Source organism: Marmota flaviventris, chromosome 1 (assembly GCF_047511675.1).
Source record: "Marmota flaviventris isolate mMarFla1 chromosome 1, mMarFla1.hap1, whole genome shotgun sequence".
NCBI lineage: Eukaryota > Metazoa > Chordata > Mammalia > Rodentia > Sciuridae > Marmota > Marmota flaviventris.
The window spans coordinates 70,142,012-70,286,190 of NC_092498.1; positions in this window are offsets into that span (position 1 = coordinate 70,142,012).

Genomic DNA, 144,179 nt, shown 5'->3' on the forward strand with positions numbered 1-144,179 from the left:
AATATATATGGTTATATTATATCAAGTAGAAATTAAAGTACTATACATGATAAAGAAGAACATTATGTAATTTTAAAAGTGACTAATACACTTTATGATACATATTAACAAAGAGCAGTGGGTCCCTCTCCCTCCTATAAAGACCAAAACTAAACCTGCGGAAAATTTCTTAGAAAAGAGAAAGTGATTAGAGATAACAAAACAGAGTTAGAATGATAGAGTTAATGTTACAGTCAAAACTAGACTGCTAAAATAGGAAAAAGGACATGGAGGAATAGAATTATACATTACAATATTAAATTAAATAAAGAATATATGTTTATTTTGAATGCCTACTGAGGATTTTAATAATTTATCATTCAGTTGGGCATTAATAAAGAAATTTCAGAGCTTTAATATTTTATATTTTCTGTAAAATTAAAAATTAAAGTTAATAAAATAATATATTAATAAAATTATAAACTAGAAAGCACAGTCCAAAAACAAAATTCATTCATATCTAGTTTTGTTTTGTGAGATTAATCTTGTTTGAGAAGTGAGAGGCTAACAATATGAGCACATATACTTTTATCTGTGATTTTTTTGTTGTTGTTATTCTCCAGAAAATGTAGTTTAACAAACAAAAGAAAAACTCCACTCATATGGAAGAAATGTAAACTATAGTAAGACATTTTTCTTCTGAGAAAAGCTGTGTCAACCCCTCCCGTGGCCTGCCCTGTCCCCTTCTCCTCCCTGTACCACTGACATCCCTGTGACAACCTCTGGTGAGTAGAAGCGACCTGCCATGACATCACAATAGCTCCACCAGGCATCCTTGTTTTCTGCTCAGGGCTTCCCTGCTGTCACTCTGGAGCAGGGCCAGAACTTGGAGGTGCCTTCTAAGACCTGCTCAATCTTCCTGACACATGCATGATCACAGAAGTATAAAGAGATTAGCATCCCATGAAGCACTCCTTAGCAAATATGGTATAGAAACAGGATGGTCTCTTTAAAGTTTCTCCTCTTTCTTCTCTTGGAGGGGGATAATTTTTAGCTTTTCAGATGGTTCCTTAGCAGAATCAGGTTCTAGTTACTAACAGTGGTGGGTAGCTTGATTACTCACCCCTGATGTCTTTCTTCTTTATTTATTTCACTCTCCTCCTTTTTCTTGGAATTATTTCCTCAAATCGTATTTATTTTCTTGGCAGAACCTAGAATAAGCCAAAATTATGTTATAAATTGAGTAAGACTTCCCATTTCTTCATTTCAAATCTCGGTAAGACTATGCTGATGTAGACCTCTTTCCTACCACAAACACAGAGATTCTAAAAAAAAAAATTACAATATAAAATAGAGCCAAAAATATTATAAAAACACTGCTAGGCCCAAAAGAAAGAAAAAAGAAGTCCTGCTGTCAAACTTCAGTAAAGGAAAAGAGAGAAGGAAGCTTCAGTAACTTAGAAGTGAGCCATCCAAATAGAAATCTCAGTGGCCAAAGTCATTATCTAACTGAATTTCTTGGTCAATTCAACACTAAATCCTCACAAATAATGACAATTTTCCCATTGAAATTTTTGGTAGTCAACTACATTGGCAAAATTACTGATTCTCTTGGAGTCACAGGGTCATGTTTCAATATAATAGAGATGTCTGTTTCCAACAACGAACTTCAATCTGCATTCTCTATCTCCTTCTCATTAATTATAAACTAAAAGGAAGCTTGGCACAGCAAAACTAATAAATAATATGTTGCTGTGAACTCCAACATTGTTATTTTTATTCAGCACTCTTAGCCTGCATTATATTTATTTTTCAACATTGTCAAAGATAGAGTCCCTTATTTAGGATGTCACCAAGGTGTATTTCTCTGAGTTGTTAAACACTACCTTCACAATAAACAAGAAGTGATTTATTTATTTTGCCTAATTGTTCTAACATTCCAAATAGATGTGTTAAAATAATATTGGCAGTTCTCCATATTTCATTGAATGATGAGAAAATACCAAGAGGATTTAGTTTTTCATAGTAGAAAATAGGTTTTGGCCATGACTGACAGTTTGAAATTATTATAAAATCCAATTGTTTTAGAAAAAATTTTACTAGATCATCAAATCTTTGCTGTGAATCTTCCTTTATTGTACTATCAAGTCTTTCATAGTAATTATAAAATGTGCATGTTTTAATACAATTGTACTAAAATCACTGAGTTATGGTAAGTTTTAATAGTTAAGGAGTAATAAGAGTTAATATACAAAACTAAAAATGTAAATAATCTTTTACATTTGGACAATACAAATTTAATTTCTTAATGTTGCTCCAGAAGATAGTATCTCTGGAGATTCTCTATCTCAATAATTATTTGGGTTGTTTTAACTTAGGGATTATGTTATAGTGTCAATAAAACCAAGTTTGAATATGTAGTTTCATATGGGGAAATTTTATTAGCATGGAAAAGACAGTTACATCATCTTTAAATTGGGAACATGTCCCATCCTTGGTCAGGTCAAAGATTAGGGTTGTGGTTAGAGACTTTCACCTTTGGGAAATATGATTCAATAGTAATTCTTATTATATTAATGCACTTGTAATTTAATTTATATTATCTTTCCTGAATGGATATGGATACTAATTCTTCTGAATTGTTTCTTTTTATATGACATACTTGGTCAACTCTAAGTTGTAAGTGGTCCTAGCACTTAGAACATAGCATTCAAGAGGTTATATGTTCACTGACTAAATGTAGTACAATAATGCTTGAACATAAGTTGAAGATAAATAGGCATTAGTGTGGATATTTTAGCATCCCATTATTTTTTACATTAAATTGGTTTTTACAATAGAGAATATATACTCTTTTCTAATTACTATTACATGTCATTATTGCTACATAGACCGATTCAAATTTTCTTAGAAATGTAAATGTTGCAATATATATATATATATATATATATATATATATATATATAATTTACACCACTAAAAATTAATATCTTTGAGAATCTGGGAATTAGTACATTTTATGTTATTTAAGAAATTAGTATATGTGTTATATTCCAATTGTCATTGCTAGTTAAATGTATGGTAATTTAAAAGATTTTAAAGTGTTTACAGAGTAGTTGTGTGTGTGTGTGTGTGTGTGTGTGTGTGTGCGCGCGCGCGCGCACGCGCTCATGCACACAAGGAGAAAATTACTTGGTGGGGAGGGGCTCAGACACTGTAGCAGAAACTTCATGTTTGGGAAAATTCTGAGTTGCCTCTGGGCTAACCTGGACCTGATATTTTATAACTAGTAATCATATCTGCTCCAAGGAGAAACAAGATGTAACTACAAAACCAGTGTAAAGAATAGTCATGTTAGCAGAAAAGCACTTGAGAGAAAAAAAAATAACCACAATTAAAGTCTTCTTAAACAAAGGTCAAAAGAAAACAAAGATAGAATATAATAAATAAATTTACTGAGTTCTGAGACAAAAGTAAACTGCATGTTAGCTCTTATCAAACAGCTACTTTTAGATTGAGATAGCTTTTAGTTAATGTTAACAATTTTTTTTCTCTGTAAATGCTATTTTGCTAGGAGATAGGTTCAAATTGACTTCTGTTAGGCTATACAGGTATACTTAAAATTTCCCTAGTAAGTCTACAATAATGTAGAACTTGATGTTGTGGCTTTCTGGCTTGGACTACTACTTCTTGAAAAATAAAATAATCTGAGAGGGCTATTGGAGGTTATATTGGTGGTAGGTATAGTGGGTTGCTGACAGAAGTAGGTGGAGAAAAATAGCCTCCTTGCCCAGTGCCTGCTGCACGAGGCAGGTGGTCTCTCAAGTTTCAGAGATACCAATTTGGTCAGGGTATAGATCCTGCCCATAGTCATGGAGGGAATGACCACAAATAGGGACTTGGAGACAAAATTCTGTCTGCTACCTATAAATTATTGGCGGTCTAGTCACTTTCTATAAAGCAACTTCCAAATGATATATTCAAGAAAAGAAAAATGATTTTAAGAGAATGATCTGAGATACAAGTGGCCATGGTAAATAAAATTTGGTAAAAATCATAAGTCTAAACATAAACACATGATTATAACTATAATATCCAAATTGTGATGTCATAGAAATATAATACAGAACTAAATCCTAAAACTCCTGGGGAAAATTACATATATAATGACAGAAAATTGGTTTAATTTTTTGTTGTTGTTTTGAAGGGTACAGTTATTGAGTAACTTTAGATTCTAAGAATGTATGCTAAAAATTTTACAGAAATTTATATTATAAATAGAAATACATTGTAAAATTAATCCATATCAGTAAAAGAACAGCTGTGGAAAAATAAAAAAAAAGGAAACAAATAAAAAAACAATACAATTAATTATGGTATAAGATAAATAAGATGACTGTAATTTCCACTCAAAATATTAGGCATCACCAGACTCAGAAACAATAAACAAATAAATGATAATGACTTCACATTCTATTTATAAGCAAATGATAGAAAATTTAAATCAGAAGAGTTAGAAGAAGAAACATATTGTTGTAGGAAATTAATAATTACAAATAGTCACACTGTTATATTATTGTTGGGTAAAATAAGACACAAATTATTACTAAGAATTATTAAAAACATTGTGTGAATCTTCAGTTCTCCAAGAGGTACTATTTTCTATGCTTTTCTGATTTTTATAACAGCTTTAAGATATTTTCCTGACCAATTTAGACCCATTTTAAACACCCATTCTTCTGTAAATAAATCAATGAAGCACAGGTTGCAAGTTCTAAATTCCATTTTGCAACATGAGTAACTGGGATTACTTGGATAAATGAGTGATTACAGGTCTAGGAAAGGAAATGGCCTAAAAGAGCCTGGAGATCATCAGTGTTGGAACTGAAAGTGAGAAAGGTATCTAAGACCTCTGAGGTTGTGTAAAAACCCTGGATCCAAAATTCAAGTTTCTTCCATTTTTGACCACTAAAAAAATAACATGTATAATGTGATTAAACTCATCAAATATGTTAATAATCAATTTAAAAACACCTTATTTTTATTGGTCACATTAGGAAAATGCTATGGAAACATATTTTAATTATGAAAATTGGTAAATAAAATGAAATAGGCAAGAATTTATCATCCCTCACTTATAAATGCTGTACCTAAAGGTAACCAAGTAACAGATGAGTATTTACCTCTGAAGAAAAAGAATGTTAACTAATGAATACACATGGAACAGTTGAATTAGAATTAACTTTTGGCACCCTCTAAAGAATTTTTCAAAATATACTTCAATGGCTACCACCACCAGTAAGTGAGAAGGAGGTGGGAAAATTTATAACAAATGGGTCAAGCTGGCAAGACCTGGTTGTATTTTTTGATCAATGATAAAAAGAGAAGTAGACCCTTGTTAGGTACTCACATAAGGTGCAAAACTATGTGCATGGTGTATAGGTGAAAAGCTCCTGTACATGTTTTCACCAACCAAAGAAAAATAGCCCAATCTTTCAGTCTAACTGTGAGTTTATGAAAAGTACAGCACACAGAGAAACACAGGGATATAATCAGCAAAGCCTATAAATGCTTTAAGAAAAATGGTTCAGGTTCTTCAGTGAGTAAGTTGAAGAATGAAAGAAAGAGAAGGAGTCTTCAAAAGAAAAGAAGTGTCAAGAGACATATTTAGTAAAAGAAATACAGCAAAACTACAGAGATTTAAATAGTGGCTGATATTTGATAGTATATAAGAATCATTATTAGGTTGAGGGATTTTTAATGAGACTGTGGTTTTATTTTTTAAAAGATGAATATCTCAAAGATACATAGTGATGTATTCAGGAAGAAATCCTAATATATCTAAGGTTTGTTTCAAAATAATGACAAAGTAGGAGAAATAGATAAACCGCACAGGCCATTTGTTGAAGCCCCTTGATGGAAACATGCCTGTCTATCATACTATTCTACTTTGAAATGTGTTTAAAATGTCTACAATAAAAAAGTTAAAAATAAAATGTTAGTCATATTAATATTCTTTTAAAATGAAATTCTGATAGGAAGAAAATCCATTCAGATACATTTCTAATTTCAAGAAAATCTGCATACAAGCTAAAATAAAATATAAAGGTAAGAAAAATAATAAAGAAAAATCAAGTGATTCCCATTTCATCCAAGTATTTCATTAGAGATAGTAATTTTTATGATGATAACTGGTGAGAATATATATTGAAAATTGTGAGGTACTTCATAAAATATTAATATGTGCCTTAGTAATACACAACTTGTTTTTGTCAAAAAGAAATCACTGTCATCATGAATCACTATAAGTTCCACTTGGTTGATGGGATGACCTAGTAATTTATTTGCTCTCAAAATACTTATGCACTTATATTTTTTTTTGCAAAGGAAAGTAAGTACATATCTATATAAATTAATTATAATGGCTTTGCCATTTTAATAGATATTTTATATGTTCAATTTTATAAAAACAAATTTTAGTTTTTTGAATACTACATGGTAGCAGCTATAAAAGAAATGACAGTTCAGTAGTTTGAGAACAGTTATTTAAATGAATAAATGATTGCATATCTATAAAGATTCTTGTGATATTTCAACATTACAATCTTAAGGCATTTTTAAATGAAAATTGGTGATGATTTAAATTATGAACATTATCTTTTTTAGTAAACATATGTATACAGACAAACTTTTCAATGTGGTTGTTGGAACATCATTTGGATCCATTGAGTAAGTTGCCTTTCTGTATTTATTGCCTGTTAGAATTTCATAAACAAAATCTTAGCAGTTTTCCTTTAGGAAACAACTCAATTTTGCTCCCACACATGAAACATTGAAAGTAGGCTATAAAAGTTAACTAGAGAAATGTAATATTTTTTCTAACTTAGAAAGTAAGGCGATCCCAAAGACAGAAAAAAAAAATGTCTAAAGTTAATCAAAACCTTCAAACAAACAACTGTTTTTAGTAGAGTCACAGAGAGCTTTTGTATAGCTGAAGGAGAATAGACTAAATTATAGCAAATATTAAATTTAAAAGAAGTGAAAATGGCAAATTATTTGGCATATCTATTTCTGACACAAGTGGTTATCTAATTCCTTTTTATCTATTACAGTAAAGTGCTTTCTTTAATCTTCTTAAGTCTCCCTTAAGAACATTAAACTGTGAGCTAGAAGAGTAGTATTCAAGGTCTGCCTCTAACAGTTCAGAGCATTATAACCAACCCTGGGCAATTGACTCAAACTCTTTAGTTTCAGTTTTATCCTCTTTTAGCTTCAGTTTTATTTTCTATTATGATAAAGTAATTGTCATATTGCTTATCCTTTTTTCCTTAGGGTTATTGGGAGATCAAATAATTATTTGCATAAAAATACATTGAAAAATCTAAGGACTATGCCAATATTAATAACTGTTTATAACTGTACCCTACAGGGTTCTAATGAGCAAGGATCAGACTGGCACATGGGATGGAAGTAGGTAGAAGGTAACAGGGACCCGTCCTACCTATGCAAGTGAGAGGTTGGTGTTACCACATGCAGGATCATACATTCAATGAAGAAATGTTCTTCTTAACATGGAACTTGTTTTGAACCTCAAGCTGTGTGGCCCTCAAGAACTTTAAGGAAAAAGAATCCTTTGCAAAGAAATTCTTATTCTCAAATGTTCATCTGTTTCAAAGTACTGAAGCCAATGAGTGCCTCTTCCTGCCTCCACCATTGAACTTAGATGGATGAATTCACTCTCTGAGCTTCCATTTCTCCTCTAGGAAGAGGACCTCCACCTCCTGTTAGGCTGAAGGATCAGAACTTAGTTGGGCATAATCACTAAGCAATTTTATTTTCTTCCCACTTCTTTTCAAATGACCTTTGTCGATTAGTTGTTGGTTTTTCCTAACATGGAGTCTTGAAGAAATTCTATGACATTTGCCATTGTACTTAGATTTCAAAATAAAAGTTCACTGGGAACTTCTCGTTGAAAGATGATTCTCTTTTCATTAAAATCCTTGTGCAGTTGGACTCTCAGAATTCCAACCTTCGGTTGAGGTTAAAATTCTTCCCTTCCTATGCCTTAACGGTTGGTTAGGATGACAAGTAGCGGGCAAGGCAGGTGTGATCTGATCCTCCTCTCTTCTGCTAATGCTTTTTTCTGTTTTCCGACAGCATTTCCACTCATTAGTTTTCCTCTCGTTCCTCCAGTGATGGGTGAGAGAAGAAAGGCTTAAGGGTTGTGAAATGGTGTTTGTTTCTCCTTAGGCTAAACATATGATGAAAGTTGACTCTCACCGCAGGCATTTCTGGTTTCTCAGGCATTGTCCCTATGCACCTCCAACTAGACAGCCTATGATACAGGCAGTGCATCTTTCCTGAAGTGGTTCCTTGCTTGGGATTCCTCCCTCAGCCCATTGCTATCATTTTCTACTAGACTTTTCTTTCATAACACTGTAAATTTATTTTTCTCCAAAACATTTTTTCACAAAGTTGGTATCTTTCTGGGTGTAGTGCCTTTTTTCCCTCCATAGAACACAAGATTTTGGAAGGCAAGGATTGCCCATGGCATCTCTTGTGTTTCGAATAATGCCTGGCATGTAGTGGATCTTCAATAAATATTTGTTGAAGAAATGAGTGAATAAATGAGCATTTGGAGGAAGATTCCCCTATATTAGTGTCCCAATGTGCTTGCAAAGCCCTATTTGATGTAATATAAAACAAACTCTTGCTGGTTTTTGTTAAAATATAAACAATTGGTTCCCATCAAAACATTAATGTTTGACTAGTGAAAGTGTAACTGCTTTCAAACCCAGCCTTTTGTATTCTTGGACCTGCTAGATAACCACAAACACTCATATTTGGACCTTTTCAGATATTAGTGTAGCATTTGTCTCAATATCTCATAAGGTGCAAAGTCCAATTCTCTGAATCTTAAAATACCTTTCACTGGCATAAAATGAGTAATGTTTATTCCCCTACTGACTTAGATACCACAGCTCTTTACCAGTCTCCACAAAAAGTCTCTTTAGGCTTCCCTACTCCTTTAATAACTTAAATATTATTAATGTAGATTTTTAAGTAAGATTAGGAAAGCATAATGGCAGACACCTCTTTTGCTAGTCCTAGGGAGGCTGCTTTTTCTCTCTGCCATCAAAGCCTCAAATTTGACATAAGAGAAGTTCTAATGTAAAATCCTGGTACATTTACCCTGAAAAGCTGTTGAAAGTGTTATAATGAGATAAACCAGATCAATCATTTAACAAAATACTTAACATAAACCTATTTCTTTTTTGATTCTCTTCCCTGAACTCATTTCTTGCTATTCCTACTGAAATAATAGAATCCTAGCCCATAATTGCATTTCCTTGGAAATTTTTGAGCGTAAAAAGATGAAAAGGGGCTAATAAATTCTTTTGGAAATCCAAATAAGAAAAAAAATCATCAAAAAGAGCCCCAATATCATCATAAATATTTCACATGTAAATTAGTTACAGTATTTATTTTTTTCTGACAAGAATACATCATCTCCTGTTACTAATTTTTAAATTTCACTTTAGATGTGCAAGCTAGGCAATTTTAAATTGTCAGAGTCACATAAATTACTGACTCACTTTCATAGCAAAGGCTATTTTCTGGTATCCAGTGATTAGTTCTGAAATACATTTCATAGCAATGTATGAGATTAAATAGTTTCTTGTCTAAATGTGGTATGCATGTGCTTTTTGTATCCTCCTTAAAAATTAACTATTCATGTTTCGTAGAGAGTGAAATTCATCAGGGACAAAGTATTGCAGGTGAGCTCATTCTCCTGCTTCTTTGATGTATGGAATTATTCCCTCAGGTCCAAATCTAATCAAATGTGACCACAATTCATCTAATACTTTCTTCTGAATCTGTGCAGCCTTAACAGTATTACCTACTAATGGATTCTTATACAGAGACACCTATAGGAAAAATTCTTCTCTAACCAAGTAGTTCTTGAGAGAATTGCATTTATTTTAAAGCTAGGAGTATCTAGCTTTGAGTTTTCAATACTTTAGGAACTAGGCTGTTTACCTGGGTGCAATGAAAGATGAATTTAAGCATTTTCTTCAAAAGCCATAAATACTGCCTTTGTAACAAAGCAGTCTGAGAGGTATCCTGAGTCTAAGTATTTTGAGCACAAACACCTTAAGAGAAAAGTCAAGTAAATAATTGTCAAACTTCTTCCACTCCTATCTGCATCAAAAACAATGTATTCAAAAGAACTACTAATCAGTCCCCACAATTCTATATCATCAAATTGCAATAGTCCACATCATATCTCACAATGTAATCCTTTGAAATATCTTTGGAGTCTTGTGAAGGTTTAGTTAAGACAAAATTAAAACATCTATCTCCGTTTAGCCTTGACCTGGGTCACATGATCCAAGTAAGACCCTCACCTTGTCTACGGCCAGGAACTCTGCTCTAATGAGGATACCACCCATTATGCAGTGATGGGCCCTCTGTGTATTACAGTGGTTAAAAGTCAATATCTTTGTGGCTACACTAACCTGAGTTCAAGTTCAATCTAATCAATTAACCAGCTGTGTGATTCTGGGAAATAGATTTAACTTTTATGAGCCTCAGTTACTTGTCTGATAGGAAAAGTAAATCAAATATTTAAAATGTTTACTACTCTTCCAGATACATAGTACAAAAATGTTATTTATTAATATATCTGTTATTAAAATAACCATAATACAATAGTTAATCATGGTTCAGATAATTGCAAGTTTTAAGGAGGGATCAGAATGAGATAACAATGTTCTGGCAAACAGAAGAATCCAGGAACAGATTAAAAGCAGTGTTTGGAAATTGAATATTATGTAAGGCATTAAGAATGTTTGGCAGTGGGAAGCAGATTTTTGGCCAAAGACCTGGGTTACTTTTTCTAGGATGTCCGTAATTTCAATCCCAGAGGAAGAAGGATAAAGGATTTTGATACAAGATGGTGAGAGGTGGAGAAATTTGAGGGCAGTGATTTAAACAGCGGACAGCAATCCAGTAACCAGAATGTGTGAAGGCACTAATGTGGCAGACACTTAGTGATTAAAGGTTGGAATGATTGATATGATGGTGAGTCTCTTCCTCACTCTCTCTCTCCCCCTGCCTCTCTCTATCTCTCTGTCTCTCTTTCTCTCCTTCTCTCTCCATCTCTTTCTGTATTTAATCCTTTTTTTTTTTTTTTTGGTGGTACTGGGGATAGAACCCAGGAACTTGCATGTGCTAGGCATATGATTTATTACTAAGCTGTATCCTAAGCTCTTATTTTATTCCAACACATGTTCTCATTAATTGCCCAGGCTGGATACCAACCTGCAATCCTCATGCTTCAGCCTCACAAGTAGCATAGTTTGGATGACAGGTCTCTTGATGAGAGAGACCTGAAGTACCTGGAATTGATCATGGGGAATTCTAGAGTCTTAGATGTGGACATGCCTGTATGCCTCATAGAGAACAGAGGAATGAGAACATTGCTTATCAATTTTGAGAAAAGTGTGACTTTAAGGATAGATTTTAGAGACAGAGCTTCCAATCACTCCTGCAAGGTAGGCGGGCCTGCGACCCACAGGCAGAAGAGGAGCAGCGGCCTGCTGAGAGGCAGAGCCGCCCCTCCCCCTGCACCGGCAAGGTAGACAGAACTGTGACCACCCACAGAGCAGGCCCAGCGGCCTGCTGAGGGGCAGAGCCGCCCCCCACCCCCCGCGCCTGCCAGGTAGGCGGAACTGTGACCACTGACAGAAAAGGCCCAGTGGCCCGAGGAGGGACAGAGCTTCCAATCACTCCTGCAAGGTAGGCGGGCCTGCGACCCACCGGCAGAAGAGGAGCAGCGGCCTGCTGAGAGGCAGAGCCGCCCCCTCCCCCCACGCCTGCAAGGTAGACGGAACTGTGACCACCATCAGAACAGGCCAGTCCTGCAACCGACAGACAGAACAGGCCCAGTGGCCTGAGGAAGGGTAGAGCCACCCCGCCCCCCGCACCTGCAAGGTAGGCGGACCTGCGACCCACTGGCAGAACAGCCCCAGAGGCCTGCAGAGGGGCAGTGCCGCTGCCTGCGCCTGCAAAGTAGGCAGAACTGCGACCACCGACAGAACAAGCCTAGCGGCCCGCAGAGGGACAGAGCCGCCGCCCGCGCCTGCAAGGTAGGCGGACCTGCTACCGACCGGCAGAGCAGGCCCAGTGGCCTGCTGGCGTGGTAGGCACATTGCCCCAATTGGAGGAGGGGCAGAGCCGCCACCCGCGCCTGTGAGGGAGACTTTGCAACTATACAAGACCAATATAAATATATAGGGAGAAAATTCAATAGCACAACAGTTTCACCAAGTAGAAAGGAACACGAACAGTATGAAGAGACAAGGAAAGAAAGGACCACAAGCAATGCAGGTCAACTCAACATTAGAAGAGGTAATAGCTGCAGCAGATGGAATGTCAGATAAAGAATTCAGGATATACATGCTTCAGATGATCTGGAGTCTCAAGGAAGACATCAGACAGCAAAATCAGACAATGAAAGATCACTTCAACAATGAATTACATAAACAAATCCAAGAAGCAAAAGATCAACTATACAGGGAGATAGAGGTTATAAAAAACAAACAAACAGAAATCCTAGAAATGCAGGAAGCAATAAACCAACTTAAAAACTCAATTGAGAATACTACCAGCAGAGTAGAACACTTAGAAGATAGAACATCAGCAATGAAGATAAAGTATTTCAACTTGAAAAGAACATAGACAGCTCAGCAAGAATGTTAAGAAACCATGAGCAGAACATCCAAGAAATATGGGATAACATCAAGAGACCAAATTTAAGAGTCATTGGGATACAGGAAGGGACAGAGTTTCAAACCAAAGGAATAAGCAATCTATTCAATGAAATAATACGAGAAAACTTCCCAGACTTGAAGAATGAGACAGAATCCCAAATCCTAGAAGCCTACAGTACGTCGAATGTGCAAAATCATAAGAGACCCACACCTAGACACATTATAATGAAGATGCCCAACATACAGAATAAGGAGAGAATTTTAAAAGCTACAAGAGAAAGGAAGCAGATCACATTTAGGGGTAAGCCAATCAGGATAACAGCTGATCTTTCAACACAGACTCTGAAAGCTAGAAGATCCTGGAATAACATATTTCAAACACTGAAAGAAAATGGGTTCCAACCAAGAATTGTGTTTCCAGCGAAATTAAGCTTCAAGATGGAAGATGAAATTAAAACCTTCCACGATAAACAAAAGTTAAAAGAATTTGCAGCTAGAAAACCATCTCTTCTAAACATCCTTGGCAAAACATTACAGGAAGAGGAAATGGAAAATAACAATGAAAACCAACAGTGGGAGGTAGGACAGTAAAGGGGGGAAAAATAATCAAAGAGGAAAACAAACCATGTTTAGTAACATAAATAAACAAATATGGATGGAAGAACAACCCATATCTCAATAATAACCCTAAATGTTAATGGCTTAAACTCACCAATCAAGAGACACAGGCTAGTAGAATGGATCACAAAACAAGACCCAACAATATGCTGCCTACAGGAGACGCATTTGATAGGAAAAGACATACATAGGCTGAAGGTGAAAGGTTGGGAAAAATCATATCATTCATATGGACTTCGGAAACAAGCAGGAGTGTCCATACTCATATCAAATAAAATAGATTTCAAGCCAAAGTTAATCAAAAGGGATAAAGTGGGACACTACATACTGCTTAAGGGAACCATACACCAACAAGACATAACAATCATAAATATATATGCCCCAAACAATGGTGCAGCTATGTTCATCAAACAAACTCTTCTCAAGTTCAAGAGTCTAATAGACCACCATACAATAATCATGGGAGACTTCAACACACCTCTCTTGCCACTGGACAGATCTTCCAAACAAAAGTTGAATAAGGAAACTATAGAACTCAATAACACAATTAATAACCTAGACTTAATTGACATATATAGAATATACCACCCAACATCAAGCAGTTACACTTTTTTCTCAGCAGCACATGGATCCTTCTCAAAAATAGATCATATATTATGTCACAGGGAAACTCTTAGACAATACAAAGGAGTAGAGATAATACCATGCATCCTATCTGATCATAATGGAATGGAACTGAAAATCAACGATAAAAGAAGGAAGGAAAAAGAATACATCACTTGGAGAATGAACAATAGGTTACTGAATGATCAATGGGTTATAGAAGACATCAAGGAGGAAATTAAAAAATTCTTAGAGATTAATGAAAACACTGTCACAACATATCGGAATCTATGGGACACATTGAAAGCAGTTCTAAGAGGAAAATTCATTGCTTGGAGTTCATTCCTTAAAAAAAGAAAAAACCAACAAATAAATGATCTCATACTTCATCTCAAAATCCTAGAAAAAGAAGAGCAAAACAACAGCAAAAGAAGTAGAAGGCAAGAAATAATTAAAATCAGAGCTGAAATTAATGAAATCGAAACAAAATAAACAATTGAAAAAATTGACAAAACTAAAAGTTGGTTCTTTGAAAAAATAAACAAAATCGACAGACCCTTAGCCATGCTAGCAAAGAGAAGAAGAGAGAGAACTCAAATTACTAGCATACAGGATGAAAAAGGCAATATCACAACAGACACTTCAGATATACAGAAGATAATCAAAAATTATTTTGAATCCTTATACTCCAATAAATTAGAAGATAGTGAAGGCATCGATAAATTTCTTAAGTCATATGATCTGCCCAGATTGAGTCAGGAGGATATAGACAACCTAAACAGACCAATATCAATTGAGGAAATAGAAGAAACCATCAAAAGACTACCAACTAAGAAAAGCCCAGGACCGGATGGGTATACAGCAGAGTTTTACAAAACCTTTAAAGAGGAACTAATACCAATACTTTTCAAGCTACTTCGGGAAATAGAAAAAGAGGGAGAACTTCCAAATTCATTCTACGAGGCCAACATCACCCTGATACCTAAACCAGACAAAGACACTTCAAAGAAAGAAATCTACAGACCAATATCTCTAATGAACCTAGATGCAAAAATCCTCAATAAAATTCTGGCGAATCAGATACAAAAACATATCAAAAAAATTGTGCACCATGATCAAGTAGGATTCATCCCTGGGATGCAAGGCTGGTTCAATATACGGAAATCAATAAATGTTATTCACCACATCAATAGACTTAAAAATAAGAACCATATGATCATCTCGATAGATGTGGAAAAAGCATTCGACAAAGTACAGCATCCCTTTATGTTTAAAACTCTAGAAAAACTAGGGATAACAGGAACATACCTCAATATTGTAAAAGCAATCTATGCTAAGACTCAGGCTAGCATCATTCTGAATGGAGAAAAATTGAAGGCATTCCCTCTAAAATCTGGAACAAGACAGGGATGCCCTCTCTCACCACTTCTGTTCAACATAGTTCTCGAAACACTGGCCAGAGCAATTAGACAGATGAAAGAAATTAAAGGCATCAAAATAGGAAAAGAAGAACTTAAATTATCACTATTTGCAGATAACATGATTCTATACCTAGCAGACCCAAAAGGGTCTACAAAGAAACTATTAGAGCTAATAAATGAATTCAGCAAAGTGGCAGGATATAAAATCAACACGCATAAATCAAAGGCATTCCTGTATATCAGCGACAAATCCTCTGAAATGGAAATGAGGACAACCACTCCATTCACAATATCTTCAAAAAAAATAAAATACTTGGGAATCAACCTAACAAAGGAGGTGAAAGACTTATACAATGAAAACTACAGAACCCTAAAGAGAGAAATAGAAGAAGATCTTAGAAGATGGAAAAATATACCCTGTTCATGGATAGGCAGAACTAACATCATCAAAATGGCGATATTACCAAAAGTTCTCTATAGGTTTAATGCAATGCCAATCAAAATCCCAATGGCATTTCTTGTAGAAATAGAGAAAGCAATCATGAAATTCATATGGAAAAATAAAAGACCCAGAATAGCAAAAACAATGCTAAGCAGGAAGTGTGAATCAGGCGGTATAGCGATACCAGACTTCAAACTATACTACAGAGCAATAGTAACAAAAACAGCATGGTACTGGTACCAAAACAGGCGGGTGGACGAATGGTACAGAATAGAGGACACAGAAACCAATCCACAAAACTACAACTACCTTATGTTTGATAAAGGGGCTAAAAGCATGCAATGGAGGAAGGATAGCATCTTCAACAAATGGTGCTGGGAAAACTGGAAATCCATATGCAACAAAATGAAACTGAATCCCTTTCTCTCGCCATGCACAAAAGTGAATTCAAAATGGATCAAGGAGCTTGATATCAAATCAGAGACACGCCGTCTGATAGAAAAAAAAGTTGGCTACGATCTACATACTGTGGGGTCGGGCTCCAAATTCCTCAATAGGACACCCATAGCACAAAAGTTAATAACTAGAATCAACAAATGGGACTTACTCAAACTAAAAAGTTTTTTCTCAGCAAAAGAAACAATAAGAGAGGTAAATAGAGAGCCTACATCCTGGGAACAAATCTTTACTCCTCACACTTCAGATAGAGCCCTAATATCCAGAGTATACAAAGAACTCAAAAAATTAGACAATAAGAGAACAAACAACCCAATCAACAAATGGGCCAAGGACCTGAACAGACACTTCTCAGAGGAGGACATACAATCAATCAACAAGTACATGAAAAAATGCTCACCATCTCTAGCAGTCAGAGAAATGCAAATCAAAACCACCCTAAGATACCATCTCACTCCAGTAAGATTGGCAGCCATTATGAAGTCAAACAACAACAAGTGCTGGCGAGGATGTGGGGAAAAGGGTACACTTGTACATTGCTGGTGGGACTGCAAATTGGTGCAGCCAATTTGGAAAGCAGTATGGAGATTTCTTGGAAAGCTGGGAATGGAGCCACTATTTGACCCAGCTATTCCCCTTCTTGGTCTATTCCCTAAAGACCTAAAAAGAGCATGCTACAGGGACACTGCTACATCGATGTTCATAGCAGCACAATTCACAATAGCAAGACTGTGGAACCAACCTAGATGCCCTTCAATAGATGAATGGATAAAAAAAATGTGGCATTTATACACAATGGAGTATTACTCTGCATTAAAAAATGACAAAATCATAGAATTTACAGGGAAATGGATGGCATTAGAGCAGATTATGCTAAGTGAAGCTAGCCAATCCCTAAAAAACAAATGCCAAATGTCTTCTTTGATATAAGGAGAGTAACTAAGAACAGAGTAGGGTAGAAGAGCATGAGAAGAAGATTAATATTAAACAGGGATGAGAGGTGGGAGGGAAAGGGAGAGAGAAGGGAAATTTCATGGAAATGGAAGGAGACCCTCAGAGTTATACAAAAGTACATACAAGAGTATGTGAGGGGAAAGGGAAAAATAATACAAGGGGGACAAATGAATGTCAGTAGAGGGGGCAGAGAGAGAAGAGGGGAGGGGAGGGGAGGGGAGGGGGGGTAGTAGAGGATAGGAAAGGCAGCAGAACACAACAGACACTAGTATGGCAATATCTAAATCAATGGATGTGTAACTGATGTAATTCTGCAATCTGTATATGGGGTAAAAATGGGAGCTCATAACCCACTTGAATCAAATTGTGAAATATGATATATCAAGAACTATGTAATGTTTTGAACAGCCAACAATAAAAAATTAAAAAAAAGGATAGATTTTATTGTAATCTTGTTGTATTACTTTATAGTTCCAAAAGAATATAATAGTGATACATAGTAGATGCTCAATATTTTCCTATTTGACAGCTACTTCTCAAGAATTTGGGGGTAAGTTTTCTTTACTCCTGTGAATCTTATTGCATTAAATAAATATAAGACTTGCAAATTTGCTAATTTTGTATACAACAGAATTATTACATCATTAATGAAATGTCTTGCTCCATACTTTCAATCTTACACAATAATAATCAGATCTATGTAGCTACATAAGTTTTGAAATTGCATATATATATATATATATATATATATATATATATATATATAATATATATACACATATATACATGCATGCACTACACACACACACACACACACACACACACATATATATATATATATATATATATATATATATATATATATATATAATATGCATACACATATAGTCCATTGTAATAAGTCAAGTGGTAGCCCCAAGAATCATGTCCAAGTTGTAACTTCTGCTAACTCTAAATGTGACCTTATTTAAACAACAACAACAAAAAGTCTTCCTAAATGTAATTAAATAGTTTAATAATCTTGGGATGAGATTAGCCTGAATTACCTGGGTAGTGCCTAAATCCAAACATTTATATCTACATGAATGAGCCATAGGTTTATTATATGAACTGAAGGGAAGAACACACAAAGGAGAAGGTGATGTAAAGACAGTGGTACAGATTGTAATGACGCATTCAGAGTCATCCCTTGGTATCTTGAAAGGGTTGTTTTTAGGATTGCTGCTGATACCAAAATCTGCAAATGCTAGAGTTCCTTATATAAAATGTCATGGTGTTTTCTTATAAACTCTGCAAATCCTCCTGTACACTTTAAATTATCTCTAGATTACTTATAATAGCCAATCAGATGTGAATTCTATGTAAATAGTTGTTATACTACAATATTTAGGAAAAATGAAAAAAAAAACAGAAAAATCAGCATATGTTCAGTGCAGACACAGTAGGCTGACCAATAATTTCATAATTTTTGGTGAGGTCTCAGAAGGAGATGAGGATAATGATATTGAAAACTTAAAAGAAATGAGGGTTTTTTTTTGTCATAAAGTGACAGAATTGTTGAATGAAAAGCAGAAATTGTAAGAAGCGTACTTTGGTATTTAACTGAGCACATTTCTAAACACATTATTAAAGATGTGGCTTGGTTTTTACTTGTTGCATATAACAAAAAAAAAAAAAAAAAACGAGAGAGAGAGAGAGAGGAAAGAGATAAACTTAAGTAAGAACTGTTAAGCAAAGTGGAATTAACATTTAATTAACATTTGATTATTTAGGGGACACCTACCCTATCCAGATTTCAAACATGTTAAAATTAGGAGAGTGTTGGAAAAACATGCTCTGGAGAGAGTTCCAAGGAAGTGACTGGAAAACTTTTGGTGTAGTGAATGTGTGGTAAGTGATGGATCCAGTTAACATTCTCAGTAAAAACCATGCGTAGAGATGGGGTTATCCAGGAAGGATCCATGGAGAATCTTCTTGTCCCTGTGACATACATAGGAATCAGATAAGATTTTTGCCACACTGTGTTAATAGAACACTGCCAACCTGAATAGAAGAGGAAAAAGATATGATGAAATGAAGGATGGCTATTGGGCTTTTGAGATTATACAGGCAGGAGATAAGCTGAGAGGGATCATTGAAAATGAACAATTTTTTTTCAAGAAAAAAAAGTAAAGAATGTTTCTAAGGGCACAGCCACAGATGCAGAGGCAGAGGCTAGAGAGGTGGGTGCATGGGGATAGAACTTGCCATTCTCAGAAACAAATTTCTATTGTTTTAAGTTACTAAGTTCCTAGTCATTTATCCTAGCGGCCCCAGGAAACAAATACATTCATGTTTCCTGAAAATTTCAGTTATAATTGGCTTTCTATTTTAGGTAATAATTTAAACCATCCTCCCTAACAAAATGTGTGCCTGGCAGTCTCTCTCTCCTTCTTCCTCTCCCTCCTTTCTTCCCTCTCCTTTTCTCGTGTATATATAAAAACTAGACAAAAGAGGCATAATGTAATCACATTCAGATTGATCAAACTAAGTTTAAAGTCTACCCTTCCGATAACTGTGTAATCTTGATAAAAAGAATCAACCACTATAAATTTACTTTTTAAAACTGTAAGATGGAGATAATAATCATAAGGTTGATAAGACTTCTAAGGTATAAAATGTATTTTAGTTGGTAAGCACAGTGCGTGAGGATTTCTCCCCTTCCTTTTATCCCAGTAGGAACACTGGGAATAAAAAACAAGGGGAGGTAACTGTGTAATAATGAATTTAACAATTATAAATCTCAAGCATCTAAGCTGGTTTAGATTCACATGACAGTGTTGAGAGAGTGATCAGAAAGGCTATGTTTTCTATAGCCTGAGTTTTCTGCTATTTTTAGAATCCTGCTTGCTATATCCAGTTATAGTTGTTAAAGCACAATGACAAACTTCATTAGTTTCACAGATTATCTTAATTATGGGTAAATATCTGTATTTCTGCTCATATTTGAGATTTCATTTATGAAGGCCCTTACAGAGGACACATAAAGCAGTTTTCATCTCTTGTGAGTTAGATCCACTTAGCTTCACATGGGGCATGGTAAGAATGCCTTGAAAGAAATATGTCTATTCACATTAATTGCTTTTGCAACTTTTATTTTTCTACTCTTGTGCATGTTCCAAATTCTGAAGGTGAAAAATGATTTTTTAAAAATTGCACTTATAATGAAACCTGAAATAAATTTGAAATAATTAAGGAAAAAAAATCCTGAAAGGTACGGAAGAGTCACTCAACACTTTATACAATGTATTTTAAATATTTCTATTCTCAACTTAGAATTCTTCCTAAAAGGGACTTTCAACTCTTTCCTTAACCTTAGTTTTATCTTAACCCTAGTTGTGTATTAGAGCCAGTATCTCTAGAGTTGGGGTGTGATATTAGAAAAAATATATTAAACGTGTGGAAACTTTCAAGTATATTCAAGAGTAAAGAATTGTTTGTGTTCTCATATGTTTGGAAGTAGTTTCAACAATGAATTTATGGTAAATCTTGTTTCAACTGTTTCTTATTTTATCTGTAACTCCCCTTAACCTTGGCTTATGTAAATCACATTCATATTGAACCAAATCTAAGTTCTCAGATAATTTAATCTGAATATTTTACTTAAATAGTTCATATAGAAACCATTTTTAAATGTAACATCCTTATAGGCAAAGTAACAAGACCCCTGTCTTTCCTCTGGGGAAAAAATGTAAACAATTTATCATTTAATCCAATTTCATATTACTATTTCAAAACAGAGAGCCTGCCTTTCTAGGTTGACAATTACTTTCTTCACCTTTATTCTTTTATGGAACAAAATCTGTTTATACATTATAAAATAAGGGTATATAAGCATAAGGCATTAAACATATGTATCTAATATTGATCCTTTCAAACTTCACGAAAACTATAATAAAATATTGCTTTTTAAGAACATAGGCCCACAAAGGTAGGAGATGAATCAATCACAACAGCATTTTCAAAGTTGGAAAGCAAATGCTAACTAATGTTTTGAACAACCAACAATAAAAAATAAATAAATAAAAATTAAAAAAAATTGAAAAAAAAAACTGTAAAATTGTCAAAAACCTCAAGAACTACTTGTACACATGGACTAGGAATAAAGTAATATGCAAGGACTAGAAAACCTGTCTATTAACAAAGATGTGATGTTGTTAAAAAAAATAACTAGATAACATCTCCTCAAGCAGAGAGATGAATGCTCTGGAGATTTGTTTCCTAGAGAAGGTCAAACTGGGACTGGACTGGACAGTTGAGAGTAAGGCACAGAATCATACAGAGCAGAATGAACAGACTGTTTGCATATAAATGTCGATTTTTTTGCCCCTTTGCTCAATGTGTTTTTTTCTAAATGGACAATAAGACATGTATCCTGTGATAGGAGACTTAAAAATCTGTCTCTAAGGTATTTGCCAGGAAGGAAGCAAAGATACTGACATTCCTGTTTTCCTAATAACTGGCCAGATCTCCCTCCTGAGGATTCAAGTCTGCCAGTCCCCTCTTGTATGCTCAGAGTTTTCAATGTGCTTTTGAGCAATCTGTCCTCTCTCTATTATGAGCAGACACATAGATTAACAGATATATAGGGGGAAATTTTATGAATGTAGAAAAAAATTAAAGAATAGAAAGAACGCAACTTGGAGGCCACAAATGTTATGCAGAATTTTTTAAATCTCAGCATTGATATCTTAAAAGTGATAATGGAGGTTATGGGATTTTTAAAACAAATACAAGAAAATAAGAAAAGAAAATTTCAGACAATATTATGAAAATTAAAAACAATGGTCACAGGGGAAAAATACCTATGAAAATTTTATAGTAGAAAGTCGAGTAAATCTCTTAGAGATCTTGTTTTTCTAGTAGTATTTATTAGGAAGTACAAATTTTAGGCACAGCAAATGAAAACACAAAGGATTTTTCCCAGGTTTGATCCATCTGCTGAATGGCACTGTGAGGCAGAAGTGGGAATTCATCCAGGTTTTCCCATCGGCTCTTTTCAAATCCTACACTCTTTAAGTATTCCTTAGGTTTCCTTCCAGGAATACAAGTATAATCACCACCACCACCCCCCCTTCTAGAGGAACATTAGGAAGCTTTGGAAGAGTGATGCTCTATAAATCCAAAGTGGCTCAAGGGGTTACTGGCAAGAAGAAACACATGTTTTGCCAATTGGAATTCCACTAAAGGCTATAACTGGTAACCAAAGATGTTGAAGATGGATTCTCTTAGCCATGGAGTCAATTTGATAATGTATCACACAGACATAGCTATAAATAAAAAAGCAAAAGGAAAGATTCTCCCATGGGATTGTAAAGCCCCACAAAAGGACATCCCCTTGACTTTGTTTCTTGTGACTGTGGCAAGGTGATATTTTCCAGCTTGATAGAGTTGTTTCCTTTCCCAGACAAATGGGTATCTTGATAGCACTTTGCCAGCAAGTCAATTTTCCTCATCAGCCATGTTTTTTTTTTTTTTCTGAGTGAGATAAATAAGCACACCTGTTATGTAGAAAAGAGATAAAGGAAGATGTCATCAGTGAAGTCAGTGGATCAATTGGCTGTGTGGGAGACTGCTGTAACCTGATAATTGCCTTTAGGGGCAGATGGCCCCAACAGATGCTATCTTAAAGGGAAGTGCACACAATTGTGTGAGGAATATGAATGAGTACAGGTACATAATAGCATAGAATTCAGAGAACAGAGACCATTTATTCATCTAGAAAATATAAAAAATCTTACACACCAATAAAAAAAACAGCAGATCACAAAGTAAAGTGAACAAAAGACAAACGTTTTCACCAAAATGTAAAACTAGAATCATGAGTAAACATTAAAAAATGTTCAACTTCAGTAGTTACTTGAAAATACCAATTCCAATTAAAATAATATGCAATGTAAATTCATAGCTACCACAATGGCTAGAATACAGTAAATTATTGGAGAGGGTTGTGGAAATTTAAGGCATTATATATCATCAGTGAGACTGTAAATGGTATAATCTCTTTTGAAAATTCTGGTAACAATTACTATAACAGAATATTCAATTTCACCATATAATCATTGCAGATTTTATGCCATTTTTTGGGCAAAAAGTGGGGTGTGACCATTGTGCTAAGCTCTTTTAAAAATTATGTGTTGGTATAACTTAAAATTCATCTATTACTAAACTGTATTTGGTGCAACATTAGAATGCAGAATACTCATGAATATGCACTAATGTAGTGATGTGATTATGCAGCAAAAACCTGATGACCAATCATTCCATTCCTGAATATATACACCAGAGAAATGCATATGTACATAATCACCATCAAAAGCTATAGATAGTAGAATTTATATAAAAAAATATAGTCTCAAATGGGAAATAATCCAAATGCATATTAGTAAATATAACAGATAATACTAAAATGAATTTCAAATAAACAAACTAGAACTACATCCAGAATAATTAATAATTTTCACAAATATAATTGAAACTATATATTCTATGATTGAATTTTTATGAAGCTGAAAAATAGTCAAAGTTTTCTTTGCTGTTTTCCGCCTCATCAGTGGATTCCCAAGGTCAGAAGGTGACTCAAGAAGTGTGTGAAAGGAGTTGCTGAGGGTCTTGATGGTGGATCATATTTTGACAATTTTCAGTTCAAATGACATGATTACTTATGAATCCATAGAGATTCACAGTTATTAATTGTATGCTTTTTTGATGTTATATTTTAAAACAATTACTAACATATTTTATTGTACATCAAGCACCTTGGTAATCTACTTAGCAATCTTGCCATTATTGTTAATGCTTATGATGATATTTTCTAAAGAGAGTGAAATTATCACAAGGTTATTTTATTCTTATTTTATTTATTCTTATTTTATTCTTTATATTCAACAACCTTATTTGTTTTTAAATTTCTTGTACTGATACCAACAATAAAAGAACAATAATATGAAAATGGCAATGTTTCACCAATTTTTCACTTGATATCATTATTGTTAGCATTGAACACTAATAACTCAAACAATATGAAAGCTTGCTGTGTCAAAACAAGAAAAGATTTCAATATAAAAAACATAGTCCCTTGAATAAAAGAATTGTAAGCACAGATGCTAAGAAAAGGCAATGTCTAAAGATTACAAAGATTATATGAATTTTTGTAAAAAAAATAAAGCAATCAAGTCCATCATTTAACATTAATAATTTCCTGCAGTTAAGTAAGGTTAATTGTGAAATAAGGTGGAGCATGTTGTATTTTAATCATAAACATTGCATATGTTTCTGTCTCTTCACAAATAGCCAGAGAAACCCCCTCACTTCCAAAATATCAGGATTACAGGATGCAATTTATCATTCTTTTAAGCACAGTCTGAGTTCAAATAAAATGGATGAAAAATCTCAGCACCAAATGCAGAGTGAGCTGTAGCGATAAGCTGACTGAAGCATGTTTCACTGGATGTGTTTGCTGTCTTCTTGACCTTGGGACAAGTAAGGTGGCAGTGGATAGAATAGCGGGTAGAGACACTTAAGTCTCCTTAGACTTTTTTAGCATGGAGAATTTTATCATCAAAGCTCTATCCTATACCTTTGGCAAAATAAGGCTAGAAGAAATTTACTAACCTATTGAAGAAAAGAAAATAATAAATGATTTAATTCATCTGGGAAAAATTATTTTAAAAGATTCCTCTCAGAATATTTAACCACAACCCTGACCTACTCTAAGCTTAAAGTTCTAATTTGTCTTACCCTTGTGGTCTGTGAAACTACAACTTGAGAAATTAACTGAAGCAGTCACTGAGTAGCAGTATTTCAGTAGAATTCTTGTTAGCAAAATATGTGAAATCTATGGAAATGAGTGTTGTAGATGTAATTTGTTGTTTTACAATGTGGTCATTGGAAAGGCCCTAATCCATTCATATTGAATAATATAGAAAGGGGAAGACGGACAAGGATACACATGTAGGGACAGAATCAAGTGAATAGCAAGACAGCCATCTGCAAGCCAAAGAGAGAAGCCTGGAACAGATCCTTCCCTCACAACCTGCAGAGGGAACCAAACTTGCTGATACCTTCCATTTTAGACTTTTCAAATTAAGGACTATGGGAAATACATTGCTTTTTTTTTTTAATGGAACCCAGTTAGTGGCACTTTCTTTTTTTTAGTAACAATCTTAGGAAATGAATACTCAAAGAGGACTTCCCTCTGCCTTTATTATGAACCAACACTAAGACATAATTTTGCTCTATTTTATCCCTTATTCAATCTATTCTTAGCCTTTGTGTTCTTGGACTATTGTCACAAAAATGGAAACTCCAAAGATGAGGATCTTTGCTGATATTATCTCTTATCATCAAAAATGGGAAGAAAAGAAATAGAGAAAAAACAGAGAACTTAGATAGAACTTCAATGAACTATTACTTGAAAATTTGAGAGTGGGTCTAGGGTTTTTTTTTTAATTATTTTTTTTCATGTGGAGGGGAATGTATTAATTATTCTTTTGACCCACTCTCAAATTTTCAAGTAATAGTTGTTTGACATTTTATAAAACTGCCTTCAGGAGACAGAAAAACATTACTTTTACTCCATTTCATCTTAATAGTTTGATAGATATTACGTAACAAAACTATAAAACTGTGTTATTCTATTTGTATTGGTTAAACCCAAATAGCACTTGATATGAGCTAAGCATGATTCTAGGCACTTGCCAACTTATTTAATTCTTAGAACAACAAATTGAAGTAGCTAATCTTTTTGTTCCTGCTTTGCATATGAGGAATTGAAGGAAAAGAAAATTTTATTGCCTTAAGTAACATTGGTATTAATTGGTAGAACATGGATGTAAATCCAAAAATCTGGCTCTGTACAGCTGTTGATGAGCAGGTACAGGCCAGTTTCACCTATGAGAAGATGTATAAATAATTCTAAAATAAATTAGCTAACAAATCTAATAATGTACTGAAACAAATAGAACTAGGCATATTCTAATGTTTTAAAAATTATTTGTTGCTGAGTAATATTCCACTGAGTATATATACCACATTTTCTTTATCCACTCATCTATTGAGGGACACCTGTGTTGGTTCCATAGTCTAGCTATTGTGAATTGAGCTGTTATAAACTTTGATGTAAAGAAGAGTGAAATTATGGCATTTGCCAGTAAATGGCTGGAGTTGGAGAATATCATGCTAAGCAAAATAAGCCAATCCTACAAAACCAAAGGTCAAATGTTTCCTCTAATATGCAGATACTTAATTCACAATAAGGTGGGGGACACTAGGGAAGAATAGCATTACCTTACATTAGGTAGAGGGAAGTAATGGGAGGGAAGGAACGGAGATGTGGGGATAGGAAAGACAGTAGAATGACACAGACATTATTACTGTATATATATATATGACTACATAACCAATATGATTCTGCAACATGTACAATCAGAAAAATGAAAAATTATATCCCATCTATGTATGATATATCAAAGTGCATAAATATCCTACTGTCATGTATAACTAGTTAAAACAAATTGAAAAAAATTTAAAAATTATTTATTGCTTAAAAATCATAAACATGATAAATAATCATATTAAATAAGAAAACAATATCTTCATCTTATATGTGGAATATATTTTTATATAATTCAATATTTATTTAAAATTATTAAAAAACTATTTGCAAATTTTGAGTTAGTTAGAAGCACTATCACCTAAAATCTCACACTTTTTGGTGAAAGGCAGAAGTGTTTTCTTTTAAATCAGAAAAGTGACAAGAATGCTTACTGTGGCATTTTTATTCAACACATGCTTGAGATTCTAAACAGTGCCAGAACACAATAAAAATAATAAATACTGTACATTTTGAAAGTGAGAAACAACTGTCAATGTGCTCACTCAATATTTTGCATACTTCAGAAATTCAAGAGATAAGTATTTAAGAATTAATAGGGGGTTCAGCAAGACAGACATATATATATATCTGTATATAGTAACAAAACATAAGATACCACTATAAAAACAATATATTATAAAGCATTTAATAATCAACAGAAAGAAAATGTGTAAAATTTTTAGGGGGTAATTATAAAGTTTTACTGAAAAACACACTGAAGAACTAAATACAGAAGTATTTTGTTTCTATGACTGTGATGTCTTCACAATACATATACAATAATTTCATCCTAATTTGTACATGAATTTAATGAAGAAATAACCAAAATCCTCTCATGATTTTATAGAATTGACAAGTTTATTATATCATATCATTTATAAGGTGACTGAACGGGCCAAGAATTATTAAGAAATGATTAAGAAAGAGAATGTGTATTTGTGACAGTGACCTCAAGAATAATTTATGGCATTTGTGTAGGGAGGTAGAAAATTGGAGAAATGGAATAGAATAGAAAACAACAACAACAACAAAAACAAAAACAAAAGCAACCCATATATGTGCAAAATCCTACTTTATGGTAGATGTGGCACTATGAATCAAAGAGGGAAAGAAATGACTCCTACATATAATAATGGTAAAGTTGGCTATCCAAATAAACAAATAAAATATATATTTACCATCTATCATATCCTGAAAAAAACAGTTCTAGAGAAAGTGAAAATCTAATTACCCACAATATATACATATATCAAAACATTATGTTGTACATAATAAATACACATAATTTTTAATTGTCAATTAAAAATAAATCTGACCTGGAAAAACAAAAATATTTTCTAAAAGATAACATGAAAAATAAGTGAAATGATAATTTCAAGGTCTATGGTCCAAGGAAAGCTAACCACAGGATACACAAATGCCTACCAGTAATAATTAGAACATATAGGTAAAAATATATCTTGGCCAATATTTAATATAAGATAAACAAAACATATGGAACAACAGTGAAGGGAAGATAGAAAATATTTATATACACACATATGTATAGGAAGTAAAAACAAAAAGGCACACAGAAGACTAAATATATAGGCAATATTTATCTTTTAAGTGATTGCTAAGGACATGAAGTTCTTTTATATTATGTTTATACATTATTTAATTGGAATATTTTATTACAAACATTTTTAATGTAGATAATGCTTGATATTAAAAAATGCCAAGTCACTCCTAAACCACACAAACTCTAGTTGGTCACCCTTGTATTTCCAATCTTGGCATGGAATGCACTTACATAATTTGCTCATATAAGACTATCAAAGACTAATAGACATTTCAAGTACTATTAAAAAATCTATCTTGGGCTGGTGATATGGCTCAAGCGGTAATGCGCTTGCCTGGCACACCCGGGGAGCTGGGTTCAATCCTCAGCACCACATAAAAATAAAGATGTTGTGTCCACCGAAAACTAAAAAATAAATATTAAAAAATTCTCTCTCTCTCTCTCTCTCTCTCTCTCTCTCTCTCTCTCTCTCTCTCTTTCTTTTAAAAAAATCTATCTTACAGAAAAAGAGGTTAAACATTTGCAGGGTAGGATTGAGGTTCAAGAGGCATGATTCTAAATTTGAGGTACTTCACTAATTTTGAATCATCTCAGGCATCTTCTTTGCAGTAGATTAATTATAATAAATTGGTTTGATAGTAAGCATACAGAAAGTGGGATCATTTTCTCTTCTGATGGCCTATGGTTGACTGGATCCATAAAATACAATGAATTGATACTCAATCCATTACTTACCTAGTCTTTGGGTTTCTGTCTTGATATTCTGCTTTAGGGTTCTGCCTTACCTCAAGCCCAAAGCAAGGAAGTGAGCCTTCTATGGACTGAGACCTCTGAAACACAAATAAACTTCCTCCTCTAAAATTCTTGTCAGGTATTTTGGTCATAGCAATGGAGTAGCTGATTATAACACTTGAACTGCTCATAAGATGTCTACTTACTTAGCCAGATAGAACATACCTAGAGTCCCTGCTACTATATGGAGAGGGTGAAGGGCCAAACTGAGCCCTGCTTTCTAACTTCTCTGCAGACATGTGATAAAGATGCACGGAACCTCCCAGCCCAGCTCAGGGAAATACCTAAATACTACTAAGTAATCTCCAGCAATGATATATAAAGCATAATTGCCTAGCCAACTAGACAACTTGGACTTTTTACAAAATGCTCTTTACTGAAGACTATCTTTTACATTGTTTGAACATTATTACTTAAACAAGCTGAATGTCCTAGTTACACTGGCAAATTATTCAACAGTAATATTTTCCAGAGTTCCACTACTAAGACTAGCTTTTGCTGACTCACAAAATCATGAGATATATATATCTGGATTTTATTTGAAACCACTAAGTTTTTGGCTATTTATAAATGCAACAATAGATAACTGGAACTGAATTTTTTTTCCCTAAGAAGTAGGATGCTGCTATTAACAAAATCCTTAAACTGTGGCATTAGCTTTGGAGCAGGCATTGAGAAGATGCTGAAAGGACCTTGGGAAGAATGACAGTGACTGCCTGGAAGTAGTTGAGGGCTTGAAGGTGAGGGAAATGTATGTGATGGCTGGAATGAAGGTTATACTTCTCATGGTAGAAAATTATGAACATCATCACTTTTGATGAAACTAAGGTGATTTCTTGACAGAACTTGTAAAGCCAACTTGATTCTAGTGACTTCTGATATAGTTACTGAAGAACTATGCAGTTTTCAAGTTGAATTTTAAGGAAATATAAGGTATTCAGGACAGTCTTTGCAAGAACAAAGGACTATACAATGAAGAAATGGTCTCAGGTCAAAGATAAAAGCCAGGGCAATAAAGTATTATCTCAGGGAACTGACATAACAGTTTTTTTCTACAGCTTCTGGACTGTACAATGTCTTCTAAGAATCTTAAGGAGGGGTTTGTAATTGAAGTAATCAAAGGTTGTGTAGGGACTTTCTCAAAAACATATTATTGTGTATTTTTCCCCAAATCGAGTAAATACAAGTAAGGCTTATAGTAAAACCCAGAAGTTTTAAAAGCATTGCATTAGCAATAGCACTGTTAGCTGAGATCAAAATGGACGGCATTAGTTTAGAAGAAGAGCTCTTGGAGTCCCCAAACTTCCTCGAATGGGATGAAGATTGAAAAGGCTACTCACACATAAATATTGAAAATTTCCTATGGAAGAAAAAAGATGTTTCAGGTGACAGAATACAGAGCCCAGACAAGGGAGAATGCAGGTCTGATCTAGGGAACAGGATTGGACTCTAGTCAATGAACTAAGAATATTGTAAGTTTGGATTTCAGAATTTCTACATAGTATGGACTGTTATGTGTTACCTCTTTTCTAGAAAAGGAATGTTTATTGTAGTTTTTCTATGTCCTCTTTACCTATGTATACTGTATGTGTCTGTGGTTGGGTAGCATACAACTCATTTCTTTAATTCATGCATCTTTAGATTAAGAAGAACCTTACTCAAGGACTCAGCCATATCTGGATATAATTTAGAAAATCAAATTTAGAACATTAGATCACTATAGAGATGGGATAAGACTTTCTGGGATCTTGGGAGGTGTTGAGAGTTTCATATTATGAAATAATTTGAGAGTTTCTTATTATGAAATTATGGATATAATTTAGAAAATCAAATTTAGAACATTAGATCACTATAGAGATGGGATAAGACTTTGTGGGATCTTGGGAGGTGTTGAGAGTTTCATGTGAGAGACATTTAAATAAGAGGACTATGGCATATTAAATATGGCAATAATTCTTTGGCATAAATTTTACTGAGTGGTTTGTTGGTTTCCTAACTATTTGAATCTAGGATGACTATTTGAATCTATGGCTCCTTTGATTAATGGATATAACAAATCATATTATAACAACTCATATTGCATATTTTAAAATTCTGGGCTTGGTCTTTAAAAAAAAAAAAGTCCTTGAATTCTGAAAGTCCTGAGTGCTAAGTAACAGGTCCAGCTACCCTGACAGAGGAACACACCAAGAGTTCCTGAGACTATATAGACAAGAAAGGTGCAGCTGTCATCAACCTACCTAAACTTCCTGCCTACTTAATAGGCATATGAGTGTAGACATCTCAGTGCAGAAAAAATTCACATCTGAGCCCTTCCTTGAGTTTGTGACCCACAAAACAATGTGATACAAAGTGGTTGTTATACTACTACATTTGGGATAGATTTTTTACATAACAATAATTAATTAGATAGGTAGATGGATAGATAGATAATAAATAGCTCAATATCAGAATTCCATTTTGTTAAAAGAGATACTTGAAATATATTATTTCTGGAGCTAAACCCTGCACTTCCTAAGGTTAAGAATTTCTTACAGTTTATTTCATCTTCTTGGAAGAATCTTTCTTAAATTCTTTGTTTAAATCTCCATGTCAAATAATAGAACACAAAATAAATATGTAAATCCTTGCTAGGCATTAACTATGGCAAACTTATTAGAAGAATTTCTCAGTTTAAACTAGCAAAGTGACAGTCCCCATACTCTTAGAAAGACTGTCTTATCATCTTTTGTGGCCTGCCTTCTAAGAGCATGGAAACTGTCCTCTGAAACATTTTTAAAATAATCAGTGAAACTGAGACTAAGCTGGTTAGGTATGTGTTAATTGTTCTATACTAGTGAATACAGATGACAGGAGCTGAGATTTCTAAGGGTCAGTTACAAGGTGAATATTATTAGGTAAGTTAAAAAAAGGTCTCTCTTCTCAGTAAACACTTTTTGTGTGTGTGGTGCTAGGAATCAAACTCAGGGCCTTATGCATACTAGGCTAGTGCTCTACCAATGAGCCACTTTTCCAGTCTCCTTTTAGGGAAGACATTTTGTTTGTTTATTTGAGCATTATTAAACAGGCTAAATATGCTAAACAGAACAGCAATTTTCTAACAAAAATGCTTTTAGTGTCTGCTCATTCCCTTTTCATCCTGAGAAAATTTGTCTTTAAGTCATTCCCTTTTCATCCTGAGAAAATTTGTCTTTAAGTCTTATTTGTACATGTATTTCGCTATGAACTAGAGGGCTTAGATTTATCAAACAAATTCTGTGATGATTTATATGACATCAATGAGTTTATGAAGAGTTTACTTCATGTTTGAGGACAATGTTTGTTGGTGTCTATTATTTTCCACAAAATTCAGAGAAGTATTTTAAAGTAGAAAGTATTTAACTCAAACTTTAAAATATATCACTTTTTGCTGTTTGTATAAATAATAAAGGGGTCAAACACATCATCAGTTTCTTCTACTTGAAAATCATAAACAGATTACACAAAAGTGATACCAAAATAGGTGTAAAATAAATGTGAGTGTCAAATTTGAATTTTATTTTTTGAGTCTGTGAGATCAAGCATATTCACTGAATCACAATCATAAATGCAAGATTGTAAACGACTCACTGTATTTTCTGATTTGTAAAGTGACAGATTGATAACGTGAACAAGCTTCAGTGTTGTTACCTTAGATTTTGGCATTTGCACTTGAATAAAACTTTTTCTTTTATTTAGAGTAAACTCAAATGGAGCGGATTTAATATTTCTCAAAAGTTTATTTGTCCATAATAGCAACTATCCCCCTCTTTTTTATTTAAAGGAAACCTAAATAAAAGTTTATCTACCATCTACCATAATTAAAAAGCTGGGAGGTGCTTGAAGAGATATTTGTCTTCAAGCATCTCTATAAGCTCCTGATAGAGCCACAAAGAGGCATCTATTCATTATATTAATTATTTCTGGCTCTCATTTATGATTAGTTTCAATCATGATTTATACTTGTAGCCAGAAATGTGCCATAATTTTGTTTTTGAAAGTACTAATTGGATTAAATAGAACATTTCAAGACAGTTTCAATCATAATTGTTTTTTAATTTATGTAAATGTTATCTGTATATATGAACAAGTTGGATTATCACTGAATAATATTTTTGAGTACTAATTCTTATAAGACGAATAGTGAAGATTATGGTGATGAGATGAAAGATCCCATCACCCATAGATATTTAAATAAGTAGTTATTTTTAATTTTGTATGTCTATTGTTCTAGCTTTTAGTGCTTATGAATTCCATAAGGATGGATGTCCCTATATATCTTTGAAATGCTGGACTGAAGATTTTTATATTTTTTGTTTAGATAAATTCATGAATACAGAGTTAGAGGAAAAAAAGATGGAAGGAAAGAAATCACCAAAATATACTGGCAACAATTTTTAAAAAATAAAAAATGTTATTATGAATAATCTCAATTAACTGATAATCTAGTAGATATTATAGGTGTATAATATAATTTCCAAATAAAGAAACACACACAGAGACTCTTTTTCTCTATAACTAACAGAATTAAAATTTAATATAAACCAAATCAAGCAACTGTTAGGGTTTGGATGTGAGACATTCCCCCAAAAGCTCATGCGTGAGACTATGCAAGAAGGTTCAGAAGAGAAATGATTGGGTTGTGAGACACTTAACCTAACTGAAGATAGGTGGGGTGTGGCTGGAGGAGGTAGGACACTAAGGGTGTAGCTTTGGGGTTTACATTTGTATCTGGCAAGTGGAGATCTCTCTCTCTTTCTGCTTTCTTATAACCATGTGAGCTGCTTCCTTCTGCCACACTCTTCAGTCATGATGTTCTACCTCACCTTGAGACCCAAGGAATAGAGCCAGGTTTCTATGAACTAAGACCTCTGAAACTGTGAGCCCTCAAATAAATGTTTTCTCCTCTACAATCATTCTGGTCAGATCTTTTAGTCACAATAGCAAAAAAGTGACTGAAACAGAAATCAGTACTAAGAAGTAGGATCATTGCTGTGACTAACCTGACCTCATGGTTCAGAAGCTTTAGGGGTATTTTGGAATAGGCCAGAGGAATTTTGAGATTTTTAGCAGTGCAAGCTAGAAATACTTTAGATTGTTGTAAAGGAGCTTAATGGCTGATTCTGGTGGAAGCTCAGAACACTAGAATGCCTGTAGGAGAGTAGACAGTGAAGACAGGGCTCAAGAGGGTTCAGAAAAGGAGGACTCTATTGGAATTTGGAGTTGAGACTATTTGTGTTATGTTCTGGCTGAGAAGTTGTCTGCATTTTGCCCATCCTCAGACTTTCTGTGAAGCTGATTTTAAAAGTGATGGACTTCTTAATCTGGATGAAGAAATGTCTAGGCAGCATAGCATTCAGGTGGTGGCATGGGTATTGCTGGCAGCTTTTAACCAAATTTATTATAATGATCAGTAGAGCAGAAAGATTGGAAAACTTGAACTTGAAAGGTGGGAGTAAAACTGGAGCTAAGGAAGTTACAGTTGCTGACACTAAAGAAATGCTAAGGACTTTGCCCAGAGACAATGAGAAAGATGGCTTGAGGGCATCTCCGGAATTGGCAAGACCACACCCACCTCAGGCTCAGGGGAGTAAAAGTAAAAATTCTCTTGAGAAGACACAAGTGGGGTACCCTTCTTGCTGCACAAGGGGGCCTAGGAAGTTTTTTCAATATGCTCACCTACCCAAGTACTGCTGCAGCCAGGGTCCCTGGAAACTTGGCTACTGCTCCAAATGGCTGCAGAACTGTATCAACCACATGGTGCAGAATACAGAATGCAAGAATGCAGAATGCTGGAGTTAAGGGATCATGAAGGCTTCTACCAAGATTTCAGAGGAAGGTCTGGGAGGCCAGAAAAAGTGCAGCAGGGTAAGAGTCGCTGCCATTAGCCCCTGAGAGGACAAAGTGCAATGGAAACTTCAGAAGTTAAGAAATGCCAGTGCTGTGGAATGCCCCTTGAGGAAGGATGCAGGAATTAAGTTGAGACAAACCAACAGAAAAGACCACTTGGTCTTTACACAGAGGCAAGTCTATACAAGACCTTTGGAGAGAACCTTATAATGACATGTGCTCCAGATGCCAGGCACAGAACTACAGGACCTGTTTGCCCAGCTGGATTTCAGTCTTGCTTTGGTCTTAACCTTCTTTCTATGCCCCTATTTTTTGGAATGGAAATGTTTACTGTGTGCCATTATACACTGGATACTTGTAAATTGCTTTTAATTTTACGGGAGTTCACAATGCAAGATTGCTTTGAGCCTCAAAGAAGACTTTGGACTTCAACTTTGAGCAATCTTGAAACTGGTGATACTATGGGGACTCTTGGGAATGGACTAAATTGACAATACAATGGACTGTATTGTCAGATAAGTGTGAGATTTTGGGGGTAGGGGTTGAATGTTATGGTTTGGGTGTGAAGTATCCCCCAAAAGCTCACATATGAGAGACAATACAAGAAGGTTCAGAGGAGAAATTATTGGGTTGTGAGTCTTAACCCAATCAATGAACCAGTCCCCTGATGGGATTAACAGAGTGGTAACTGAAGGCAGGTGGGGTATGGCTGAAGAAGGTGGAACATTGCGGGTATGGCTTTTGGGTTTATATTTTGTCCCTGGTGAGCCGAGGTCTCTTTCTGTTCTTCTTGATCATCATCCCTCCACCATACTCTTCCACCATATTATTGGAGCCCCCAAGGAATAGAGTAGCTGTCTAAGAATTGAGACCTGAAACTGTGAGCCCTCAAATATTTTCCTCCTCTATAGTTGTTCTGGTCAGGTCTTTCAGTTACAGCAGCAAAAAAGCTGACTAAAACATCAACTACCCCCAAATGGTACTAAGTTATCAGACTTTAGCCAGTAACAAATATTGGCTATTAAGAAAGAGTTTTTATAAATAACAAATTGGATCATAGGTAGAACTTCCTAAAGATACGGTGTAGAATATTGGACCAATGTGAAATTCTAAACTCCTTCACTTAAAAATGAACTCTATTATAGACTGCTTCTGGGTCAGCGTTGTACTAAAGCACTGTGAGGTGACAAAAAATAATCACCAGAAATAGCCATAAAAAAGAGCAGTCCAATAGAGGATATAAATGTAACTAAAATGTACCCATATAATATTGAAAGTGAAAGCTTTCAGTTGGAGAGAGAAAAACTCTAGTAGAAGTTCTCAGAAGGAGAATATTGCTTCCTTTATGGAAGGGCCTATGAACTGTCTTTAAGAGATCTGTGTGTGCGTGTGTGTGTGTGTGTGTGTGTGTGTGTATGAGAGAGAGAGAGAGAGAGAGAGAGTGAGAGAGAGAGAGAGAGAGAGAGAGAGAGAGAGAATGTGTGTGTGTGTGTGTGTGTGTGTGTGTGTGTTTTAATTTTTTAGTCACAGACTGCCAGGGGTCATAGAAGGCATTTGTGGAAAGACCACCCCTTCTCTGCTGTGGAGGAGCCTCCAGCAAGTTCCAGATAGAGCTGTTTTCTGATGCCTGATAGTAAGAATACTTGCAGTGCAGAGGATCACAGCATGTTTGTGCCCAATGAACTCTAAGCACTGCACCTTGGACTGCATGATCTATAGTCAATACAAATGTCCCTGAGCTCAGATGCTGACAGTGTGTGTGAAATGGTTTTAGATACTGCATTCCTTTTTTCAAATTTTAAAAGTCAGCTTTGTGAAGTATAATTTGAATACAATAAAACTGAAAAACCTTTGAAAGCACAAGAATATTCAAATCACTCTATAATGTTATATGTACCCTTTTAGAGGTCACCTTTTTCCCAACCACTGAGGAGGTCAACCAATGACCTGCCTTATGTCATTACAATTTTGCCTGTCTAGAATTTCCTATAAATTTCTGTTGGTTGTTTTATTCATTTCTAAGATTCATGTGGGTACCTGTGTCTATCAGTAGTTTCTTTATTTTGGCTGCTTTAATTTTGATTAACCTTATTTATGGACATATTACAATTTGTTTACTCACTCATCAGTTCATAGGCTTTGGGATGTTTCCAGTTTTATCTTGTTATAAATAAAGCTTCTATGATCATTCAAGTACAGCCTTAGGAATGGACAGATGTTTTCATTTCTCCTAGGAGTAAAATACCTTGGTCATATGACAAGTACATATTTAACTTCATAAGACACTGCCAAACTGCTTTCCAACATGGCTACTCCAGTGGCATCTCGCCAACACTGTGTGAACATCATTTCTATTTGACTCACATCCAGCCAAAATTTTGTATTTCCATTCTTTTTTATTTTCATTCTTTTTAATTTTAACCATTCAAAAATGTTTGTAGTGGTAGCTCATTGTGATTTTAATTTTAATTTCTCTAATGACTGATGGTATTAAGCATATTTTTGGCTGCTTAATTTCTACTTGTAAACACTTTATATAGTCCTTTCATCTATTTTGTGAAGCTTATCTCTAAGTGGTACATAACTTTTGATGTGATAGGAAATGTTAAGCTTTATCTTTTAGTACTATAGTTTATTAAAATTTCCTTAAATATTCAGTTTTCTAAACTTACTTGTCTACTTCTGATAGGGTAAGTTTTTTTTTTTTTTTAGGTGTCTTATAATTTAATTCATATGTGATCATGTTGTCTGTGAACTAAGATAGGTTTATTTTTTCCTTGCAGTCTTTACAATTTCCTCTCTTTTCCCCTAATTTTCTTCCCCTGATTCTATTGCTTAGATCTCCATTCCTAAAAAGAACAAAAGTTGTCCAAGAAGAGATACAGTTGTATTGTTCATGAAGTTTTCTAGAAGCATTCAATCTTTCAACATTACATTTAATTTTAGCATTGGCTTTTTACAGATGTTCACAGTTAGGTTAAGGAAGTGTCCTTCTATTACTACTTCAGTGAGAGATTTTAGCCATGAGGGATAAATGCTGGGTTTTGTTAAGTGTTTTTTCTATATTTGTTGTGATGGCTATGTTTTTTTTTTCCAGTCTGAAAATATAGAGATTTAACCTGACTCCTCTTTAAATAGTATATTAATCTGTATTTCTGAGAAAATCTGAAATTTGGGCCCATAATATTTTAATATTTTGTGAAGTTTAATGTGTCAGAATTGAATTTTGAAATCTTCTGTTTTCATGAGGGATATCTGGCCTTGTTTTGTTATGAAATTCATCCTCATAGATTGAGAGGGGAATCTTCCTGAGTTAATTATTTTTTGGGTTGGTGTATACTCCACTTGTTGGTTTTGTTTTGTTTTTCTTTGTGATATTCTTTGAAGCATGTTTGTTTTATTTGTCTTGCTTTGTACTTTTCTGCCTTTTCTTCAACTGCATTTTAATCGGAGCCGCCTCGTAGTCAACATACCATTAGGTCTTCCTCTTCACATAGGTTACCAAGTACCTTGAATAAATTGCGGTGTTTAACTTGTTAGCACATGCTTTTTTGATTCCTTAGAGCTCATGAAGATGAGATTCTTGGCATTTCTTTTGTAGCAGAAAACCAGAAGGGATGGAAAGGAAATGCAGACTTTCTGGTAGCCATTCTCCCCAGTCTGCATCACTGTAGGATCTGGGAGCTATCTTGCTCACCAGAAGAGCTTTGCCCCAAATCCATAGAAAACAGTCAGGGAAGAATCCTAGCTCCTCTACTAATCCACAGCAGGAGTTGTGTGATTAGCTTGGCAACAAGGAGTCCCAGGTATTCTTCTCCGCAACTGGTCATTTAGTCATTCATTCAACCAATACTGAGTATTTACTATGCATTCATGAAGTTTGTGTGTATTGAAGTTTATGGATGATAAGCCATAATTGTAATAGATTATAAAATGAGTTAGTATGTTAAAAAATGGTAATACTTTTGGAATATGAGAGGCTAAGAGAGATTTCAAATGCTCAGGGAGAGAGTGTGCTATATTTAAAAAGGCATTCAGAGCTCTTCATGTTGAACAGGAAGGATTTGACAGAAGACTTGAAGGAGGTGAGAGGTGGAACCTTATGGCTAGGGAAGCATAGTTCAGAGAGAGGGAAGTGAGAGAGCTAAGGCTCCAAGTCAAGACACAGGCCCTCTCTGTCCTGACACTCAGGAAAAAGATGACCAAACCTGTTCCTCCTCGTGGACCTATGCTCTGCCATCATCCTGCCAGGTGTTCTCTTACTCCTCAGAGTACATGGAAAAGACAAGGGTCAGGTTGGTCTACAGAAATTGACTTGGCTTCTCAGAATTCTTTTCCATCAATGTGTTAGAAGTACTGAGAACGTACGTGGCACTTTACGATATTCTAAAATGAGACACAGAGAAAACCAATTAATCTGTCACTGGGAGAGTTTATTGTAAATCATTCTATGATAGGGCAGTCCTGATGACAAATAGCAAAATACAAGCAAAATGATGATTAGTGTTTGATTAGTTGCTGAAAACACCTAGGCAGAATTGTTCCTGCTGCTTCTTCTTTCTTGAAGTTTAAAATAGCCACGCTGAACATCTTATCTAAATGCAAAAATGCATTATTTATGATTGGCTTTCATCTATTTAAAGATTTCAAAATTTAGGTTCCTCCAGTATCCTTGGAATCCATCAAGAAAATTAGTCAGATAATCTTGAAGGCAGTATAATTTATAAAAGAAATATAGCATTGAGACCTTGAATATTAAACAATTTATTAATGTATCATTTTTATGCATAAACAAACACAATCTACCTATGAACTAAAATATCACACTGTACCCCATAAAGATGTAAAATTATTATGTCAGTTTAAAAATTAAAACAAAAAATTAAAAAATGCATTCCTCTACATTTCTTTCTTCATACTTGATTAATGTAATTCATTTCTAGTGGGCTAAACTTTTCTTTTGTAACAAAATGGAATAATAATCCAAATCTTTCAAATTCAGATATAGAATATAAATTAGATCAACATGAAAAATACAATTGTTTTGACAGCTATTTAAATGTTATAACTGTATTTTAAAATAAAATCTCATGCCCTTTTATATTAAGTAAATTTTTATTTTCTAAGCATTATATATCAAAGTGTCTGCATACCTGTATACACGTATGCATTAAGTACATATATATTTGAGTACACTATGTACCTAGTCTTACTTTAGTTCTCAATAAATATGCATACATGATTTTCCAGGGTAAGAGCTTTCACTTTGGAAGGAGAATTATTTCAAGATTTTGCTATAATATAATAGAAAAATTAATTATTATGTAGAGACCAGGGCACATTTGCTGTTCTCCACAGATTTAGTGTGTATGTGTACATGTAAGTGTGTGTTACTAAGTTCTTGAGTTAATTAAGAAGGGGTTAACAGTCTGACTCAACAAGCCAGTTGGATTTACTAAAGATTTTTTTATATAAAGTTCCAAGAGCCAGGCATGGTGGCATACACCTGTAATCCCAGCAGCCCAGGAAGCTGAGGCAGGAGGATCATGAATTCAAAGCCAGCCTCAGCAAAATGCCAGGTGCTAAGCAGCTCCCTGTTTCTAAATAAAATACAAAATAGGTCTGGGGATGTGGCTCAGTGGTCAAGTGCCCCTGAGTTCAATCCCTAGTATACCCCCCAAAAAGGAAAAAATTCAAGAACCTTACAAATTTCCTTTTTAGAAATAAAATTTAAATAATTTTTTTTAAAAATTGAATGACTCTAATTAGAAAATGGCAAAAGGGGCCGGGCATGGTGGCATTTTCTTTTTTTATATCTGATAAAAGAGGCTATGATTCCAAGTCAAGACACAGGCCCTTTTGTATGGTGCAAAGGATTATCAGTCAACAGTCATGTCAGATTAGTGTGTACCCTAATGATCTCAGTTTAATTTTTTTTCTTCTGTAACAACCCTATCTCTATTAAATAAGGTCTCATTCTGAGATACAGGTGGTTAGGAATCAAACTATTAACATATAACAATTCAGTGTATAACAACTATTTTTGAAAATAAAAATAAAGCAGAATAAATTACCATTGTGCAATGACACCTGGGATAGAAACTCCGAAGTTAGCAATTAGCTTGAGGCATTGCTTGATTTTTGTAGCAGCAGAGGGTTGCCTCATGGAAGTCTAAATGCCTTTGTCTAGTTCATTGTTTGCTTCTTTGTCACAATCTCACTATCTAAATTATATAAGCTCATTTAGGACTGAGTCATATGCACATGATTAGACCAATAACTTCACTCTAACAATTAGAAAATATGTCAGATAACTATTTCTGCTTCATGAACATGCACAAACAAATGTATCCCTGTTTGAATACACAACTAGTATATTTCTGAAGCTTACTTAGATTTGAAGTCTTCCAAGGTGAATTGGGAGTTATAGAATTTGTAAATTGAAAATGAAGTAATCATTTTTTTCTGTTGGCATTTATCTTTCTATTGTAAGAATGTGTCTGTTTTCTTTATGGCATCTTAATAGTGCAACTAAATATATAACTGATGATCACATCATTTATATCTAGAAAGTCTCAATCCATGCAACTTTGCTTTTGTAATATATATATATATATATATATATATATATATATATATATATATATATATATATGTAAGAGAACATAACTATGTCTTATTTTGTGATTTTTTCCCTTTTCCTTTCTTATTTGTTTGTTTATTTATTTGTGGTACTGGGGATTGAACATAGGACATAGGAAGAAAACACTCTACCACTGAGATACATATCCAGCTATTATTTTTTAATTTTCTTTTGAGACAGGGCCTTTCTAGGTTATCCTGGCTGGCTTCCAATTTACTATCCTCCTCCTCAGTCTTCTGAGTAGTTGGGATTATAGGCAATTGTTTCCATACCCAGCATTATTTGGTACTTCCATTGAATTGTATTTCTTTTCATTTAAATGTTAAAAATGGAAAACCTTAAATTATTTGGTGTGACAAATACAATATTATATCATATTCATATATTCTTAGTTTAGTGTATTCCATACAATATTTTGGTTGTTTCTGTTTTATTGGAAGGCCAGGAAAATGTCTGGCATTAACTTCAAATATAAAGATATTTGCTTGGTGAAATCTGATATTCTTCAGTTACACAAAATATCTTTTGAATTATGTTTCTCTTCCAATTTCTATAACTAGTATGTACTTAAGTCTTGCATCATCTCTTGTATGGAGTCCTTGAATATGTATTTTATACCTAATCCCACTCAAATCCAATCACATTGCAAAAGGGTGGTTTCAAAAATCGTAATTTAAACATGTAATTATTTGGGCTAACAGTACCCTACATAGTAATTTTGTGAACTAAAGGGCATTCTTGTTCAAGTAAAATAGAATTTAAGTCAGTAGGTTATTGTATAACTTAAACAACTCTACTGGGGATGATCTGGAGAAATTTGGAACTTACATAGTTTTGTTAAGGCCATGGCTCTTCAGTAGAATATGGGGATGAGACATATTGCTTCTTGATTGCCATGAAAAAAGTAGAAGAGTTCAACAGCAAGAACTGGCTGTTCCCATCTTAACCCACTAGCCCATTGAACAGTCACTGATAGAAGAACTGCTGGCTTGAAGTGCTTCCTGACATGATGCATAGGAAATAAATAGGATACACTTCATAGAACACCATGAAGTATTCTGCCAAAGTGATTTTATAGCATGAAATAACTGGAAAACTAGAATCAAAGACATTTGTTGGAGCTAGGCACAGTAGTGCATACCTATAATCCCAGCAATTTTGGAGGCTGAAGCAGGAAGATCATGAATTTATGCCAGCATCAGTAACTTAGTGAGGGCCTGTCTTAAAAAATAATACTGGGGATATAGCCCGTTGGTAAAGCTCACTGAGTTAAATCCATAGTACCACCACCAACAACAACAACAAAAAATTTTTTAAAAAGACTTTGTTTGGAGCCATCAGATAATTAAATTCACAGGGAAATAGCCACCCCAATCCAGATAGACAGGTACAATCCACAGATAACAGATGATACTATTTTGGAACCAGAAAGCAATGGAGCCTTAGACTGGTAGAACATGTAAATGATAATTTGGCAATCTACTAGAAGTTGCATATGAACTGTCATGAAAAAAATGAGTATGGAGTATCATGAAAACAAGGAACTTGTGGGGTTGCATCTTGAAGGAAAAGGACACATTTTGTAGGTGTTACTTCTAGAAACCCCACAGATTCTCACAGTGAAGACCTTAAAAAATTATCTCAGAATCTGGCAAGATAATCCTAAAAAAAACAAAGGCTGAATGTATTTTCTTATTTGTGGATGCTAACCCCAAACGAGGGAGGTTGGGGTGGGGAATAATAGAAATCCATTGGATTAGACAAAGGGAAAAGAAGAGAAGGGAGGATAAGGAAAGACAGTGGAATTAATCGGTCATAACTTTCCCAGCCTTGTATTTGTGTACAACCAGAGCACCTCCACATCATGTACAACCATAAGAGTGGGATCCTAAATAATCTGCCAGAATGTATTCTACTATCATATATAACTGAACAGAGCAGGTTTTAAAAAAATAAAAAAGAATTCAATGAATTTTAATTGTAGATATTTTCCAAGAGATTGAAGTATTTTACACATTAAAAAAAAAAAGAATCTGGCAGGAGGAGTGGAGGTGTAACCATTGAGGAATAATCTCAACTTTCTAGTTAGCAAAGGACCATACCAGAGGAAATGACTTAGCTAGAAACTCAGGCTAGGGGAAGTCAATTCCTCCCACTCTAGTCCCTTCACCCTTTCTCTATAACCTAAGGGGGAAAAATGGTCAATAAGTGTCAGGAATTCTAATTAATAAATTGGGAAATGCCATAGCCAGGAAAGGGATTAGGTAGTGAGGCATAGCTATTTCCCTGAAGGAATACTTCTGAAGATTACAACTCCAAGGTATGAATTTAAAGACTTAGATTTATTCTGAAAACATAGCATTTACACCCATTGTTCCTTACCACCACATCATCAAGATCCTAGTGTATCTGGATTACAGTTAAAAGTGCTATAAATTATACTCTATTTAAGAAGGAGTACTTAGGGAAAACTAAAGACACTAGAGGAGATGAAAACAAGGATATTAAAAAAAATCAAAGCTGCTGCTAGGTAAAGCTATAGCAAATATTAAACACAGTCTAACTTTCAGATTAACATAAATCCTCACACTAAAGGCCCATCAAGCCCACTTTCTGTTACTCAATATATCATATCTAGATTTCAAGAACGAATCACAAAGTGTGACAACAGGCAAGGAAAAAAAATCAGTCTGTATAGGCAAAGCATTGCCTAGAACTGGATTCAGATGAGACAAAGATGTTGGAATTCTCAGGGAATTAAACGAAGTATGATTAATGTAACTAGGTCTATAATGGAAAAAAAAGTAGAATCTTTTAGGAATAAATGGTAATTAAAGTATATAAATATGCAGTCTAAGAAAGAAGTGAAATGAATACTGGAAATAATAATAATTTTAAAAAGCTATAATAGAAGAATATTTTCATAGTTCATCTTTAGACTATACCCCCAAAATGAATGACCTTTATTTACTTGGTTAACATTCATTCATTTCTCAGCAGTGGGTTAGCCATCATTTTCTCAGATATTCAGTCTCTGATCCATCTGTTCCTCCATGTTTTTATACTTAATTCACTATATATCTAACAGGGAATTATAAGTTATCTTTTTACATGACAGTCTTCTCGAATAGACTATAGCCCCGATATATTCAAAATGTATCACTTACTTGTTAACAATTTCTAATAGTTAAAATAACATCACAATCCTTAAAAATGATTAAGAATTATCAGTAAATTGTATATTTTATTTGAATTTTCCCCAAACCATAATAGTTTATAATACAAAGGCCAAACATCTGAATATTTAACATTATTATTTTATACCAGGGACTAAACCCAAGGCTTAAGCACTGAGCCACATCCCCAGCCTTTTTTTAAAAATTTATTTACATATGACAGTGGAATGTGTTACAATTCATATTATACATATAGAACACAATTGTTCACATCTTTGGTTGTATACAAAGTATATTCATACCCATTCATGTATTCATACATATACTTTGGATAATGATGTCCATCTTATTCCATCATCAATTCTAACCCCATGCCTTTTCCCCCCAGGCCCCCCGCCCCTTTTTTTGAAACAGGGTCTCAGTAGGTTGCTTACAGACTTGCTAAATTGCTGAAACTGGCTTCCCACCTGTGATCCTCCTATCTCAGCCTCCTGAGCTTCTGGGATTACAGGCATGTGCCACTGCACCTGGCCATAACTTATTTTTTAGTCACTTGTGGTATTCAGAAATTAAGAATTGAAATTTGTTTTTTCTAAAACCACCTTAAGTTGTAATATGGATGATGTGGTTCAAAATAGAATATGACCTTTGATTAGTAAGGATGTAGTGATTGAATACACACCTAATGATTTGCTCCAAGGAAATAAACTCTTTGTAAGTATTATTTGAGATGTAAGAATAGCTTAAATGATGAACTTTTATTTCCTTTCCCTGGCTGTGACCTCAATAAAATTTGGGAGACAATTCTCCATTAGTCTGTCATGCTTCTGCGCATTTTGTGAGCAGAGGCACTGACTTTCACTGTACTGGACTACATATTTCAAGGACATTTGTATATTGAACAACTTTGGAAGATATAGTGTCTACCTTCAGAGGAAAGTGCAAATATACTTCCTTCCCACTTAAAAAGACTCAGGATCATTAAACTCAAGGTTCCTTTCCTGTAATTTAGTGCACTATGTGAGCAGGTATCATCGGGCCTCTTTGCATTGCCATGTGGGAATAGGGGATCAGGAACTCAGCCAAATGCTGAGTCTGGCTAGTGCTATTATTGATAGTAATAAACTGCCCTTTGTCTCTAACACAGGAACCTCAAGTCTTCTGAAAGTATTCAGGATTCTGTAGCAGGCTAATGTATTAGCTTGCAAGTAGGCTAAAATGTAATATCATTTACAATTCTTAGCATGCACTATCAAAAATATGCTCTTAGTTGGGAAGATGGTACTGCTTATTAGCAACAATAATTTAATGAGGGCAGGAATGAGTTCTGAAAATAAGAGTAATCACTGACTTTGAGAAAAGAGTAATCCCATCATAATAGGAAAAATAGTCCTAGTTGGAAATATTGAGAATAATAATTTAGCCAAATGGATAACAGTGATTTCTCTTATCTTGTAAGTCAAAGTCTGAGGGTGAGAGGTAAAACAACACACTGTGCTGTATTTGTAAATTCCTTGCTACTATGTTAGTTAAGTTAAACATAAAGAAATCTGTTAAATTATTTATACTCATATGTTCACACTATAGTTGGGAACAGACAGGCACAAACAGGCTTGGCAGAGCTCTTAACAGAATGAAAATGAACCTGAAAGTAAAGAGAAGAGATAGACAGATGGAGAGAAGGGGGAAAGAAGGAGGAGAGGAAGAGAAACCAGCAGATGGGGGTGGAGAGATTAAATGAAAGGAATAGAACAGAATAATAAAATTTGACATATATTTCACCTTTTGACTGACTAATTGAATGCAAGGTAAACTTATATTGTGAATTTGTTACGAATATGACATTTTCACTCATACTTTTCTACCTGGCTATATTGGTCTAATTGGGGAAGTTACCCTTCCAGTGCATTTGACTTAGAAATTATAGTCAATATACCTAAGACTCCAAAACCCCAAGTTAAAATGTTAACTTTTCTTTCAGTGGCTCAATAATATATTGCATTATTGGGATAAATATACAATCACATTTTGAAACTTACCTTCAACTACCTACTTCATGGTAAGTTCGACCATGAGCAAAAGTTGAATCTTAGGAATACAAATAATTTGAGTGTGTTGAATAAATTGTAATGTAAAAGGACCTAATAAAGAATCACCGGGAGAAAGCAAACAAATAAAACATACACATATTCTTGTCTCATTAGAAAGAACTTGACAAATGCTGCCCTACAACAAATATTATTTAGTGATTGCAAAATTCAAGTTAAGAGATGGACAGCAGTAAGATAGTGGAACAGGAATTTTTCTACTGTCATTCCTCCATAGAAGCATTGATTTTGAAAAACACCCATGATTGAGAGTACCCCTGTGGGAGTCAAGGAGTTCAGCAGAGAAGTTCCAGCATAGTTGGAACAAAGAATTTTAAAAAATAGATGTATTGAAGAGAGTGGGAAGAACAATTTCACTTTACCTATGTCACCTGTCCCCCTTGATTTTCCACAGAGGAAAATGAAAGCACAATAAGCACCAGGCTTCCTCAGCCATGTTTCTTGCTCCACCCAGAATATTTTAGTGATTGGCACATCTGAGTGGTTGAGAGAGGCTGGAAGCAGGGAAGACAGGAAGGTACTCATAGCAACAATGGTCCAGAACTCAATAAGAAGCCATAGATCTTACCAAATTCTTTATGAACTTTATAAAAATCCCCCTGCCCCTGAACCACTCAGTATGATTCTTATGCAACTCCCAACAACTAATTTACATGTACCTCTAAAATTGTTTGTGCCTTACACATCTGCCTGCTGTGACTGGCTCATGCACTCCTGCAGATGGCCAGTGCAACCCTCTGTAGACAGGCCATGAGATGTGCAGACATTCCAACTGGATAAGATTTGGAGAAGGGAGACAAATTTGAACATTTCAGGCCAATTCCCTAGAGAAAATAAGTGGGAGGATTTTAGCACCTGACCTGGATTTGTGAGATCAAGAAAGGCATATGATTTCCTCACAAGAAGGAACACAAGTTCTAGAATGATCATATCTATAGAAAAGGTTACAGAGAACCTCAGAATTCATAGCTGGGCCAAACAGTGAAGATGTTTCTTGAAGCAGCCAGTGAATAATAGAGGTGCCTCTTTCTTCAAATGATAAAATAGTTACCAAAGACTTTAAGGAACATGGAAAATCAAGGAAACATAATTTTTCTATAACCAACTCAAAAGAAATGGAGATACACAAATTGCCTAACAAGAAATTCAAAGTAATTAGGAAGCTCAGAGTGACATGCTCAGAGAGTGACAAGATTGACATGCTCAGAGAGTGACAAGATAAACAACTCAATTATAACTGGAAAACATTGTATACAAATGAGCAGTTCAACATAGATAGAAATCATAAAAAAATACACACAAAATTCTGAAGAAAAATTCAAAAGAGAATATCAACAGGGTCAACAGTATGAACTGCAGATTGGTCAAGCAAATATATATATATATATATATATATATATATATATATATATATATATATCAAGACAAGCTATTTAAAATAAAGGAAAAATATATTCATGTGAATAAAGGAAAAATATAAAAAAGCAATTAAGGAAGCTGATAAAATTTAAGAAAAACTATCAAGAGAACTAATATACAAATTATGGAAGCCTTGGAAGGAGAGGAGAGAAAGGAAGGGACAAAAATGTTATTAAAAAATGATATGAATTTCCCAAGTATATCCATGTTCATGAAGCTCAAAATATTCCAAAAGAAAATTAGCTTAAATAGGACTTCACTGAGACACATGAGAAAAATGTCAAAAATCAAAGACAAAGAGAATATTCTGAAGTCAGCAAGAGAAAAGTGACCTGTCACATAAAAGTTACTACCATAACATTATCAGTGGATTTCTCAGCAAAAACTTCACAGACCAGAGAGAGTGGAGCGGTATATACAAAGCATTGAAAGAAAACAAACAAACTCTTGACCCAGAATATTTTACCTGGTAAAGCTGTCATTCAGAAATAAAGGAGATATAATGACTTTGCCAGACAAGCAAAGGCTAAAAGAGTTCATCTCCCTTCTATGTGACTTATATGAAATGCTAAAGGGAGTCCTTCAGATTGAAAGGAAAGGATAATGGTTAGTCACATGAAAACAAGTATAAAACTCACTAATAGAGTAAGAGTATTATCAAATTTAGGATACTCTAATACTGTGGTGGCGTTGCATAAATCACTTTAACTCTAGGATTAAGATGAAAAGACAAAAAGTATTTAAAAACTACAGATATAATACTTGCTAATGTATTCATAATATATGAGATGTAAATTTTAACATCAAATATAAAATGTGGTGAGGGAAATAATAATATAAAGTTTGTGTATCAAAGGTAAGTTGTTATCAGCTTATGATAGACTATGCTTATGTATAGATTTACTTATGTAAATCTTAAGGTAACCACAAAGCAAAATAGTAGATACACAAAAGGTAAATAGAAAGGAATCTAAGCCTACCACTATGAAACCCATCACATCATAAGTTAAGATAGGAAGGAAGAACGGAACAAAGGAATTACAAAACAAAAAGCAATGAAAGAATGACAAATAAGTCCTTACCTATCAAAAATTATATTAAAAGTGAATAAATTGAATTCTTAAAAAAAGGATTAGGGGTAGGTGTACGTGAACCAGTGAAAATTAACTTTAAGTAAAAAAACTGTAACAAGATTCAAAGAAGGTCATTATATAATGATAAAGAGGTTAATTCATCAAAATGGTATAACAATTGTAAATATATATGTATCCAACATTAGAAGATCTAAATAAATGAAGCAATTATTAACAGATATGAAGGGATATGTAGACAGCAATGTAATAATAATGGGGACTTCAATACTCTAATTTTAACAATGGATGTATTATTTAGACAGCAAATCAATATGGAAACATTGAACATGAAGTACACCTTAGGCCAAATGGACCTCATATACGTATACAAAACATTCTAACAGTAACAGAATATATATCTTCCCAAGCACACATGGAACATTTTCTAGAATGGAACATATATAGGTGACGAAAATATCTTCAAATTTTTAAGAATATTGAAATCATATCAAAAACTTTTTCCAACCACAGTGTAATAAAAATATAAAATAATAAAGAAAAACTGGAAAGTTTACATATATGTGGAAAAAATTAAATAATACCCTTATGAAAATCAAATTAATAAAGAAAAAAGCAAGCCAGGTGTGGTGGTGCATACTTGTAACCCCAGCAGCTCAGTAGGATGAGGCAAGAAGATCATGAGTTCAAAATCAGCCTCAGTAAAAGTGAGGCACTAAGCAACTGAGATCTTGTCTCTAAAGAAAATATGAAATAGGTTTGGGAATGTGGCTCAGAGGTTGAGTGCCTCTGAGTTCAATCCCTGGTACCTAAAAAAAAAAAAAAAAAAAAAATGGAAAAAGAAAAAAGGGAAGTCAAAAATATTTTGAGACAAATAATATGGAAATACAACACATCAAAATTTAAAAGATGCAGCAAAAGAAGTTCTAAGAATGTTGTTTATATTAATAAATTTCTACATTAAGAGAAAAGAAAGATCTTAAAGAACTAGATGTATCTTATACTAGAAAAGGAAGAACAAATAGAGGCTACAATTAGCAGGACGAATGAAATAACAAAGATCAGAGAAGAAATAAATGAAACAAACTAGAAAAACAGCAGAAAATATCAAAGACATTTAGATTCAGTTACTTAAAGGATAAAATTGACAAACCTGTAGCCAAATTAACAAGAGAAAATACTTCAATAAATAAAATTATAAATTAAAGAGGAGACACTACAACTGATACTAGAGAAATACAAAAGATCACAGGATACAGACTACTATAGACAATTATATGCCAACCTACTGAAAAATCTAGAAGAAATGCATACATACCTAGGTGCATTGAACCTACTAAGACTCAATCATTAAGAAATGAAAAATCTGAACAGCTCAATGAAGAGTGAGGAGGTTGAATTGGTAATCAAAAACCTATCAAAAATAAAAACTCAAGATCAGATGGTCTTACTGGTAGATCTACCAAATATTTAAAGAATAATCAATGCCAAACTTTCTCAAACTCATCAAAAAATTGAAGAGGAGGCAACTCCTCACTTCACAACAGCAAAGCCAAACAAAACCCAAACTCACTTTGCTGGACTAGCATTACCCTGATACTAAAGCAAGAGAAGCATCTTAGAAGAAATGATAATAGGTCAGTATTCATATGAATGTAGTTGCAAAAAACTCAAAATATTAGCAAACCAAATTTAGAAGCCCATTAAAAATACCATATGTCATGGTCAAACAGGATTTATTCCTAGGATGCAAGGATAGTTCAATATAATACATCAATAAATATGACACACCACATTAAAGAAATGAAAGATAAAAATGATGTAATCATAATAGATAAGGAAAATTCATTTGACAAAATTCAATATTCTTTCATGATAAAAGTCTCAACAAATTAGGAATAAAAGGAAAGTGCCTCAACATAACAAACACTGTAAATGACAAGCCCACAAGTAACATCATATTCAATGGTGAAAAGGTGAAAGCTTTTCCTCTAAGTTCAGAAGCATGACAATTGTTCCTCCTCTCACCACTTCTAGACAACATTGTCTTGGAAGTTCCTGCCTAAGAAATTAGGCAAGAGAAAGAAATAAAAGACATCCAAACCAGAAGGAAAGAAGTAAAATTGTCTCTCTTTGCAGACGACATGGTTTTATATGAAGAAAACCCTAAAGATTCTACCTAAATCTATTAGAACTAATAATCGAAGTGAACAAGTATATAGGGCATCAAATCAACATACCAAAATTAGTTATGCTTCTGAACATGGATATGGGACTTTCCAAAAATAAATCAAGAAAACAATCTATTCATAATATCATCAAAATAATAAGTTACTTAGGGATACATTTAACCAGGAAGGTAAAAGATTTATGCACTGAAAACTATAAAATATTGATGAGAGCAATTAAAGACACCAATGAGTGGAAGTACATCTTGTGTTCATGGATTAGAGGAATGATACAGTTTAAATGTCCAAATGACCCAAAGTATTCTCAAGATTCCTATCAGATGCTAATGGAATTTTAGTAAAAGTAGGAAAAATATCATAAAATTCATATAGAACCACAAAAAGGCCCCATATAACTAATGTCATCTTGAGCAAGAGAAATGCTCATGTGAATTGAGCTGCTATAAACATTAATGTGGCTGCATTACTGTAGTATGCTGATTTTAAGTCCTTTGGGTATAAACCGAGGAGTGGGATTGATGGGTCAAATGGTGGTGCCATTCCCAGTTTTCCAAGGAATCTCCATACTGCTTTCCAAAGTTCATTGCATGGAGTTCATTCCTTAAAAGAAGAAAAAGTCAATAAATAAATGACCTAACATTAAATCTCAAAGACCTAGAAAAAGAAGAACAAACCAACACCAAAATTAGTAAAAGACAGAAAATAATTAAAATCAGAGTTGAAATCAACAAAACTGAAACAAAAGAAACATTTGAAAAAATTGACAAAAACAAAAGTTGGTTTTTTGAAAAAATAAATAAAATTGAGAAACCCTTAGCCATGCTAATGAAAAGGAGAGATAAAATTCAAATTACTAACATATGTGATGAAATAATTAAAATCAGAGTTGAAATCAACAAAACTGAAACAAAAGAAACATTTGAAAAAATTGACAAAACAAAAGTTGGTTTTTTGAAAAAATAAATAAAATTGAGAAACCCTTAGCCATGCTAATGAAAAGGAGACATAAAATTCAAATTACTAACATATGTGATGAAAAAGAAAATATCACAACAGATAACACAGAAATACAGAAGATAATTAGAAATTATTTTGAAAATGTATTCCAACAAAATAGAAATTATTGAAGGCATCAACAAATTTGTGGAGTCTTATGATTTGCCCAAGTTGAGTCAGGATGATACACACAATTTTAACAAATCAATTTCAAATAAAAGATTCTATCAGAAGACTATCAACTAAGAAAAGCCCAGGACCAGATGGATACACAGCTAAGTTCTACAAGACCTTTAATGAAGAACTAATACCAATACTCTTCAAATTATTTCGTGAAATAGAAAAAGAGGGAGCACTTCCAAACTTATTCTATGAGGCCAATATCACCCTGATTCCAAAACCCGGCAAAGACACATCAAACTTCAGAAATCTCTAATGTACATAGATGCAAAAATTCTCAATAAAATTCTGGCAAATTAAATACAAAAACATATCAAAAAGATAGTGCACCACGATCAAGTGGGGTTCATCCCAGGGATGAAAGGCTTGTTCAATATATGGAAATCAATAAATGTAATTCATCACACCAATAGGCTTAAAGATAAGAGCCATATGATCATCTCAACAGATACAGAAAAAGCATTCAACAAAATACAGCACCCTTTCATGTTCAAGAAATATTTGCACTTCCATAGTCATTGAAGTGCTATTCACAGATGAATAAATATAGAAAACCACAATAACATCCTTTTTATCCTTAAAAAAGATCTTAAACATTCTGGATACTTTTGACAACATGCATGGAACTTGGGGACATTTTGCTAAGTGAAATATGCCAGGCACAAGCTAATACTACATGTATCACTTATATAAGAAAGCCAAAAAAATTCACCTGAAAACAACGAATATTAGGATAATGATTACCAGTGGTTGGATAAATAAGGAAAACTGGGAATCAGTGGTCAATTACAAGATGCATTAGTATTGGGTACTTGATGAATAGCATGTTGATTAGTGAAGCATAATGAATGGTCTCCTTGAAATTTGCTTTGAGTAGATCTCAAGTGCCCTTACCACACACCCACATATACGTAGCTATTTGAGGTGATGGATATGTTAGTTTGATTGTGGTAATCATTTCACAATGTGTGCATATATCAAAGCATTGCAGTGCATGGCTTAGAGATATACAATTTTTATTCATCCATCATACTTCAGAAAAGCCAGAGGAGGAACAAAGGAACATCATATCCGACAGTCCTCATCATTCATTTGCCCATGTCAATGTTACCTAGTGAAAATCATTTTAAGAAAATATTCCAAAGCACACTTCTTGATGGAATTTTAGCTGTAATGAGACTAATGACAGGTGAAGAGATATCAGTGTCCTCTGTTGGAAGCCTTTGATGTATTTAAACTCTAAAGTAAATTGGTTATGAATGTCAGTGCACTAATACACTAATGAAGATGAACAAAGAGTTCAGAAGAAACCGAACAGCTGAACTGGAAGCAGAATGATTGATAGAGTGATGGTATTAAAAGACCCACTGAGAGAAGTCTTCTTTCAAGACCCTTAAATAGGGTATGGGAGCCTGAAACGAATGCAGTACACTGGAGCTTCGACTGGAATTCAAACAGTGGTTTTGAAGTAATGTTTAGGGGAGATGCCAAATATATTATTCTAGGAGATGGTAATATTATTGGTTTTATTAATAATTATGGGTAGTATCAGTTGTCTTCTATGTTGAAGACTTTGACCACTTTTGCTTTCAATTTATCTGTTATCACATTGTTAGAGGATAAATAGTGTTTTCCAAATTTTATCAAATATAAGCAAAGACAAAGAGATTCAAGGTAAGGTGGAGCTATGGTGTAGCAGAAATTCAGACTAAATTCTGCTCCTCTATTTATTATAAAAAAAGAAAAAATATCCTTGTTTTCAAAAAGGTCAGCACTCTGTATTTGCTTTCTATTGCCATTTAACAAACTTAACCATACTTACTCAAATTACCACAGTTGTAATGTCTTTTAAAACAACACCTGTTTTCCTCCAGTGTTAGGTGTGAGGTCCCCATTTCCTTGCCTGTTAGTAGGGGATGATCTTCTTCTGGAGGCCATCTGCATCCTTTGTCACATGGCCCCATCAACTGGGACGTGTCCAAACCTGCATAGGCAGATTGAGTGCTCACATTTTCTTTCTTTTTTTTTTTTTAATTTTTTATTGTGGGTTGTTCAAAACATTACAAATTTCTTGACATATCATATTCCACACTTTGATTCAAGTGGGTTATGAACTCCCACCTTCACCCCATACACAGATTGCAGAATCACATCAGTTACACATCCATTGATTTACAAATTGCCATACTACTGTCTGTTGTGCTCCACTGCCTTTCCCATCCTCCCCCCTCCCCCCTCCCCACCTCTCCCCTCCCCTCCCCTCCTCTCTCTCTACCTCCTCCACTGTATAACCCTGAGGGTCTCCTTCCATTACCATGCAATTTTCCTTCTCTCTCCCTTTCCCTCCCACCTCTCATCCCTGTTAAATGTTAATCTTCTTCTCCTGTTCTTCGTCCCTACACTGTTCTTAGTTACTCTCCTTATATCAAAGAAGACATCTGGCATTTGTTTTTTAGGGATTGGCTAGCTTCACTTAGAATAATCTGCTCTAATGCCATCCATTTCCCTGCACAAAAGTTAATAACTAGAATCAACAAATGGGACTTACTCAAACTAAAAAGTTTTTTCTCAGCAAAAGAAACAATAAGAGAGGTAAATAGGGAGCCTACACCCTGGGAACAAATCTTTACTCCTCACACTTCAGATAGAGCCCTAATATCCAGAGTATACAAAGAACTCAAAAAATTAGACAATAAGAAAACAAACAACCCAATCAACAAATGGGCCAAGGACCTGAACAGACACTTCTCAGAGGAGGACATACAGTCAATCAACAAGTACATGAAAAAATGCTCAACATCTCTAGCTGTCAGAGAAATGCAAATCAAAACCACCCTAAGATACCACCTCACTCCAGTAAGATTGGCAGCCATTAGGAAGTCAAACAACAACAAGTGCTGGCGAGGATGTGGGGAAAAGGGTACACTTGTACATTGCTGGTGGGACTGCAGATTGGTGTAGCCAATTTGGAAAGCAGTATGGAGATTTCTTGGAAAGCTGGGAATGGAGCCACCATTTGACCCAGCTATTCCCCTTCTTGGTCTATTCCCTAAAGACCTAAAAAGAGCATGCTACAGGGACACTGCTACATCGATATTCATAGCAGCACAGTTCACAATAGCAAGACTGTGGAACCAACCTAGATGCCCTTCAATAGACGAATGGATAAAAAAAAATGTGGCATTTATACACAATGGAGTATTACTCTGCATTAAAAAATGAGTGCTCACATTTTCAATCTCTCATTTTTTTTTTCTTCTGCTACAAGAAAACCCTGCTTAAAAAGGGCTTTTTAATCTAGTCATTGTTATCTTAAAGCTTACTGACTTGGGACATTAGTTACATCTATGAAATCATTTCACAGCACTTCCTAGATTAAAGTTTGATTAAATAATCACAGAAAGGGAATTTTAAAGGTAGGCAATCCTTAGAGTTCTCCCTACTATAATCTCTTTACAATGACTGCATATTTGGAATATGTGGTATAATTTTTTAAGCAACTGAAATTTGTATCCTAATGTTTTCAGAGAATGACCCTTTAAACCTGCTCTGGAAAAGTACCAAAGATTTTTACTAGGACTTGTGAGTTACCCCAAAAGATTCTACTTGATAATTAAATAATCAGTCCTGCAGGGTACGGTGGCACATGTCTGTAAACCCAGTGACTTGGGTGGCTGAGGTGGGAGGATATTGAGTTCAAAGCCAGCCTCAGCAACTGCAAAGCACTAAGCAACTCAGTGAGACCCTGTCTCTAAAAAAAAAAAAAAAAAAAATACAAAACATGGCTGGGGATGTGGCTTAGTAGCCAAGTGCCCCTGAATTCATATCTAGTGCCAAAAAAAAAAAAAAAAAAAATTAGTCCTTCCTGATATGTTAGCATAATTCCTTTACTATTCTAAAGTTAAACTTGATCATGTTTTCTTGGATAAGAAGCCTGAAGTTAGCCATGGCAGTAGAATGGCCTAGGTTCTTTTACACCCACATAGCTGCTATTTCTGCCCTCTCCCATATTGGGGTGAAGGATGGAAGGAATCAGAGGAGAATGGACTATCTTTGTGGCTTGTAGGTCTAAGTTTTTCAAGTTGCCATTTCCTCTTGTGGAGCTTTTTGGAGATTACTCAGATTGCTCTGGTTAATTCTGTTCTATTTTTAGTCTGTCTCTGTGACCAAATAGAAAACTAAAAGGACCATACCGAGTGGTCATCCTCTGAATTCATAATGTTGTTCAAATGTGGTCCCCTGATGATCTCATAATAAATTTTTTGTCTTTCTGCTCTCCGAGATGACATTTTCACAATTTATTTTCCCTCTTCAAGCCTCTGATGCTTTTCCTCCATTTTTATTCAAATAGGATACCTTTTAATCTTTATTTTACAGAAAAAAAATTAGAGGCCATCAGAACAGAATTTGCACAGCTCCTGACCAGCCTGTGTGCCATTTCCTCTGTTACAACAGAAAAGTTCTTCACACTTCTCAAGAATTTCTGTTCTATGTGTGCTCTGGATCTCAAGACTCTCACCTCCTCTAGTCATTCTCCACCCTTCCCAATCATTCCTGGATTATCAGCATTCTCCTTTTTAAACTGAATGATTCTCAAGAGAGTACAAGCATGTATTTTTTTCTCTTAAAAATAAAAAATTTTCCTTGTTGACACTTCTTTTATTAATCAGAACTCTCTAGAGAAACAGAACTGATAGAGTATACATGGTGGGTGGATATATCTACATATAGATATATATATCTAAATCCCTTTAGAAATGGCTATATCTACATATAATGGGAATTGGCTCACATGATCAGGGAGGCCAGGAAGCCTCATAATCTGCCATCTATCATCTGGGGAACCAAGGAAGCTGATGGGTCTACGCATTGTGATCCAAGGTCCTGAGACCCAGAAAACTGATGGTGTAACTCTCATTCCCCAGTCAAAAGCCTGAGAATCTGGAAGGTTGATGGTGTAAGAGCTGCTTTCTGAAGGCTCAAGAACCTAGAGTTTTGGTGTGCAAGGGCAGGAGAGATGGAGGACCCAGCTCCAGAGCAGTGCAAATTTGCCCTTCCTTTACCTTTTTCTTCTGCTGGGATTCTCATCAGATTCCATGGTCTGCCTACATTGCTAAGGGCAAAGTCTTTCTCAGTATAGCTCAGTGCAAATGCTAATATCTTCTGGATATATCTTTATAGACATATTTAGAAATAATATTTAATCTGGAGGTTCTGTAAACCATTCAATTTGATGCCTGAAATTATAACCAATACACTTCTCTCTCAGCTACCACTCACCTAACTGTGCTTCTTTACAGAAATAAAATTCTCCATGGGAATCATGTCCGATAACTTTCTGCAAAAGTCTTTCTTTTACTATTCATTGATTCCCTTATAAATCATGCTTTTTCTATATTCATAAAACATGTCAAGCATCTAACTACTTCTTTCCACACTCAAAACTATCACTCTGGTCCAATTCCTCATCATCTCTGACTTGGATTATCAAAGTGGCCTTCTTCCTGTGTCTACAATTGTCCTAATACATTATTTTCAGCAGAAATGATTCCAATGCATGTAGATTGTATTATGTAATTTCAATTAAATTCCTGAAGGACCTTGCCCTTTACACAGAGTAAAAGTTCCAAATAGTGCTTAGTAACCTATAGGCTCTGGTTTCCTTTATACTTTTCTTTGCACTTTAGACTACTCTCATGCTTATTCTTTTATTCTGGTAACCATCTTTTCTATAATCTTGAACACCTAATGTCACTTCTGCCTTGTGGCTTTTGTTCTTTTCCTTCTTCGCTTCTTCCTGTGTCCACATGTTGTCCTGTCATTGCTTCTTTCGGGTCTTCTCTGGGGGGACTTGCTTAACACCATGTTGAACAAGAAAACAACACTCTGACTCATCTTGCGCCTCTTCTGTTTATTTTCGTGGCCATTTCTCATATTCTAAGTTATGATCATATACATCTTTATTTTATTTTTTTTGGTCTTTTACCCCAATAAGCTCTAGATGCCTTATTTTTCTAATCATTTGGATTTTCTTAGCTACTCTATTGTTATTAATTACCATGTTTATTCTTCGCCAGAGGGAAAAAAATTTAATAATTAATAACAATAGGATATTGTTTTATTAGTCTTTGTTATTTAAATCCTTTCAAATGTGTTGAAAATTGTTTTGCAATCTAGAATATGCCTTATCTTGTACAATATTCTATGTACAATAATAAGGCATGTGTATTCTATATTGGACATAGTGTTTTATAAATGTTTATCACAAAGCAGTTGGTAGTATTGTTTTCTTATATCATTATTTTGTTGCCAATTCTAACAACTAATTAATAAGAGGAACAGAATTGACCAAATTATATGGTTATATTGTGTGCATGCGTAAATAGATAACAATGAATATCACTATTCTGTGTACTTTTAATGCTCCCACCCCGCCGCCAAAAAAAAAGAAAGAAAGAAAGAAAAACCCAGTAGAGGAACAAAACAAAGTGATTATGGATTTGTCCATTTCTTCTATTAGTTATATTAATTTTTGCTTCATATTCTCTGAAGTTTTGTTATTAGATGCATACACGTTACATTGTTAGAGCATTCTGTGAATTGACCATTCGCCTTTTATCAAATATCATTGACTGTTCTGTTAATATTCCTAGAATTGGATTATTGAAGTTTTTTCCTCTGATATTATTTTAGACCAATAAGTGTTTACTTTGATTATATTTTATCCATCCTTTTGCTTTCAAACAAGCTGGGCCTTTATAAGTCAACAATTAACTGCTTAGTTGGACCTTGTTTCTTTTCAGTTTATGTGCTTATCTTTGATTCTTAAATAGGTTGCTTAATTTATTATATATTTACTAGAATTATTCATGTAATGAGGTGATTGTTAAGGTTCATTATCTTATTTTTGTTTCTTTTGTTTTTCTTTCTTGAGACTCCTTATTTTTCATATTTTTATCAAATGTTTTAATGTCCAATTTTAACATTTTTATCTTACTTTTTTATTTAAAAACCATCTTTGTAAATATGTATGCATGTTTAGAGTTCTCTAGGGATACAATATGTATATTTAGCTTGAAACATTTTATTACATATTAATCATATGTCATTTGATTTATATTATGATCTGCCAATGGTTTATTTCTATTTAAAATCTTCCCATCTTGTGCACTATGGTTTTCATTTATTTTATGAATACATGTTCTATATCCCACAATACAATGTTGTGATTTTGTTGAAAAATTCAAGTCTTTCAAATAAATATATAAAAATAATTTACTTTATATTTAAGTGAATATGTAACATTTTAGATGCTATTCAAGGATTGTCTCTAACATGTGTGTTTCTAATTGATGTCATTTCTCTTCAAAATGAAGTGTTGGTGTCATGTTCTCTCAACTTTTGTTTATCTGAAATTTTCTTTGTTTCTTTTTTATTATTTTTAATTCTAATTTATTATATACGACAGCAGAATGCATTACAATTTATATTATACATATAAAGCAAAATATTTTATATCTCTGGTTGCACACAAATTAGAGTCACACCATTCGTGTCTTCATACATGTACTTAGGGTAATGATGCCCATCTCATTCCACTGTCTTTCCTACCTCATGCCCCTTCCTTTTCCCTCCCTTCCCTTTGTTCTATTAATAAATGGGCCTAGGAACTAAAAAGACACTTCTCAGAAGATGATATACAATGAATCAACAAATATATGAAAAAATGTTCAGCATTCATAGAAATTAGAGAAATGCAAATCAAAACTACTCTAAGATTTCATCTCACTCCAGTCAGAATGGCAGCTCTTATGCAGACAAACAACAATAAGTGTTGGCAAGGATGTGGGGGTGGATAGAAGCACACTCATACATTGCTGGTGGGACTGCAAATTGGGGCAGCCAATCTGGAAAGCAGTATGGAGATTCCTTGGAAGACTGAGAGTGGAACCATCATTTGACCCAGCTGTCCAACTTCTTGGTCTATATCCAAAGTACTTAAAAACAGCATACTAGGGGCTGGAGTTGTAGTTCAGAGGTAGATCGCTTGCCTCACACATGTGAACCACTGGGTTCAATCCTCAGCACCACATAAAAATAAATAAATAAAATAAAGGTTAAAAAAAAAAAACCCAGAATACTATAGGAACACAGTCACATCAATGTTTATAGCAGATTTCACAATAGCTAAACTGTGGAACTGCACAATTCACAATAGCTAAACTGTGGAACCAACCTAGATGCCCTTCAGTAGATGAATGGGTAAAGATAATGTGGTATATATACACATGGAATACTATTCAGCATTAAAAGAGAATAAAATCATGGCATTAGTAGGTAAATGGTTGGAGTTGGAGAATATAATGCTAAGTGAAGTTAGCCAATCCCAAAACACCAAATGCCGAATGTTTTCTCTGATATAAAGATGCTGATTTATAATGGGTTGGGAGGAGCATGGGAGGATTAGAAGACTTATTTAAATTTTTTGACTGGACAGATTATGTTAAGCTGATAGCTTTTCTTTTCCTATAAAGATGTATTCCATTGTCTTCCATCTTGTCTATTTATGGTGAAAAGTTTTCACTTATCCCTGTTTATTCTCCTAGATTTGATGATGATGATGATGATGATGATGATGATGATTTTTGCTTTGACGAATGTTAAATTTTTATTTTTATATTTTTCATATCTTTACACACACACACACCCCTACACATAGGGACCAACTTTTTCTGTAAAGGGCCAGATAATAATAAATATTTTATGAGACAGATGGTCTGTCATAACTACTCAAATCTGCATAAACAACCATAGACAATAAATAAGTGAATGAGCATGGCTATATTCCAATATAATTTTATTTATAAACAGGAATGTAAGAAAGTTCTGGTTTGGAATATACAATTAAATGACTCTTGATCTACAAAAAATAATAACTTTATATGCATTTAATCAATCTTGACTCTGTGGATACAGTATCATATCATTTGCTAAGCAGTATTGTGTGTGTGTGTGTGTGTGTATGTGTGTGTGTGTGTGTATATATTTCATAGTTGTAATCAAGTATGCCAAGTTTAGCTTTCTTTATTTCCATACTGTTTGGGACTTATTGAAAATGATTCATGGAAAGATGAGAAAAATGCTCAATGCTCTCAATTAAGCTAGGAAGTGCACTTAGAATACTTTGAGGTGAACCTTGAAATAGGACCTAAAATAAGATTATTATAGTTTTTTTTTGTTTGTTTGTTTAAGGTAAACCTGGAGGTAGAAAAGTGTTAATTTAAACTATGCCAGAGCATTTCAAATTTATCATAAAAAGTCTTATACATGCATGTAGATAATTGCCATAAAATATTAAATAAATGCTTTAATAATTCAATATGAATTTATGAGAAAATGAAAGAGAGACATATAATTATCGTATATTGCAGGTGTAGTTGTGAAAATCAAGTCAATATAGAACCTCAACTGATAAACTGTGAGGAAGTTTCTCAATACTGAAAACGCTTATGGATTTTAAGATAGATAATATCATCAAATTAAACTTTTAACATATGGCATAAATAACTCAGAGACATGACATGATCTTTCCAAGGCATCACAGGTAAATAAAGGCAGAAGATAGACTAAATTCCCAGCCTTGATCTTCAAACTATGCCACCTTTACTGCTGTTTTTTAAAAAAGCACAGTTTAGGTCTTGAGTAGGAGCTCATAAAGAAGATTGAAATAGGAATCATAGTTTATCTATTAAAATTAATATTTTGCTATTGATAGAATTAATAGATATTCTCTGATTTCATAGAGATTGGAATCAAGATAAAAAATAGTAATTACATGCTATATTTAAACTTTAGGTTTTAGCTTTTTATAACAAAGTGCTTATTGAAATAAATCCTCTTGAATGACTTGATAGGTTTAAAGTTCTTTATTTAGAAGATGACTTGAAATTAGTTTGAGCTTATTATATGAAGAGAACCTCTGGCTTCTTCAGGGGTGCTTAATGAAAGAAGAGAAATTAAGGTACCAGATATTCTAAAATGGAATGCTGTTACTACTGATTTTTTAAAATGTATCATCTGCTTCAGGCAAGTAAATTTAATTAAAGAAATGAGCGCTTTCATAGAAGCAGCTGCATGATTCATGATTTTACAATGAGCATTTGAATCTATAGGAAATAATGAAAAGTGACAGCATAACAATCAAAGACAAAAGGAACACAGATTTGGTATTATGACACAAAATAATTTATTTGAACAAATGGGACAATTATGTGAAATTGCTAGCAAATTCAGTATTGAAATCAGCTATTTTACTCTTCTCATCACTAACAATATTTAATCTGGTAGTTTCAGATAGGAAAGAAAAAACACCTCATTGTTTTCTTGTTGTTTAATTTTTTGAGTTCTTTGTATACTCTGGAGATTAGAGCTCTATCTGAAGTGTGAAGGGTAAAAATTTATTCCCAGGATGTAGGCTCCCTATTTACCTCACTTATTATTTCTCTTGCTGAGAAAAAAACTTTTTAGTTTGAATATGTCCCATTTGTTGATTCTTGATCTTAACTCTTGTGCTATAGGTGTCCTATTAAGGAATTTGGAGCCCAACCCCACGAGATGGGGGTCTTCTATTAGACACAGAGTCTCTGGTTTGATTCCTAGCTCCTTAATCCATTTTGAGTTAACTTTTGTGCATGGTGAGAGAAAGGGATTCAATTTCATTTTGTTGCATATGGATTTCCAGTTCTCCCAGCACCATTTGTTGAAGATGCTATCCTTAGAGCAATAGTAACAAAAACAACATGGTACTGGTACCAAAACAGGCCGGTAAACCAATGGTACAGAACAGAGGACACAGAGACCAATCCACAAAATTACAATCACCTCATTGTTATTTTTAAAAAAGTTTCAAGAAGTTACTATTTTTATACAGCTATACAGTTTTATATAGTCCCTTACACAAAGTTTCCAGTAAAGTCTCTTTGGGCATTTCCAAAGAATATTTTTTTAAAAAATCTATATATTCCTATGATGTGAGGAAAAAATAGGTAAGTTGCAGGATTCATCTTTCTTAATTTTAGTTTCTTATTCTCTTTTATTTTTTGAATACTATTCCATGCATAGCAGAACTCTTGATTATTTGTCCTCAATAAAAGGAAAATTCAATATTAAAGTCAGCATAGTTCTTAAATAGAAGGTTTTGCCAAGGTAGGAATTCAATGAACATAAAATATAGCATTTTAGAACTAGAAGAACATGTAAAGATGTATAATGCACTGGCCTATTTTACATGTAGAAAACAAAAAGGTGGGTGCTTTGAACAGAGGCATATTCTATCACATAAAAATGCATAATATTTGGTCATGTTCTGTGAACCACACAAATTCTCTAATGAAACAATAATAACCTCTACTAATTTCTGGATTAATTATAAATTTCCCAAAGATTCCAATTATTTCCTACAGTTTTAAACACCATGGGTTAATTCAAGTTATTTTTATAGCTGTCTAGTCAGCCAACTTTTTTTGTAAAAGGCCAGATAATAAATATTTTGTGGGACAGATGGTCTGTCACAACTACTCAAATCTGCATAAGCAACCATAGATAATAAATAAATGAATGAGCATGGCTATATGCCAATAAAATTTTATTTATAAAACAGGTAATGTAAAAAAGTTCTGGTTTGTGATATACAATTAAATGACCCTGATCTACATCAATCTTGACTCTGTGGATATATCATCATATCATTTGCTAAGCTGTATTGTAAATGTTTGTCCCTGTCCATCCATACATAGAAGCTAAAGTTCTTAAGGGTAAGAACTCGACCTTATTTATTTTTGTGTGGCTTAGAAGAATAAATTTTATCCATCAAATAATGCAGATTCCAAGACCTAATGGAAATATAAAGGTGAATGGGGGTGTTTTCAAATACGCATTCCATCAATTCCTGAGTCAAAGGGATACTTATGATAAAATAAGGTTATTTTCACAAAATTTGGAGACTATTGCATGACTATAAAACTCATCTGAGAGTCATAAGGTGTATTAGTGTAGTAAAAACATCATGGTAAGTACCTGCTATAAAAAAATCAATTATTTCCCAAACTCATTTGATAAAAGAAAGCTTTTAATTTAATAGCTGTGAGCATCTTGAATACCATCTTTCTTCTTTCTCTGCTTTCACATCTCTATTCATCATTATTCATAACCAAATGCCAAGTATTATGCCAACACTGAGTATATCTGCTTAAAACTTATTAAAAATGTACTTAGTTCAATAAAAAAAAATTTATATAATATGAAATGTCTCTTTTAAAAATAGAATTTGTTTTTAGATAAGTATTAGCAAAATTGAGCATAAAGTATGGAATTTCCATATACCCTTGCCCTCACACATGCCCAACCTTCCCAACTATAACATCCTAATGAGGGTGATACATTTGTTTCAATCAGTGGACTTATATTGACACAAGATTATTGCCGAAAGTATATATTGGGGTTTATATTGGGTTTTACGCATGGTATTGCACATTCTATATGTTTTGACAAATGACATTTATCCACCATTATAGTATCATAGAAAATAATTTCACTGTCCTAAAACTCCTCTGTAATTCACCTGTTTATCCCTCCTCCACATAAGTTCCTGGAAAACACTGATATTTTATGGCCTCTATGGCTTCATCTCTTCTAGAATATCATATATTTGAAATCATAAAGTATATTGACTTTCCAGATTGGCTTCTTTCACATAGAAGAATACTTCTAAGTTCTCTCCATGTCTTTTAGTGTCTTGAGAACTCACTTCTGATTAATGCTGAAGTCTATACTATTGTCTGTATGTAGCACAATGTATTTGTTCATTCAGTCACTGAAGTATATCTTGTTTGCTTCCATGTTTTGTCAATTATGAATAAAGCTGCTATAAACATCCATGTAAAGGTTTTTGTGTGGACCTGTGTTCAACTAAATTGAATAAATGCCCCAAAGCACAAAATTGCTAAATCATATGTTAAAAGCATGTTTCATTTGTAAGAAACTGTGAGCATTACCACTTTTGTTTCCCCAGCAATTTTTGAGCTTGTCCCTGAAATCATCCTTTATTATCAGCAAGGGACTCGCTTTTGATGGTTGTAATGATTTCTAGATCTCAGGGGCCAGTGGGGAGTCAGGGAAGAGGAGCTTGAGAAAGGTGAATGGGGAAGAGTTTGAGGTTATACAGATTTGGGTCTAAAAGTTGATAAGTAGAACACACCCTCAAATTGCACTGACCCTTTCTCACCTACCTAAGAAGGCATGTGGTTGTTGATAATTTTAGACCAGACACTTTGAACAAGAAGTAGTGAAATTGCTGGAAATTGCTTTAAAGAGAAAGAATGGGATGAAAGAACTAGGATCTAGGACTGAGAGATAATATGAAAAAAGTTAAGACAGAATATTAATCAAAGCAACCTATATAGAAAAACTTTCATAGATGGTGGGTGTCAGGAAATGATGGCAGAAATATAGCATGAATTATGACAGATATTGGGAATCAGGAAAAGTTTGAAGTTGATGAGGAAGAAATATGATTATGAAGATAAGATCTCATGGAGACTGTTAGGTAAATATTATGGATGATATGTAGCTTTTCATCTTGAATACTTATTTCAACTTGTTATTCAATCCTACAAATTAATTTTGGCAGCCATATAATTATTTATTTTTGTTGTGTTTTTAATTTAGTCATTGATTTTCATATTTGAATATGACCTGTATTTCTCATTATGTAATGTAGAAAAATAGAACTGTAGTGAAAACTGTATAAAAAAACTGATAGAAACTATGCTTAAGGTTATACTTTAAGAATTTTAATTAAGAATGATAATATTTTACTGCTCAAAGTGGAAAAAAAAAACATTGGGAAAAAGAAAGGAAAGATCCCAGTTTGAAAGAACAATTGTATTTGTGTATCTATTTTACTAATAGGTTGCTAAAGTTCTCAATAGTAAATGAACAACCACTAAGGTTGTACTGTCAAGCTGTGGCAAAGCAAGTAAGAATTGGAATGGAATCCTTGGTTTTAAAATGGTATTAAGTATATTAATAGAAAATAATAAACCCATCATTATTGGGCTAATTAGGAATGATATTGGAATACTGCATTCAAGGGAGCTATCTCTAATGTAGATATGCTTATAGTAACAAAAATGGCAAAATTTGTTAGGTTATTTGTCAAAGTAGCTTATTTTATATTTCCTACAACCTTGTAAATGTTCTTCTGAAAGTTTGTTTTATCAATTATTAATTAATCTGGAGTCTACTGATAGGTTAGAAAGAAAAAAAAACAACAATTTCTGTGGAATACTCATTTGCCAAAATAAATCCTTCACCAGAAACATGAGGGGTCAGAATAAAATTCAGCAACACTATAGCTGACTCAAGGTTCCCTAAGTGACTCTGAGGTTCCAAACTACTACATTTTCCATCTGATGGATTTCTTACTTCTTAGAAACATATAAAAAAAATTGAAGTCTTTTCTTCCTACATGAGTAATTGGGCCAATTTTCCCTTTCCCAAGAGTTATGGACACTTATGTAGATTGCATAAAACATTGACTTCTTTTGCAGTTTCTTCTCTAACTCCTAAAGCATCTCATTTGAATCATGAACTGTTTTGATAATCTGAAGAAAGTTATTACTTTTTCTCTAGGAACAGGTGCATGTATTAAAAAAAATCTGTCGCACAATTTCCTGAGATTCATAGACTCTGATGAAACTTATCCATGGATCTTAATTTAATTACTCTGTCTTCTACAGGATGGATCAGAATGAACCCCTGGGTGAGTCACATCCATGACTTCAGTGAACACTGGATGCTTTGTCCAGATCCCTGTCTCAAACTTACCTCTCTGTGTTCATCTCCCCTAGCCTCAGTGCAATTTCTTATCCAATACTGAGGCTCTTTGTATGAGGACTGTTTTCAATTACCCTTAGTTATTGACTAGGCTACACCTGAGCCACCTCCATTGCCTCAGGTGCAGACGGAACTCTGACGTATCATATCACTGTGCTCTCCTTGGCTTCTTCCCCTTTATTGCTCTGATTTTCTTATTTATTTTCCAGTTTACATTGAGAGTATTTCCTTTATAATCACTTAGCACACAAAGCATTCTTTCTGGGTCTGATTTATACCTGAAACTAAGACTATAATTTAATTAACCAAATCATTAAAAATATCTGAGAGCAAATGAGGATTAATTATGTTGGCCTGAGAGCTATGAATAGCAATGGCCCATAGAATCTCAGGACATCTGATCATCCTTGGGCTTACATGGCTCGTATGTAACAACTCCTGAAAATCATTTTCATTCAGTTTTTTTAGGTTGTGGAACATCATTGCATTGCATAGCTGAACCCTGTTTAACACTTTGCCGGTTCTAATGTGTCATCAACTGGAGTTTCTGTTAGTTTAGGTTAACTAATGTTCTTTTCAATGGTGTCTCCTCCCCACACTCTACTACTCTTCTCCTGGCACACACTGGGGTGAGTTTGAGTTCCCTTTGAAAACATTCTTAAGTCAGTATCTTCTGGAACTTAACACCACCAAATTCCTTTTCACACTTTCTCCCAGAGAGCTCTGATCACAGATGCACATTGACTTCTAGCAATAACCCAGAAAGTCCCAGATTTCTCAAAGAAATCTTTGTAAATGGCCATTAGGTAAGCACAATTTTGTATTTGCTCTGTCTTAATTTTTAGTATACTTTTAATTTGATAACTGTAATTAAGTATAGTTAAGTACAATTATTAGGAGATTCAATGGAGATTCTAATGTTTGAGAATTTTAAAGTTACTAACAGAATTTATTTTGAGCTATTAAAATATGATCCTGTTGGATAATGTATATTCTTTTTGCTTTTAATTAAATTCTTAAAGTGCAATTTGTGAGTTTTTTTTATTTGATTGATGACACAAAATTTCTTTCATTGAAAATAATATTGAATTGCTGTCAATCCTAGTTTTAGATTAAAAAATTTTGTCTCAGGCTGGAGATGTATCTCAGTTGGTAGAGTGCTTGCCTCATATGCACAAGGCCCTGGGTTCAATCCCCAGCACTACACACATACACACACACACACACACACAAAAAAAATTCCTGTCTCAAAACTTTTACCTTTCATGCATTCTGATTTGCTTGACATATTTTACACAAATGTAAGTGATACAAACAATTAATACTCTCTTACCTATAGGGTTGAATGGACTTACTTCAGTTTTGAAATCATTCAGTTGATTCAGGGAAGAGTAAATATAACTGAATTCATTGTAGGTATGAAGATTTTTTAACCCTGTCAAAATAAGTCATCATGGAGACTAAATGGATTAAAATGTGGTTTCTATCATTACTACAGGGTAAAAATCACTCCCAAAGCAAATAAAATTTAGATTTCACCAAATCATAATCATGATACAGCTTAAAATAGATCTGATCTAGGTGATGTCAAGTTATTTAATGGTATACCAGTGAAAATACTGTTTAATCTCAAAGCACTTCGAAGATGTATTGCAGCACACACTGGAATCTCCTAATCAGGTGCAACAATCCCTTTTGTTCTTTTCTCAACCCAAAGTAGATCTCATTTTGATTTAATATATTACATAAAAAAAGTTCCAATTTACTTTTTTCAATGAATTGGATGTCTTTTCAAAACAAAGATATAATTAATCTCAGGAGAGGGAGAATATAAAAGAAAATGAATTGAGTTTGTGCAATGATTAACTTTTTGTCTAAGAGCCAATGAGGCATGGAATATTGGCAGTTCCTGTAACTTAAATGTAATATTTCCATTTGGCATAATAAAACAATTAATTTAAATATAAAATAAATATTGATTATAGAAATTCATATTTTATTATCAGAGAAATTTGAGAATATAAATTTTACTTCTATAATTCTAAGACTTCACAATATTTACACAGAAATAGGACTTTAAAATCTTGTTCCTAAAGAGGCTAAAAAGGAAATATTTTATTTTACCTGATACTTATATCACAATGACTCCAAAAATTAAAATGCCAAATTAGGAAGGATTAAATTTTCTTAGCCATTGCTATTGTTATCACCCAAAATGTGGTTCATGATTTTCTGAGTGTCTACATATACTGGCAAGCATAGCATGATCACATGTAATTAGATGTGGCCAATATACATGACAAATTCTTCTACACAGATTAAGAGACTTATCTCAGCCAGGCACAGTGGCACAGGCCTGTGATCCCAGCTGTTCAGGAGGCTGGGACATTAGAATTACAAATTTGAAGCCAGCCTCAGCAACTTAGAGAGGCCCTGAGCAACATAGCAAGAACCTGTCTCAAAATAAAAAAAAATAAAATGAAACAGGTTCAATGGCTAAGCATCCCTAGGTTCAAACCCTGGTACAAAAAGAGGGGGAGGGGTGAGGAGGGAGAGAGACTTATCTCTTTAAAAACACTGATTTCATGTCATAATATCAGCATTTGAAAAAGAAGACAAGCAAAAGTGAAAATATCATTTGATTTTCCTGTTTTCACAAATTATAAAACAGCATAAAAGTAACACAGTCATCTGTTTGTAGTCAGTTAACTTTTCTGTATTTAAGGAAGATGTAATGAATGTTGGCAGATTAAGGGAATACCTATAAATTCTACAGTTCGCTAATGTTTTAGAGTTTGAAAGTTTATCATGGTCTTTTTATATGTGGAATAGGTTCTTCTTTCAGAACAACTTTGCCAATAAATTCATTAAAACTTGGTCTGTGGACATATCACAAATATTCATTCAGCAAACCCTCTCCTTTCTATTGTTCTGTAACACATGAATCATAATGACAATTTCTTAATAGCCAAACCTTAGAAGCCTAGATGATAACAGATGAAGAAAATTCATGCTTCTCAAGTCAAAGTGTCAACAATTTTGTCTGTCCCTTAGTTGGCTTGCCACCATATTCATTTGCCCTTCTCTCACTTCTATTATACTTACTGGCTGTGGAAAGTAATTAATCTGCTAATTATACAAGGTGTATTTATGTAATTTCCTATACTTCAAATTTTAATAATTTATTATGTTATTATGTGGAAATTGAGGTCTCAACTATGTCATCAATGAGAAATATGTCAAACTAATTGTTGTAAACTCCTTTGGACTTTAAAGTTGGTATTATACTCAGAGTAAAGTGTTTCTTGATAATATTAGATGTGAATGGTGAATAAAAACCTTGATTTCATTCTTACTTTTGAATGTTATGCCCAAACCCTATTTTTATAAATTTCTAATTGTTTTACTAAAACAGATATAATTAACACTAAATTCTCAATATGTTTATTTTGAATTTACTGAAAAAAAAAAAAAAGGATCAAGCTCTCACCCTGATATACAAATGCTCTACTGTGGACACACAACCGAATGACAAATTTAGTTATCTTTTTAAATTAAATATAGTTTAATAACAAAGTAAAGCTCCACATTAACAGTGACTAAGCATTATGAAATATTTATCATTTTTTTGTGTGTTTGGTTATATTTTATGTCTTTATTTTCCTTATATTATGTTCATTATGTTAACAGCATGATAATGGGTATTATAGAATATACCTGCAATATTTTTATGCTTTATGATAAATTTGAAATAATGTATAGTAGATTAGAATGAGCACACGTGTGGGACAATACTTTCAGAAATTATCAACTGTCTTAATGAAATAGCAGATTTCAATGGGACATTGATACAGACAATATCAACACAGGGATACACCATTGGTAGAAGAAAGATCAGCTAAAATTAGAAAGCTAATGCCAAGTTTGCAAGGTGTTTCTCCTTGCTTTGCTTAAATGATGAGAACTAATACTTTGAGAGATAAATTATTTTCACTCAAGAAACATTTATAGCACAGAATTTTAGAGCTAGATAAGCTCTCAGATTTCATTATTTATGTCCCATTCCTAATCTTTCTTTAAAACTTAATGGTATGTTCATCTGATTTCCTCAATCTTTCCCACTACTCAGGTCCAAGATAAGTACCTTATCATTATTCCACTATGTAACCATTTTCTGCCTCTTATTTGTATTTTTACTAACAACTTTAAATACAGGTACTAATATAAAGTAGTTGCTTAACTAATATCTGATTAATAGATAAATTATTTAATTAAAAATATTGAAAGGATTTGCTAGTGGTATTAGAGGCAATACCTTGATAGAAGTTTTATGTTCATGAACTTCAATTTCTAATATCTTCTTAGGTGATCTTTTACAATTTTACATCTTTTGAATACAATCAACAAAGGGTACTTTACACAAACTGGTCTAACTAATTATAGAATATATTATAATTTCATGGGCCAAAATACATAAATCCCATTGTAAGTTTAAAAGAAAATATGTTTATATAGTTATCTGTGAATGAAATTGTGAAAAGAATAGTTATGATTTATGTATTTTAATAAAATTTGTACTTGCACTATATTATAATCATGGTGGTGATGAATTGTTATTTTACAGTATAATAATATCTAGCTGAAATTTTTTATTGTTTATATTATTTTCATTTTATCTGATGTTTAATAACTCTATAGAAAATGGGATACAAGAAATCTAGAAATGTTTTTATTTTAAACAAGGTCTTTTCCAGGAATTGGAGTGAGCTGTTGGAACATAGCAGAAGGTTGCAACCCAACTTGGACTTCAAATGGTCTTGTTCACTCATGATTGTCTGAGGGCCACTCTGGTGGTTATGAGCTGCTGCTGTTTGCCAGGCACTTTTGTTCTCAATGTTACATGTGTATTTAGTATTCACAGATAAATATATTCCTATCTCTGTGGCAAAGTGTGGGAAACTGGGTAGAAATGTTGGTCAAGGTCACTCAAGTAGAAAATGAGAGTCAAGTCTAAGCTGAACACTGCATGGAAGTGTGATGCCTTTATCTATAGTGGGATAGATAGTATTACCTTGCTTCGAGAACTTCTCTGACCCTTGCACTATGGGTTGCTGACTTGAAACAGCAAACTTAACACTAATGATCTAGACCCATCTGTCTCTGCATTTATTCAGTGCAATCTTTTCAACATAATTATTTTCATATTTTATATTCAAATGATAAAATATAAATGAATTTAATGTCCATCTTATTTTAAAACACTATTTAAAATGAATAGTTCTTTTTTCTTCTTTCTTAACTGGGACCAGCTAAACATTCATTTTTGCTTTTTCCTCTTCAAAGACATGCCTTGAAATTCTTGTGAACAAGATGAGAATAAGATATTAAATTTGTGTACCTGGAGAATAACATGTTTGCACAGCAGGTGCGGTATCATCTTGAAAAATGTTCTGCTAACAGAGCTGAAGAGAAATGGATTGGCATATAGCATAAGTCTGGTTTTGCTTCTTTTATCTTAATGTGATATTTCAGAGTCATTTGTTGGATTAATGTACCAGATACAATAAAATGCTGATGCCTAACGAGTCATTTACTTAGTCACGCCTCACTGTGATGCAGTTTTTATAGAAACATGAACTGCTATAGTTTTTTTTTTTTTTTAATGTAACCTGGGTTCCAATCTGAATCCATGTACCTTTTCACAAGGGAGACCCAAGCTAGAATGTTTTCATATTCTTACTGATAGTGGTCAGATATAATTTTAATTTCCACTAAAATTTTACAGCTTGGAAACGAAGACCAAAAAAAAAAAAAAAAAAAAAAAGGAAAAGAAAGAAAGAAAAAGAAATGACCATGAGAAATATTAAATATGTCTCAAGCTCTCTTGGGTCATTCTGTTGTAAAAATTATCATATAATATCTACATGTTAAATAACTTAATGATAATTTTTTCCTTCAGATATATTGCTGTTAAAAAGACACTAAGGTACATGAAGAAAAATACTTAGTGGATCAATACAATTTTTACCATTTCTTCTTTTCTTCCATTATACATTTCTTCCTTTATTTATGCTATAGTAACAAAAACAGCATGGTACTGGCACCAAAACAGACATGTAGACCAATGGTACAGAATAAAGGACACAGAGACAAACCCACAAAAAAACAGTTATCTCATCCTAGAAAAAAGTACCAAAAAAAGTACCTAGAAAAAGGTACCAAAAGCATACATTGAAAAAAAGATAGCCTCTACAACAAATGGTGCTGGGAAAACTGGAAATCCATGAGCAGCAAAATGAAATTAAACCCCTATCTCTCATCTTGCACAAAACTCAATTCAAAGTGGATCAAGGACTTAGGCATTATTAGACCAGAGACTCTGCATCTACTAGAATAAAAGTAGGCCCAAATCTCCACCATGTAGGCTTAAGAACCAACTTTTTCAACAAGTCTCCTAAAGCATAAGAATTAACCAATATGATGAAATCAAATTAAAAAGCTTCTTCACAGGAAAGGAAACAATCAAGAATAGGAAGAGAGAACCTACAGAATGGGAGAAAATCATTGTCACCTGCACCTGAGATAGAGCACTAATCTCCAGGCTATAATAAAGAACTCAAAAATTTAACACAAAAAAGAACAAATATTCTAAGTGGGCAAAGGTACTGAACAGGCTCATCCTTTTATCCTTGTATTCTCCCAACCTTCCTTCAGCAAATATCTGTTGAGCATTAATTATGTGACAGGCAGTGTATTGTTTATTTGGTGTTTATCATTGGATAAATTATACCATAACCCCTGCCCTCATTATACCATTCACATTGACATCATCCTTGGAGTTTAATTTGCCAAGCTAGTTGTAGTTAGTGCACCAGGGAAGAATGGAAATAGAATGATGTACAGGCTTCAAAATGGAACAGAAATAGGTGAAGAATGAATAATAAACATACCTATTATGTAATTAGCAGTTTTTATCAGTGAGGTCTCTGACTTTTACAGCATCATCATGGTATTTTGTCATACATAATACATCTCAAAGTTAAATTCAGTCAAAATTCAACTGGATCCAGAAAAACAAACAAACAAAAAATATGGGTGAGACTCAGAGAACTCATCCACAGCACAAGGATCCCCCAAAGACTCATATTTGTGAAAGACTAAAATATAACATGTTTCCTCCTATCTTGAAAAAGATGAATGTCTCTCTGACAGGTGTATGTGATTTTCTTATTTGCACACATGGAAATATTTTTGGTGCCTTTGTGGATATTTTCCAGTGGGTTTATGTCAAGAATGAGAAACAGACTTTGGAAACAGCACCTGAAATAGTAAAGAGATAGATCCACAGTTGCTCTCTCTGTTTTCAATTAGTTGAGGTGCCACATCTGCTGCTCTGGTGGCCTAATTCTTATTGCCAAGAGCAAGAGCCATTTATTTAGAGATCAACACAAGTTTTCCAAGTGGCAGGTAATTGGAATTTTGTGGTGTGGCTGCGGCAGGGCCTGATGACGGAGGGTCACCATCAGTGGTTTGCTATCATTTAAATAATGTGCCACTTAATTATTAGCATAATGGAGTGAATTGAGCTTTCTGTTCTGAAAATGAAAATGAAGCACATTAGTAAATTCCATTAAGCATTATATATTTTTCCAGATAAAACAATTAGTATAACACTATTTACTAACGCACTAGGCCATTGCTACTAAGTAACTATCTAATAATAGGAAGCAGGAAACATACAATGCAATAAACACATAAAAATGTTTTGTGAAGGCCTGATAAGAATTAAGTTTATCTAATTATTATAACACTGTGCTTTTATGAAAAAGGATTCTGAATATTCTATCAAAGTAGGATATTCTGGGTCAACTGTGATATTTCTCAGGCAATAAAAATTTCAGTTCATGGTTTATTAGATTTCCATATTCTAAACTTTTTCTGGAAACACATTTAAAACTGTTTTGTGAAAAACAGAAGAGTTAAGCAAATATATTTAGGACAGAATGGAATGTATAGATGGCTCTTTGTTTCCCCTATTTCACCATGATATTTTGTTGGTGCTAAAAGAATCAATGAAATAACAAGGCTCTTTTAGAAAATATGCCTTAAAGATTTAAAAGATTTTGTGGCTTGAAACCTATAAGGCTAGTATGATGATTATAGGTGTACTATCCACATTGAAATTAATAGCAATGTACCCATCTGAAATACTTTTTTTTTCTGTTATGGTATTTCATATTAAATTCAGCATTTATTGATCTTCTACCATATGCAAGGCATTTTTGCATGGAACTTTTGATATCCAAAGTCAAAGGAGAATAAACAAACAATCTGCTCTCAAGTTTAATATCTGACATGTGATAGGGATATGTGATAAAATTTGATGATTCAAGCAGAATGCAGTACACACTTCACTAGAATTGTAAGGGGAAGACAAGGAGAACTCAAAGTAAAAAGTGACTAATATACTTCATAGTTGTATTTTTCTTGGATCTTTAAGGGCTTTATGGAATTTTGGGGGTGTGCATAATTAGAAAAGAATATTGTATATTATATATAAAGAATGACATAAGAAAAGGAGTGTACCTGGGAAAAAGGATAGTCTGAAAATAGTATATACTCAAAGGCATGCTGTAGTTAAGTACATGGATACAGATGGAGGAAAAGACAGAATGTGGAGATTTGACTAGTGTTCCTTACCCATATTCTAGAACACAGAGCTTATCTGTGAACAATTTATTGGGTATTTGAGTAAGAGAAAATTAAGACCATGGGTCAGGGCAAGTGGGGGAAGGCAGGGTATAAATCATATATAAGATACTGGATTACTGAGTTATCATTTGTTTTACAAGAAATCACAGCTGGATGTTTGGTCAAGCAGGGCATCTCCAGAGAGGCCATATGGGGCTATTGCATCTCAAAACAGTCTGTCTCAGGGTGGAAGGTGAGCAATTTGTCTGGCTACTTCCCATCTTCCATAGTCATGGATCACAATTCAAACCACAGGTGATGAAAATGCTCAAAAATTAGATAGTGATAGTGGTTGGTCAACTCTGAATATTCTAAAATGAATTGTATACATTAAATTGGTAAATTTTATGGCATGAGAATTATATCTTAATAACCTTATAAAAATTAACTCTATTGCAAAGTATAGCCTTTTTGGGTCCAAGTCAATTGTGCTTAGGAGTTTTTTGGATTGTGCCATCAAAGAGAGCAAACTAGGTAAGTCCACACTCAGTTCTTGCCTTTGGGAACAACTGAGAGAACTGGAGTTGTGAGAAGATGAATGAAGATGACTCTTATAGCGGCCACACCTTTGTGATTCAAGCAAGGATCTGCTCTTCCACAGAGGTCATTCAGGTCAGAAAACAAAGTACCTGGGCAAGTCCCAGAAGAGGAAAGAGGATGAAAATATCTGGGAAGAAACACAAACTTGATGAAGTAGTGCTTTCTTTTAGGTTATTCACATCCCTTGCACTGTCTACTATGGAAATAGGACAGCTTTACTTTCAGAAATCATCCCCTGTCATCACCTCCAAAGTGTTTGGAAAGGATTAGCAAATCCAACTGTAATTTCTGTTGTTATCCCTGGTCTTCAGATCATCTTTTTTTTTTTTCTCTAGTCATTGAAAAGTGAAGTCCAATTGTTCTCTGTTGACTATTGGCTAATCTCAGTGATTTTCTTATGAATTAACTTTCTGGGTCTTGAGTCCAAATCAAAATAGACTTTCAGTTTCCCTTGTAATCTCTTGGACTACACACTACTGAGACACAGCTGTATATGGTGAGGAAAGCTCAACAAATCTAAGGATAGGTTCATGAGGAGAAGAAGTGAAACACTTGGTGAAAGAAAAGCACCACCCCCCTCCCCTTTCACACTGAGCTCCCACCTGACCGTCATTACTGGTTTTCTCCTAATCAATAACCAGCATCAAACTACAACCTTGGCAGGTGAGCTATTCTGTAGTGGCTTCTCCAGCTCCTGTCATGCTTCCCCAGTTGATGCTGTGGAGCAAAGTCAAGCTGCCCAGGTAAGCCTTTTCCAAATTCCTGGCACACAAAATGATGACATACAAGAACATGGGTGTTGTTAAGTCACAAAGTCTTGGAAGTCATTTCTTGTACTGTAAGAGCAAACTACATTTGATGTTCATAATCTCTCTGCTTAGTTGCCCATTCTAGAATTCCCTCACCCCTATTTGGCTGATTTGAGTTGTTTTCCTGAGGAGTAAGTTCTTAGTTTTCTTGCCCTTTTGGAGCCCTGTTTGCTTTAATTGCCTATTCAACACTTGGTACAAAGGCACTGGAAACCACCTAGTGAGTCACTTGGCCTCAAAAAAACATTCTTTTCAGTTTAGTGGCAAATCTAGCTATTGCTTAGTCTTCAAGCAACAAAAGGAGAACAGCTTCTTTGGCAACAAGAGGAATGAGGTTGATGCTTTTAGCCAGTAGGTAAAGGAGATATTGAGGTCAAATATTCAGTTTTTCCACTCCATAGATAGGTCTAAGGATCTCAATGTTTCACTGTCACAACGACTCATTTAATTAATAGAGAACTCAATCACTGGGCACTATTTTCCTTTGCAGTAACACTGCATCCCCTATAACCTGATAATATTTCAGTACAGCATACCCTGAGGCTGCAAGAGACAGTCTTCTTTAACTCCGATTTCCTAGCATGGCATATATTGGCAAATAAATACCTTGAGCTCATCATTTCATTCTTGCAAGACTTTCCCTGCTGTTCAGGGAAGCCACTAAACACCAAGTTCCTTATAATTATTGTTGCATCATACTGATTACAGCAGCATCACTTGGTATTTCTATTCCTTTCTTTTTACCTGTGCATGAGCCTAATTAATCATAGGTGAAGACATTTATAATTGTGATCCCACTAAATTTCAGGAACTGTTGCTAGCTCACTTATCACCAGCAACAGGGTACCTATTGCTTTCAGACAGGGGAACAATTCAATTTTAAATTATCAGCTTGATGGCTTGCTTTTTGGGGTGCCTTCTGGCATCAATTGTCTTGGCCTAGATTTCCTAGAAAACAGAAGCTAAAATAAATCATCCATGCAGGGAATCAGAAGTGAGGAGAAAGGAAGCAAAACAGGAATGGGAAAAAAATCAAATAAAGATGATGCATTACTGAGCTGTACACAGCTTCCAAAGAATAGATGGCTGAGTGATATGTGATGTGTCTGGAGAGACCACATACAGTTGCGGCATTTGAAATAGTCCATTCTAGATAGGAAGTCTTGAAAACTTGATCAAGGGGAAAAAATGGAATAGCAATTTACCCACCAGCTCTTTTCTACTCCTCAATGAAATTTGCTCCAAAAGGTTCTAGTGTTATGCATTTCAATGGTATTAAACACATTCTTTGAGATGCCAAAGGAGTTTGGGTATTATGGAATGAATTGAGTTGTACCTGTGTCTTAAAGCTCCTATAGTTTCCACTAAAGTGTTTATAATATGCAAAATTCTAGCCCTGTTTTTTGAAAGTTTGATGTAGTTTGAGATGGTAGGAATTGAGGTAATAGTGTTGATGTTTGGGCTTGAAGACCATATATCTGGAAAAAATAAATCCTATCACCAGGAAACATCTGTAATCCACAGGGAAAGACCACTCTATGAAAATATATTTGTATATCTCCAAAAGGGGTCCATTAAAACATAGTTCTTGTCTATGTCTAACCTTGGTAAATGCTAGGATTATATGCTGGCTATAGAAAAAGCAAGAAATAGATATATCCTCCCATATTAAATATTTGTTAATTAGTGTTTGATTAATTCTATGGACAATTCATTCTGCTTATCATGGGTTATCTCATGAAATATTTTAGTATGTGTCCATTTTAGGTTATCTTCTATAACCATTGTACCATCCTAACTTTGTAATGACTTATCTTACAATCTAAACATTCTCAGTATTTCATTTCAGGACTGCTATCCACATTTTGTGCACCCATATATGCAATTTTTAACTTTTTTGTGAATTTTTTCTTTTGTCTTGTAAGAAGATTTTTTTCACAGATCGTAGCAAAACTCACTTAGCATAATGACCCATAATTCATTTCCTGTAGGTGCATTTATTTTATTCTTTGTATAATGTTGTGGGTTTTTTGCATAATATACCTCTTTTGGTGGGTCTCTATAGCAACAATTTTAACAGGTAGAATCAGAACATCAAGCAATTAATATATTCATTCTCCAATTTATATAGGAGTACTTGAGGTTAAGAATCATTTTTGTTTCCATGGCATTTTAAAGTTGGTAAGTACAAAAATCTATCAGTTGTCTGTGATTATATTTAGGATTTTATGTTAATCAAATTGACATGCCCTAAAAGGGGTCACAAATTTAGCACCTTGAGCTTATGTTGTTTTTTTTTTTTCTTCTTCTTCTTCTAAGAAGCTACATTCTATAAAGTAATCTGGAGTGGTTACTCAGTGACTAGCCTGCTTTTTACCTTCTCATTTGTGAGAAAAGACACATCAGTGCACAATGTTAAGTAACAATTTAGTATGAGAATGTTTAAATGATATGTTCTGAAAATGGGCAATTCTTGAACTACAGAAATGTAATCATATTGTTCATTAGGTAAGGATATTAAACTTGGTGAATTGAAAATATGGATGTATGTTTCATATGAAGAGAAAAGATGGTCATTCCACATTTAAGAAGCAGAAAATTGTTGAATGATTTCAGTTAGCAATAGGAATTGTAGTGTATGTAATGCCATCAAGTCCAAAGTGATTCTTTTATAAGACTGAATAATTAGGTTTCATTTATCAGAGTCTGCAAATTCTTTGTGTCAAGAAAGAATTTTCTGCCCTATACCATGACCTAGCCATTCACATACATATAAAAGTAAAGAATGCTTAAAATGATTCAGTAGACCACATAAGTGGGTGTTGAAAGAAATATTAGTAAAGGATTTTTCAGTTTCTCTGACCCATGGAGTGGTTCTGAGATATTTGGTGTAGTCAAATTAGAAAAGGGTATTTCCATTTTGATTCTTTTATAATTGGTATTGTTTTCATAATTTATTTTTTAAAATATTTTTTAAGTGTCACTGGACTTCATTTTATATATTTATATGTGGTGCCGAGACGCAAATCCAGTTAGGTCATGGTATAGGGCAGTAAATTAACAACGTGGCACACACGAAAGACCACTGCTTATAGCCTAATAGAAAGACCATATATTCTAGGTAAGTACTCTACAACCCCAGCCCTCATAATTTCTTTTTTAGAGAGTTCATTGTGATATAAAAATACAAGTAATTTCTGTATGTTATATTTGTATTCTGCAAGTTTGTAGAATTTATTATTTCTAATACTTTCATGCATGTGCATATGTAGAGTCTAAGATTTCTGAGTATCAAATCATCTCATCTGCAAACCTGTCAATTTTACTTCTTTCTTTCTGATTTCCATGACTCGTATTTCTTTTTCTTGCCTAATTTCTTTGGCTAGGACTTGAAGTAACACGTTGAATGGAAACAGTGTGAGGGGGCAGCCTTGTCTTGTTCCTGGTCATAAAAGAAAAACCTTCACTGCTCACCATTGAGTACAGTGTAGACCAGCCACATATGACCTTTATTATGTTAAATGCATCAATATTTGTTGACCTCATAATATGAACTAATCCAAGCAGCCATCTTTCAAATTTTACTCTCATGCATGTTTTGTAAGAAACCTCAAGCAAAGTTTGACCAACTTGGCCCCTGATCTAACATTTCAACCTTTGGACATGTAAAATTTTATTTCAGAATGTGTTATTTTTGTGTATGATCACTAAGAGTATCTTAAAGGTTTGTATTGTGCAGTCATACATGTGTTTTGATTCTCACTTATCAGTTTTACTGTTGTTAGTATAAGGAAAATGTTTTAGTATATGTGTGTGCATATATTTTCATTTTTCTGTCAGGTTGCCATAATTCTTATTGATCCTCTAATATTTATTGAATAAGTCCATCTTAGGTATAATATATACAAGTATCTATATTATAAGAATATATCTCTCTGAATCCCAGATACTTGACTTTTCATAAAACTGATTTAAAATCTGTTGACTTTCACCCAAAAATTTGGTATCCTTTTTGTTTGTTGAGGTCAACTATGCATTTCCATGTTAGAATGATGAGACAATTTTTATTGCATTATTTTATTAGCCTTCTCCCCATCTAACTTAGATGATCTTCATGGAAAAATCAGTGAAGTGAAGCAAACTATAAAATATAATTGTGAATTTCTAATTACAGATGTGAAATGTAGTACATAATTTGAATCCCAAAATCTTGATTTTCTGGGACACTGTTTTCCAAGACTGCTTCTTAACAAATCTCTTTCTAAGCCAGGAAGATTTTACAGTGTAGACTTTAAAGAGTTGTCTCTATAGGTCAAAGAATTTTACAGCATTGCAGTATGTCACATTTCAGTGGGTTAATTTCTAATGACATCTCATGAGGTGGTATTTCATGTTCCATTGTCCCACATGATCAACAGAGATTCTCTTTACATCTCTTAGCAACAAGATATCTAGATTGTGAGAGTCTTTGGTTTACCAATAGTATATTACATAGAGGAAATAAGTGATTTACTAATTTTCTTGGCCTATTTTTTAGCTTGAATCTCTCATGTGTGATTAATGTCCACTAAGTGCATTTGAATGGGGTCACTTCAAATATAGTTTGTCTCGATCGTAGCCAACTTTTTCTTCTATCAGACGGCGTGTCTCTGATTTGATATCAAGCTCCTTGATCCATTTTGAATTCACTTTTGTGCATGGCGAGAGAAAGGGATTCAGTTTCATATTGTTGCATATGGATTTCCAGTTTTCCCAGCACCATTTGTTGAAGATGCTATCCTTCCTCCATTGCATGCTTTTAGCCCCTTTATCAAATATAAGGTAGTTGTAGTTTTGTGGATTGGTTTCTGTGTCCTCTATTCTGTACCATTGGTCCACCCGCCTGTTTTGGTACCAGTACCATGCTGTTTTTGTTACTATTGCTCTGTAGTATAGTTTGAAGTCTGGTATCACTATACCGCCTGATTCACACTTCCTGCTTAGCATTGTTTTTGCTATTCTGGGTCTTTTATTTTTCCATATGAATTTCATGATTGCTTTCTCTATTTCTACAAGAAATGCCGTTGGGATTTTGATTGGCATTGCATCAAACCTATAGAGTATTACTCTGCATTAAAAAATGACAAAATCATAGAATTTACAGGGAAATGGATGGCATTAGAGCAGATTATGCTAAGTGAAGCTAGCCAATCCCTAAAAAACAAATGCCAAATGTCTTCTTTGATATAAGGAGAGTAACTAAGAACAGAGTAGGGTCGAAGAGCATGAGAAGAAGATTAACATTAAACAGGGATGAGAGGTGGGAGGGAAAGGGAGAGAGAAGGGAAATTGCATGGAAATGGAAGGAGACCCTCAGAGTTATACAAAAGTACATACAAGAGGAAGTGAGGGGAAAGGGAAAAATAATACAAGGGGGACAAATGAATGTCAGTAGAGGGGGCAGAGAGAGAAGAGGGGAGGGGAGGGGAGGGGAGGGGGGATAGTAGAGGATAGGAAAGGCAGCAGAACACAACAGACACTAGTATGGCAATATGTAAATCAATGGATGTGTAACTGATGTGATTCTGCAATCTGTATATGGGGTAAAAATGGGAGCTCATAACCCACTTGAATCAAAGTGTGAAATATGATATATCAAGAACTATGTAACGTTTTGAACAGCCAACAATAAAAAATTAAAAAAATATATAGTTTGTCTCTCCATCAAGAACAAAAAAGGAAATCTTAAAGTGCCTCTGAATATTTTTCTGGGGGTGACATCAGCAAAGCATAAAACAATTAGATACTCTGATGTCATCAGAATCCACATATAGCTACCCAACATTTGCTTTAAGCTACCAAGGAAAAATAATTGAACTATTCACTGATAATTCTAGAAAAAAGCAAACCTAAGGATCCTTGATGGTGGAGTAAAATTTGACTGTTTAATGAACAAAAGTTCTGCATTTAATGTCACTTAAACATATAATGGTCTATAATAAAAAGCACATGGAGTATCATATGACAAAATCTTAAAGTTGCAATTTTTATTGGTTCATTGTTTTAGCTATACATAACATTAGGATTCATTTTGAAAGACTTATGAAATCATGGAATATAATTTTCTCTGATTCACTCCCTAGCACTCCTCCCTTTTCCTCCCCTCCTCTTCTCCCTATTCCCTTCTCTTACTCTACTGATCTTTCTATTCTTTTTAGGTTTTGTCGTTATTGTTAGTGTCTTGTGGATATACGTGATGGTGAGATTCACTGTTGTTTACATAAGAAAGTTAGGTCAGATTCATTCTGCTATTCTTAGCTTAGTCCATCCCTTCTCTCCCTCTCAATCCCCCTTATCTAGTCTGCTAAGTTTCATTTAAAGATTGAATAAGAAGCCGGGCATGGTGGCACATGCCTGTAATCCCAACAGCTTGGTAGGCTGAGGCAGGAAAATCGAAAGTTTAAAGCTAGCCTCAGCACAAGTGAGGTGCTAAGCAAGTCAGTGAGACTTTGCCTCTTAAAAAAAAAATACAAAATAGGGCTGGGGATGTGGTTCAGTGGTCTAATATCCCCGAGTTCAATCCTCAGTACCAAAAAAAAAAAAAAAAGTTTAAGAGCTGCAGTTAACTTTTAACTTGCATATTTGATTCATGTCATAAGTGGTAACTTTCAAATAAAAAATGGCTCATTTTGTGAAAACTAAAATTAGTAGTACTAGAAAAAGTACTTTATATATCCATATACTAATTAATGCCTAGAGATACAAAGGTGTATTTCAGAGTTTGTTTCTTTGTTCCTTTTTCTTTACCTGAATGTGATTTCATATAACTTTTCCTGCATCATTTTCCCTAATTTTTCCTCCTTTCCTACTCCCTCTAAATTACCTAGAATATGGCCCTTTCCTCTATTCTTTTTTGAAACATTTTGCTGGCATATGCAATTCCTCTTAATTGCCTGTTTTAGAGAAGACCATAATTTGATGACTTCCAAGATCTCTCAGTTTATTATTTGTAAAATCCTGTTCCATATTACATTGTTCTTTGATTTCTGGGGTGCTGAGAGTCATTGCCAAGTAGGAATGACGCATGGCAATTTCTTCGTCAGCCTACCCCATGTTGCTTAGAGGAAGGACTCTCCATTGTGGACCCAGATCATTTGCAGTGACTTTGCATGTAAGGTGACCTTGCTCAAGGACCAGGGTGGATTGGGATTTAGGGCGTTCTGGGTTTAGGGCGGTTCCAGGTTTAAGGTGTACCCTGCTGGGAATAGGGTGTATCCTGCTGCCTCAGGCGCCCGCTCCTTGAGTTCTCCCGGGATTCAGAGAGTATTTGGGATTCAGAGCCCGGTGGATTTTCCCCAGAACGTGGATTTTGCCCAGAACATGTTTGTAGAGTGCCGGTGTGAGTTCGGGAATAAAGAATTGCTGTTTGAATCTACAAGGCTGTGAGTGGCTCGTGATTTTGTGCCCAGCCAGACTGCGGCACTGGGGTATAATTCTTTATAATCTTGCTACCACTATGAAAGTCTGTGCTTGGCTTTCTTTTCACTTATATTCTCTAAGTCATTTCATCCACTCATACAACTTCAAATGCTCTGCAGAAGTAGAATTATACTATGTGTATATCCACCCCAGATATATTATCTGATTTGGGGGCCATTATTATCGACTCTAGTATTGGTATCATGTATTTCGCATGCTGAAGTGTCAAGCTTTGCTCCACAACCATTTCTTCACCGAGTCTAACATATTTCACTTAAAAGAACCATTATTCATTTATGTTCTAAAGTCTAAAACCTGCTTATGTCAGGTTTGTCTTTCTCTATAAAGTTCTATTTCTCTGAAGGTCATCTGACTTTTTTTTAAGCCCTTAAGTCTCGTTTCTTGTTTGGACCACTTATTAGTCTCTCAACTAGTAGTTTTCTCTTGAATTTTACTCAGTCCATTCTCCACAAATATAACAGAGTAATCTTTCACCTATCCAATCAATAATTCATCTAAAAGTGAATTTGATTTTAAAAACTGAATTTGATGTATGAAATAAAATATCGATTGATTTTTATAAAATTGCAAGCTATCTGTTGCAAGTCTGTTTACCAAATATCCTCATTTGAGTTGTGATGTCTGTGTCATTATTAAATCAATTCTTATACACAACTGGGTCTATCCCTGGGCAATGCTTTTGAACCTATTGCTATCGTTGCTTATGTAAACAGTATGTCTTTACAGTATATTGAGATGTTTTGTAAAACTAGATTCTTCTATTTAGTGTTTTCTTTCTGAATGCTCTTTTATATAATAACCTCTGTTTTTTCCAAATCATTTTGTCAATGCCTCCCAGAAAATTATGCTTGAATTGCTTTGTATTTCCAATACAGAGAGAATTAATATTTTCACCTGTACTATTGCTTCTGAATAACATGATATACCAAGTTATTTGTTCTCTCAAATCTTTATATTCTTAAAGACTTGTAGTTCACAGATTTTATACAAAGAACGAGAAAGAGGGATTAAAAAGTCACATTTGTTGCTTTCATTTTCAAGGTAATGTTGAACAAGTATATTGCCTCACAACAATTTTATATGATTTAGGGTTAGAACTGGAAAGCTAGTCATTGCTTTCACTTCTCTATGGCACAACTTGTCTGTGACTCTCTTAGTTCACTCTTCCCTGTATATCTAGAGACTAATCAAGTTTCAGTTTGAAGAGACAGGACTGAAAGTATTCAATGGAAGTGTGGCCTTATTTTGTAGTCATAACTGGTCATCATAATTTAAGATATTAAAATTGCAAATAAATTTGTTAAAATATTGAGTTGTAAATCATATTTTTTTCTTGTTTTCAACTGTTTAACCACTGTGAGATGCAAGCTAGTCAATTTGCAAGAGTAATCTGTAAACTCGAAAGCTTGATTATTATTTTAAAATAGATATAACAATTTTGAGTTATCAAAAATTGCCAAAAAAGAAAAATAACATTAGCAATAAAAGCTCTTATCATTTGAGAAAGTACTTTGTTATTTGCATGGAGAGAAGGTAATGGAAACTTTCCTTCAGGGTTGAAGGTCTGTCAAACATGAAGTTCAACTTTGAATCTTTCAGTTAAGTCACTCTGATGCCTGGGGCATATCATTTACCTTCTAAGTGCCTTAGGTCTATCATCTACAAAATATTTCATAGAGCTATTGTAATGATAAAATGATGTATATAAAGAAGATAGCATAGTGTCTGACACATACTAAATGATCAATAAATGTTAGATAACACTTAGGCAAGAATGATGTTATTTTGAAAGTGTTAATCTCCATGCTTCTGTAAATTATATTTCCCTGCAGTCTCTTCATCATTAATGCTAAAATACGAGGCTAATCATCTAGGGTAATCTCCAAAGAACTTTTATACTACCTTAAACTATTAAAACTCCCTTGCAACATCAGGTTTGTTAAGGTAAAAAAAAGGGTATTTATAAATTTTCTCACAAATTAGGAGACTGTTCTGGTGTGCTTAGATCATTGTATTTTCTGTATAAGTCAAAGATACAGAGACCTTAGGATAAGACATGGGGGAAAGAAGAAGGTGTTTTCAGAGTAGGGTGGAAAGGAAGGTTTGGGGAAGAGGTTGTATGGGAGGTGTGGAAGTAATTGAAGTTCCAAATGGACTGATGAGGAAGACAAAATCAGATCTGGTTTCTTGCCTGGAACTTTGAGAAGAGACTTTAGACATGGGTCTTGTGAGTCTACAGGACAAATGATGGTATAGTGTGTTTAGAAGGACTTCAAGAAAGTACCTATTCTTTGTTGGTTCTTCAGTTGAGAGTCAGAAATTCTAGCAATTCTCAGGTCTAGAGTTAGACCTGAGAGTTGAGAGTTGGTTGAGCTATCCTGGGCTTATGAAGGTCAAAGTATCAGAATGTCCTTGAAGAGATCATGAACTGGATTGCCACATGGAAGTGATGAGTAAGACTCAAGATTGGTGTCTGAAGAGCTCTTGGGAGCTGTGGCAGGGCCTGGTCAATAAAATAGGGCTTTCCCTGCAAAGCAGATTGAAAGTTGAATATGCCTTTGACTTCAGCTGGCATGGACATCTGTTGCCAGAGTGTCCAGTGACCATGAATCGCCAAAGACACCACCATTAAGAGGACAGTACAGCCATCTGCATTCTTATCAGTTGTTCCTTTAATAATTACCAGGGAGAAATATGTGAATCCTCTCAGGATACCTGTGCCATAAATAATTTGTAAAACAAGAATAAACATTTACCTATAAAGATTTCAGTTTACCCAAAAGAAGCTGAATTAATTTTCACAACTCATACTGTATTTCATCATCCACAAAAATGAGGACTTTAGAGGAATGTGGCCACAACTACACAAAATAAAATTCTGTTCTTTCCCCCCTAAGTCATAATGTATATGTGTTAACTCCTCAATGCATCAACATTATCTTAAAACACATTAAATCTATGAGACAGTTACTGTTTCTGTTTCTATTTTGAAAATTAAAAGTAAAACCCCAAACCCAAAGTAGAGTTAACCTAAAGTCATAAAATTCATATATAGTAGATCCATGTACCAAAGTACTTTATTGCTGAAACTGTGTGTTTAAGTGCTACTACATTAAACAGTATTGCCTTCCAATACCATCTCCATACTGTACCCTATATTCCTAATGTAGTGTCTCTTGGTTACTTTCCCACAGTGTCATATAGTGGCATTATCACACCATGGTTCTCCCCCTGAACCATTTCATCATACTCTTCCCTCTCTAAAACTTTTCTTCTCTTCCTTGGCACTCTCACATTATGGTTGACCCTACTGGCCATCCTGTATTCTGTCACTGACCATTCATTCCACCCTCAAGTTTTAAATAAACTCTGACTTTACTGCCCACTTGAGACTGCTCTTTCCCTGTTCTAGTACTGAGGGCTGAGGAATGTCAGGGTCAGACCCTGCCTTCATCCTTTTGAAAATTTCAGGTCACAACTCCTTTGTTTCTATTCCTGCTCCTTTAAAGCTTATGAATTTCAGTGATTCTCAAACTTCAACATTCATCACAACCATTTTATTCAATAAAATAGATAGTATATTTGGTCTGGAGTCTGAGAATTTAAATTTCCTAACAAGTTACCATGTGATGCTGCCACTGTTGCTGCACAGCCACATACTTATAAATCATTTTTGGACCCAAATATCATTAAAATTGTTTTAGTCAAATTTTCACTGCTGTGACTTAAGGACCTGACAAGAACAACTGTAGAGGAGGAAAAGTTTATTTGAGAGCTCACCATTCACCATTTCTGATGTCTCAGTCCATGAACAGCTGGCTCCATACCTCTGGGCTGGAAGTATGGCAGGCCATCAAGGCAGAAGAGTGTGGCAGAGTGAAGCAGCTCACATAGATTTTTGTTATCATTTGGAGCTTTTGGGGACACCTCATATCCAAACCATAATAAAAATCTATAGATATTCTTTAGACATGACAATCCATCTTAAGTTGAATAGAATTATCTCACCATATTCTTTATAGTTGAAATCAGGAAGCACACACACACACATACACACATACACACACACACACAGAGAGAGAGAGAGAGAGAGAGAGAGAGAGAGAGAGAGAGAGAGAGAGAAAGAGAGCGACCACTCTTCAGATACAAATAATTATCCCCAAACCATGCCCTAATTCCCATCTCCTCCAGTAACACCCTACCACTTCATTTACCAATCAGTTAATCTCTATCAGGGGGTTAATTCACTGATTGGATTAAGACTCTTACAACCCCATCATTCATTGTCTCACATGTGAGCTTTTGGGGATACCTCACATTCAAACCATAACAAAATCTATGGAGATTTTAGACATGACAATCCATCTTCGGTTGAATAGAATTATCTCACCATATGTTTCATAATTGAAATCCCAAGTAATCTTTTTATTTTTAGCAGAACTCTCTTCTTAATTTCACCAAATATTAATTTGATAATAATATCCTTGTAGAATACTACAATTTTAAAATATTAGAAAAAGCATCGAAATGCTTTTTGTTACCAAATTAGGGAATATTAGAAAAAGCATTATTAAAATGCTTTTTGTTACCAAATTAGGGAATTCATAATTGAAGTAGCAATCCATTAATATAAAATTATCCTTATATTATTAGTAGTATTTCTGTAGTATATCCTCCTAGGCATCCTTCTGAATTTCAGTCTTTACGAAACCTTCTAAAAGATCCCAATGTCCCATTTTTCCCTAAAAACTTATTTTATTTACAACAATATTTTGTAAAAAATAGTTATTTTTCTCTTTTTCATTAATGTATCCATTATCAGGCTTTTCCAACTCTCAATATATGCAAACTCAGTAATTACACTATGAACAAAACATGCAGTGAACATATATTTTTTGGATTCCTTTTCAATTTTCTTTTCAATTTATCATTTAGGTACACAAATAAATTACTGCTAAAAGTCTCAGCCAAAGATAGCAGATATTCCTGTGACAATTCTAATTAAAACTGTGGATTGACTCTCAGCTATTTTAAATGTCAAATGACAGGTAAAACACTGTTTTCCTGATAAATATAACACATATATAGAAGATCTGTTAAAGCATAAGTGCCAGAAATGGAAATTCATTGTCAGTACCCTAAGACAATCAAGATTATCTATATTTTGAGAAATACTTTTAGAAATACTGACAGAATAAGGTAAAAAATAACAGGAGAAAATTTCTCCTTTCCTCCATTGTTTTAGTCCACTGAAACTGAACTTCATTCCTATATGAGAACTTTCTTTAGCTCACATGTACTGTGGGTCTACATATATTTGTGTCACCTTCTGTGGTTGATAAAAATATCAACATGGTATTGAAAGAAATATATCCAGGATGAAAGCCCACTGATTTATTATTCATAAATACTTTATTATATAGAATAGAAATCAGTATTGTTAGGGGGCTAGGGCCTTCTGGGAAACTGAAGTAGCACAATGGCCCAATTTTTGTAAGCATGCCAGAAAGATTTCAAAAATGCCTCTCAGAGTAGAGAGAATAAGTTTTCTCAAAAGAGAGGGATGGTGCATCTCTCTTGCCCTCCAGTTTTATTGGGAGTCCCAGAAAAATTTCCAGAGTCCTGCCCAAGTCCACCTCTTAACTTTTGACTGACAACAGGATGACATCAGACTTTGAAGTTCCCACTGCCATGAAAATTCTAGGTCATTTCCATTATTGCTAACCAGTAATTGGAAGCTGTTCTTACAGATTTTCTGAGAGGGGGGGAATTATCCATATCTTGCTAAGTTCTGGGATCTGATCTGTATAAGGGTCATAAAAGTCTCCCCCCACTCCCAACACACATTAACTTATGGTGTTCTTGTTGGCATTTCAGGCTTGCATTTCTCTTGAAGATAATAGTTTGCTGAGGAATGTAACATATTCTGTGAGTTAAGTCAGATAGAGGTGTAGGTAAATCACTTTTTAAATAAGAAAGCATGTGGGGGTAGCTCAGTGGGCTCATTTTATAGAATTTTTCCCTTAATCTAATGTCCCTAACTGCTTAAGTCTCCCTGTCCCCTATTAGTATGAATTAACTTATGTAAAGTAAGTAATATTTTAAAATATCAGTAGCAGCTTATGAAAGGTATGCATGTATATAGTTAAAAATGTCACATTAATTTTACAAAGCTTATAATAAACCAAAATAAAAACCAAATACAAAAAAAGGAGTAATTTGTCTTCTTTGTTTCAATTACTATTCTGCAGAGGCAACCAGTTGCAAATTATCAGCTATTTTGCAGTATTTAACTCTAGGTTCTACAATGATCTAGAGACATAGTACTAGTACTATGCTAGTACTGCTTCTGCTGTTTCAGGTTTATCTTTTGTTTTTGACTTCCTAATTTTTCAGAAATTATCTTTTAGTCTCAAACTGTAACACATTAACATAGAGCTGACTTTCAACTTGCACCACAAATATGATGCACACCTAGAACCACATGTCCATCTTTCCCCCATTCTATTTTTCCAATATGGATCCAGTATGATTACATAGAAAATGATTTTTAGTTTTAAATTATTTGACTCTGGAGGATCTAGGAGAGGATCTGCTCTTTGCCTCTTCAGGTTTCTGGTGGATGTTTATAGACCCTGACTTGTGCCTGTGTCCAATCTCCTTGTACTTTACTTTGATAAGAACACTTACTAAATTAAGGATCCTCCCAGATAATCAAGGATGAGGTTCTCAGCTCAGTGTCCTTAACCGAATTACATTTGCAACATTTCTCTTCCAAGCAAAGTAACAATCCCAAGTTCCAGGAATGAGGATTGGGACATACCTTCTTAGGATTCACCAGTCTACTACATTCTGCCTCTGCTCCCTGTCTGCTGATTCATCTTCCTTCCACATATAAAATACATTTATTTTATACCAATATTCTCAAAATCTCAATTTCTTACATCTGATAGACTTTAAGAGCTAGGACTTCTAGTCCAGTGAGAGGCTACATTTCTCTCATTTAAACCACCCAAGCCACGGTAATTTGTGACAGAAGCCACAGGAAATGAATGGAGTATTATGTAGTGCAATATTCTTCTGGAATGTACCTGAGAAATGCTGTATGGAGGGTCATTTTTTGAGATAACCCATGGATGAATATGGCTTTAGCTTCCTCATACACTTAACTCTCATAGTTTAGGTAGAGATTCTATTTTCAGAAAATATTTAACATCACAAAGTCTGGCTACAATACTAGGAGGAAAGATTGATGATTTGAAATAGGGATCTCTCAGTTCTACAATCACAAGAAGCCAAGTTCCAAAAACAATGAGTTCAGGAGATTTTCCCTGTTTGGCTATTGTCTACACATAAGAACTCAGCTGGTAATCTTGATGTCAGCCTGAGTAGAGAACCCAGACATGCCTTGATGGTACTGAATATATGGATGAGTTGATTAATATACAGGAATGCCTCTTTTAGGCTATGGGTTTCAAAGGAAAAATGGACAATCCAAGGGAGAATATTGCTGTGAAGTGCTTGATTAAATACAAAGATACAATTAGAACTAGCAAGTAGGTTCTGAAAATGTGACTAAACTGAGGACTCTGCCATATCCCTTTCTTTGAACATTATGCTTTTCTTCACAGAATTTACAGTAGCCTTTCTGAGATCTATAATTTTGAACATGATACATACATTATTCCATAGTTAATTTTCTAATTTATAAAATTGGAATTATGATGTCTTATAGGATTTTTTAAGAGTTGCTTAATATACACATGTAAAGCCATCAGTCCTCTATTTGCCTTGAATATTGACTGTAATTATTAAAGAATAGTTTTCTTCTTTATTTTCTCTGGTCCTACATTGATTAGATATAGGGAAGATATCTTTTCTAGGTAATAAAATGTTTAAAACAGAGTAGAATGCCATGGGACACTAAAATTTGCTTTGGTAGCTGCCTTAAATATTAGGATAGATTTATCTGTCAGATCTTGATTGACTAAGCCAGGCAGTGGATTAAACGAATTCTCAAGGTTTCTTTCAGGTTTGCAGATTCTAAAGTAGAATAGTGTAAGTAGCATTGTGGGTATCATTAATAATGAGGAACAATCCTGCTTATCAAATGATGTAGGGCTAGTTTTTCTAAAAACTTGACTCATCTTTGAAGACTTAGGGTACCATTACAAAATTATCAGTATAGCTAAGATTGAAAAACATCTATAATGTACTTGAAGGCAAGGGATTTATTTTATGTGTTCTAGATTTATTAATACATAGTGCATGTCATGAAATGCAATATGACTAAATTAGCTCTTTTAATTATCAATTTATTAATGGGCTAAAAGGAACACTTCAATGATTTCGTATTATGGCAGGCAAGCAACAGCTAAAAACGCTTGGCATCCTGAAATTAATTTTAGCTAACAATCTTTCTTGTGTCAATCTTCTTTGCCAATTCAGCAAATAATGGTTGAGAACCTGCTACATGCAGAAAACTTTTAAAATTCTATTTAATTTTTAAGTTTATTTAGGATTTTACTCAGAAGATATATCACTCCAGACTCATTGCATTCTTTCTTTGAAGCTTGACGTAATATGTACTGACTTCTTCTGAAATGTCAAAATTGCTAAGACTGAGCAGTAAAGGAGAGGTCATATTTAACTAAAAAATAAAATAAAATCAGTCAATATTTCCTAGATGAGTTGCCTCTAGAACTGCTCATTGAAAGGTGTTTAGAAATTTTATAGTCTGAAGTAAGCCTGGTCTATGTTATTCTTACAGGTATAAAACATATTTAAACCATAACAAAAAACAAGTTTGATTGGATCATTGGGTTCATGTAGAATAACTGGTAGAATTGACTAGGGTAGAAAAGTAATTTCTAGGGTGTATCTCGTGTCCTTGTTCTGTCTATTTCAACTTGGCAAATTCTACTTGTTCTACCAAGATCAGTTTATTTGCCATGTCCTGAGGAAGTCTTTGCCTCTATGCTACATTACAACCCCTTGTTCCTATTATCTACAGGTTTAAAACTTGTCTATGGAGTTAAACTTCAGAGATGTGGGCCTGGTAGCTATAATAATTTAGTATACTGATTTAGGTTTGGATTATAGTTTATGATCTACAACAAAGCGTATCTTGATCATATAATCAAAGATGTACTACATGCACACAACCTAATAATTGATAGGACTGAACAATGGTGTTGAATTGGGTCAGTTTCTAATTCTTTCTTTTAAAAATGGTTAGCAGCAAGAATGACATAGATGTTTTTCAGAGTTGCTTGAGAATCAAATTCAAATGCTCAGGGTCTAAATAGGCACTGGTTCTTCAACTTGTGTAGAAGTTGTTCTGTGGCTCAGTTAGGTTCTCCTTTGTGTATAGCAGTGGGTAAGGGATTTCAGGCACTGATAGGAGAGCCATGGAAGCCATTGTCATATTGGATTTTTTGGCACCTAGTAATTATAAAGCTTAAATTATATAATCCCTAAATAAAGGAAAACAGGTTTCTTATAAACGCCTCTAGTACATAATCAAATAAAGTTAGCTGGGGCTTTCTGAATACCTCTATCTCTGACAGGAGGAGTGCCAAAGAGCTACAGCTTTCCTGAAATCTGTTACACTGAACCAAGGCTCTCTTTGCCAATGGTCTGAAATGGAAGAGAAGGTGTGATCACTGTGGAAAAAGAATAATGTCTTTCAAAGAAGACCATCCTCTATCTTATACATAGGGCTGTTTTATTTTCCCTGTAAGTTTTTGAATTGTCTATAAATAGGTGTTGAGCTTTCTGTTTAACCTCCTAATGTGTCATAAGGAAATCTTAGACATTTTAGTTTCTTGGATAGATATGGAACTGAAATTGTCATGATTTGTTTTTCAAATGCTTTATTTGTTTATAGTATATTAACTTTAGAGATTTTTAATATGTGTATTTTCCAAGTATGCTGGAATCTGCACCACTGTTAATTAGAAACCAAAGAGGGCCAATGGGGAATTAAGAAAGACAAACACACACATACAGAGAGAGAGCTGGGACCAGGTAGGACATCATTCTCCGGTGGAGCAAAAATGACTCAGAGCTATCTCAGCATGTTTATTATATAGTTTTATCATCAAATGTTATTTGTGGTAAAGTTTCTGCAAAGCAGATAGACTAGAAGGTCTTGGTCTCTTGCAAGACATTGCAGTTATTTCATTATGTCCGGAATTCTTTATCCCTGGCAGCCCATGCCTGAGTTCAAGGTCCAGACTGATACAGGTCCATGCCTTTGCACAGAGCCTCCTTGGCAGGGCATCATCCTAGCAAATGGGTAATCTTGACTGGCACCTTTGCACAGGGAGTTCCCTGCACAAACATACTCTCCACACAGCTACAATATAGTATGAGATGTATGCTTCAAAAATGAGCTACTTCTATGGAAAATATTCTAATTTTCAACATTACAATATTTACCATTTTTATCTTCATTTCGGTTTGTTGTGTTTCCCTTCTGATAATAAAAGCACATGATTATATTCTACAGTTTTCAAAATGGAGTGACTTTATGAGTTACTTTAAATAAATATTTATTTTTAATTACATGGATTTTTCCACTGGCAACATTTTGTTTCTAAAATAGAAGATATCTCCCAAACTTTACCTAAAAATTAAAGAGGTAAGATATTCTCTTCCAAAAAAACTCAATTTGTGATTTTTGCTGATTTTAGGGAAAGGGAAACAAAAGTTTAGGGTGATATATACTTCATAAGGAAGTGTATTCTGAAAGTCTTATGCTTTTTGGAAAAATTTTGAGCCCATAGTAGAAATGGAATTATATTATTCCTAGGGGCTTAACCTTTAGAAAACTATTTATTTATTTATTTTTAAGCTTACAGACTTTTTTTTTTTTTAATCTGGAGCCTTTTTTCCCCTCTAAGATATTAAACAAATGAAGAAACTGTTAAATTCAATGGGAAAAAGATCTTGTGACAATTGTGAAACAACTATTTGGGTTTTCATTCCTTTTATCAATATCAGAAATGATAGAAGAGAGATTGTTTGATAATAGAACTTTAGTATTTTGTTCTGCTAGTATCTGGAGTTATTCTACTTGATGATCATAATTTGAGTTAACTATATGCCCTGGTTAGAGTCATAATTTATAGAAACATCTCCCCTAAATCTTTGACAAACAATGAGGAGCAGTGATTTCTTTCTTTTCAAAAGGGAAAATGGATACTTTTTACTAGAGCACCTCAAATATACTTATTTAAAGGGCATAAAAATAGAATAATAGTTCCTATGACATTAAAATTTGCTAAGAGAGACCTGAAAAAATTATCCACACTTGATTAATTTTATATAAACATTCTATTGGATTATTTACCAACAAGATATTTTATATTTTATATTGCCTTTGTTTTTTCCTTTTTTATTTGGAACTTGGTTGAACTGGTAGACTGGTAAGATTCTTGGGAAGTGTGAATTCATTTACCATTAACCTAAGAAAAATTTAATTAGAAATATGATACATTGGATGCAAAATAAATGATATAATAAATTCCTGAGCTCATTTTGAAGGATTTTGTGTTAGAGGCTAATTTGAATAATCCAACTCAACTGGGAATTGCCTATCCCAGTTGTTGTATAAAAATGAAAGCAACCATGCAACTGCTGATATGTTTTTACTGGCACTTGAAGACATTACTAATAAAAGGAGAGTTGCTGAGAGCTAAGAATGAAAGATTTTCAGAACTTTTTTTTATTCTAGATTTCTTTATTCTACTAAGCCCTATAGGATTACAAATAACATGTTCCAGGCTAATCAGTGTTAACAATCCTGTATCATTTGTGCATACAGATGTGTAGGGTGCCATAGACACTATTCGTATGGATATAGCAGAGGGGACTGCAGGCAGGGGAACATTGCAGGTGAGTGGGATGGTAGCCATATAAGATAATGGACAGCATGTAGATCAAATGTCACAGGCTTAATTGTCATCAGGATTATGTGAGCATCCCAGTAAGTTGATGAACACAAGCCTCATTTAAGGAGTCTCATCTTCAGAAATCATGATTGTAATGAATGAACCTATTTTGAATCTTGCCAGAGTGTGGGCTCCATCCATAAATGAATCATCCCCCATATCAGAGCTAGCATGCTTCCATAGGATATAACAAAATATAGACACTCAAATATAACATTTTGTAATGTCTTACAACAAACAAAAATTACCAGACAAGCAAATCAATGGAAAAATACGACATATAATCAGGAGAAAAATTAGCCAATAGAAAATGACAGAATCAGAAGGAAAGATTTTAAAACTGTTCTCATAATTATGCCTAAAATAAATATAAAGCATTACACATAAGGAGTTGATTAAGGGAATCTAAATGGAAATAACATTATCGAGAAGAGAGCCATAATATGATTCGTTGCCTGATGATGTCACCCAAAATAAAGGATATGAGGTTTGCTGAGTATGTGTGAGAACATAATTTAAAATAGATATACACACTATCTAAAAAATTAAACTTTTGTTTTGGAACTCCTGGTTCAGTTATGAAACATGCACAAATGTTTTAAAGGAAGCGTAGCATTTAATACTTCTATAATAGTTGTATGATTTAAACACACATACACTTAAGTATACATGTAGGTTTACTTCTTTTATAGATATGAATTGGGAAAAAATAAAAAAAATAATAAAAATTAAAAGACCTTTTAATACAGCATCTTTGTAGAATTAGCCAAGTTAAAAAGTTAGTCATGAAAAAGATATAAGAAAATAGTTCACATTCATCTCTTTACTCTTCAATAACAACAATTTAATAGTTTAAGTATTTTTTGATTTTCAGGGAATTGAATAGGTGAGAGGAAAAGCTCTGTTGAGCAAAATATTAGGGAAGGTCCTTAACTCCTACAGAGACTTTGCTTTTGGATAGAATGGATAGCTTCTCCAACTTACCCAAGTGACTTTAATTTAGACAGAACTGTGCTTTGGAGATCCTCATATGAGGTGAAATCTAATACTAACATTTTGGTATTGAACAATAGTTGCAATAATTTGTAAGTCATTTGTATTTTAATAATTTGTATCCAAAGTTTGCAAATTGATTTCAGATTAACCAAACCACATGGGTGGCATCCTACCTTTGTAAACACACATAAGGTCTGCATGTAGTACAAGCTATTGACATATTACCAAAAGTTTCCTGTCTTTTGCTCTTTTTTTTAGGATTGTGCAAAATTGACTGTTCTTTACCCTTAACCTTATTTCTTAGGTCTGTGGAAAAATCTTGATTTTTGTTTGTTGTTTTGTTCTGTTTATTTTGGGTTTGTTGACAGTCCCCTCTACATTCCTCCATGAGGAATTTGCACTGATTTTAGTTCTAGTGGGTTTTATAAGGCAGAGCAACTATTCTTTAACTCTTGTGAACATTTTCATAATGTTAAATAGAAAACATACCCATAAAAAGTAGGGAAACATTTAGCTCCTCAAAAAAGTCTCCTTATCCCATGTTCCCATAATATACTTTACAAATAGGTTTACCTTTTCTAGATGACACAGTGTATATTAAGAACACAAGAGGATTTTTTTTTCTTTTTCTTTTTTTTTTTGGTACTGATGATTAAACCCAAGGATGTTGAGTCATATCCTCAGCCCTTTTTATATTTTATTTTGAGACAGGATCTCACTAAGTTACTTAGGGCCTCACTACTTTGCTGAGGCTAGCCTTGAACTTGTGATCCTCCTGGCTCAGCCTCCTGGGCTACTGGGTTTATAGGTGTGCTCCATAACACCTGGCCACAACTGTTCTTGAGATGGCTAGAGAGACAGACCATTTCAATTTTCTACTGACCAGATGCAAAATACCATTTTTCATTTAATATGTGTATATTCACTGACAACATTTGAATGTTTCTGGAACTATTTTAGATTTAAAGAACTACTATGAAATTGGCATAATGAGTTCTCATATATCTCACACCAAGTTTGTCCTATTGTTAAAATTTGTTTGTTTGGTACATTTACTACAATGAACAAACCAATATTGGTCACATATCAGGATGTCTTTCTTCTTTTTAAAATTGTAATAGAGATCAGTTTTATGTTAAAAAAAAACTAAATATTGATGCATTATTATTAACTAAATACATAATTTATTCAGATTTACTTGGTTTTTGCCTAAGATTCCTCCTTTTGTTCTGTTTCAAGACCCCATTCAGAACAACCCATAACCCATTTTATCACATCTCCTAAGATCATTTTGACTATGACAATTTCTCAGACCTTACTTGCCTTTGAAGAACTTGACTGTTTTGAGGAATACTGGTCAGATAATGTAGAGAATGCATTTCACTGGGATTTTGCTATTTTCTCATGTTTTCATTGGTGGCATGACTTTTGAGAGGGAGGCCAGATGTAGAGTGGTATTTTCTTACACTTATATCAAAGGTATATACTATCACTAGCACTTATCCATGTTGAGGCTGAACTTGGTCACTTGAGGAAGTATTTTATTGGATTTTCTTCTTGTAAAGATACTATTTGGTCTTTTGTATACTATTCTGCTTGACAATAAAGTCACTATGAGTCACTTAAGAAGTGGGAAGTTATGCTCTACTTCCATAAAGACATTAATTCTTTGGAATTCTTCACATGGGAGATTTGTTTATTTCCCCCCATTTGTTTATTCAACTGTTTATCTCAGTATACACTAATTATTTTACAGTTTATGCTATATATCCACTAATTGTTTTGTTGTTGTTGTTGTTCTTGTTATTGGTTTTCTTTTTTTTTGGAAATTTAACTCAGGGGCACTTGACCACTGAGCCACACCCCCAGCCCTATTTTGTATTTTATTTAGAGACAGTGTCTCACTGAGTGCTTGGTGACTTGCTTTTTCTGAGGCTGGCTTTGAACTTGAAATCCTCCTGCCTCAGTCTCCTGAGCTGCTGGGATTATAGGTGTGTGTCACCACACCCTGCACATCCACTAATATTTTTGTTGTTCAAATTTTTCCTGCTTTGGCCATTAGGTATTCCTGCATTTGGCTCTTATTTAGATACAAGGTGTTCCACAAAAGCTCACATGTAAGACAATGCAAGAATTTTCAGAGGTGATACAATTTTGAGAGCCTGAACGTAAACAGCATGTCAATGCAGTGATAGGGATTAATTGCAAGGTAAATGTAGGCAGGTAGGGTGTGTCTGGAAGAGATAAGTCATGGGGTGGGGGGAGGGTGCCTTTGGGATATATATTTGTCTCTGCTTTCTTGTTGTCATGTCATGAGCTGTTCCATCATGATGTTCTACCTTATCGTGGACCCAGAGCAATAGAGTTGGACATCTATGGATTGAGACCTCTGAAATCATGAGCCCCAAATAACTTCTCCTCCTTAAAATTGTTTTTGTCAGATCTTTTGGTCCCAGTGATGAAAAGGCTGACTAAAACAGGCTCCTAAAATGCTCCAGGCTTATCTTATCTTTATCCTGCCCCAATTCTGGTATCAGGCATTTCCCCAAGGAAACTGAAGAAGGCATTAGAAACCAAGATCATGTGCTAGGTGTGCACATTGCTACTGGTTTGTCATTGTTTCTAGATTTGCTCCAGCTGATAGTGCTGGAGATACATGTATATACACTAATGCATGCATATTCATATAAGCATTTCTATGTGTAGCACTTTCATATTAAGGTAGACATGACTTCACACAGATGTCTCAAACCCTTAATTATCAAATTGATCCTTTTAGCCTTTTTTTTCTATTTATTTGTAACTTTCCTCTTCTCCAGTAAGAAATAGGAATATTATCAGCCACACTATCTTAGTTTCTCATTGCTGTTGTAATAAATTATTTCTGATTTAAAACTTTTTATGTGACAATTGATATGATTTTATGATTTTTTCTTTGGTCTGATGATTTGGTGGTGAGTTACACAGATTAATTTTCAAATATTGAGTAAGCCTTGTATATGTAGATAAATCTCACATGGCTATATATAATTCTTTTTGTATACTGTTGGATTTGATTTACAAATATTTTTTGTTGAAGATTTATGTGGTTATATTCATGAGAATTATTGATCTGTAGCTTTCCTTTCTTGTCATGTCTTTTTCTGGGTTTGGTGTTTGTGTGTGACGTGCTGGTCTCATTGAATGATTTGGGAAGTGTTTCTTCTGCTTCTGTTTTCTGAAAGAGATTTTGGTGGATTGGTATTAGTTTTTTCATTATTTGTGTGGTATAAGACACTGTTGAAAATATATCTGGTAATTTATTTTTTGAAAGTATACTAATAATTGATGCAATTTCTTTAGTATGTGTAAGGCTATTCAGATTATATTTTCCTTGTGTACTAACTATGTCATTCAAGGAATTGTTTAATTTCATCTACATTATCAAATTAGCATACAGGAAATTTATTGTACTCTTATGCTGTTTTAATTTGATTTTTAACAGAGTTTTATAAGTTGAATAAGTGTATTTGGTTAATTCATTTAAGAGATCACATTGATTAGCAAATATCAAATGTGTTGAGAGATGCTGATGATACAAAGTAATCTTTTTATAAGCAACCATAGCATTTGTCTTTTTAAATACTGTGTAACCAAATGTTTATTACGATTCTTGAAAACAGGATATATTCAATGATATTTGCTTTTCAATAAGTGACATAAGGAATTGTTCATTTGAAAAATCCCTGCTTGGGCTGGGGATGTGGCTCAAGCAGTAGTGTGCTCGCCTGGGTTCGATCCTCAGCACCACATAAAAAATAAAATAAAATAAAGATGTTGTGTCAACCGAAAACTAAAAAATAAAACATTAAAAAAATTCTCTCTCTCTCTCTCTCTCTCTCTTAAAAAAAAAAAAAGAAAAACCCTGCTCTAATAAGCTTAGCTTTGTACTGAATCCTAGCAAATTCTAGACCAGTTATCAATATATTTTTCTTAAAAAAATGTAACTTCTTCCTAAATTTTCTTTACTAAAACAGACATTAATACATTAAAAACATAAGTTCAGTCAAAGGTATGTAAATTATTAGTTAGAAAAAGGCTAAATGAATAAATATACTATTGTAGTCAAAGACTGGAATGTCTTTGAAATAAGTATGCAAAATTTTTTGTCATTTAGAAAATCACATTAAAAAGCTGAGACAGACAAAAGTTTCTAATTGTGACTAAAATATTCCTTGTAGAATATGCAGTTTTCTGACAAGTATGAATAGACTTTTCCCATTAAAAAATATGGTGTATTTCCTACACAATGAGCAAGGTCTCCTTCTGTTCTCTAATAGTCTACAAATTTTAGATAATTTGAATAAAGGAAAAAAGGCATATCAAAAAAAAAGAAAAGAAACCAAAGCCAGTCATTGAGTTTAAATTGAAATATAAATACAGGGGAGTGGAGAAAAATAACTAAGACTGTAAAGTACTTCAATATATTGAGGTTTAGAAATGTTGAGATTGGAACAATACTGAGAGATTCAAAGTTTGCTTTTAACTCTATACTTTCTAAGTAAAAATACAATCTGTTAAGAAATAATATCAGCTCAGGATGTAGCTCAATGGTAGAGTACTTGTCTACAGTGCACAGTAATGGGGGGGAAAGCATAAAAGAAATAATATCAGTAAAAATTTTACAGTGAAATATATAATAAAATGAAGAAGTTTACAATAAAACAAACATCAGATCAATTAGATACAAGTCTTGGTGCTTAGCAATTTTTACTCTTGTAATACCTGTTTTTACTCTTAACTAGGTAATTTAGTTCTACCATGCATAACCAAGACATGTTGACTTTTTTCAAGGACAAGATTGACTGTGGAAATAATCCAAAATGACTCTTTTTTAACAACTGACAAAATGAAGTCCACTTGGCGGGAATAACTTGTTCTCAGCCACACAATTGTAAAGTTAAGACTAGATGTGAAGTCTCCAGGCTCCCTGCTGAAGATGTTTTTCTCCATCTTTCACCATCTCATGGGAGAACACTGTCATTTCTAATGCCATTTAAATCAGATGAAATTAGGCTCTTTTCTGAACCAGTGGTCCTAAATAAATTACTTGCAAACAATTAAAAGTCTGAAGAATATTTTCCTAAGCTCCTTAGTTAGAATGCATTTTCTCAGCAAAGTTTTTCCCAAGTCAGAACCAAAAGAATATATATTGCAATTGTCAGTCAGTAGTATTTATCCAATATAGTGGTTTAGACAGCAAGTAGGAAACTCTTCTCTTTGAAAACTGATTTAATTATACCAAATTTGATTATAGAGAAAGTATCTTTATGTATTATGCTTCCACCAAGATTCAAGAAGATGGAAAATAAGTAGAATCAACTATATATTGAGCTTCTTGATTTTCTTCTGCAAATGTAAACTCAGAATGACTAGTGTCAATTATAATAACTTGAGCTAAAATATCTTGGAAGCTATAAGAAGTAAATTAATATTTAGGATTATAAATTGACAAAACATCTAGAAATATGCAAGTGTATAAGATAGAACAGTAAATCAGGTGTTCCAAAGTTACAAACTTTCAATTTAGTCACTGGTATCTTTCTCCTAATTGTACCGCAGAAAGCTTCAGGCTGATTCATGGATGCTTAATTTAGGTAACCCTGAAGCTATTTCTTATTGCAGTTCCTACATTTCAGCACCCTCTAATAAATATACCTTGCAAATTTATACTTATTTTAATTAACATTCCTAAAGGGCTTATTAATAGCAAGCTATTTCTTATATTTTTCCACAAAATAGTCAGGTTCTCATTAAAATTAGACACATCATATTGTGCAAAAATGAGGATCAAGTAGTTTAAAAATTAGATATGAATTTTGAAAGTTGTTTTAAGTTGCAGTACATCACTTCATTGATTCTGTACAATGTTCTTCTATTCAAAATGCAACAAAGCACACGACAATAATTAACAATAGGAAACCAAAAAGTATTTGGCTTTCTTCTATAGGAATAATAAGTGGGACTAGGGTCTTATTTTTTTTTTCATTTTCTTATTTTTAATGTGCAAATAGTACAGAAAATTTTCTACTCAACCTGAAGTTCCTACTCACCAGTTCACCGATTTCACAAGATTAGCTGGCACATATTTGAGTCACAATATTCAAAGTATTGTTCTGTTGTTGACATTTGTAAGTATAGGTTGATTGAGAAAAGACATAACCCAGCTTCCTCTGAAAATCACCTATCAAGATGCAAAAGTTTAAAGCTTTCCCTTAGGGAACTCATCTAGATTCCATTTTTTGCCTGTGATATTTTTTCTCAGCTCCTGCTATTAAAATGTATAGTAGTTATTGATTATTCTGCTATATTTTGAAGTACTTCTGCAAATAGAAATCTGTGAACTTACTTTTATAATTTGGACTATTTTTAAAGAGGTCTTCATTCAACTTTTCTAGATGTGCCTAGGACATATGTTAGAGGACAGAACAGGTAAAGTGGATTAGGGGTCAGAAATTTGGCATGATTTGATGAGTGATGAGAAGTCCACCTAACTTAAATAATATTGCAGTTTGATAATGCCTGGATTTTAATTCCTAGTGTCAAAATCTGAAGACTCGGTAGATAAGACTATAAAATGGTACTCCTGAGAGAAATAACAGAATAACTAATAGTCATTTATACTTTATGGAATCATGAAAATTCCTATCAAGAGAAAATTTTCACAGTAAAAGAGATGAAAGGCTACAGAAGATTAGAAGATACGATAGGGAAAACAATGTTATAGAGAAAGAGTGGTTTTAGAATGTCGAAGTGTTAGCAGATTTACCCACTTCAAAGATATGTTTTATCCTAATCTTAGGAGAAGGCCATTTCTATAGAAGTGGACAATTTTCTCTGAAGGGCTACATTACTAGAAATATTTGGAATTATAGGTGTCCATTTTGAGAGAAGAGTCATTCAAAGATGTTAGTCCCTCCCTGTTCATTCAGCTAGAAGTAAGGCATCCTAAGTGCTGCCTAAACTTTCAAAATGAGTGTGTCCTTTAGGAGAGCACAAATACCCTAGTGAAAGAGTATTTGCAAATAAAATCAAAGCTAGTTCCCATTCAGTGATAAGAAAACAAGCAAATATGACTTGGAATTATGCTTTATTTTATAATGGCAATTTGTATCCCAAGAAAAGCTTTTCAAAACTATTTTCTCTTCTCTTTGTCTGGCTAGTTGTTTAGGATGCTGTCGGGCGGCTATTACAAAATACTGTAAACTGGGCAGCTATAAATGATAGGGATTTATTTCTCATAGTTCTGAGGTAGAGAAGTCGAAGATCAAAGGCTAGCAGATTTGGTGTCTCATGGGTCCGTTTTCTGATTCAGTGATGATAATTCTCACTGTGTCCTCAGATTGTGGAAGGGGCCAACAAGCTTCACTTGGCCTCTTGTAATAGTATGAATCTCATTCATGAAAGCTCTGACCTCATGATCTAATCACCTCCCAAAGGTCCTACGTATAAATATAATTTGGGTGATTATGATTTCAACATATGAATTTTGAGGTGACAAACATTCAGATTGTAACAGACAGTAATTCTGATCACATGCTACCATATGGCGTTGGGTTACTCTTTCTCCTTTACTACTAAATTAAAAAGAACTTTAACTCACTATTTAATAACTCCATGCTATCAATTGCATGGTAGAATACAAAAAAGAATTGGTTAAACAACATAAACTAATTAATAAAATAGGATCCCATACATCTGCATTTTATTGTTAAGACTAATACCAATTGGATGACTTTGGAAAAGTCTTTCAACCTTCCTAGGTCTCAATTGTTCTCTCAAATTAAAGGATGGAGTTGCTGTCAATGATTTTTATAATGTGGTGACATAAATCATTAAAAGCAGAACTCTTGAGAGAAAAAGGGAGCAGCGTTAATAATCGTACCTAAAACACAAGCATAAACCAGAAATGTCTATCTAGAAAAACTAGGATGTCACCTACCTAAAATAGACAGAAACCTCTTGGAAGTTCCTATCAATCTGATATTCTAGAAACTTCCACCTCCTCATAACTGTGATGTGCCCACAATAGCCAGTCTGTAAAATGTCACTCCTTTGTCTCTACCATAATTGGTATTTGACTGGTAGACAACTGAATCAAGCTAGACTTATCTTAGTTCTTCTTCCAGGAATCTGAAATTAGAATTTAAACATTATAATTTCAATATAACCTCTTAACTTTTTGAAGGAGGAATTTAAACATAATAAGTGAATTTCAGAAAACAATAATGTCATTCTGCAGGGAAGAGTAGAATGAAGAAGAGCTTTCATCTGTCACATTTATTCAGCACAGTGGCCATTGTAAAATGGATAAACTCTTTGAAATCAATCTTTTAGCTGATAATTATTTGACAACCTCAAACCCTATTTTCAGTCTTTGATCATTACAAGTAATCTACTGTTTATCCTCTTTCCAATAACGATTCAAGATGACTGAAGCTTTTAACATATATCTATTAAATAAAAGAAAGATTTTAAAAGTTTCAAGTGCCAGACAGCCTCTTAGTAGGAGGAGATTTGTTTCAAAAACTTGTGGATTTTGAGTTTCAAATATTCATGTGTGTATGCTCATGAGTGCTGAGGGAAGGAATTAGGGAGGTGTTTCATGCAGCAGAATACAATTCTGAAAGTGGAATTTATTTAACAGTTTTGTGGGTGTCACAGAACTGAAGAAAAGCCACTAGTCCTTGAAAGAGAACAGGGCTGCTCTGTGGATGTCAGCAGTTTATGGATCTTCTCTCTAGGACACTGCTATCAATCTGCCTCCACCAGTCCATTCTCTTGGCTCTTTATGAAAGCTTTAAGTCCCTAGAAGAGAGAAGATTAGCCCAGCTTTAGTGAGGTATTTCCATTTGCAGACCAGTAAGCTATTACAGAAGGAGAAGGAGCACATGGTATAGACATGGACACTGAAGATTTGCTGTGAGCCAGGTAGCTGAATGTACATGTGCCAATCACAATGTTGTATATTACAATTAAATTTTTTTAAAATATGGGGACATCGGGCATCATAAAGAAATATGAAATTCCACAGATACAGATTCTAAGAAAGTTTTGAACATAAGAAATTTATTTGGAGGATAATTCCTAAAAATGCCAGGAGAGAAGTGCAGAAGTAAATTGAGTACAACAAAATAACATCTGTACTCCTCTGTTTATCACGGCGTTATTATCAGTAGCCAAGATCTGGACTCAATCTAGATGTCCATTGGTGAATGAATGGGTAAATAAAATGTGGTGTATATATGCAATAAAATATGATTCAGTAATAGAAAAAAATGAAATCCTGTAATTCATAAAAAAAAGGATGAGCCTAGAAGATAGTATGATACTTTGATTAATGAAATAAGCCAGGAACAGAAAGACAAGTAACACATGATTTCACTCATACATGGAATCTAAAAATGTTGATCTCATAGAAGTACAGAATTGAATAATGGTTACCTGATGGTTATCCAAGGTTGGGCAGAGTAGAGAAAGGGAAGATATAGTGAGAGATTAGTCAATGGGTAAAAGTTGACAGATGAGAAGAATAAGTTCTGGTGTTCTACTGCACTGTAGGGTGACTATGGTTAAAAATATTGGAATGAATATTCAAAATAGCTAGTAGAAAAGATTTTCAATTTTATCACTACAAGGAATTGATTAATGTATGGGGTGATGGATGTGTTGAGTACCCTCATTTGATTATTATACAATGTATTCATGCATCAAAATGTCATACTGTACCCCGATAAATATGTATAATCATTATGTGTCAATTATAAACAAAATAAGAAAACTATTTTATCAAATAAGTAAGTGCTGTGAGCAAAAAGAACTAAATATCACTACAAGGCTCTGAGAAATGATGTAGAACACACAACTGAAGTGAATTATTGGTTGAACTATGCTTCTGGGGACCATTTGTTTTCTTGAACTTCTGTCCTGGTTGTGCCAAGACAGAGTAGCTGTCTATAGTCAGTGAAAATTGCTTGCACAAGAGATAAGGTACTTTCAGTTGAAGGTTGTCCCAAGGTCAAGGTAGTGGTGAATGGCTGAGGAAGGAAGTGTTAGTACAACAAATAGCATGCACCATAACAAAAAATTATGCAGCTATACATATATACCATTTTCAGGTAGACTACTATAAGGTAGTAATAGAGTTTGTAATCCAAACAGGAATGGAGAATTAATGTTATTAGAGAGAAATTCTTTCAAATATGAAAATTTTAAAAGCAAACTTTACATACCATTTCAACTGTTGAGCAATGGGCTAATGAATAGTTTTGTTATTTTGATAAATGAGCTCTCCTTTGAGGTTTTTAAGAAGAATTTAGTGGCAAAATACATAAATGTGAGAAAACTTTGAAAGGTGAATTTAATTATCCACAGTATGGCTTCCAATAAGCAAATTATAGTCTCTCCTAAGAAGACTGTTCCAATTAGGTTTTTTATTTTGTTTTTATAGTGTTTTGTCTTAAATTCTGGGAGTGCCTCCCCCCTCTTCTCATTATTTAGAGGTAAGTCAGTGGATTAGCACATGGAACAATGTGAATGATTCCCTTAGTTACTCAGTAAACACTCCCTGTCAGACAACCTAAAGCACTGGGAACTGAGTGGCAGAAATGGTGAATTCCAATAGGGCAATGTTACTAATGGTTCAATTTAGCTCATTTTGGGAGCAAAGGGGGATTCAAGAAGAAGTCATACTGATATAAAATATCATCCTCTGCTTAATTTTGGAATTACTTTGTATATAAATAAATTTACAAAAACAAATATTTGTAAACTAAGGAAGCTAAATAAACAATTGATGGTCATTGAGCTGATGATCATTCTGGTCTTTTTGCAAAGTAATAAAATTATGCTCAAGTGAGAATTGAATAAAAATACTTTGCTGAGATATTTGGTTGAAACTTTTCTAAAATGAAGAGAACATAAATTGCATCTATTGAGAAGGATAAAGATGCATATTAATTACTTTCCTTTGATTCCTCCCCCCCCCCAATACCCAGTGGTCTCAAAGAATGTGCTGTATAATCTAACTTCTCAATTTTTTTCCATTTATCTCAGAGAGACAGAGACAGAGAATATTTCTCTCCTCTTGACTGCCTATGTTGTCATGTACCTTAGTTACTCAGTAAACAATATTCTGGTTATTAAAACATCTTGTTCACCCTTATGAGAAAAGTCCAAATAAATATAAATATATATATATATATATATATATATATATATATATATATATATATAAATATATATTTATATATATATATATATATATATTTATATATATATATATATATATTTATATTTATTTGTTCCAAATTAACTATTGGTATGCAAGAACATCCCTTATAATCTTTTGCAGGTCATTTATTCTACTAGAGGATACACAAAATATCACCAAATAGAAAGACAAAGGCTTTAAAAATATAAATTTTTCCCTAATTCATTTATGTTTGTAATTATTTCAATTAAAAATCATAAATTTTTAAAATCTGAAATAATTTATTGTAGTTTTGAATGAAAAAGATAAAAAATAAATCAGAAAATTCTAATAAAAATTGGAATAAGTAGCAGCAGCAATGATAAAATAACCAAAATATTGTGGCATTGGTCCATAATGACATGGGCAGCAAACAGAAAAGAAATGAAAAGAAAATAGGAAAAAAAAAGTTAGATCATACCACACATTCTTTGAGGCCATTGAATATTAAAAAAAATAAAGTTAGATCCTTACCTCAGATATTTAATTCAGAGAAAATATATACGGTTTCATGAGTAGAATACAAATAAATAAATAAATAAAATTATGAAGAACTTATAAGAAGATATATCAGGGTATTTAACATCAAAATGTAATTACAGAAGTAAATAGAAATCAAAATATGTTACTTAAAACAGCAGTACAGCCTTTGGGTTATGACTCAGTGGTAGAGTGCTTGCCTAGCATGTGCGAAGCCCTAGGTTCGACCCTCAGCACCACATAAGAATAAATAAATAAAATAAATATATTGTGTCAACTACAACTAAAAAATATTAAAAAAAGAATTCTCATTAAAAAAAAGAAAACAGTATTATATTTAGAAATTGTGTCAATAAAGATAAAGTATTCATCCCAATAATGAACTGTGTACACTAAAATTGAATACAAATGCTGGACAAAATTATGGGAAAAAATGTTTAATTTTCAATTTAATCAGACAGGCAAATACACCAATTTTTACCTATTGAATTAGCAAATGTTAGAAAATTGCAATTACTCACATTTTTTGACCCAAGGGTGCTTAAACACTGAACCACATCCCTAGTCTTTTTAAATGATATTTTATTTAGAGACACGGTCTTGCTGAGTTACTTAGGGCCTCAATAAGTTGCTGAAGCTGACTTTGAACTCACAATCCTCCTTTCTCAGCCTTTCTTAAGCCACTGAAATTATAGGTGTATAGCACCATGCCCAGCAGAAAATAGCTCACATTTTAATGGACCTAAAATTAGTCCATACTTTTAAAATTTGTCTTGTAAATTTCACTCATTTCTTTGCTCTATTACACTTAAAATAACAATTGCATTCAGGTTTCTGCCAGTTTTCCTATATTTGATTCCACAAGGTTCCATCCGGGTTAAGCATTTTCACTTACGTAAACTTGCATATGTGGTTCAGTTAGTCCCCAAATACCATAGAATTGTCTTGTAAAATTTGACTTTCCTGAGTGTTTTCTAAAATTGTTTCTATAATAAGGAAATTGCTAGGTCTCTATTTTAGGAGATAAATTTGATCATGGAAGCCTTGAAAACAAACAAACAAAAAAAGTGGGTGGGGAGACTGCTTATCAGTTCATCACAGACTCCATGGAAAGGAGAAGTTATTTAATGAAAGCAATATGTAATGAAAAATGTATTTGCCAGTGATTTAGAAGACTATTTGGCCTGGAGAAAATGAGAAATAAGATGGTAACCTCGGAGAGTGTCTGCGAGTGATGGAGGTGAGAATTGAGGGCAATCATTGTAAGAGGGAGAGGCAAAGGTGCTTAGAAAGAAAATATCTATATGAATGACTTGAAGATATAGGATACATGAAGGAAAACAATTAGTTCTAAAAATGACTATAATTTTTGAGTCTACATTTAGCATATGTCAGTAGATGCATGACATTAATGACGATAGGCATTATTCTATAATGAACATGTTCCTCCCTAAATAACTCTAAAAATACAGAAAGGAAGCATAGCAGAGCTTTGGGTGAACCAGACTTCAGGGCTAATTTTTTTTTTTTTTGTCTTTGTATAAAGTGAATTTCTCAGAGCATAGGCCTAGGGTCACAAGGAAAGAATAGCTTCCACATTTCCCTCATGTTCAAAAATGCTGGTATTCATGTCTTTTTGATAAAAGTGTCTAACAAAGTCTGAAAATGATAAAAGTATAGAAAATTTATGTAAGGGGTATTTAAAAATTAAAAGTGTAATGTAGAATTTGTAATTTTTAAAACTATCTAGTTTTTAATGCACTAGGGATCCAACTCCTCTTATGTCTACATATTTATTGTGGAATAATAGTTATAATGGAAAATAAGAATGAATAAAAATATAGTTTTGCATGATCTTAAAATCATTGATGATAATTAGGTGATTATGAAAACATATGGCACTGGAAAATGTATTTTCACATTAATCATACAGTCATTAACATTTTCTCTATCACTTTCTAAAATGTGTGTTAATTAAGATATGCCGAAATTTGAAATTATTGCTTGGTATTCCAAGCTTAATATTCTAGGACCCTACTTTCAGTCACCTGAGAGGCAGATAGAGAATATCAACAGTCCAGGAAGGCTAAAAACAAAAGAAGGGGCTCCATGGGATAAGATAAAGCATGAGGTATGGAAGGTCAGAACAATCTTTGCCAAAAATGTATAAGTTGCTCTGTAAAATCTAATGCTTTGGTTTTGATTTGGGAGTTTTTTCATATATTTAGACCAATGTTATTTCTCTCATCCATGTGTTCAAAGTCATAGTCATCATTGTTGGAAATGGTCATTTGTTTCTGCATGTAAATATCCATTTGTCAAGGTCAATTGGGTGTCAGACTTCTCCTTCATTTATTACTAGATCTCTGTGGAATTCTTATTGCAATCTGCAGAGGTTGTCAGGCAATCTGTGGATATAAGTACTCTCCTTGATGAGAGTGCTTGTTTTAAAATCACCCACAGTGAGAATCATAAAGAAGTCATATCTAGTTCTAATATGTAGCAACAGATAGATTTTTAGGTATAAATAGAAATATGGATAGATGCATAGACACGCAAGAGATAGAAAGACAGATGGATGGGTTGAGAGACATGAAATTTAGCATCCAATAAATAAAGAGATTAGCATGTGATAAATGCTAATTTATATAGCATCTGATAAGAGGCTAATAGAAGAAAAATATTTGTCAGCTGTCTTTGTATATAATACATCATTAAGTTATGTAATTAAAATTTTTTTTGTACTATTCTTTCTACTTTTTTTGTTTACTATAAATCAGAAATTCCCTGTCTATGACTTGACCACAAGCATTCCAAGCATCTGTCATCCCAGTGGCTTGGGAGGCTGAGGCAAGAGGATGCGGAGTTAAAAATCATCCTCAGCAAAAGCAAGGTGCTAAGCAACTCAGTGAGACCCTGACTCTAAAGACAATACAAAAGAGAGCTGGGGATGTGGCTCAGTGGTAAAGTGCCCCTGAGCTCAATCCCTGGTACCAAAAAAGAAAAAAAAAAGTCGAAGTATCCTCCATAGTGAAATATATACATTCCATGTACTTTAATGTTATTTTTTTAAGAAATGAGTAGTTACATATAGATTTTCACAGAACTCTTTGTTCTATTGCCACATTGTCTAGACAAGGACATAAGACTGGTAGTCATTTTCTTGAATAAGTGACCAGATTTGAGTGAGAAAATAAGATTCCCTCAACATTAGACATTATGGCATTTGGGGGGCTAACAAAATTCCTCTGGGGATTATTTTAATGCATTTCTACTCTGCAGAATTAGCTTCAGTGAATGAGAAACTTCTGTTTCTTGGAGTTTAGCCTTTTATTTTGTTAGAAGAGTTAGATTGGAAATTTTGGATTAGGAGGAGAAATAAGGAGGGAGACTTAGAACAAGCAGTTACTTTTTAAAACAAGTGAATTCCTGGCAAACTGCTGAGAAAGACAAGGGTTTTGTCAGCTTTTTCACTGTTGTGACCTGACAATAACAATTAGAAGTGGAAAAGTTTAATTTGGGTCTCATGGTTTCAGAGGCCTCAGTCCATGGGAGGCTGGCTCCATTTTGGGGGGCTTAAGGTGGGGAAGGTGGGGCAACACATGACAGAAGGGTATGGCAGAAGAAATCAGCTCAGGACATCACATCAGGAAGGAGAGAGAGACCAGAGAGAGAAAGAGAGAGAGATTCTCACCAGTGACAAAACATATACCCCCAAAGCGCGACCACAATGACTCACCTCCTCCAGCCATACCCTACCTGTCTACAGTCACCACTCAGTTCATCCCTATCAAGGAATCAAAATACTGAATAGATTAAGGCTTTCATAACCCAATCATTTCCTCTAAATTTTCTTGCATTGGCGCATACGTGAGCTTTTGGGGGACATCTCATATCTAAACCATAACAAGTATTTATATTTTAAAATTACCTTATGCTTTTTGTATTTAGTTTGCACTAACTATTCCTTCTCTCTCATGGATATTTGGCTTTTTGCCAATGAGCATATCTATAATCTCTCCGCCATAGATGCTAATGGCCTTCTATATACTAAAACCCATAATAGGTATTTTTCTTTTCTGTATTCCTTGTTTTTTCTTCCTTCCTATATTCCTTATTTTTCTGTCTTCCCTCTTTCTGTTTAAATATTTAGATATTATTCAAAAGTCACAACAATATTCATATATGGACAGCTTGATAGTAGACATTTCCCTACCTGGGCAAATAAGTTGTCACTTGGTTGTCCACTCATCTACATAACTTCATTCTAGATTAAGATTTTTCTTTGACCCATGCAAAATGCATTTAAATGATCACAGTACTAGTTTGGGATAGGGAGGCAGGTAGCTGAGGCCATCTAAGAATTTGGAGCTGCAGCTAACGTAATCCGCCAGAAGCTAACTAATAAAATTGACCTGGAAGGACCATGACCTATAGTTTTAGATAAGGGTTCTGGTTTTTGTTTAGAATCACACTGTGTAAAATAGCTAATGGTTCAGAGTGATTAATACATTGGAAGTTAGTAGCAAACCTTTTAGTTTTCTGGTGAATGTAAAAAAGTTCTTGTTTTTTCCTTTTTTTTTTTTTGGTCTCTTGAAAAGGAACTTCAGCTATAAATTTCAACTATTTCAAGTCTATAAATAGACGAATGTTTTAGATGAGGATTTGCTAAAGGGAGTTTTAGCCTTATAAAATTTATGAGTATGTTAACATTCTAATGAAATTTACTGAGGAGTCAAATTCATAATTACAGATGATATAATGAACTAAAATATTGATTCAAGTAATTATTTACTTAAACTTGAGGGTTTTTTTTGGAAACCTTCCAGCAATTTTTAAATTTAACATCTCATAATAAAGTAACTGTACTTTATTAAATTCTCTGAGAGGCAACAGTATACCAATCCACCTTTTCTTTTTTCTACACTCCTGAAAAAATCAACTTACCTTATCAACCTCATTGAAGACTAGAGAGGATCAAGCATTTATAAAACTGATATCTTTATCGATGATAGAGTGGGGAAAATTGGGTTAAATGTTTCAAATTTCTCAAAGATAGAGCAATGTGAGGAAGGGATATTAAAAGATTTGTTTCCAGTACTGAATAATTTCTGGAGGATACAGCTTTCACAGCGTAAGATTTTCCCCTTGATTGAGAATTCTCTGATGAGAAACAAGATAGTTAATAACTTGAAAATACTAGATTTGATTTGATAACATAGAAAATAATTTAAAAACAATTAAGCATCACATTTTTATATGATCTTAATGGATTTTTCTAATCATTTAAACATTTGCCATTTACAAAGTATACCTGAACATCCCTTACCCAATTATGAGTTTTTCCTGTTCAGTGTTCTGGTGAGAAATGGAATATATTGGTTCTCTACACTGCAGGATCTGCATAGTTAGGTACTATTCTGAAACACCCCATGGTGAAGACCTAACCTTTGGTTCAACCTCCTAAATTCTCTCCAAGCTTCTATCAAAAAATAAGCTAAAGGGGCTGGGGATATAGCTCAGTTGGTTGAGTGCTTGCCTTGCAAGCACAAGGCCCTGAGTTCGATACCCAGCACCAAAAAAAAAAAAAAAAGGTATAATATGCCTTATGAAAGTAGTGGTCATAAACACTTTTAAACCTTAAGAAATCCTTGTTTTAAAAAAGGTGCCTGGAGAAAGTAAAACCAAGGTAAAGTTGAGTTGCTCTTCTCAGATTAGGCCCTCTTACTCTGATTTCTTTTCATTCACACACATTTAGGGGACAAGAGAAACTTGCAGAACATTTCTAAAACATTGGTCTATGACAAGGTAGCTAGAATTTTTACCATTTTGTTAATTGCTCTCTTAGGAAAAAAAATCATAAGAATAATCCTTCCACTTCCATTCCCCCCATTTTTCTCACTGCTACCCTATTGTTTATAATAGTATAATGGTAAGTAACACAAACGATATCCTGGGCAAATCATTTTTCTCATGAACATTTAAAAAAATCTTTAAAATATTCTTAGCACATAAATTAATTTACACCCCCACAAGGATATTGCCAAGTTTACATAAAATCATTCAAGTGAATGGATTTTATAATATTTAATAGGAGAATATTACTTTTGTAGTTACAGTTACACAGTGAAGCAAACATCACATTAGGTACTGGAATCAAATAACAGTTTTCTTGTCTCTTTATTCATGTTCTTGTATATTTCATGTTTTCCAGGATGGCTTATAACCCAGAGATTCTGATATGGTTGTATTTTTGTTAATGTTGTTGTAATTTCAAGCCAAGGTCTTAAATTTTAATTCCAGAGACAAACACTGAAGTTGAAAAAGGTATGGACTCACCTTCTGGGCTTTCCAATGCTTCAGAGGCAGCTTGTCTGCAGTGAGAATTTTGCCCTGCTTTCCTTGTGTCCTGTGTTCTCAGAGAGCTGAGTCTCTTCACTGGATTCATTTACCTCAGGAATTACCCATTATGCATTTGTAAAAGCTGCATGGAAAGTTTTTATACTTATAGAAAACATAAATCAACTTTAGTATAGTTCTTAAATATAGCCTGAGTAGTTGAAGAGTTCACAGTTCACCCATGTGATGAATGCATTCTGAAATTAAATTTATCAGCAAGAAAAAATAATCATGTAGAATTACCAATTGCAAAACAGAAGATTTTTTCCAAATTGTTTTCTATTATTCATCTATCTAATCTATCTTAGTCTGAAACAACAAAAAATGAATATCCCAGGAGATAGGATAATTCTTTTTGTTCTTATTTACTTTTTGTGTCTTCTTTTCTCCTTTCTTTCTCATCTCCTCCCTCTCTTTTCTCCCACATTCTCTCTCCTTCTTTCCTTCCCTCCCTCTTTCTTGGTGACCTTTATAATTTTAAATTTTCTGCAATGAATTGATATTACATGTTTAGCTAAATAGTATAAGATAAATTTCTTAATAAAATCAATATTTTAAACATTTGTAGGGAAACACTAGTGAAATCTGGATACACCAGGTTGTTCTTAAATATTCACTGAATGTTTGCTGGTCTTGTGGGCTTTTACATTTTTTTCTTCATTTATTAAAGGGATGGTGCTTCAGAGATTAATCAGTATTAACAGCTGTATGACAGGTTATTTACTTGCCTGACACTTTTACTAATTCTTAGGCTTGATAATAGCTTTTCTCCCTTATGACACAAAACAATTTTTAAATGATTGACATTAAATGTTATTACAGTGTTAGTGGACTCAGAATTAATTTTAATCAAATGGTGAAACAAGGGCTTTAATTATGAATCAAGAGCATTGCTTAAATATTAAACCATATTTTTTGTAATATAACAAACTAGTTATTTAAATTTCATTGTGTAATCATTATTGTAGTCAGTTATATATCCCATAGAGCAAGAGATAAATTGTTTATTGCATTTCAAGACTCAGCTCATAGAAATATATATGAAGGCCTTTAAATAACTCCAAATATAATTCTAATTTAAATTTTTTGAACTATTCTAGTCCTACCATACCTGACTTCCTCCTCCTTCTCCATTGTCTAGATCACTAGAACAAGGAGCGTATTTCATACTTAAGGAATATATTTTTGCTCTTTTGAATTTATTTTCACTTTTGACATGCATTAAAACCCACATACATACTTCTCATACTTATTATCTTAAATACACATTTTTTTAAAAAATTAATTTAAGAAATGATACTATAATCCATGTTCTAATTATATTAACAAAAGTACATAATATTGTTTTTTTATATAGAGGTCAATATTTTCCATTTTTTAATATAGAATAATCCTAAATTAATGGGATTAATAGATACTAAAATAATTCAATTTCATCTTGTATAACTAATAATAAGGAATATCACTTGTTAAAAAAAAAAGCTACTACAGAAAAACCTGGAGTCTCATATGTCCAAATAATATTTAAAATAATAGAAGTTATTATTTATTTTAATTAATAAATCTGATTTTATCTAAAGTTCTTTTTTATATTTAGCTTATAGCATCCTAAAATAAACTGACATTTTTTTTAAAAAAATAAATGTTAAATGTCAGTTTATAGTATTTAAAAATAATTTCTATGTTAAAATCAAATTAGCAATTAAGTTATCAATATTAAATCATAATCTTTAGCTCTTTCATCAATTAATAGGTACACAATAGGCAGAAAATAAAATATTTTTAAATTTAAAAAGTAAGTTTGCATAAGCAGTGTCTTAAAAATTGTTTATTTCAGATAATCACATTTCACCAGGAAAATTTCAACCCAAACTCAAGGTTATTTGAAGTACATACAAAAAAAATGTATTTTTATGGTATAATATTTTCAAGCAAAATTAGGTTTTAATAAGCTTAAAATAAGTCTATTTTCCCCCAGATATGTTGCTATAATGCTACAAGTTTGGTTTATTTTTATGTTATCTCTGTTGAACTAAACTAGACTAAAAATTTGGTTTATTTGACATGATTCTAGTTCTGTGCAAACATGACAAATCACTTTTAAAATGTTATGATAATTCTAATAAATTATATAAAGGTGAATTAAGAGCTAACTTGAAGTGAAGGTATTATCAAAAAATAAAAGCTACCTTGAAGTGAAGGTGCTATAAAAGCTCTGAGTTCAGATTCATTGAACTTTTACTTAAATGTACTCAGCCACTTTGGTAGTCAGCTTTCTGTCGCTGTGACAAAAACACTGAGCTAATCAACTTAAAAAGAAGAAAAGTTTATTTTGGCTTACAATTCCATAGGTTTCAGTCTATGGTCACTTGACTCTGTTGCTTTGGACATGTTGTGGCTAGTATAAATTTGCAGGAGCATGTGACAGAGAAGTCCTGTCCACCTTATGGTGGCTGAGAAGCAAAGGAAAGACATAAAGAGCCCATGGTACTCATTTTCTCCCCAGGGACATGCCTCAGTGACCTAACTTCCTCCCACTAGTTCCTACCTCAGAGGCCTTCAAAATCATAATAGTCTGGGAGCTAAGCCTTTAACACATTGGTCTATGAGGGACATTTTAGTTTCAAACTACAGCACAATCTACTTAGAATGACAACACCAAGGGGCATAATCCTATTTAGGGCTGAAAATTATTTTTCTCCTCCTCCTTTTATTTCAAATTTTTTTTGACTCCCATAATATTTCACCAGCTGGTAATAGACAATTCCTTCTTTTGGTTGAGAAAGATTATAAAACTTAATGATTAAAAATTTCTTATACTTTTATTAAGTTTATTCACAATGACACAAAATGCAAATAAAACAAAAAATCAAGTTTTGCTTGGATTATAATTACATATTAAATAAAATATGCAAAATTAAAATATCTGCAATAAAAAGTAAGTTACTCTTATCTTCTCCCAATTTGCTTCCATAGCACTTTGATCACCTTTAAATTATTTGTTATAGTTTGCTCTGTATTGTGATTACAAGTATTGGTTCTCCTCTCTGTTATTTTAGATCTTAATTGCATTGGATTATTTCCATATGATCCTCTAGTGCCTAACACAAGGAGGGAGATTTCAATACACATTATTTAGATTATTAGGCATCTAACGACAAGTTTGTTTAGGAGTTTTTGAAGAATGAATTCCGAAAGGTACAATTTCAATGAAGCACGGGCTAAATTTCACAGAATTTATTGGTTGTTTATAGTGAGAGAGAGAATGTGGACACAGAAGGAAAAGGCCAGCGAGTAACAGAGAGAGAAAAAACAAAGATCAAGAATAAGCAGATAAAAACCTAACATGGATTTCCTGACCTCAGAGAGAACACTTGCAGGCTTTCCTTTTCCTTTTTCTATAAATATTTAGAGTGTTTTAGGTAAATTATGAGTGCTATTCATAAAACTATGAAAACCACACCAAATATTTATTTATTTATTTATTGGTACTGAGGGATTGAACCTAGAGGAATTTTACCACTGAGCCACATCCTCAACTGTTTAATTTTTTTTTATTTTGAGAAAGGGTCTCACTGAATTGCTTATGCCTCTCTAAGTTGCCCAGGATAGCCTCAAACTTGTGATCCTCCTGCCTTAGTCTCCTGATTTACTGGGATTACATGTGTGAGCCACTGTGCTTGGCCCAAATTTATTTATTTATCTAATGATTTGCTCAGTATTGCATAACAATTATTGAGAAATATTATGCTTTTTCTATTAGAAAATGGACAGTCATTGGGTCAGAGTATGTGCATATTTTCTTCACATTGAAACAATGCCAGATGGCACCTCATGATATTCTTATACCGTACCCTGAGAGTCATGTGCAGCCTCATGAATGATAGGCCTCAGCTTTATCATCTCCAAGGACTTTTCAGCCTTAAAATTCTATTTGATGTGACAGCTGACATGTCTTTTAGGAAAGAACTTCTCCTCTTCTGAGGATAGGTGTCTAATGTATGATCTATGGCTGCTAATTTACCACTTTACTGATCTTATTAGCTAATTAAATTACATTTCTTAAAAATATCCTTCATGGTACCTGTTAATCATTGCAGATGATTTTTTAAAAGTGCACACAAACCTTGGACCAATAAAACTTAAAACATTAAAAATTTACAGAGACATGGACATAATTTTTCAACTTAGAGCCTTTAAATTGAGAGAAACATATATATTCAAAAATATTGAATTATACTTACTCATTTATAGACCTTAAAAGATAAGTTAGATACATGGATAGATACTCTAGAGTATATATGATTTCAGAAAACACTTAATGAAACAACAAACTTTGTCAAGAAATTACCTACACAAAAAGGTTTCTTTAGATCCAGAAAATGAAAGTGACTGCATATTTTGGAACACAGGAGAAAAGGGGACAAGAACACTAGACTATTCTAGGTAAGGAAATATCAGAAAGATAGGGTATAGGCCCTGCAGTAAAGTTCTTATTTTTATGTATATGTCTTGAAAAAAGATATTTAGGGTCCCCATGTCGAATATATATATATTTCATTTTAAAATTTTCTCTTCCATCTTCATAATGTCTTCCCCATTAGAAAGTAAATGGATATTCATTGAAATTCTTGGGTTTTACTTGAATGCATTGATGTTCTTACATTTAGTTTTTTGATCTGTATAGAAATTGTTTGAATGTAAGGTATGAGCCAAGTTTACAATTTTACTTTTTAAATAAACGAGTAGTTCTGTGAATCCATTTAAAATTACTAATATGTCAATAACTAATTTGTAATGCCATCTTTCTTATATCTTGAAGGCATACTTTCATAAATGAATATTATAGCATGTATTTCAAGTTATTTCCCCCCCCCAATCTATTCTTTCTTGCTTCTTCCAATGACATACCTTTACTAATAGATAGTTTGAAAAAGGATTTGCTCTCTTGGGCAAATTTCTACTCTTTGTCTCTTACTTGTAACACTTCATTTCAACATTCTTTTCTTAGACATATTTAAACCAATTTTTATGGTTATTTTCACTAAATGAGAAAAAAGACTATGTAGTAACAATATCAGATATACGTCAAAAATATAAACTATTGTGACTGTACAACCATGGACCAACCTCTAATAATTAAACAGAAGCTCTATTCTTAGAGATGAAAATTAGCATTGTGTGGTTAATTTTCATTCACGTGCTCACATTATGTTTTGTTTTATCACTTAAAGAAACTTCTCAATAATTAAGTTAATGCATTTGATTAAATAATATAATGGGTTAATGTATCTTGTTTGTATTTGTGGGATTATATTTAGCTTCCAAATTTTGATTATTTGTCATTTATGTTTTAGTCTAGTCATAGTTTCACATGTGAATTAAAATATTTTCAAGGACAGGGTAAATACTTTCTATAAATTTTATATATGTCGAATTGGAAACTTTGGTGGTTCATATAACCTTAGCGATTATAACAGTCTGTGTTTTAGATATTGACCTAAATGAGGGAAAAAAATCATTTTATACTATATAATGGCTTTCTAAGGATGAGATTTAAAATTCAAGAGGGAGTCTATATATCTTAATAAGTCTAACAGGGCACACATGAGAATATTGTCAGAAAATAACCTGGGTAAATGCAAATAAAAGATCCTAGTTTAAGAAAAACATATTGCAAAAATATTGTTAGTGGCTGAGAATGATCTTAAAATTTATTCAGCATAGGGTAAACTGGGGCATTATTGTAAATCTAGTCTTTAATTTTTTTTTTTTTTGCTTCTTTTTCTCAGAGGAGAAATCGTGATCAACATTATAAATAAAATAAATTAATCTTCAGGTACAATCCCAATGTATTATGAAATAATTTGGCAATAAAAATTATTTATTTTTGTATTTTGAGAATGAGATTTTATTTATTTGGTAAAAATGATCACTCAAGCATTCATAAACTCTTAGAATTAAAGATAATTTGCATATAATATAGTTATTAGTTTCTAGTCCAACATTATATTTTATAGTAATTGAGCAAAAAGGGCAACACAACCAAATAGGCACAAAACAGACTAAATCATTTTTATAGGTGAACATCACCTAACAACATTGTAGTTTATTGATTATATTTAACTTTCCATATTTTCTTTTGAGACTGAGTATGAAGAAAACTTAGTAAAAGTAATTCTTTTTAGAGCCAACTAAAATATCATCTGATCTAATTTGCCATGCCGAATTCTGCTGTAGTCCAAACTTCACTTCTCTCCCAGGGATGCCTATTCCTAGTAAATAATTCTCCAGTATCCTGAAAGGAGTGAATGTAGTTAATTCTGTGAGAGGAATCCTCAAGGAAAATAAGACTGACTTTCTTTCCTCATATCCAGTGTCCTCACCTCTTTCCTGGGCCTCAATTTTGTTCAGTATTTGTACCACTGATTTTGTTTAGCCAACCTGCATTTTCTATTATGTGGAAATATTTTGAGAACTAACAGAAAGTCTGAAAATTGAAGCTACTCTTAAGTTATGTTGAAAAAAGTTCTGGAATCATGATTTTAAAAGTCTGTCATTGAATATGACTATAAAGCTATGGACTAATCTGGGAAAATAAAAATACAAAAGAAATAAAAACAAAAAAATCCATTGACTTAAAGTTCTCTCTGAGGAAAGACAAATACTTTTGCCTCCTTAAAAAAAAAGGGAATTATTAAAATTGAGGTTAAAATAAATGGAAGATTCATTAGTCATAGTCTTTTCTTAATTATTTGGTCTGTGGCTGATGAGAACAGTGGGTCTGAATTAATGACCAGAGAATTGGTTCACAAAATGCTTCAAAGCCAATAGCTGATGTTGACTAATATTGACTCTGCTGATGTTGGCTTTTCTTTCTAGATGAAGGACGACACATAAAAGCAATTAAGTCTAACAAGCACTTGTTTTCCATTATTTTCTTTGTGAATACACAAAATCGTGAACACGTGCACATTTTGCATTCTATTCTAAATATAAGAGCTTAGGGAATTTAAAAATGTACTTTACTGAGGATGATGACAAGATTACGTCTTTTAGTTTTCTTTGTCCAGAAGTAGTTGACAAGAGGGTAACAGAAAGTATCCAAAATGTCCTTAAAGCCATAGTCATTACAGTCCGAGCAAAGGATCAGCAAATCTAAAAGTACCATTGAATGAAAAATGTTTTCTTTCTATTTAATGTTTGTGAAATAAGTCAACTAAAATACTCAACTCTGTTTTTAAATCATCTCCTTTCTTTGAGCAGTGTTCCAATTACAGGAAAAGAAGACATTATGAACAAGAAATTTTATACCACTTTAGTTGTTTGTATGCCTATACAAAAATACACATACATACTTTAAAAGTATGTTTTTGTTGCTTGTTTTTGTGGCTCTGGGTATTGAACCCAGGGCCTCATGCATGGGAGTCAAGCACTCTACAAACTGAGCTATATTCCCAGTCCCTAAAAGTGTGTTGATAACTTCATTTTTCTGTATTTTTTTTTTAAAAAATTACTACTTACCTATAGGTATAGAAAATTTATGTATGTGAAAATAAGTAAACATATTTTTTAAATCTTTGGGAGGATTTCCATTTCCATCCCTATAAAGAGAATATTCCTGTTTTTATAAAGTGACTCCTACACAATCCAAGGAATCACTCCTACAGAGTATACTTTGAATATCTCCAAATCACTCTCCTCCTCTCACATAATATTTTCCTTTTCAGTAGGAAAATATATATATTTTAAACATACACAGGCTTATTTAGAAATGATTTTGAAGTTTACTTTCCATATTTAACTCAGTTTTTACTATGTCACAAATTCTAAATAGTGTATGCTTTTACAATATTTCTTTTCATTAGTCTACAAACCTAATTTTCTTGCTTCATTCCATGAAGAAAGATGGTCTCTACCTATCTGATTGATCCTATGGCTTTTATGGGACAAGAGCAGCAGGTAGACAGTGGTGATGGCAGTAATTGAATACAAGTATTTCTGGCAATTATGGGTGTTGCCTACAAACTTCATTCTTTATCCCTTAGATTTAGACCTCAGTCCTGTCCTTGCTCTCTACCAATCTAGGCCACTCCATGACTTGCCATGTATTTGTATCTCTTGCTGACTCTATTCGCTTTGTTTTACTTGTCACTTTCTTAAAACTTTTTATTTTCTGTCTGATTGTTTTAAATCATTTCCTTGTACCCTATCCCAGAACCTGCCCAGAATGTTTTTCAATTTTTGTAGATTTGCTGTCCTCTTCCCACAGGTGTCTTATAATCCTCACTGATGAGAACAGTGGGTCTCATCTTTGTGTTCTCTTTAATGCCACTATCATATGTAACCAATTGAACCTAAGCTTTACTTGCTGAATTATAAAAGTCAAATTCATTGTATTATTCTAAGTCTTTATGCCCAGTCTATAGTTGCTTACAAAGTTGTAATTTCAGTTATTTTCTAAGATCATGCTTCACAAATTTTCTCTGTGCCACCAAAATTGAAATATGTGGGTGCACTTAGGTCCCTGAGGATATTTAAGCTTTATGAGGGTAGGGATCCTGCTTTCTTTTTTATAAAGTTGCAGTTTTATCAGTGCCTATCAAACTTCTACTCTTAATGATAGCTCCGCAAATACTTTATAAGTGAATGAGAGAGTATTATTCTAGGCTGTGTGGGGTACTCTACAGAAATGGAGAACAGAATCTGCCTAGGCCTGTGTTGCTGGGGGGCGGGGGTATTCCTTGGTTTCCCCAGCTACCTAACATTTGCTCTTCACTCTCCTGGACTTTCATGTGAAGGTGTGTGTGTGTGTGTGTGTGTGTGTGTGTGTATGTGTGTGTGTGTGTGTGAGAGAGAGAGAGAGAGAGAGAGAGAAGGAGGGAGAGAGATAGAGATTGATTTTGTTGCTGCAGCACGTTTCAGCCCTTTACTGTCTACCTCCATCCATGCTTCTGTGCTTTTTTTAGTCTGAAGAGAGAAATTTCCTCTAGCCCCTTCTGCCACCCCAAATTTCTTCCTTAGGCCATTAATTTTCAGTGGTCACCTTGTAGAAATACTAGTTTCATTGTGTTGTTTCAAACAAGAAATTTTTAGAGCATTTGGGAGGAGACAGTGAAATTTTTTGAAATGTTTAGAAAGTTTTAGAAATCTTAGAAATGTTTAGGAAATTGAAAGCCCTTTGCTAAAACTGTCAATCCAAAATTAAACATTATCACTATTCTAATTTCTCCCATTCAAATGTATCTATTCTGCAAATTAGCATGTTTTAAGTTTCTACCAATATAATACTACTGTTCTGTTGGAAAGAGAAAAGGTAAAGTAAAATCATTTATGTGCTTTTTCAAAATCCCAAGTTGCTTCTGTTTTAAGTCAAGATCTAGGTAAATGTGACCTGCTTTTGTTTTGGAACTACTAATTGAATGGCTCCAGGTCCTTGTTATATTGCTATATTCCCTCCTGTATCTGCCACCTCTGTGACCTTTTCAGATTCTCACAATTACTTACGTGATCTAGTTCACCTTTGTTTCTCCTGTCATCCAGGGACAACTCCCACTGTGTTCCCATTGTTTACCAGTCACCCAGGCTGACAAAGGATATTGCTCTGAAACTTCAGTTTGAAAGGAGCATCTAGATAACTACATGGCCCTTAGATGTTGAATTTTTGTCATAGCCTGTTTAGAGGACATATGAGCTTTGGAAAAACCTGGTGCAGGCGAACTGTCTCTCAAAGGCAGGAGAGTTGGAAGAAAGAGGCAGAAAAATCTAGGATTGTACGAATGTAATTTATTTAAAGTTTAGGGACAGAAATGCATTTTGGGCAGCAGCAAGGCAGTAGGACCCTACACCCCAGGGTAGTAAAAAGGGGTTTATATGCTAAGACAGACAAAGGTGGGCAATGGCCAATCAGAATGTACCTGGGCTTTCTCATAAACTGTTAATGTATCAAGCATCAGTTAAGAAAGAGTCTTACCTGCCACAAAATGCCCTGCTGCCTATCTTAATTACTTTCTTTATCCTATAGGGTTTGAGATGCATGCCGGAGTCTCCTGATAAGCAAGATGGTGACTACAACCAAGATAGCTGTAGTCACGTTGAGCTGAATTTTTACATATGTATAGGTATAGCCTAGAAAGAGGTCTACACAAAGAAAAGATATTATACACTTCAATTTTGATGGTATAAAAATATCTATTTTTAAAATAATATTCATGTCTAAATTTCACTTAAAAAGAGCAGGTACTTGTTATTTTACTGTCGCAGATTTATGATATTAAAACTATACATCATTTTATGTTGATTATTCTACAATGGGTATGCTTAAATGTGAGTGTTCTGTTTATCCTTTACTATTAAATACTAAAAAAATTATCAAGAAGTAATATTTTATTCTTAGAGCAAATAATAGACTGAAGGGATCTTTGATAATTTCTGTATTATACTGTTAATCTCATAGTTTATCAGATACCATGAACCTTATAAAGTAATCATAATGTTCATATAAAATTTAAATATGTAACATATGTATATATATGTATCTTTGTCTCTGTATATATCATATTAATTTATGATAACCATAACAATTAGTCAAATTTGAGCACACATTAGAATCAGTTAAATCTTTCAAAACTACAATTTAGGTTTTATCCCAGAATAATTGCATCTGAATCTCTAAGTGTAGTTTCCAGACATAAGTATTTTAAATTTCACCAAGATAATTCTGATGTGAAGCCAGAGTTGAGAACTATTGAACAAATATATGATGCACAACCTAGAAGGTTCTGAAGTGTATTAACTTCCAGATTTTCTTGGCTGAGGGTGACAATCTTTGTATGACAGGAAGCTATAGAAGAAAAGGACATTTGATTAATTGTTGGCCCAAGAATTGGTTCTCTCAGCATCCATCCCTCATAAAAAGGACCATAAATACCTTCCTTCCACAAGCACAGCAAAGGAAGCAATTAAGAAATTATCCTCTTGTTACTTCCAGGATGAGTGCGTCTCATGCAAATATGTAGGTTTTCCCGCTGGCTTCGAAAGTGATGGGATTGTGGAGAGGTTACATCCATAGCAGATCCAGTAAAAGATTTCCTCAAATATGAATCCAGAAGTTGAATTTTAGATGGGCAAGAGAGGGGAAGAAATGCTTCCTGAATAATCATGAAGGAACTGTCTTAATTAGGAATTTTAATGTAGAATGTAGTCCTTCATTAATAGAAGCATAATATTCCTTTAATCATTAAAGATTCTTTTGTACATCTCCTTAACAATAACTACTGTGTTTCCAAATAATTCTGGAAAAGAATCCATGATATTCTGTATTTCTATTCCTGAACCTCTGAAAGAAAGGAAAATGCAGAGACATTATATCTAGGAATAGATCTAGGAATTATATCTAGGACTCTAGGATTGTGGAAGAAGTGATTTGAAAGGCAAAGCAGTCTCGTATTTAAGCAGATTCTCTTTCTTATGCTTAGTGTGAACCTAGTTTTGCTTTAATTATCAAAACACAGATGTGGAAAGATCAAAAGTGAATTTTAACTAGAAAGTTTTCAAAAATTGGAAATTATTTGTCTCATGGTAGGTGAAATGGAGGTATCCATACTTGGAGAAGCCAAAAAATTTGTTATCCTTTTTAACGTTTTATTTTTATAAAAATTGAATTTCTCTGTATATTTAGACTACTTCTCACTGTTTTAGTTTTTACTTTTTCCATCAATATTTGCCTTTTTGATAATATATTTTAAAAGAAATGTTTGTTTAATTGAGTGCTAACCTTCTGTCAGGACTTAATGAGATAACTGTCAGCTCTGAGATTAGCATGTCTCTGGATCCTTCTTCAAGTTAGAAGACAGTGTGCCTTTTGAAATTATTAAGATTTTCATTTTTGACATTAGTAAAGAAGAATGAGCAAATCAACTCATTCACACCAAGGTTATAGTATCACTCAAGTGGCCTTTTTTTTTTTTTTTTTTTTGGATTGTTTTATAATTCAGTCTAGTAGTAACTTGCCTTCTATATAAGCTGAACTTGCTTTTAAGGAGAGATGGTATTATAATTGGTTTTGCCTGGCTCTGATTTTTTCTCAAAGAATTTACTAGAAGTTCTGCATGACTCTGAATAAAAACCACCTATTTGTTTGTAAGTAGGTTGTTTGCAGATGTAGGCTGTGACATCACTGAAATAGAAAATGGAGGGAAAAGCTTTCACCTCCTGGGAGTTTATTTACCTTCTTCCACAGGAAAGTATCATTCTCAAACCCAGTGGGGTGAAAGAGCTCTAATCCTTTTCCCTGTTGAAGTCAGCTTCAAGAGAAAATGTCCACTGTTTCCTAGAAAGTACTTAATGCTTTGGGGTAAAATCTTAAAAAGATTGTGTAAAATGCTGTCTTAAATTTTACTGTCAGCCATTTTCTTATTAAGCTAAATGGTTGGTATATAAAATCATGCTGGACTTTTATAAAAAAATTATTGATTGCATGTCTATATAATAATAATTCAGAAATGGAAATCCTTTTAAAGTAAATATGCATCCAGTATTTTCTCTTCCTACTTCAATATTGGCATATTTGTATGTTTTTTTTTTCCTTAAACACAATGAGATTTTATTATTCATAGTGTATGTTCTTTGGTCATGTAAGTTATGTCTGTGCAGCTAGGAATACTAACTATTTTGCTCAGTATTACTGAATAAACAGGTTTCTTTCCTCCTGGCATAAAATAGGTATATAAGCACACACATATATTTCTTTCTTTTTTTTTTAAGAGAGAGAGAGAGGAGAGATAATTTTTTTAATATTTATTTTTCAGTTTTGGGCAGACAGAACATCTTTATTTTATTTTTTATGTGGTGGTGAGGATCGAACCCAGAGCCCCACGCGTGCCAGGTGAGTACGTTACCGCTTGAGCCACATCCCCAGTCCCACACATGTATTTCTTAAGTACATGTTTACATAAAACTCATATACACAAAATGATTTCCGAATCTTCACTGAGGATATGGAAGGAAAGCCGTATTTAGGGTATAGACTGGCACTCTGTGGGAAACATTCTCACATTGAAAGAAATTTCCTTTCTGCAAGTCTCAGTTTTAATCAAAAGGACAACTACTATTACTCTATCTTCAAGGTCAGAGTCTTAGTCATTTACAAAACATGTATACTGCTGAATTTATTTTTGATTTCCTGTAGGGGAAAATCTTAAGATCTGTATTCTTGAGTTTAAATCATGTTCTGTTGTTTTTATTATTTGGAATATAACAACTTAAGATTTCTCATTTTACACAAGAAAAAAGTAGACAAAAAGTGCCTTTTGGTGGCAATACAGTGTATTATAATGGTTGTAGGTAGTTCCTAAAATAGTCCCTGCTCTTTGAAGAGCTACACAGTGAAGGCTCATCTTTGAATTCCAGTGTGGAAGGGTTTTCATGTGCCAAGAAAATAAGCAACAACACAGATGAAAACTATTATAGAGAGCAATGGGCTGTTTTGCAGAAGTCACATTAAAGATTTGTATCTTGTTTTTGATTCCTTATCATCCATATATCATTATAAAATTCTTTATCCTGCTTTTTTAATTAATTTATTTATTTTAGTTAAGTATATGTGACAGCAGAATGCATTTTGATTCATTGTAAATAATTGCAGCACAACTTTTCATTTCTCTGCTTGTACATGATGTAGCGTCGTACCAAATGTGTAGTCATACACGTACCTAAGATAATGATGCCCATCTCATTCCACCATCTTTCCTACATCTTTGCCCCCCTCCTTTCCCTTTGTCCCATAAAAGTTCCTCCATTTTTCCCATGCCCCCCAATTATGGATCAGCAGCCACTTAGCAGAGGGAATATTTAGCCTTTGTTTTTTGGAATTAGTTTAACTTCGCTTAGCATGATATTCTCCAACTCCATCCATTTACCTAAAAATGCCATGATTTTATTCTCTTTTAATGCTGAGTAATATTCCATTGTGTATATATCCCACAGTTTCTTTATCCATTCATCTATTCAAGGGCATCTAGATTGGTACCACAGTTTAGCTATTGTGAATTGATGTGGCTGTGTTACTATAATATGCTGATTTAAAGTCCTTTGGGTGTAGACCAAGGAATGGGATAGCTGGGTCAAATGATGGTTCTATTTCAAATTTTCTAAGGAATCTAATGGGTCAAGGACCTAGGAATTATACCAGAGACCTTTCTCACCCAATAGGGGAAAAAGTAGGCTCAAATCTTCCTCACGTTGGATTAGGCCCCAACTTCCTTAACAAGACTCCTAAAACACAACAAATAAAATCAAGAATTAATAAATGGGATGAACTTAAACTAAAAAGCTTCTTCTCAGCAAAAGAAACAATTAATGAAGTGAAGAGAGAGCGTATATTTTGGGAGCAAATTTTGCCACATGCAAATCAGATAGAACATTAATCTCTAGGATATATATAAAGAACTCAAAAAACTTAACACCAAAAAAAAAAAAGAAAGAAAGAAACCAAACAGCCCAATCAATAAATGGGCTAAGGAGCTGAACAGACACTTCTCAAAAGAAGATATACAATTGTTCAATAAATATATGAAAAAATGTTCATTATCTCTAGTAATCAGAGAAATGCAAATCAAAACTACTCTAAGATTTTATCTGACTCCCGTCAGAATGGTAACTATTAAGAATTCAAGCAACAATAAATGTTGGCAAGGATGTGGGGAAAAAGGCACTCATACTTGGTTGTACCAATTTGCAGTCCCACTAGCAATCTGGAAAGCAGTATGGAGATTCCTTAGAGATTCCTTTATCCTGCTTTTAATCTATACATTAAAAAATCTAAGTCATTTGAAAGTATTATGTTTCATGATGAAATCTACTCACAAAACCTTTAATATATAGTTGTAACTTTGCTTTAATTATTAGCAAATATGTTTTCTAATGTTATTCTCATAATTCAGAATTTATTATATTATTAGGAGATTTTTTAAGCTCATATTAAAATACTTATATAGAATATATAATGACCATCTAGTTCCTATGATATATTATTGTCTATTGAACATTTATTAAATGAATAGTAGAAATTATTTATTAAACACTAGTTAACAGGAATACTTTTAAAAAGATAGTATAGTTAAATATCACAAGAAATTTTAGGGTGTTTAAACCTTACATTTTAGTCGGAAAAAACAACAACAAAAAACGAAGACCTAGAATGAGTTAAATGATCTTTCCAAGGTTACATATATGAGAGCCAAAAGTTGGATTTAAACCTGTTTTCTTGACTTTTAAAACCTGTGACTTTAATAACTACACAATATGACACAGTACTATGTTATATATAAGAAACCAAGAAATAGTACAATTGTGTGTTTTCAAGGAACACTCAGTGTAGTTGAAACTTAATTATCACAAAATATATTACATTTAAAAAAATTGATTACCATTCAGCCTTCTTATTTATGTGTGTAACATCTTGGATTTAAGAAAGAAACTGCATTAAATAGTATTTACAATCAAATATAGTTTACATTTTAAAAATCAAAAAATCAGATGTGTGCTCCCAGTTGTTTTATGACCAATAAAAGAAGGTTATTACCACATTAAAACTGATGTAGAAATTATAACTTTTCATATTTCAGTTGTTTTTCTGTGTTGTAATTCTGTGATTGCAACTTTCTAAATAGTAGCACTTAAACATTTCATTGTGATTATTCACATTAAGATATATTAAAATGACTTTCTGACATGTGAGTAAACATGACTTCTATTAGACTAATAGTTCATGAATTTTATGCATATCATCCTTGTTTATTTATTCATTGAGTTCTTCAACAACTATTCATTAAGCATTGGTATGTGTACCAGGAATTCAACAGTGAAGGCTGAATAATATATGTAATAAATAATAAATATGAATAATTTAAATGTAATATCAATGTTCTCACTTTATAGAGCTTTCCTTCTATGAAGTAAGTACTCAATAAACTAATAATGTTGTAATATATACATTAGGTGATTAAAAAGCCTATAAAAAACAGTAAAATAGGATATAGTTTAGAGGGGAGGGCACACATTTATTCTATTGAGAGCATTTAGGAGATTTCAATATTTTAGGTTTTTTCCTTCATTTTTTTTTCTTTTAAAAATAATCAAGAAATGAAACTAGAGAGAGAAATGGAAGCCCAAACATATAATACATACTTAAATATTTGATGAATAAATTAAAAATGAATGAATTTAATCATTCAAAGGAATTTGGGACTTTATTTATAATCACATTGAAAGCAGAATGAATTTTTTCTTTGTTGAATTATGTCAATAATGAATAGAGACAAAGAAACTGGGAAATGTAATTATTTGGGTAAATTTTTTTAGCAAAGAAGTAAATATAGCTGTTTCATGACAGTAGGGGCTGAAAGTAAAATAGAAAATTAAAAAATATTTAAGAGGGAGAATCTAGTTATTTATTTGAAATAGAGTCAGAATTATATTCATGACATAGATGTCATTCTATACTTTTTAGAATGTCTTAAAGTATTATTCATTTATGGCTTTTATTGACAGTTTATGTGATGCACTGATAAACATCTTAAAGTAAAATCCCATCTATTCCTGCAGAGGGATTTTGCTGACAGTGTGATATATACATTGGTGAATTGTATTTATTTTTCTCATTTTGTTCTATGCACACACTTTGTGAGCTCATGTTCTTTACCTGAGCCTGTTCCTTACTTTGATTTTTTCATTGCCAATATATAATTTACTTCTATATTGTGGAAATTATACCTTAGAGATATGGAGTAGTGTCTATGATGTGTATTTGCTAGATTATTTATGAATGTTTACATTTGCTAGAAAGCAGGAGAAATAAAGAGTAAAAGATTAACACAGTAAATAAGCAATTAGCTTGTGAGTCATGTGCCATACTGTTCTAGTGAGGTGATGTATATTAAACCACTTACTAGATGAGGAAAGAAATCTGTATTCATTCCTACTTCTAAATTCCACAAGATGGAATTTAGGGGATTCCAATATACTGCCACCAAAGACCCTTGTAAAGAGGAGTGTGGGAGGAAACATGGCTTCATAAGGTGTGAGAAAGCAATAGATTTTTAAATTTTTTTATTTATTCATTTTATTAATTCTAATCAGTTACATATGAAAGTAAAAACCTCTTAGATTCATTGTACACAAAATGGAGCAGAATTTTTCACTTCTCTGGTTGTACCTGAAGTAGAATCACACCATTTGCACAACCTAGGGTAATGATGTCTGTCTCATCCCATCTTCTTTCTTATCCCTTTGCGGTCTCCCCACCTCTGCTATGCCCCATCCAAAATTCCTCCACTCATCACATGCCCCCTCCCCCACAATTATGAATTAGCATTCACTTATCAGAGAAAACATCTAGCCACTGGCTTTTTTGGCATTGGCTTGTTTTGCTTAGCATGATATTTTCCAACTTCATCCATTTACCTGCAAATGCCATGATTTTATTCTCTTTTAATGCTGAGTAATATTCCATTGTGTGTGTATATACCACAGTTTCTTTATCCATTCATCTTTTGAAGGGCATCTAGGTTGGTTCCATAGTTTAGCTATTGTGAATTGTGCTGCTATAAACATTGAAGTGGCTGTGTCACTGTAGTATGCTATTTTTAAGTGCTTTGGGTATAGACCAAGGGGTGGGATATATGGTTCAAATGGTGGTTACATTCCAAGTTTTCTAAAGAATCTCCATACTGCTTTCAAGATTGGTTACACCAATTTGAAGTCCCACCAGCAATGTATGAGTGTGCCTTTTTCCCCACATCCTCACCAACACTTATTGTTGCTTCTGGATAATTGCCATTCTGACTAGAGTGAGTTGAAATCTTAGAGTAGTTTTGATTTGTATTTCTCTAGTTACTAGAGATGTTGAACATTTTTTTCATATATTTGATCAATTATATGTATTTTTCTGAGAAGTGTCTCTTCAGCTCCTTAGCCCATTTATTGATTGGGTTGTTTCATTTTTTTGGTGTTAAGCTTTTTGAGTTCTTTATATATCCTGGAGATTAATTCTTTATTTGATATGCATGTGGCAAAAATTTTGCTCCCAAATTGTAGGCTCTATCTTCACCTCATTTTTTCGTTTGCTGAGAAGAAACTTTTTAGTTTAAATCCACCCCATTTTTTGATTCTTGATTTTATTTCTTGCGCTTTAGGAGTCTTGTTAAGGAAGTTAGAGCCTAATTCGAAATGATGAAGATTTGGGCCTACTTTTTCTTCTCTTAGGTGCAGGGTCTCTGGTCTAATTTCTAGATCCACTTTCAATGGAATTTTGTGCATGGTGAGAAATAAGGGTTTATTTTCATTTTACTGCTTATGGATTTCCAGTTTTCTCAGCACCATTTGTTGAAGAGGCTATCTTTTATCCAATGTATGTTTTTGACACCTTTGTCTAGTATGAGATAACTGTATTTGTGTGGGTTTGTCTCTCTGTCTTCTGTACCACTGGTCTACAAGTCTATTTTGGTGCCAATACCATGCCATTATTTTACTATAGCTCTGTAGTATAGTAAACAATCTGGTATTGTGATGCCTCCTGCTTCACTGTTCTTGCTGAGGATTACTTTGGCTATTTGGGGTCTCTTATTTTTTTGCAAATGAATTTCATGATTGCTTTTCCTACTCCTATAAGGAATGATATTAAGATTTTAATTGGAATTGCACTGAGTCTGTATAGCGTTTTAGATAGTATAGCCATTTTGACATATTACTTTTGCCTATCCAAGACCATGGGATAGGATATCTTTCCATCTTCTAAAGTCTTCTTCAATTTCTTTCTTTAGCAGTAAAAATATCAACAGTGTGATGTTATTGCTTAAATGCAAATAAACAAATAGATTGTTTTCATAGATGTCTCTGTTCACAGTGGGAACTAGAGCAATTACATATCTGGCAACGGACAGATATGTAACATAGTAGTCTGAACACTACCATGTTTTTCCTGTTTTGAGTATAATATATTCCTAATGAATCTCAATGATAAATGTTGACCATCCAAGTTGTTCCTATCAGATGTTCTGATGTACATCAGAATACAATTTGAACCCATGAGTTTGAACAGTAAATGAAAAAGACTATTTAAGATCTCCATCTTTTGGATCTGTAGTCTTTACTATATCTGTAACTGATGTCTTATTATGAAATAATAAGGTTTGCCTTGTTCCATGAAATTGTGATTCACCTTACTCATTATAGCATCTGTTAACATAATACATAAAACACTTTTTTCTCCCATGTTTATTACATTGCCTTTTTTTTAAATATCAGGAATTGAACCTAGCAGGGCTCTTAACACCTAAGTCACATCCCTAGCCCTTTTTTAAAATTTTGAGACAAGTTCTCACTAACATTCTTAGGGCCTCTCTAAGTTGCTGAGGCTGGCTTTGAATTTGGCAATCCTCCCGTGTCAGCCTCCTAAACTAATGGGATTACAGGTGTGCATCACCATGCTTTGCTTGTTTTGCCATACTCTTGATTTCTCACTTCCTTCACATTTTAGAGTTCCTCCTTTTCATGTTTTCTCCCAAATATTCAACCTATAAACACTGGACTGCCTGAACACTTTTTTTTTTTCCTTCTCTACATGATGATGACTGAATTGTACATCTCAAAGTTGGATCTCTCTCCTAAACCCCAGATTCAATATCTATTGTCTATTTAACATTTCTACTTGGATGTCTCAGAGGTATCAGACACGGTAAGTCCAAATGTGAACTTCTAATAACTGATGTTAACTTACCTCCAAAACCTCCTTGCATGTTTTTCCTTCTCAGTAGTTGGTAGTCATTCTTCCAATTTTTAAGTCCCCAAATCATATAGTCATTTCTCTCAACAATTAGTAAAAGCTGCAATTAATTCCATCAAAATATGCTCAGAATCTTCAACTTTCCTAATATCTTTGTTTCTAACATCCTTTCCCAAGCCATCACTATTTGTTACACAGATTGCAATTGGATTAAGTTGGTATCCCTGCTTCCAATCTTGCCATCTCTCACCCTACAAAATTTATCTCAGTTAGAAATTAGAAAGATATTTTTATAAAATTTATGTTATTTCTTGTCACTCTTTGCAAAGGAAAAATTAATCCCTACACTGGCCTACAAGGTGCTGCATGATTGATTAGACACAAATTCTTTGGCCTTTCTTGATTCTTCCCTTGTTCCAGTAATGAGCCTCACACTAACTTTTCTGATATTAAGAAAACAACACAAAAGTACTCCCATGAGTGAGTCTATGAGTTCACTTTTCCGGCTTTTTCTTGACTAAAGTATATTTCCTTTTGATGTCTTTAGATTTTGTTGCTTAAATTTTATGTTATGAGAAAGAATTTTCTTGACCATTCAACCTAATCAGCAAAATCCCCAAATACACATATTTTGTCACATTTTATCCCCAATTTTTTGCTTTATTTTTCTTCATAGAATTTATCACCCCTTTATACAGTATGTATTTATTTGTGTATCTATTTGCTGTGTCTCCATTATTGTATACTCCAGGGTTTTATATTAAAGCAGGGACATTTATACTATGGTGTTCACAGCAAAAGTGTGCTGAATGGAGGAATAGATGAAGAAAAATGAAGACATTTATTATGTATATTTTAAATTTTTCTAATATAAAAAGAATATTTGCTATACAGTATTTTGGATTTTAGATGAAATTACATTCAAAAATCTTACATGTATCGTTTTTCCAGTTTTAACAATTATATATACCCATGTAACCATCATGGTCACCTAACCATTAAAAGTTCCTCTAGGTTTGTATCCACTCAATTCTCCCATCCTCACTTGAATTAAACACTTTCTAATTTCTTGCATCATAGATTAGAATTTGCCTGATTTTCTCTTTACTTCATGCAACCAGTATGCATAAAGCATCTTTCTTTCAGCATTATATATTTTAGATTCATCTATGGCCTTGAGTATATCAATAATACATTCCTTTTACTTATTGAATTTTGTTATAAATATATAACAAAGTTTACAAATTCTTTTGTTAATATTGAGTCATTTCTAGTTTATGGATATTATAAACAAAATAGTTACGAGTGTGGTTATTCAAGTTTTTTTGGTAGATGTGTGTTTTTAATTCTTTCGAGTAAATACATGTGAAACTTATGGCTTTGAGATTAGATGTACATTTAATTATATAAGAAACTGCTGAACATTTATCCAAAATGGTTTACCATTTTGTATTCTCAGTATAATATATAAAGTTTCAGGTGCTCACATTAAATAAAACTTTCCATTAAATAAATAATGGAAAAATGGTGATGATTTAAAGGAATTTTAAAAGATATTATGAAATCCTGTCCATTGGTCAGGTAGCAATTCAATATCTGGCTGAGTCATGTGATTTAATGTAGCAGAAATTTAAATAACATTAGTCACATGTCAGATATACTTAATTTCATATTCATAATTTTAATAGTGTTTTCAAGTCTATCTTTCTTTCATTAACTTTTATACTTAATAGATTCTAAGTTTTCTTACAATGTTTTTTTTAAACAATTATATGAATATATTTAGAAGCCAGAGGTAAATTTTAAAAATCAATGATAAGTTAAAGATTCACAAAACATAGTTTTCAAAAGTAGTTTTAGTATCTATTTCTTTGTGTTAAATGGAAAGAAGATTTTTTGATTACCTATATTATTTCTATGAAAACGTCTAAGATCTTTAACAAGACATTTTTGTAGCCTGGTTTGTCAGCCACTGTCAGCTCTTTTAGAGGTCAGAGGAAATGTGTATGTATTGAGGAGAGGGGGGGAAATAAATTGTATTTTTTTTAAATTGTTTTTTTTTTAAGCCTAAATTCAAGTAGCCATTGTTCTGCTAACTTTTTTTTTCTCAGTATTGCTTTCTGGGATTTCCATATAATCCCTAAAAACTGTTACTTTTTAGCCTTTAGGAGCATTTACAGAAAGTATTTTATTTTTCCACTGAATTCTGAAAATAGTTTACTTCTAGCTCTGAAGTAAAGTCAACAGTTTTTAAGATAAAACTAATCACATTAGGTCTTCAACAATCTTCTTTCCATTCCACAGTTATATTTATATCTTCAAAAGGTCTAATCCGGTTCAAGGAAAAGGGAAAAGATGTATGAAATCAGTTTGATTCCCTAAGGCAAACCCAGAGAGAATCTTTTATTTATTTATTTTAGTAAACTTATGGTTGCTGTCTAAATCAAAATTAAAAGCGTAAATAACAAATAGGAATGGACCAAGAAGCTAGATAAATTGACTTCACAATTAGATTTACATGTTGGATCATCAAAATTTTCCCTGGCCATCCCTTAATTTATGAATGCCATCTTCACTTTGAGCCTTCTCATCCTGCCTTGTTGTTCCCCAGCCTTCTGTAGTAAAGTGCCTTAGCTTTCCCCTGACATATAAATCCTACTCTGACAACAATGTAATAAACAGGAAGGCACAATTTATCACGTTTCTTCTGCTAAAATTCTTCTCTGTTGTGTACCCTTCCCACCCTCCTGGACTATACTCTTGTGAAAACCCTCCTTAGTGCTAATGATGGGAAAAAAATAACCATATATTTAATTGCACATGCACCTTCCTGACAATGTTTCAGCAGTGTATTTTTGAAATCAACAGGCTAGTGGAAAACACTTAATAGATATTTAATGTTAATACTAACTTTGTTAACCAAAATTTCCAGTAGCATTTGCAAGTACTCCATAAGTATTTTTTTTTTTAATGTCTGTATTGGCTTCTCAGAAGGCCAATGATTTTTTCAACTCTAGTAAAAATCAATTATAGAATAATTAATTTATCAAGTAAGACCTAGAAACAATTCATCCTATTTATTTTTCTTCTAATCTTAAATGTGATTTTGTTGTTGTTGTTAGATTACTTTCTTCATCTCTCTTACTTCATTTCTCTTACTTTTGGTCTGTTTCCTAAATTTTTCATTGCCGTAAATTCCCTTCATTTTCCTCTCAACTGTGTAAATCACAGTTCTTTCTCTTTCCTCTGAAGTTTAAATATAATTTTCACTCAATTTAAAAAACATGTCTCTTCCAATGTCTCATTTATCATACCCTGTGTACCACCTAGTTGAGGTTTCATCATACTATCATATCCTACTCTTTCTTACGTATCTTACGTATTAGATATTTTCTTAGGGGTTGCCAGAGAGTCTGTTATTTGTTTTTATCCATGGGTACAAAAGTTGAGTTTTTTTTTTTCAAAATGTTGAACTGAGTAATCTATTAAAGATGAAAAGCATAAATGATAGGATGATTGAAACACATATATTTCTTATTTACTTAATGTATAAAGTCATTATTTGTAGAACTCAAAGATTTCATTTTCCGTTTCTGATATTTATTTACTGATTTAAACCCATTTACATGTTAGGATTTTTCATGAAAAGAACATGTATTTAAGGAAACAAAATCAAAATTACAAGCCTTGTTAGGTATTATATAACTATAACTATGTTGGTACATCTGGTTGATAGGGTGTAAATAGATTATTATTGTATATAGACTTTACACACACACACACACACACACACACACACACAAACCCTTCCATCCTCCCTCTCTACTATTACTTTTCTATCCTCTATGACTAAAATAATACATAAGAATAATGACAAAGGAGTTTCTCTTGCATCAAGAAGAAATTGCTAAGGAGAACGATTTAATACTCTGTTCTCTAAAATAAGGAATCATTTCACCCATATATTCTCTTAGCAAATTTGCTCATACCATTGTCCTAGAAATTCTATTCTAACACATTATACAGCTGACCACAGGGCCATCATCCTCGGGCAAAAGACGAAGAATATTGGATTGACAGGCAATGGATTCAATATTAACCAAGAAAATATTATATTTGGTGAGCAGAAATTAAAGATGGAATAATCTATTATAGTTCCTCTGGCTCATGAATTGTGAATTCTCTAAAATCCAGAGCCAAAGAAGCAATAGCTCCAACTTTCATGGAACTAAGAACATCCTGACTATGATACTTAATTGCAGTTTCAATTTTAAGGATATCTAGTGTATTTCTTGCCTTTAATTTCATTTTGTACCTCTCTAGCATGACAATATACTTAATTTTTTTCTCAAATTACCTTGAGAAAACTTACAAACTGACAACCAGTTTATACAAAACAATAGACACCTGTGATCACAAATGAATGCTGTGCATGTTTAAAAACAAAAGCTCTTTTTGATGATAAAATATTTTTGATTTGGAGGTTAAACAGAAAGATTGTAGAGTAAGAAAACCTCAGAGGTGAAGAAGGGAAACCCCCACTAACACTGAGTTATAACAAAGACTAAGACTTCACAGAATTAAATTCTATGTATTCACATATCTGTGTTATTTTCTTAGAAATCTTACATAGATTGAATTCTTCCTATGAATAAGGATTATGATATGTACTTTAAATGGATTTTATCTTTACAGATACCTACTTTATATATGCACTCAATAATATAAATAGTTCATTTTAAAGATATTTGAAATATATCTGTATTTCTTATATGTTCCATAAACTCTATTGTTAATGTCTAAGTTTTAGCACTTGGTTTCCTCCAAGATTTAAAAAACAAAAAATTTTCTTTGGTAAAACGTTGCTGCTACCTCTTCCATATGGTATCGACACCCTATGGCAAAGTCCTAGTTGTTTCCTACATCAGAATGGAAAGTTTTCCTCTTTAAGTAAGTCCTGTTTATAACAAAAAAATAAACCTCTGGGTAGATAGAAACTAACTTAATTTGTCAATCATTTTTATTTTTTGTTTTTTTAAAGAGAGAGAATTTTTTAATATTTATTTTTTAATATTTATTTTTTAGTTTTCGGCGGACACAACATCTTTATTTTATTTGTATGTGGTGCTGAGGATAGAACCCAGTGCTGTGCGCATGCCAGGTGAGCACGCTACCATTTGAGCCACATCCCCAGCCCAATCCATTTTTAAATATCTTATTTATATGTTCTCTGTCAAATTCTCTTTCTTTTTCTCTGTTTGTATCTCTTTTTTTTCTCCCCCCCCCCCCCATGCCTCCTTACTGAGCATTCTGTTAGAGTCTGTATACAAGTCAGGATGGCGCCTGGCAAATGTTAAAGTCTGTAAACAAGTCAGGATGGTGCCTGGCAAATGTTAGAGTCTGTAAACAAGTCTGGATGGTGCCTGGCAAATGTTAGAGTCTGTAAACAAGTCTGGATGGTGCCTGGCAAATGTTAGAGTCTGTAAACAAGTCTGGATGGTGCCTGACATTTTGCCAGAGGGAGTGGTTTGTGAAGTAAAGCCAGCAAGCCATTAAGTGTGGAGATTCCTTATTGGTTGACTGCTGTATCAAGTTTATGTTAATTAGATAAGCTGTGTGGAATGTATAAATACCTTTGTTGTCCTACAATAAACGGCTTCCACTCCTGCTGTATCAATCTACACAAGTTGCTCGTCACCCCCCGGTAATTTTGCTGCAGCCGGACTGCGGCAGCATTCGAATTATTGAGGTCTAGTTCTGCTAAATTCATTTGTGGGCAAATCACAAAATGTACTTGGGGTTCTGTTTTTGTCCTTTAAAATGATAACATAAAATTAGAGGATGTCTAGTGTCACTTACTTTTAGACCTAAAAATGTGTGATTCAAAGATCTAATGAAACGCCACCTGGGGTTATGTAACATAGGCAATAATAAGTTTCAAATGAAGACTCTCAAAAAGTACTACATTTGCTTGCAAAGCTGCATTTTACTTTGAGCTAAAATGTCACATTAACCATGTGTCTTAGATACTTTTTGTTCCAGGGGATAGAGGACTAATGAAGCTAGGTTTAGCCAAGCATCATTTATTGTAAAGATAAAAGTAGAAACTAATAGAACTCCTAGAAGAGGAGAATTTTTGAGGCCAACCATCATGAGGCTTAGACTGGATATTATGCATTGGACTCTAAGCTATTGTAGAATTCAGCCCTAGCAATCTCAGCTCTGTTACCCTACCATGGACACAAAGTGGGTATGCACAACATGTGTTCTTCTTCCTAATTCATCTTCTTCCTCTTCTTGCTTGGTTTGTTCGCTTATGCTTTCAGAATATATATATATATATATATATATATATATATATATATATATATATATATATATATATATATGGCTTTGGCTAACCCTAACCCTCAACCTACCTTCAGTATGCTCTCTCATCTCTGACACCCATTGCCAGAGAGTCAATTGTTTACTCTTAGTTCAGATTAATGAGAGTGAATCTGGTAAGTTTGGATAATCTTTTCAAACCAAGATATTTTTTGGAAGGAACCAAACTTTAGCCCAATTAGTTGTGGCAGGGGTTGCAGGCAGGTCAATGTAGTAAAACAGTGTCACCACCAAACCACACCATTCATCAAGTGACATGGGCTGCCTACCTCCTCTTGAAATAGCTCTGGCCAGGTAGGTAACATGAATCTTATTGAACACATTATGGTCTGGGTTTAAGATAACAAACAATAGTTATTATTAGCTATAACCACTACTGTAAGAGGAATTTATACTAAAAGAAAGATTAGATGAAATAAGAGAAATTATAGGATGTCTAGAAGTTATATTGAGCAAAAAATTTTGAGGACATTTAATGTTTCTCCAAATTAAAAGGTAGATATTTAAATACCTTAACTAAGGCAGTTACTATACACAAAATGGAAGTGATAAATTAAAATTCCTACATCTCTTTGTCAAATGTATTTTGATAGCATAAATCCTCAAATGCTAATATACAAGCAGAGGTTAATTGTAACATTTAAGTCAAGGACATTTTTCCAAGATGTGTTTTTAAAATTATTTATCTACTTACTATCTCTCTTCCTTTTCGCCTTTAATCCTAAATTTGGAACCTATGATTTTGACAAAAGAATTGGTGTAACCACTATAGAAAGCAGTACAGAGATTCTTCAGAAAACTTGGAATGGAACCACCATTTGACCTAGCTATCCATCACTCCTATGTTTATGCCAAAGTACTTAAAATCAGCATACTACCATATGAAGCCATGTCAATGTTTATAGGAGCTCAATTCACAATAGCTAAACTATGGAGCCAACCTAGGGGTCCTTCAATAGATGAATGGATAAAGAAAAAAAAAAAATATATATATATATATATATATATATATTCAATGGAATATTACTCAACTTTAAAGAAGAATGAAATTATGCCATTTACCAGTAAATGAATGGAATTGAAGAATACCATATTAAGAAAAATAAGCCAATCCCCCCAAAACAAAGGCCTAATGTTTTCTCTAATATGCTGATACTAATTCACAGTAAGGCAGGGGGCACTAGAGAAGAGTAGCATTACCTGAGATTAGGTAGAGGGAAGTAATGAGAGGGAATGAGCGGGGATGTGGGGATAGGAAAGATAGTAGAATGAAACAGACATTATTACTTTATGTATATATGTGACAGCATGACCAATATAATTCTACAATGTGCACTCAGAAAAATGATAAATTATATCCCATCTATGTATGATATATCAAAGTGCATAAATGAATTCTATGGTCATGTATAACTAATTAAAACAAATTAAAAAATTTTAAAAAATATTTGGCACAAGTAGGGGTTTGGTGTATTTCAGTTGATACCCTTATGGTGATGACTATGGGAATAAAACTAAATAAGTAAAAAATTCTGAAGCAGGAACTGAAATTATTTTTTTTCAATTTATTTATAAAAGGTATCTTTTAACTGGTATGAAACAATCATTGATTTTTATATCCCATGAAGTGTATACTGTACCACCAATGCTAAAATTTATAACTCATTTATCAGAAGAATTTTTTAGTAAATACAGTGTATGAAACATTTATTATTAATCTAAGTTG